This window comes from Musca autumnalis, unplaced genomic scaffold (genome assembly GCF_047663935.1).
Source record: "Musca autumnalis isolate F117 unplaced genomic scaffold, ASM4766393v1 scaffold_2, whole genome shotgun sequence".
Classification (NCBI taxonomy): Eukaryota; Metazoa; Arthropoda; class Insecta; order Diptera; family Muscidae; genus Musca; species Musca autumnalis.
The window spans coordinates 22,562,068-22,680,285 of NW_027411755.1; the positions used below are offsets into that span (position 1 = coordinate 22,562,068).

The following is a 118,218-nucleotide window of genomic DNA, read 5'->3' on the forward strand; positions in this document are numbered from 1 at the left end:
ATTAAAAGGAGATAGTGAGATAATTCACGGGGTGTTGATATTCATGATCGGGCTATATATATATATATTGTTGTAAATTGCATATTATTGTAAAACACATAAAGAAAAAAATATTTATATTTTTATTAAATATATTCTATATATTTTTCAATAAGAAAAAAAAGCAAAAAAAAAAACAACTCAAATAAATGTTTTAAAAATATACATATATTTACAAGTTTTATTAATGAAAACAAAAAGGGCATTGCAGAAAAATATTAAATATGAAGGGTGGAAGGGAGGGCATTGTCATCGCAAAGATTTCTTAATAACCTTAAAAGTTTCCCTTTCCTTTATTTAAATAAAAACTGTAGGAATATCATAATCATTCCACAACCACTTATACTAATCATTATAAAATGGTGAATAGATCTCAGTTTCATCCATAACCTCTTTATCAACCCAAATTTCTTAAAAGTTGCAAACTAAAGGCGGAGAGACATGGAAAATTTTCTTATTTTTTTAGAAATGGAAAACTTTATTTTTTTTAGAAAAAGTGTGTCTTTCAAAATGGAACAAAAGATATTTTGTTTCGGTAATGTTTAGATTTTGTTAAACTGCATCTTAACACGTTCGCGGACGCAAGCAAATTCAGAGAGGTGAAAAACATGACACCCAATTATTTTCGAAATTAGTTTTTTTGTGTTTATTTATTAATTATTGATTATTATTACTATTTTTATTTATTATAGAATGTATCTTGTTGAAATAAATCGTATTATGTATAATAATCACCAAAACTTAAGATGCTATACAAGTAAATGAACAAAAATTGGCTGACAATGTGAATGCTATAGCATTCACGTCATTTTGCATCGGAATGCTATAGCATTCACGTCCGCGAACGTGTTAAGTATAAATCTTCAATCTATACCCCATGAAGGCGTTTTGGATACAATTCTTTGTATTCATTATATATCACTACGATATGATATCCAATATTTAAAGGCCTGGGTATATAAAAGAATAAAGTTGGCCGAGCCAATTTCGAACTAGGTTGCTCTTTTCTTTATTATTTATTTTATCAGAAGTAAGCAAGGCAAACAGGCGAGGTTGCTTATGTACAAAGTCCCTAATTCTACCCAAAGTCACGGATTTTGCTTCGGAAGTCAGCCAAAATCGTTTCTTCCGATAAACCTAAAATCATGAATATCCACTCCCCGTGAGTTTTCTCACTTTCTCCATTATGTTGAAACGGCAGAAAGACAAAACCCACGGGGAGTTTACATTCATAATCTCTCTGTTACACATCCATGTGTTGTCAATGTCCCCTAGCTTTCCACCCTTTATGTATTTATATATAAAATATATTTTGCTTGATATTTACTATGAAAAAATATTAAAAAAAAAACTTTAAAAATACATAAATTATATAAATTATTTTTTTAACACATAATAAAGGAATTGAATTCTGTATTTATCTTAATTATTAAAATGGTTTTTGTAATATTTGAAAACCTCTAATTCGAATATTTTACATAGACAAAACAAAATCATATAATTTAAATGTATTTCTAATTTAAGTTAATCATAAAAAATCATGTATCCATCCTTTCCACATATACCGCCTACCAAGCAAGCAACAAACAAACAACCATTCATATATTATTATTAAAAAAACACATAGTCATAATTATTTTTTGTTTTGTTTTTAGTTTTTAAATAAAATTATATATAATAAAATAATCTAATTTTAATTGTATTTTAAACAACATCCTTCATTAATTGTGTAAATTTTTCTTTATAATTATTATCATCATCTGCAACAACAATAAAAAAAAAACTCAAAAATATTTGAAACACAAAAATTATGTTTTTCTTTTTTTTTCATAAAATAAGCTGCCAAATACTAAAACATAAATTATGAAATGAGAAAATAAACTAAAATCAAAAATTGACTTCATAACATTACATTGCATGTTGACAAAATTTGTATAAAATATATTCACATATAAGATTATTGCTTTGCAAACAATAAACATTTTGCTCTTATTAAAAAAAATCGATTTAAAAATCAAAAAAAAATATTTTATTTTATTTAACAAAAGAAAATTAAATTGAAATATGGTGAATGTCATGATTGTCACTCTCATTCACACATTGATGGCAAACCCAATAAATACAAAATACAATAACGCAACAAGTGTCGAAAAATTATTTATAAAAAATGAAATGTTTTTTATTTAAAGATCACAAAAAATATGATTGCTTAAGTCTAGAGTATTACCCCAATGGATTAACTTCATTTTACTCTATATTACGGAGAGTAGTGTTTACAAAACGAACTGGAAAAATTTGCTGATCCCTACCAATATCATGATTTCATAGCGGCGAAGCTTTTTTGAAATGTCCACTTTTATTTATTATTCTCTTATTTTGTAAATGAGAATACTACATACTTAAAGGCTCGCTTTTCACCAAAAAAATATCATTTCAAAAAAGCCGAAAAATCCAATTGAAAATTTCCTTCGCTGGGATGAAGCAATCATATGAAATTCAAATCAAATCACCATTATAGATGTGCAACCTTCAACTGACGCCATCAACTGCAGTTGCAGAAATGCATTTTTTTTTAAGTCATTTCTCTGTTCCTCTTCCAGTTTCGTAGAAAACAAACGTGACAAGTAATGCGATTCCCTAACTCATTTTTTGAGTTACCGACAAAAAACACTGTGCAACAAAATTCAATTTTTTCAAAATGATGGGGAAAACCGAGTAGATTATGAAAGTAGAGTTAAAAATATGAGACACCTGTATCGGCGTTTTTAAAGCTTACGTCGGAAAGTAACCAAAAGAGGCGGGGCAAGTTCCGCCCATTTTTAAATTTTTCGAAATATTCGAGTTTAGATATCTTGGAATCCTTGCATTTCAGGTATATAGTGTCTTTGGCAACTTTACTTAAGAGGGTTTGGGAAATATTTTTGTTAAAAATTTTAACCCTCATGCGGTTCATCAAAGGGGTCTTTTATGTCCTTTTTTCGAAAATCTTTCAAAAACTCATTAAAAATGTGATCGTATCAATATATATATTCTACAAAATTGTTCGCCATAAAATTTTACTATAGGTCTCAGAATACACCAAATCTGTAACTCTTGTCTAATCGCCAGGAATCTCTAATAATGAAAAACACGTTTTAGGGTTGAAGTCGGACTTCATCTGAGTTTATTCAAAATTGTCCCACAAAACATAATTTTAGAGTGATGATGTCAGAGACAAAAATTTCACCATAGGTCACCAAAGAAATGAAATGTCTATTTACATTTTATAGCATGAAAATATCAGTATCAATTTTGCTGAAAAAACATGAAAGTATTTCTCAATTTTTTTGGTGAAAATTTTTTCCTTCTTTTTTCTAGTTGATACATGAAAGTAATATAAAACTTGGTATAGCAAAATTGATACTGATATTTTCATGCTATAGAATGTAAATAGACATTTCATTTCTTTGGTGGCCTATGGTGAAATTTGACGAAGAATATTTTTGTCTCTGACATCATCTCTCTAAAATTATGTTTTGTGGGACAATTTTGAATAAACTCAGATGAAGTCGGACTTTAACCCTAAACATGTTTTTCATTTTTAGAGTTTCCTGGCGATTAGACAAGAGTTACAGATTTGGTGTATTCTGAGACCTATAGTAGAATTTTATGGCGAACAATTTTGTAGAATATTCGGATTTGATACGATCACATTTTTAATGAGTTTTTGAAAGATTTTCGAAAAAAGGACATAAAAGACCCCTTTGATGAACCGCATGAGGGTTAAAATTTTTAACAAAAATATTTCCCAAACCCTCTTAAGTAAAGTTGCCAAAGACACTATATACCTGAAATGCAAGGATTCCAAGATATCTAAACTCGAATATTTCGAAAAATTTAAAAATGGGCGGAACTTGCCCCGCCTCTTTTGGTTACTTTCCGACGTAAGCTTTAAAAACGCCGATACAGGTGTCTCATATTTTTAGCTCTACTTTCATAATCTACTCGATTTTCCTTGTCATTTTTTTGTTGTCGCACAGTGAAATCGGTAAAATTAAAACGCCCATAATTTCAACAATTAACGATAATTTTCGGTACCCAGTAGTGACCAAAATGAAGTGGCCGCAAAGTTCTATCAATAGCAAGAATGCTGTCAACTTTGATTTGAACTTCATAATTTTGCATTTTAATTTTACCGATTTTTGTCTGTAAAACAGGGCAATCATGAATGTGAACTCTCCGTGAGTTTTTTTCTCTCTGTCATTGCAATTTATGGGAGAGAGTGAGACAACTCATATCCGTGATCGAACTGAATATTTCTCTCGGAATTTTCCAACGGAATATTAACTAGTAAGAACGGCGTTGTTAAGTTCGGCCGGGCCGAACTTGTTATACCCTCCACCACGATTTGTATTGTAAAATGGAACAATTTCCCTTCGTGTATGAAGAAGACAAAATTTCAAATTTCAGCAATTTTCAGTTAAAAATGTGGCTAATTTTCACAATAACCATATTCGGGAGGTACCGCTCTATGGAGGCTATATTAAAACATGGACCTGTACCGACAAATTTCTGGGGGAAAGTTTTATACCCCCAACCAAGACTAAGTACCAAATTTCAGCAATTTTGGTGGATTATTGTGGACACAAACTTTAAAATACCGAAAATCGGGAGGTACAGTTAGTTCTATGGGGGCTATATGAAGGCGTGGAGCTATACCGACAAATTCCTGGGAGAAAGTTCTATACCCCCAACGAAGACTAAGTACCTAATTTCAGCCATTTTAGTGAATTATTGTTGCCACAACCTTCAAAATACTGAAAATCGGGAGGTACCGTTCTATGGGGGCTATATGAAGGCGTGGACCTATACCGACAAATTTCTGGAGGAAAGTTTTATACCACCAATGAAGTCTAAGGACCCAATTTCAGCCATTTTGGTGGATTATTGTGGCCACAACCTTTAAAATACCGAAAATCGGGTGGTACCGTTCTATGGGGGCTATTGGAAGGCGTGGACCTATACCGGCAAATTTCTAGGGGACAGTTTTATACCCCCAACCAAGACTAAGTACCAAATTTCAGCCATATTGGCGGATTATTGTGGCCACAACCTTAAAAATACCGAAAATCGGGAGGTACCGTTCTGTGGGGGCTATTGGAAGGCGTGGACCTATACCGGCAAATTTCTAGGGGACAGTTTTATACCCCCAACCAAGACTAAGTACCAAATTTCAGCCATATTGGCGGATTATTGTTTACACAAACTTTAAATACCCAAAATCGGGAGGTAAGTTAGTTCTATGGGGGCTATTGGAAGGCGTGGACCTATACTCTCAGCCTTCACTCCTTCAAATGCATCAACCTCCCACTACTAGAAGTTTACATTTATGGACAGTCTAGACAGACAAAGCAGGTTAAATCTCAAACTCATCAAGCTGAAAGTCCCCAATGTTCCAAGGGAAAGGGCAAGTGTATACCTGGGAAAACTTATTGCTAACAGACAACAGGGGATGAAGCTATGCATACTTCGCTTATCCAAGTTTCCACCTCAGTTTTCTCAGACTGCCGGAAATGAAGCTGAATTGAGAAGCTATTGTTTTTAGGCAGAAACCATTGTAGAAGGAATGTGGCAAGGAAGACTCATCCATCAAATAGAGGGATGGCTCGTTTCTGATACCTGCGATCAAAGCCATAGAAGTAATGGACAGAAAGTCGTATTGAAGGCTTGAAAGTTCCGCAAAACCCAACAACTCTAAAACCCAGTCGCCAAACACTAAAAAGGCCGATGAGCACGATAACTTGCGAATTGAGTTCTAATTTAGCCGACACCTTGCACATTGTGAAATTTCTTCCAAACGTACATCAATTTTCAAGAAGGTCGATATCGGTACTTCTCTCTCTCTCAGAAGTTCAAAATTGTATGTGCACAGGGGGCTGCTCGAGAATTGTTTCGACATTTTTACCGAATTTGGTCCTTTTGATTCTTCAAAAAATCCTACCGTGACTCACTAATATGCCTGATTACCACGAAACTTTCAAATGGAGTGATTAGCATTGTAATAATAATAATATTTCTTTCGCACTTAAATAAATTTCGAAGATGGACTGCAAGGAACAACGCCTTCGGGTACCTCCCTTACAACAGTTCAACATTTTCGCTTATGTGCAGTTGTATGCCCAATTGGATTCATGCCCAAGAAGAACTATGTCGGTCCATTCCTTCTTGTATCTCCTCCCTAAAAGTTCAACATTTATCCGCTGTTATCCAGTTAAGGCCACTTCTCGGATAATATTGAAAATTTAATAGCAAATAGTAAGCGTGGTTATGACTACAACATTATATTTTTAGTAAGGAAGACAATACTTCCTGAGATATGGACCACTAAATGTACCAATATTTAAGGTCACTAAGTCATGCACCTCTTGCGCTAATCTTCTGCTTTTCTAATCTTTAAGCTTTTCTACAACCCTATAATTTAATTCTCCATATTATGTACTCCTCTCGATAATGACCGGAATATGGTATGTGGAGTGGTAAACTCTTCGTTATAAGAAGGATTGTGATTTTGATTTGGTTTGATTGGGACAGCTAGTGGAATAAAAAGAGTAATTAGCGGTATTCACTCATGTTGGTAAAGTGGCATTGTAGATCTTGTACATCTTGTTAATATTGTAGATCTACAAGTGTTTACAATACCACAACAACAAAATACATGAAAGTTTAATTTACCACAGGGTTGCTAATTTACTCGACCTAAAAGTATTGTAAACATTCTATTGTACTTTTACAAGGGTTAGAACAGCTGATTGTTGTGCCGTCACTTTGTTGTGAGTTTTTATTTTATGTCGGAGTTTTGTTTTTTGGTAGAAAAGTGGGAAAAATAAAAATAATGAAAGAATGGAAGCCAAGAAAAAAATAATTTTTTATGAAAAAAGTGTAATAAAACTGAAACTAAAAGATAGACACGCTGACACAGCCGCTAAGTATGCATGTACAGCACCTTTAGTGTGTGAAGACATCGTCGAAAAAATAGATTTGAAAACTCATATAGAAACTGAACTTAGATCTATATCGAAGCACAACAACATGCTCTTCAATCATCTTCATTATAGCAACATCAATCCCAATCGCATTAGCCCTAATTATCCAACCAACGTAGAAAAAAGAAAAATACGAATGTTCTCCAGACTTCGTATGGGCCACACTATTGCCACACATCAACACCTTCTTAACAAAAACATCGACAACAAATGCCCAAAATGCGGTAACATCAACTCCATTGAACATATGCTGCAATCATGCAACGCATTCGCAAATCTTCACCATATATTCCTCAATAATAAAGGATTAGAAATTCTTAAGTCACCAACTTCTGTTAACATTAATGCTGTGTATAACTTTATAACAAATTCTCGCTTCATTATATAACAAAATTATTCTCTAATTTGTAATTAGTATTATTATAAAAGCGCTAGCTGATGGCCTTAGTAGCCAATGCTATCTTCTTTTATTAACTTTGTATTTACTACTAGTTAATGTAATAAATAAATATAAATAAATAATAAAAGATAGACTTACGACGACGCTAAGATGCTTTGATTTGTTTACGATATTCACAAAAAAGACATTCACACTTCATTGTAAAAAACCCTGGTACATATAGTACATTAACAAGAGTTGTATATCTACCACAATGAGTGAATACCGCTATTGTTTTGTCACCTACGAAAATGCTAGCTATTTTTCACATTAGGGGCCTGTTTATATGGCATCTCTCTTTTTTATTTTTTTTTTAATTAAAATGAGTTTCATAAAAAATTAATCTCTAACGAATTTAACAAGTGAAGAAGAGGAAGATATTGCAAGAGGTCGGGGCAAGCGGAAATCTATTCATATTTCGGCTTATGGAACAAATGTTCTGGGCGCAATAAGAGTGACCTAAGAAGGTAAGTAAGAAAACAACTTATATAATTTTTTTATAATTGTATATTTTTATTATGTAAATATATATAATAATAAACTTAAAGTTTGTGTTTTTTTATTTAATACAAGGCACAAATAATTGCTTAACTCACTTTTTGTTGTCTTAAACTTAAATCACTAACAACAAGAAAGAGAAACTTGATGAATAATGAAGTTACTTCAACAATGAATGAACGATCGATAGATAAATGGAAGTTGATTTGTTATTACACTGTGTTTTTTTTACTTAAACGTTTTTTCTTCGATAAACGAAAACAAGAAAAATATTTTAATTAAAAAATACATACATTCTATGCTAAATATATATAAATATTATTAAAAAAATTAAAAATACACATTGTATAAATTGTTTTATAAGTTTTCGCATACAAATGTAAAGGGGGGAGGGGTCGATTATATACATGAAAGTAAAGCTGTTAATTAGAATTATTAATTTTAGGTAAATTAGTAGAAGACACAATTCGGGATAGCAGCAGTATAAAGATTAATACAAGGTGCCATAGAGGTTTATATAACAATAAGACTATAAAGCACCCTAAACAGGAGAAAAATCGGAAGAAAAATACTTGTTCGAATTCTTGTATAGAGTTAATAAATTAAACTAATTTCAATTAAGCAATTATATTGCTATTCAATAAGTAGCGGTAGTAGAGTAGTATAGTATATGAAAATCGTTGTATACAATGATCAGGATTTTGAAGATCCCTTTAGAAAAGAAAGAAGAAAATTAAATTACAATGTTCTGAACTCGTGTGTTAAACATTTTCTCTAAATTAATCTCGTTCGTTTCAGATATGTTATAAGTAAACTATAAATAAATTTATATTGAGCCAAGGATGGTATGATGTTATCTCTTTGATGTCGTAAATTGCCAATAACACGGGGTATATCCAAATCCTGCAATGTGTAGAAAAGAAGAAGAAGGCAAACCAAAAATCAATTAAAAATCAAATCCATTGCAAAAAAAAAAACTTCAAATAAGTTTTCTACAAACCTCATTATGATCTAGTGTATAGAGCAGCAAATCTGCTGTTAGTGTTACCCCTGATCTACCGCCACCTTCAAGGCAATGCAGTAAAACTGGTGGATTTGTATTATGCCCGGGCGGTACTTCATTGATCGATGCCATACGCACAGAATTCAATTCCTCCAGAAAATCTAAGAAATGATTTACATCACGTGGACAATTTTGTTCACCCCAATCGGTGTAATTTAGATGCCATACGGAACGATAACGTCTTGACTGTATGTGGTAAAGACGCAGTTTACTGGTTATACAGCGATCAGTAGTTTGTGAAAATTCCTGATAAACCTGGAACTGTTTGGGAAAGGGGGAGAGAGAGAGAGAACAAGAAAGAGGAACAAATTAATACAAGTGAAGGAACATAAAGAAGCGTGAAAAGTTATTATAAATGTAAATGATTACTGCAGAAGACAAATAAAGATTAAATATAAAATGTATTAAACAACTTCTCTGTCCCAGAGACTGAAGAACGTTTTGTTTGTTTGTAGAAGAAGAAGAAAACGAGTAGAAAAACTCAGTTTGGCCACATCTAAATAACCTCAGCCTATGACTGTACAAAAAAAACTAAAAAGAGGAATAGTGACCCTAAATTTACTATCAACAGAATTTTAATAACAAGTAAAAAAGTATCAGTCGACTTTGCCTGTGTGGATTGAAATACCTTTTTTCCCAAAAAAAAAACTTATCTATGTATGTATTTAGGAGATTTTCAAAATTTTGGGAGTATAAACCGACTAAAAATATCGATATGATTAAAGGTCAAAAATTTGCGGCGGTATCGATAGATAGGTTTTTTTACCAAAACATAATATTGCTGTAAACAGGGCCACTAGGAAAACCTTCGGTTAGAATGTCCAAAGGATCCTCGAACAGACCCTTAACCACACAAAAATGTTGAATATTTGTGTGGGTGGTACCCCAAGTATTGGGCAGATAGGGCGCAAATTTAAACATAAACTAAGTTTCGACAATATTTAGAGATTCAAAGTTTGGACCAAATCGGTTGCGATATCGGGCGTACCATTTTAGCGAATATTTTCGAACGTTTGTGTGGGAGGTACCGAAAGGAGTGGACCTATAAGCACCACTCTCGAATTTCATCTAATATTCGAAGAAATATTATAATATCCAAAGTGTGGACGAACGCACTATTCGGTTCGAGCTCTCCAGCCACTACTTATTGTGCCATAGTGTTTTTTACAACTTTCGGGCTGTTTTCTCAAGAAGTGTGGATTTGCCCCAGAAAAAACTTTTACTATCGTAATTGAGGCAGCGAAAGCAGGTTGCTTCAACAAAAATCAAAGTGATTCGAGAGCAGGTCCTAAAGTGAATTTATCCAAAATTTCGTGTGGGAGGTACCCGAAGGAGTGGACAAATATAGCCCATATTCGAACCTGATCTATATCTGGTAGATATATTAGGATGTGTAACGAATGGACCAATTCGGCCACTCCCTTCAAGAGTTACCGTACGAACAATATTTCCGATCATTTTTGAACTTTTGTGGGGGAGGTACCTGAAGGAGTGGACAGATATGACTTATCTTCGAACTTTAACTATGTTTGCACAAAATATTACTAAGGCCAAATTTTGGACCAAATCGACAGATCCGTTCGAGAGTTGTCTTGCGCTCCAACCACTACACAGGGACGTACGCAGGATTTAATTGGGGGGGGGGGGGGGGCCCAACTTGACCAAAAATCATGAAAATTAAAAATGTTATGTACCGTTACGTAAAGCTATTTTATAGGGTTTTTTTGATGATTTTATGCACGAGGGGCACTAAAAACATTCTTGCCTAGGCAACACGCTGTGTCGCCAGGCGTCATTTGACACTTTTTGGAAAGTTTGTCAGTTTTTAGCCCAAGCATACTCAGGACAGTTTGACATACGACCATGTGTTATGTTGTTGAGGCTATTAGCATAAGTTTTAAAAATATCGTCACTAATATGGATTTTGGAAACATTGTAATGATGAAGTTAGGCCAATGGGAGAATACTCCACACTTAAGCAATCATATGATTGAATCTTCAACTAAAACAAAACAAACAGGAAATCATTTTGGTGAAAGAACTTCCATGCAAAAAGTACGAATATGTCGAATAGATATATACAGTGTTTGGAGGATATAAACAGTTTGACCCGAACATAACGCCGCTTCTTCTTTAAAGTGCATATATTACACACTAATTTCAGTGCCATTAAAAAAGGTTTGTTGGTTTGTATTATTGTAAGAAAAAAATATTCTTTAATTGCATAAAAACACCAAAGCTTTACTATTTTACCAGAAGTGATAGAACCAATGAAAGCCAACTAAACATTCAGAAAGTTACATTTAAAAAATTATCAGGAGCTGGGCGATGCAATCTACGACTCATAGAATGCGAATCCAAATCGTAGTACTGTTTGAGGCTTCACAAAAACATGATCGAAAATATATCCTGAAAAAAATAGGTTGAGTCGAAAAAACCCATCTGATTCATCAATGGTTTCCAACAACCAATCCCTTCTGTCGGCACAGCGGAGGAAAAGTTATGAAAATTCATAATTTTTGATTTCTGGAAAACAAGAAAAAGTAGCAGTCGGGTTTGCCTACATATATAGACATATAGAATACGGACTACATAGCCAATTTTTGTTCTGTAAATTGAAAAGCCAGAAAGTTTCCGAATTACGTCTCCATTTTTGGACGTATAAATTTTCCGACAATAACAAACAACATTGTTCCACAACATCCCATACGGGACAAGGGAGACTTCTCTCCGACAATAACTTCAAAATATTTGGGGTGTACAACTTCTCGATTATTGGCGTTATCCCAGCAAAATTTATTTGAAGTTGTCCTATTGGAAGTAGTGATTGAATAGCTTTTTTAGAAGCAGTGTACGCAGAGTCATGAATAATGTATTCCGTTCTTCACATTTTGACAATGTCCGATTTGAATCCTCTTCATAAAATTTTCACATTGTAGCAATGTTTACATTTATAATAACTTTTGCAAAAAAAATTCTCAAGAACACAAGAAATAATTTATTTCATGGTATTTTAATTACTCAGCAAAATGTTTGTATTCAAAAAGATAATCGTAGGTGCAAGAAATATCAGACTGCATATTTGTTTGTAGCCAAAAAAGTAGTTAAATCATGAGTGCAATTAACTATGTCTTTTTAAGTGAAAGAAGTCATGATTTTTACAAGGGCATGGTGCAGCTAGGATGCAATCAATTTTAGATGTTTATCAACTATTTTGCATGACTCTATGCAAGAAGCGTTTTAAGATGTTTTTGGGTATTTATAAGTAATAAAAGCTAACTTTCTAGAATAAAATTATTTGATTTTTATTTGCACTCAGTCGCTTTTTAAAATGATTTATTTGAGATATTCCATTGTTTTATATTCATTATATTTCAAAATCATTAAGACTATCGAACAATTATCAAACTACTGTTTTTTTCAAACAAAAATGTTCTACAAAAAATGAGTTTGTTAGTAATTTGAAAGAAACTAGAGAAAGAGACCATAAATATTAATTAGAAGTTCTAACATCCCTTTTAAATACTCTTTTCCAAATGGCCCTGAGGTCTCAAATCAGTGAAAAATCTTCGCTTAATAGATTTTTACTTCTCCAATATCCTCAAAATGCATGTTTGCGAATAAATTTTTAAATTAATCGAAAAATCAATTCAAAATACATTCCATGGAATGTATATTTATTCACTACAAAGAAATAATGCAAAGTGTGTGCTTAAGAAGCAAATTAGACAGTATCCTCACTGCACCATGCCCTTGTAAAAATCAAGAATTCACGTAAAAAGATGTAGTCCGAAATCACTTGCACTCATGATTCAACTACTTCTTTGGCTACAAACATTTTGCTGGGTATGATAAAAATGTGAATTCGATGAAAGCGCAAAAGTTTTGCACTTTTGTACATACGATACCTGAAAGAATAGACTGATATAGTCCATTTTGGAAGTGGACCTAATTTTGGAAGTCAAACTAGTTGGTCGGCGTAAGATTTAGAGCTTTTGGACCAATCCTGATATAACCATTGACTCACCCACGAAAAATACAATATCTCTGTAAACAAGACCTCAAGTGAATCGATCTATATTCGAACCTACTGTAGCTCTTGAAAAAATCGAATTGGACTTTGCTCAAGATTTTAGAGAAATATTTTGAAGTCTGGCAGGGGAAGTGTCCAAAATATTGCGAGATCCAAATTTTGGACAAAATCTGTAGATCTGTTCGAGAGTTATAATGGTTTGGGAAATTGCAGTCATGACATTGTTTTATAAGGAGACGATACAGTCAGTGAATTGTCCCCATTTGAATTTCTATATTTCAAAAACAGTAAAACATAGGTAAATATCATAAGAGAACAATAATTTTCACTGCTACAACATTTTCTTTAGTTCCATTTGGATAGGGCTTGTGGTTTTCCAGCAAAACGGTCAAAACCTGAAATACCCTAAAAATGCGTTTTTAATTTTTTTCATCTATGAACCCAAGTGTAAGCTTCATTCGTTTAAAGTTGCTTCAGGAGCACCGTGATATACAACACGAATAACAGCAGATTTTAATACAATACCAAATAACCAAAGTTTGAGCATTAATTTCGTTTACGGTTGTTTTCAGCTACAAATACTGATAGGAAAAATTCAGATGGGCATGCTATTTATAGGAGATATTATCACTTTATGATGCACAACAATAAATTTTTTTTGCATTATATTCTCCCACTATTTAGCAATAAGTTAATATAAAATAGGAATACAAAATATTGATTAAGGCAGTAAATCAATTTTCTAATTGGTTTTCGAGATATACTCCACCGAAAACCCTTGATATGTCGTACATATTGTCCAATATACACTTCATTTTATGTATTTCTAATCCGCACGATAATGAATTTGTAATCCTTTTGAATACGATTCCAAAACACAGGCATGGCATAAGGAAGGAATTCAGTTTTACTGGAAGTTTCTCTCAAAGAGCGTATTCAAACAAAAAATTTGAAATATTTCTTCAGTCAGCTTGTTGATAAAGTACATTTTCAGTACAGAACCTTCAGAACAATATCAGTTTTCATTTGAAATTTCAAAAACAAAAATTGTTTTAGAGAAAAAATCGTAATAATTTGTTAAAGTAGCTCAAAAAATTTGTCAGACCAAACCATTTCGTACGTCCCTGCCACTACACACGGTGTCTTAGAGGTTTTTGTACCTTTCGGGCTATTTTCTCAGGAAGTATCGGCTTGCCTCTGATGAAAATGGTACCGTCGTATGGGGGCAGTGAATACAAGTTGCTAAAACAAAAATCAAAGCGAATATAGAGCAGGTCCTAAACTGACCTTATCTGAAATTTTGTGTGGGAGGTACCCGAAGGAGTGGACCAACGGAGTCCATGTTGGAACATCATCTAAGTCTGGTATACATTTCACGATTTGCAAAGTATGGACCAAATCGGTTACTCCCTTCACGAGTTATCATGCCCGCAAATTTTCCGAACATTTTGGAACTTTTGTGGGGGAGGTAGCGTAAGGAGTGAACCAATATAGCCCATCTTCGAACTTAAACTAAGTTTGGACAAAATATTACGAAAGCCAAAATTTGAACCGAATCGGTTCATCCGTTCGAGAGTTATCGTGCGCACCAGCCAGACAGACGGACGGACATTGCTAAATCAACTCCAAATTGTCTGAAACACATTTCGTCCAAACATACTTGGGGTCTAAAACCATTATTTCGATGAGGCACATTTTGCCCGTATGAAAGTGTATATACCCTCGTTAGCATAAATGCTGAGGGTATAATAAGTAGAATTTTCGTAAATGACAAGAAAGCTTCCAGTGTAGGCATTTGGACCTAAATATTCCACCAACATTATATCGCTATAAATAGAACGACAATGATTACCTAGGATGACAATTTAAAATAATCCTCGGTGACCTAAAATTTTACGATGTGCAAAGTTCCGATAAGATAGGATACTCAATTTGAAGACCACTTACCCCCAGTATTATAAGTCTTCTTTTGTTATAGTTTGGATTTACCGAACAGATTTATAGCGTTCCGGTTAACTTAAAGTTAAAAGTGATGATTGAATTTCAAGGAGGAGCTTCAAGTCATCAGCTTTCAATGTGAAAATTATACTTTTAATGCCTCCAAATTAGTTTATTTTGCATTTTCAAATCCATCAGATAGTAAAAGAACACATGTAATAATGGCCCTAAGACTACCTACTGTAAACGATTTTTGAAAACGATCCAAGATATGTAATTAACCTGCACTTTTGCGAAAAAATTGTGTGGGAGGTATTTGAAGGAGTGGACCTATATTATCCATATTAGCCAGGAAGCTTGGGCACACCCATTTTATCCTTGTACTCAAAATCTCAAGGACTACCTCGGGTATTTTTTTTTTTGAGAATGATCCTTTTTACCTTCTGTATTTTTTTTAGAATGATCGTTGTACATCACTTTAACAGAACTTAAGAGAATATGTTTAAATTTTTCGAGGAGGGATAAGGTTAAGGTGACCTATAAATACCATCTTGGAACTTGGTGTAAGATTTGAGTAACAAGTAAGAAAGTATCAGTCATAGACAGTCAAAGACATATATCCTCGGCATCTATAAGGATTTTTCGAGTCTTTGGGCCAATTTCTCAGGAAGCCTGGGCTTGCACCCGACAAAAATTACCATCATAACTAGGGCCGCATACACAACATGTTGCCAAAAATTTAAAAACTATCCCAGACGTGTCCTTAGACTCCACTCTTTCCAAACTTTGTGTGGAAGGTACCCGAAAGAGTGGTCCGATGTAGTCAATATTCGGATATAATCCCAGGTGTATGGTACAAATATCCTCCCTTTAACTATCCTGACTCAGCCCAAAAGATGGACTTTTACATGGTGTATCGAAGAATCTCCGTTTTGAGAGGGTGATTGATATTGATTTGTTATGGTTTTTGCACTGAGGGGATTTGATGTTTTGTGTATGTATGTGTGTTTCAATTAAAGCAGTTAGACAAGAAATTGAGGTCTGTCATGGCTTTGGACTTCTGTACTTTGACAGAGACTCAGCAACTAAGCCTGTTATTTGTTGAGGTATCAACGATGCTCCGATGTCATACCACCGGTACCATACTGCAAACCTAAAACATGGATGGGCACGAGTTTGCCTAACACCCTAATAACCCACTGTCGGAGAACCTACCTTTAGTTAGGCCACAACTAAATCACGGTCTGTCCATTAATGATATTGTTGATAGCCGAAAATGTTCGACAATATTTCCCATGGAAAGATTTTCACACTCTGACCATAGATAAACGGACCATACGCATTGCACAAAATAAATCTGATGGCACGCTATTTATGGGTTCCTTTATATTCTCGGAAGCGGATACGGCTAGTTATTTTTGGTATAAACAACATTAATTCTTTAAACGTTATATTGATAAGATACACTTAAAAATTTAAACATGATCATGAGAACAACCTTCCATTATGTCGCAGCGGGAGCCACTGTGGTGTAGTGGTAAACACGCTGCCTCACAATCTGAAGGTCTGCGGTTCAATTCTTGGCCAAAAACATCCAAATTTTCGACCATATGGACCATACAACAAATTTGTTTTTTTCACTAATATTTCGTTTGCTACTTTTGAAGGAAAATTAGATCTCATCTCGAGTAATCTTATCCCAATACTGAGGAGAAGGAACTTCAGATGCAGATATACATCACAAATCTGGCTTAGGCTACCATCTCTCTCGAAGCTACCAAAACCTGAATGATCCTGAAATCACGTGATTTTATAAAGAGACAATATTGGAAGGCAATTGCCCCTTTACGACAAAATAGTTCTTCCAAGGACCTTACAGTCAATTCTAATCGAACTCGCATGAAGAGCAAAGATATGTAACAAAATGGATTCAATCTAAATACATAAAATCTAATTTCAATTTCAACGGCCACATTCACGCGTGAAACGCCTTGATTTCAAAAGAATATCTGTGACAAATTGATTAACTCACCTGACCAAACTCCATTCGTTGATTTGTATTGGGAGGTATGTAATTCAAATCCTCCGATAGCTGTACAACTAAATAGACATCAGCTTCCCAAACGCATTGCCAGAATATGCGTGTTGTCAATTCTTCATGGGGTGATTGAGCCACAATATAGAAACGTTGTTTGTTACCAACAGTGGCCTTTGAGAAGAAAAGGCGGAAAAAAATAAAACATTAGAATAACACATGGATGCTAATTGCATTAACCAACTAACCGAAATATGCGAAGCATTAACATAGCCATGACGATTTTCCATTGTTGGCGTTAAACGCACACGATTATCATCGTAGGGTAGAAAATTAGGATCAGAATTTTTCATGGCATTCTCTTCCATTAAGGCACAATCATAGCGGGCCATATCACGGCGTTTGGGTATGCCCTCAAATTCCATAAAGAGTTGGGAATCGTTTAGCTTATCGTTGAGTATTTGGCTCTGTAAGACAACAACAACAAGGAAAATTAGCTTATGCTTTAAAATGGGATCTGAAAAAGAACTCTTACCAATTTATCTTTTGAAAATTGCCCTGATATGGGTTGCAATTTTGGCACTCCAGTTGACCAACGATGATGCAAATTCAAATCATCCTGGGCCAATTTGATTTTCTGCAACTTTGTGGTATTTGAGGCCTTTTCCCTACCCAACGTGGCGGATTTTTGTTTATCTGGCGTTTTACTACGTCCCAAGAAATTCCAACGTTTTTTACGTTTCTCCTGTTTCGTGGAGGAGTTTGCTGTACTGGTACTTTGTGTGGTTGTATCGAAAGTACTGTTGTACATGGAAGATGATGTGGAAGACAAATTCATGGTGGCAAATTGTTGATTTAACGAGTCATCGTGCGACATGGAAGAGGAAATCAAACGACTTGAATTCATGTTGGCTGCCGACGCCGCCGTTGAGGAAGGCTTAGGTGAGGAGGTAGAGGCTGGTGGCGCTAAATCTGCAGCCGATACTGAGGAGGAGTTTTTCATATTTCTGTGCTGCCGTGGAGGTGGTGTGACCTTTATGGGAGTGGTGCTGGGTTCATGACTATTGTTATTGGAACTTTGGCCAATGGCAGGAGCTGCTGAGGCGGCTCTCATGGCCCGCTGTGGAGGTGTTGGTTCGAGTAATTGCATATCCGTACTAGCTGCTCGATCTTGTTGGGTTTGATGACTGAACTTTTTAATGTTCATGGAAATTTCATCTGGCTCATCGGCTGTGTGTATGTATTGTTGCTGCTGTTGTTGTTGCTGCGTTAAAGTTTGTTCCCTTTGCTGTAAATGATGATGACGTGCTGCTGGCACTGGTGGCTGTTGCTGTGGATGCATTCCTCCTGGTGCTGATTGTATGGAAGACGTACGATTGCGCATTGCCGCTTGTTCACTGTTGTATGTGGAGGAAGAACCCGAGGATCGTTGTTCGGTATTACGTTGTGGTGTCACCGATGATGATGACTGATAGTGGGGCAGTGGTACATTTTCATATATGGGTTCTATGGAACCATTCATGGCATTACGCTGCAAGCCAGCTGATTGTGCTGACGTCTGTTGCTGCGATGATGATGACGAAGAACGGTAGCCAGATGGTGGTAATGTGGGGGAGTTTTGTTCATAACTATTTTGACTGTTGGCCGCGGCTGCAGCTGCAGCAGCTTGGGATAATGCTGATTGCCGTAATTGTGACATAATCGAAGGTTGTTCTTCGATCATATTTAAATTTTCGAAAGTACCATGGGGAGGCAAATATGATTGTGAGTGGCCCATGTGACCCATGTAGGGATATTGATGCAACATAGTGGCTCCAGAAGATGTGGTGATTTGTCCACCACCTCCTCCACCGCCTATACCACCACCGGGACCACTTATCAAACCCGAAGGTTGTCCACCACCATATGGATATTGGGAATTTAAAAGATTGCGATTTGACACCAAATCCGGTGAAGATCCTGAAACATAGGCCCGATAACCCAGTAGGGGACGATGTGAGGCCACCGCCAAATCAGGTGTGGACGAAGAACTTAAACGATTCACGGGATATGGGGGAGGTGGTTTTGTTCGCATCATCTGCAGACGTTGTGAAACATCCACATAGACATTATTTCCCTGTGAGGATCCTCCTACTCCGGCAGCCTGTGAGGCAGCATTTAAATTATATTGGGCATGCATTGCTTGGGCTGGCTGGGCCACATCTGGATAACGATGTGTGGCCAAATGACCCAACATCATGCCACCACCTTCTCCAGCCTGATGGACATCAGGTTGGGATCCTGCATAATAGACTGCAGCTGAGTTGTGGGCCGCCAAGGCAGCCGCTTGATATTGCAGTTGATTTAGATTGTACAATTCATTTGAGGGCGAACGATATTTTAGCTGGACAGCTGTTTCATAATCCGGTGCCGGCCTGTAGGTGGGCAACATGGCCTTTAAACGTTCCCTTTCGTGGGCATCTGCTGCCAGCAGGTGGTTGTTGTTATTGTGACCCAAAAAACTAGAACTACTGTGTAGATTATTATTGCTCAGATCCTGACAGGAACTGCTCTGCAGGCGTGTATCCAAAATGCTATTGGACAAATGCTGCGAGGAGGAAACGTAGTCGTGGGAGTATTCCTGAAGAAGAGAGAGACAAAATGATGTAGAATATCATAAATGTATCTTAAGCTTGTTGAACTTACCTTGCTTAACCAACTCTGTCCCAATTGACTGCCGTGATGCCCACCCATATGCAGGGCACTACCATTGATCCCCCCATTATTATCCGTTCTGCCACTACCCGATTGATGACTAGCTGCCAAAGAAATGTTGGAAGACATTAAGGCCGATGATGAGTTAGCCGATGTTATCATGCCACCGTGTGGCGGCAATTGACTATTCGATTGATGATGCAATGATTGAACCGAAGACATATACTCCTGTGTTTGTTGAGGCGTTACTGTGGCCTGTTGATAACCACCCCCACCCCCACCACCACCACTGCCTCCTCCTCCAATGGTTACAGAATTATTTGCACCAGGCACATAAATGGCACGTTGTTCCAGCAATAAATCTTCTCGTGAATCACTTAAATCATAACCACTAAATGCCGATGCATTAATAGCTTCAGCTCCAACACCACCACCAATTGATATACCATTGGCACTCTCCACATCACCCATACTTGAAGAGGAATCTTCATCAATATAACGCTTAAAAAACTTATGTTGTGTTATACACAATTTCCAAAAATAACGAGCCGTATCCGCTTCCGAGAATATAAAGGAACCCACAAATAATGTGCCATCGGATTTATTTTGTTCAATGCGTATGGTCCGTTTATCGATGGTCACAGTGTGAAAATCTTTCCATGGGAAATATTGACGACCATTTTCGGCCGTCACAACCATACCGTTGATGGCCAGACCGAGATTTATATCATTACCCAAATTATCTTTGGCTTGAAAACGTTCCTCGCCATAGCCCTCCAACTGTTGACAACATTGTATGTACATTTCTTCAGCTTGAGATGTTGTCAAATGTTGTATGCCAGAGTGTTGTTGCAACACTTCGAGTATAAGACTATCCAAGAGATTGTCATCATTTGCCAAACCTGGAAAGAGATAGAGAGAAGCCTTTAGAAAATTGGTTAAACGTGAAGGGATAAAATTTAGGTAATGGAACAGGGCAATATTGTATTCCAAATACTTAAAGAACACGCAAACCCTCATCTTATGAGGGTACCAATTAACAAGTAAAAAAGTGTCAGTCGGCTTTGCCGACAGAGATATACCCTCAGCCTGTGTATATTGAAACAATTTTTTTCCCAAAATACGTATGTATTTAGGGGGTTTTAAAAATTTTGGGCGTTTAAACCGACAAAAATGTTGATTAGGATTAAAGATCAAAAGTTTTGCGGAGGAGATACTAAAATTAATGGATCGAAATTGACCGTTATGGAAGTGGATCTCCAGCCACAAAATATGGTGCCATAGGGGGTTTTTACATTCTTCGGGCTGTTTGCTCAAGAAGTATGGACTTGCCCCTAGAAAAACTGTTACCATCGTAATTGAGGCAGCGAATGCAAGTTGTTTAAACAAAAATCAAAGTGATTCGATATCAGGTCTTAAAGTGAACATATCCGAAATTTTGTGTGGGAGGTACCGGATGGAGTGGACAAACATAGCCCATATTTGGACCTGATCTATATCTGGTAGATATATTTGGATGTGTAAAGTATAGACCAATTCGGCCACTCCCTTCAAGAGTTACCGTACGAACAATTTTTCCGAACATTTTTGAACTTTTGTGGGGGAGGTACCTGAAGGAGTGGACCGATATGGCTTATCTTCGAACTTAAACCCTGTTTAGACAAAATATTACTAAGGCCAAATTTTGGACCGAATCAGCAGATCCGTTCTAGAGTTATTTTTCGCTCCAACCACCTCACACGGTATCATAGGGGTTTTTGCAACTTTCAGGCTATTATCTCAGGAAGTATGGCCTTGCCCCTGTTAAAACTAGTACCGTAGTATGGAGGGCAGTGAATACAAGTTGCTAAAACAAAAATCAAAGCGATTCGAGAGATGGCCCTAAACTGAACTTTTCCGAAATTTTGTGTGGGAGGCACCCGAAGGAGTGGACCGATTGAGTCCATATTGAAACCTTATCTAAGTCTGGTACACATTTCGCGATGGGAAAAGTATGGACCAAATCGGGTACTCCCTTCAAGAGTTATCGGAAGGTACCGGAAGGAGTGGACCGATATAGCCCATCTTCGAACTTAAACTAAGTTTGGGTAAAATATTACGAAAGCCACAATTTGAACCGAATCGGTTTATCCGTTCGAGAGTTATCGTGCGCTCCAGCCAGACAGACAGACGGACGGACGGACATTTCTCAATCGACTCCAAATTGTCTGAAACACATTTCGTCCAAACACACTTGGGGTCTAAAAACAATTATTTCGATGAGGCACATTTTGTCCGTATGAAAATTTATATACCCTCGTTAGCATAAATGCTGAGGGTATAAAAATTCACTGGTCTGTCAGAAAATATTTCTAAAAAATCCACGTACTCTCCTGGTACTTCAAAAAATATTTTAATAAAAATACACGTAATCCATTGGTCCCTTAGAAAAAAAAATTTAAAAAATATACATATTCCGCAGGTACCTCAGAAAATATTTTAAAAAAAATCCACGGTCTTCGTTGGAAAATTTTTTAAAAATATTTTTAAATATTTTTTGGAAAAAATTCACATATTATGCTGGTCCCTCAGAAAATATTTTTTAAAAATTCACATATTCCGCTGGTCCCTTAGAAGTATTTTTAAAAAATCCACAATTCCGCTGCTCCCTCAGAATTTTTTTTAAATCCACGTACTTCAGAAAAATATTTTTAAAAAATTCACGGCTGCTCACAAATATTTGTAAAAAATCCACGTGTTTCCTTGGTCACTCAGAAAATGTTTTTTAAAAATGCATGTATTCCCGTGGTCCCTCAGAAAATATTTTTAAAAAATCTACATATTCCGCTGGTCCCTCAGGAAATATTTTTAAAAAATCCACCTATTCCGTTGGTCCCTCAGAAAAAAAATTTAAAAAATATACATATTCCGTAGGTACCTCAGAAAATATTTAAAAAAAAAACACGTACTTCGTTGGAAAATTTTTTAAAAATATTTTTGGAAAAAAATTCACATATTCCGTTGGTCCCTCAGAAAATATTTTTAAAAAATCCGCATATTCCGTTGGTCCCACAGAAAATATTTTCAAAAAATCCACATATTCCGCTGGTCCCCAAGGAAACATTTTTAAAAAATATTAAAAAAAGTCTTCCCATTCCGTTGGTTTGTCAGAAAATGTTTTTAAAAAATCCACATATTCCGTAGGTGCTTCAAAAAAAATTAAAAAAAAAATCTACGTACTCCCGTAATACACTGAACGACCTACCAATGTCTTTCAATTTTGGAAATTTGTCCAGACATGATGGTGATTCATTATTCTTAATTAAATTGTATTATTTATCTTCTTAACTTTGGCATTGGAACATCTCCCTGTACGAGTCCTAACACATTCCTCATGTCCAGCATTGATATAAAATATTCACTAATTTCAATGATTTTATATTGAAATAAACAAACACACAATCAACATGTGTTGGCCATTTGTCCAACAAAAGAAAAACATTTTGTTTCTTCTTTCTTTTGGACATTCTCTCAGATCTCACCCACAACAGCCGAACGAACAAGTGACTGCTGCTGCTGTTTAATTGGAAAAAAGTATATAAATCCTCTTTAGTTTTCAAAACGCGGACATATTGACTGACAATGGCATATTGCGCCGGGTATGGCATTTTGACGTCAATTTTTTTAGGAAATACAAAATTTGCACAGAATAAATTAATGATGAATCACCTACATCATCATCACCACCGCTAACGCCACCTCTACTATCTATGGTGGAGACGATGCGGTGTTTAAGGGTATTTGCAAATATTTGTTTTTCTTTTCGTCTTCTTCTTCTACTACTACTTCTCAACGAACAGCATATCTTATCATCCCGGTATAAGCAAATAAATAAATAAAAAAATTAAAAAAGTTTTGTTAACTTAATACAAATTTAAATACCTGCCGCCGACGATGGCCGGTATGGCATGTGCAGCAACAATAAAAGAGCCAAACCAACCAAGCAAATCTGATAACAGATACTTGAAAATCTAAGAAAAACAAAAACTATTTCAAATATTTTGCCTATCATTTGTTTTGCGTTGACTCAATTGTAAAATATTCCAAATAGAGTTCAACGAATTCCAACACCCGCCACCCCTCCACCGAAACCCTACAACACCTTACCACTTATGGCGATGATGATCTTGATAACTTACCTTGTAGATTTTTCGGCAAAACCAATGACTTTTTCAGGTAATCTTTACTCTGTTTATCGCTCTGATAACTATCGTACTCCGCCTGCCGACAATAGAGGGCCAACAATATGGCTGTACGTATATCGCAGGCAATTTTCCCCTCATAGATATCATTTTTAAGTTGAAGAAAATAATAGTAGCGCGTTACTTCATCACTTAAATGTCGTACACCTGTTGTCACGTAGTGTCGTACTCTGAGAAAAATCTTTGTACCGGCAGCATATTTTTCCAATTGCCGACTGAGGGAACGTTCCAAATCTATCCATTTCATTTCATCTTCTTTGCCTTTAACAATGTAACGTAGGCCAAAGAATTCGGGTTGTTGTATCAGTAAACGTTGACAAACATTGTCGAGACATTCTTGACCTTTACTCTCTGAACTTATGGTACAATCGACTGTTGTTGTTGTATCTAATGGGGAGAGGAGAAAACAAAAAAGATAAATTAGTAACTGTTGAAATTTTAAAAGGAAAACGCATTTTTAAGAATAGTTAATGTGTGTTATAAGAAGTAAGGTATTAGGAGATTTTCAAAATTAATTTCAAAAACTAAAAAAGAATCAGTCGGCTTTGCCAACAGCTAAATTCTGGTCCCTCAGAAAATATTTTTTTTTTAAATCAACATATTCCACTGGTACCTCAGAAAATATTTTTAAAAATTCCACATATTCCGCTGGTCCCTCAGAAAATATTTTTTAAAATCGACGTATTCCGCTGGTCCATCAAAAATATTTTTAAAAAATCCACATATTCCGCTGGCCTCTAAGAAAACATTTTTAAAAAAGTCCAAAGTCCGCTGGTCTTTCAGAAAATATTCGCTGGTCCATATTCATATAAACTGATCGTCATTTAAAAAATCCAAATATTTCCCTGGTCCCTCAGAAAATATTTAAAAAAAATCCAAATATTTCTCTGGTCCCTCAGAAAATATTTTAAAAAAATCCACGTATTCCGTTGTTCTCTCAGAAAATATTTTTAATACACTTACCCCATGACTAGAAATCCTACAAAAACGACCCACTGCGGTCGAACTTGTATGGGAAGAACGGCCAAAAATAATTTCAGTAAAGGCTAGTTTAGCAACACAAATAAAAAGAAACAAACAAAATTCAACATAGGTCCAACTTTAGGTATAGCCCCCATATAACGGAACCCCCTGATTTATGGCATTTTGTGGGTCTTCACCACATCTTTCAATGAAATTGGCTACAATTTGGCTTTCGGTATTCCCAAGTGTTAGAAAACCTTCTTGCAAAAAAATTTTGAATTGGGTCCACGTTTTGATAGGGTACCCATATAATGGAACCACCCGATTTCGGAATTTTGAAGGTTTTATACAAGTTATTAATTCGAAATGGCCGAAATGCCACTTAGTCTTTCCTGGAGGTAGGTAGAAAATTGTCGATTAATGTAGGTCCCCCCTTTGATGTTGTCCCAATTAATCGGTACCGCCCAATATTCGGAATTTTTAGGGTTCTAGCCGTAATAATCAATCAAAATGGCTGAATTTTCCATATTTTACATTGAGGACCACATTTTGGCGTATCCTTCATATACCATCTTAACATCGGGGACAAAAGAAGTAAACGCCGAATTAAAAATCCATATCCTGACGGCCAAAAACCTTAAAATATTTGGCGTCATTTTCCATAATCTATACAACTTCTGTAATCATGCCGAGATGAAGGCTGGGAACGTAGGGAAGAGAAACAAAATATTCAAAGCACAAACTGACATTACCTGGGGGGAAGACAATGAAACCATTTTGACTACATATATATCAATTGGCCGTCCCATAATATCCCCCAACACCCCTTACATGAAGACATACAAAATGTCCTGAAGCGAGCACACACACAAGGTTGGTAGGTGACTACATCTTATCGTACGCGAACAGTGATGTACTCGACTGGAGACCCTAACCCATAAGCGACGATTAGAAAGTCTTCTCTGTCTTCTCTAGGTACCTAATAGCTATATCGAATCCGAATCCTGAGATCTCAGACACGTGCCCAAAATGTGACCAATCATCACACATCACACGACAGCTCTTCGCATATCCAGCAAATTCCACAGACCTGACACCAGATTCACTATGGATACATTCAGTCGTGGCGGCCCGCTTTCTAGTACTAGATGTGGATGCTTAGATGCCTACTTATAAAATTTCAAATTTTCTACTCTGTTTTCTTTTCTGTACAAACACCACCGATACAACTTTGCCAGTTAGGGTTACAACAACTACAGCTTAGTGCGTTGTGGCGGTTTCAACGTACTGAGGATCGCACCAGAAGTGGAGTTGGGGTATTAATTTTCTTATTGCACCAGACTGTTCAATACAGACCTATCTCGTTTGAGCCTTCCTATAATGGACCGTACATGGAATGTATGAGGGTAGCAGTCAGGTGTGGAATTGCCGAGAGAGAGTTGCTTTACGTATACATCCCACCGATAAATAGCTGTAATCCAGGTTATAGATCCAACATTAACCTGCTTTTGGAAGGTCATAAACATCAGGTCTTGGGGGACTTTAATGCTCATCATGAGTTGTGGCATTTGCTCCTCGGAAACGACCAGAGGGATATAGTACTGGCTGACCAGATTGCTAGCTCTACGTTTTGCACGGGCAGGTCAATGGGGACCGCCGACACATGACCATCGTGTCACTTGGTCTGACAAATTACGTCACCTGGCAACCAGTCGTTTCTCATTGTTCAGATCATCTCCCCATAATTGTCTCCATCGGCAGACCGTCTGATTTCATCAGCTCTGAACGCTGCATTTTCATTAGTCATGGGAAAGCTAATTGACCGAGTTTCAGAGATTTCGTCAATCACCACTTCAGAGATCTGCCGAACCTTTCTTATGTTCAGGTAGCAGAATGGATGTTCCGGGGCATTTTCACAGATCGTCGGGACTAGCAACGGAGCGTGATGAAGTTAATAGTTTGGTAGGTGAACACAAGCGGAACAAGACGCTAGTTTATTTGAAGACTGGAGTCAAGACTGGAGTCAGAATTATTGGATTGTGCGAAAGAAGAAGATAGGACCTCACCGATTTTTGGCGACGTTACGCTAACTGTGATCCGAAGAGATGCGTGTGTTATTTTAAACGACATTTTGTCGAGCCCCCCAAGGGCTACTTTCAATTGTGATCTTTTGTGAGGGATATACCCGAAAGCCTTGTCCAATATAGGCTGACCTTCGTGAAACTTGATGTTCGTTTGGGAGAAATTTTATGATGTACAAAATTTCGACCAAATCAGATACTTAGTTCGTAAGTTTCGTGGTCATCAGCCATTTTAGTTGGTTGGTTTAGAGTTTTTGGGTCATTATCCCCAAACAAAATGGTTCGCAAGCTGGACTTAAACTGCATTTTCACCACAAATTTGAAATTTGGTGTGGAAGTTACCCTAAGAAGTTGATCCATATAATCCATATTCTGACCTGATTTATTTCTGGAGCAAATATTACGATGTGCAAAGTTACATCCTTCGAGAGTTATCATGGGCACGATTTTAGCGAAATTTTTTGAAACGTTGTGTGAGAGGGATTTGAGCGATATGGCCCATTTCGAACTTAAACTATGTTTGGACAAAATATTACGAGATCCATAGTTTGGACCAAATTGGTTAAGGGTTATCATGTGTACCAATCAGACAGGCAGAGACATAAATCAACACCAAATTGTATGAAATGGATTTCATTCAAACATAATTGGGGTTTAAAATTATTTTTTCGTTGAGTCACATTTTCAGGGGCAATTTAACGTTTTTAAAATATTTAAAATTGCTTATTTTTTAATTTCTGGGAAATCTCTTTTTTAGAACCAAACAATTTTAGTCAATTCTTATCCTATCCATAGATAGGTAATACAATACTCTGTAACTACACACACATCTCTTTGTTTGGGCGTCGTAAGTAAATAATCTGTCTATTGTGTCATTAATTGCATATAGTCATGACAAATAAAGGAGATTTTTTTTCTTTACCGTGCAATGATTAATAATAACTTCAATGTATGTACGTACATATCCATCATGGACTTTAACAACAACAAAAATAAATTAAAAAATTAAAAATCAAACATAAACTCTGGCTGAAACAAAACTATTGAGCTATTACGATGGGGGTATGATAAATGATAGGATATATTTTGTACAAAATTACAACCACGTTTATTAAGAAACATATTTAAACAAAAAATCCACGTTTATTGGGAAACATATTTTTAAAAAATCCACGTTTATTGGGAAACATATTTTTAAAAAATCCACGTTTATTGGGAAAAATATTTTTAAAAAATCCACGTTTATTGGGAAACATATTTTTAAAAAATCCACGTTTATTGGGAAAAATATTTTTAAAAAATCCACGTTTATTAAGAAAAATATTTTTAAAAAATCCACGTTTATTAAGAAAAATATTTTTAAAAAATTCACGTTTATTAAGAAAAATATTTTTAAAAAAATCCACGTTTATTAAGAAAAATATTTTTAAAAAATCCACGTTTATTAAAAAGAATAATTTAAAAAAGTCCACGTTTATTAAGAAAAATATTTTTAAAAAATCCACGTTTATTAAGAAAAATATTTTTAAAAAATCCACGTTTATTAAGAAAAATATTTTTAAAAAATCCACGTTTATTAAGAAAAATATTTTTAAAAAATCCACGTTTATTAAGAAAAATATTTTTAAAAAATCCACGTTTATTAAGAAAAATATTTTTAAAAAATCCACGTTTATTAAGAAAAATATTTTTAAAAAATCCACGTTTATTAAGAAAAATATTTTTAAAAAATCCACGTTTATTAAGAAAAATATTTTTAAAAAACCCACGTTTATTAAGAAAAATATTTTTAAAAAATCCACGTTTATTAAGAAAAATATTTTTAAAAAATCCACGTTTATTAAGAAAAATATTTTTAAAAAATCCACGTTTATTAAGAAAAATATTTTTAAAAAATCCACGTTTATTAAGAAAAATATTTTTAAAAAATCCACGTTTATTAAGAAAAATATTTTTAAAAAATCCACGTTTATTAAGAAAAATATTTTTAAAAAATCCACGTTTATTAAGAAAAATATTTTTAAAAAATCCACGTTTATTAAGAAAAATATTTTTAAAAAATCCACGTTTATTAAGAAAAATATTTTTAAAAAGTCCACGTTTATTAAGATAAATATTTTTAAAAAGACCACGTTTGTTAAGTAAAATATTTAAAAAAAAAATCCAAGTTTATTAAAAAAAATACTTTTAAAAAAATCCACGTTTATTAAGAAAAAAATTTTTAAAAAATCCACGTTTATTAAGAAAAATGTTCTTAAAAAATCCACGTTTATTAAGAAAAATGTTCTTAAAAAATCCACGTTTATTGATAAAAATATTTTTAAAAAATCCACGTTTATTAAGAAAAATATTTTTAAAAAATCCACGTTTATTAAGAAAAATATTTTTAAAAAATCCACGTTTATTAAGAAAAATATTTTTAAAAAATCCACGTTTATTAAGAAAAATATTTTTAAAAAATCCACGTTTATTAAGAAAAATATTTTTAAAAAATCCACGTTTATTAAGAAAAATATTTTTAAAAAATCCACGTTTATTAAGAAAAATATTTTTAAAAAATCCACGTTTATTAAGAAAAATATTTTTAAAAAATCCACGTTTATTAAGAAAAATATTTTTAAAAAATCCACGTTTATTAAGAAAAATATTTTTAAAAAATCCACGTTTATTAAGAAAAATATTTTTAAAAAATCCACGTTTATTAAGAAACATATTTTTAAAAAATCCACGTTTATTAAGAAACATATTTTTAAAAAATCCACGTTTATTAAGAAACATATTTTTAAAAAATCCACGTTTATTAAGAAAAATATTTTTAAAAAATCCACGTTTATTAAGAAAAATATTTTTAAAAAATCCACGTTTATTAAGAAAAATATTTTTAAAAAATCAACGTTTATTGGGAAAAATATTTTTAAAAAATCCACGTTTATTAAGAAAAATATTTTTAAAAAATCCACGTTTTAAAAAATCCACGTTTATTAAGAAAAATATTTTTAAAAAATCCACGTTTATTAAGAAAAATATTTTTAAAAAATCAACGTTTATTGGGAAAAATATTTTTAAAAAATCCACGTTTATTAAGAAAAATATTTTTAAAAAATCAACGTTTTAAAAAATCCACGTTTATTAAGAAAAATATTTTTAAAAAATCCACGTTTATTAAGAAAAATATTTTTAAAAAATCCACGTTTTAAAAAATCCACGTTTATTAAGAAAAATATTTTTAAAAAATCCACGTTTTAAAAAATCCACGTTTATTAAGAAAAATATTTTTAAAAAATCCACGTTTTAAAAAATCAACGTTTATTAAGAAAAATATTTTTAAAAAATCCACGTTTTAAAAAATCCACGTTTATTAAGAAAAATATTTTTAAAAAATCCACGTTTTAAAAAATCAACGTTTATTAAGAAAAATATTTTTAAAAAATCCACGTTTATTAAGAAAAATATTTTTAATAAATCCACGTTTATTAAGAAAAATATGTTTAAAAAATCCACGTTTATTAAGAAAAATATTTTTAAAAAATCCACGTTTATTAAGAAAAATATGTTTAAAAAATCCACGTTTATTAAGAAAACTATTTTTAAAAATCCACGTTTATTAAGAAAAATATTTTTAAAAAATCCACGTTTATTAAGAAAAATATTTTTAAAATATCCACGTTTATTAAGAAGAATATTTTTAAAAAATCAACGTTTATTGGGAAAAATATTTTTAAAAAATCCACGTTTATTAAGAAAAATATTTTTAAAAAATCCACGTTTATTGGGAAAAATATTTTTAAAAAATCCACGTTTATTAAGAAAAATATTTTTTAAAAATCCACGTTTATTAAGAAAAATATTTTTAAAAAATCCACGTTTTAAAAAATCAACGTTTATTAAGAAAAATATTTTTAAAAAATCCACGTTTATTAAGAAAAATATTTTTAAAAAATCAACGTTTATTAAGAAAAATATTTTTAAAAAATCCACGTTTATTGGGAAAAATATTTTTAAAAAATCCACGTTTATTAAGAAAAATATTTTTAAAAAATCCAGGCTTATTGGGAAAAATATTTTAAAAAAAATCCACGTTTATTGGGAAAATATTTTTAAAAAATCTACGTTTATTGGGAAAAATGTTTTAAAAAATCCACGTTTATTGACAAAAATATTTTTAAAAAATCCACGCTTATTGGTAAAAATATTTTTAAAATATCCACTTTTAAAAAATAAGAAAAAAATATTATTAAAAAATCCACGTTTATTGGGAAAAATATTATTAAAAATCCACGTTTATTGGGAAAAATATTTTTAAAAAATCCACGTTTATTGGGAAAAATATTTTAAAAAAATCCACGTTAATTGCGAAAAATATTATTAAAAAATCCACGTTAATTGGGAAAAATATTTTTAAAAAAATCCACGTTTATTGGGAAAAATATTTTAAAAAAATCCACGTTAATTGGGAAAAATATTATTAAAAAAAATCCACGTTTATTGGGAAAAATATTTTTAAAAAATCCAAGTTTATTAAGAAAAATATATTTTTAAAAAATCCATGTTTATTAAGAAAAATATTTCTAAAAAATCCACCTTTATTAAGAAAAATATTTTTTAAAAATCCACGTTTATTAAGAAAAATATTTTTAAAAAATCCACGTTTTAAAAAATCCACGTTTTAAAAAATCCACGTTTATTAAGAAAAATATTTTTAAAAAATCCACGTTTATTAAGAAAAATATTTTTAAAAAATCAACGTTTATTAAGAAAAATATTTTAAAAAAATCCACGTTAATTGGGAAAAATATTATTAAAAAATCCACGTTTATTGCGAAAAATATTTTTAAAAAATCCGTTTATTGGGAAAAATATTTTTAAAAAGCTCAATTTGTGGTATTTTTTCATGCCTATTTTTATCCGTGGTTTTGTTAAAGGAAAAATAAATTATCAACCCCAATTATAGATCTACACCTATTATCCTAAAACGGCCAACATCAATGGCACGTTTGTCATAAAGAGAGGGTAAATAGACATTCCAAGAAAAAAGTGACAATATTTGTAATAAAAATTACCACAATAGTATAAATAAGAATAACAAAAAAGAAAAACAAATCTTTGTCAGGGAAACAGAATAAAAAAGACAAAATTGAATGACGACTACAAATGATTTTAAAATCGACAGATTTAGTATTTCATTCTTATAAACATTTAGGAGGAAAAGCAATTAATAATTTTCAATAAAAAATATTAAAATCCAAATACAACTGAAAAAGATGTTGAGGTAGTAAAATCAATAGTAGCAGTAAAACAACAACAATAATGTTGGTATTAACGCCAACCAGACCCATAGTGGAAGTAGAATGACAAACAAACAAAAAAAAAACACAAACAACAGTCACAGGTTTTGCATACAAATTAGAATTTAGAGAATTCTAAATATTTATTTGTTGAGTGTTTTGTTTTTCAATATTGTTTTAATACACAAACAAAGTCTTTTATAAAAAGCTATTTAATAATTTGTGGCAGTAGGGTAAGGTGGTGGTTGGTAGGTATAAAGATAAAATATGGTCAAGAAATGTGTGTAGGAAAACCATGAAATTTGTCATAAACGCCACGTTTTGTTGGCTGGTGGCTACTAAATACGACGATTTGAAGGCTTTGAACAAATTGAAACCAAATTTAGTTATCTAGCGTGGTGGTAGCCAAATGGGAGATTTATGAATAATTTAATTAAAAAATTAATTTTTGTTCCGAAACAATTGCTTGTCCATAATTGATTATTAGTTTGTAACTTTTTAGGGCAAATATTTACTTCCTATTTTGTTTGCATGTTAGTTAAAAGGCTTCCGAAATTGTTTCATGTTGATTAACATGGATTAAAGAATCACAAAATTAATCCGTTTTGTCGATAGCTAAATACTCTCAGCTTGTGAATTTACAAAAACCATATCAGGAGTTGTGGACATAAATATATAATGATCAGTTCTCTAATTTTAAATGGAAACAATTACATCGTAGGTGACAATAGCATTTAGGAAGGGTCTATGAAGCACTCTCTCTTTCAGAAAGGGTCTATAAAAGCATCATTTATATCAGAAATAGACAATAGAAACATTATTTCTTTCAGAAAGGTTCTATAGAAGCACCCTCTCCTTCAGAAAGGTTCTATAGAAGCACCATCTCTTTCAGAAAGGGTCTATAAAATCACCATTTCTTTCAGAAAGGGTGTGTAGAAGCACCCTCTCTTTCAGAAAGGGTCTATAGAAGCATCCTTTCTTTCAGAAAGGGTCTATAAAAGCATCATTTATATCAGAAATGGTCTTTAGAAGCATAATTTCTTTCAGAAAGGGGCTATAGAAGCACCCTCTCTTTCAGAAAGGGTCTATAGAAGCACCCTTTCATTCAGAAAGGTTCTATAGAAGCACCCTCTCTTTCAGAAAGGGTCTATAGAAGCATCCTTTCTTTCAGAGAGGGTCTATAAAACCATCATTTATATCAGAAATGGTCTATAGAAGCATCATTTCTTTCAGAAAGGGGCTATAGAAGCACCCTTTCTTCCAAAAGGGGTCTATAGGAGCTCCCTTTCTTTCAGAAAGGATCTATAGAAGCACCCTTTCATTCAGAAAGGTTCTTTAGAAGTACCCTCTCTTTCAGAAATGGTCTATAGAAGCATAATTTCTTTCAGAAAGGTTCTATAGAAGCACCCTTTCATTCAGAAAGGTTCTTTAGAAGTATCCTCTCTTTCAGAAAGGTTCTATAAAAGCACCCTTTCTTCCAGAAAGAGTCTGTAGAAGCACGCTCTCTTTCAGAAAGGGTCTATAGAAGCATCCTTTCTTTCAGAGAGGGTCTATAAAAGCATAATTTATATCAGAAATGGTCTATAGAAGCATCATTTCTTTCAGAAAGGGGCTATAGAAGCACCCTTTCTTTCAAAAGGGGTCTATAGGAGCACCCTTTCTTTCAGAAAGGGTCTATAAAATCACCATTTCTTTCAGAAAGGGTGTGTAGAAGCACCCTTTCTTTCAGAAAGTGTCTATAGAATTGATTGAATTCGGATTGGATATGAGAAAGACTACCTTTTCCACTTTGGGCCCGTCATGGGAAATAGTTTTAGAGGTTCGTTTTCCTTTACAATTACATTCCTTCTGTGGCGGTAGTAGTGAAAGTGCCATCTCTCCACATCCCCATTATCTTCTATAAGACAAAATACATATAGTCATTATTTAAGTTATGAATAATATTTCAATAAAAAAAATGTTAAAAAAGAAACATTTCATTGAAATGTTTTTTTTTTTTTTCTTCGTTTTAATTTCGATGATAAGAAATTGTTGTATATTATTTCACTGAAATAAAGTTTATGCACATTAAAGGAATTTAAAAAATGTTTTTTGTTCGTTTCGTTTTTATTGTAACAACGCCGTTGCCAGGCGATTGGCAGGCAGAGAGCAATCACTGCTACGACACCGCCACCACCATCTGTATATGGTTGGTTAGGCATGCGCAAAACAATAATGTACACACACGAATGAATGATGAATGCAGTGACTGCGACGAAAAAATGTGTGCAAGTCATAAACACCTGCCTGCATGCCAGCCAAAGATTGCCGGTCTAGAGATTTGCAACAGCAACGGTGAGTGTTCATTGACGTCGTCGAATTCGTTGTTTTTGATTAAATATTTTCATGAGTGAATGCATTTTTTATTGTACATTAACATTTGCTGCTGTATAGCTTAAATCAGGGAATGGAGACTTTGTTTGTCATACCGTTTGTAAGAATTTCAACAAACGAAGGACCTGCGATAGATTTTTTTAATATTTTTCAATGATATTTAAAAATATTTTTCCACGGGACCAGGAAAGTACGTGGACTTTTCCGGGACCACAGGAATAGGTGGATTTTTTTTAAATTTTTGTTTTTGTGGACCAGAGAAATTCGTAGATTTTTTAAAAATATTTTCTGAGGGACCACTGGAATATGTGGATTTTTTCAAAATATTTTCTGAGGGACCACGGGAATACGTGGATTTTTTCAAAATATTTTCTGAGGGACCAGGGGAATACGTGGATTTTTTTAAAAATATTTTCTGAGGGACCACTGGAATACGTGGATTTTTTCAAAATATTTTCTGAGGGACCACGGGAATACGTGGATTTTTTCAAAATATTTTCTGAGGGACCACGGGAATACTTGGATTTTTTCAAAATATTTTCTGAGGGACCACGGGAATACGTGGATTTTTTCAAAATATTTTCTGAGGGACCACGGGAATAAGTGGATTTTTTTAAAATATTTTCTGAGGGACCAGCGGATTATGTAAATTTTTAAAAAAAACATTTTCTGGGGGACCACGGGAATACGTGGAGCTTTCATAAATATTTTCAGAGGGACCAGGGGAATTCGTGGATTTGTTTGAAAATCTTTTCTGAAGGACCAACAGAATACGTGGATTTTTTAAAAAAAATTTTTGGGAAACCACGGAATACGTGGACTTTTTTAAAAATATTTTTTGGGAAACCACGGAATACGTGGACTTTTTTAAAAATATTTTTTGGGAAACCACGGAATACGTGGACTTTTTTAAAAATATTTTTTGGGAAACCACGGAATACGTGGACTTTTTTAAAAATATTTTCTGAGGGACCAAGAAAATATGTGGATTTTTTAAATATTTTTTGGGAAACCACGGAATACGTGGACTTTTTTAAAAATATTTTCTGAGTGACCAAGAAAATATGTGGATTTTTTTAAATATTTTCTGAAAAACCATGGAATACGTGGTCTTTTTAATGAATATTTTCCCACGGGGCCAGGGGAATACGTGGAATTTTTTAAAATATTTTCTGAGGTACCAAGGGAATACGTGGATTTTTAAGGACCAGGGCAATACGTGGTTTTTTAAAATATTTTCTTAATGATCAGGTGAATACGTGGGTTCTTTAAAAATATTTTCCGAATGACCAGGTCAATACGTGGATTTTTTTAAATATTTTATGAAGAACTGTGAGAGAACGTGGATCTTTTCTGAGGGACCAGGGGAATACGTGGATTTTTTTAAATATTTTATGAAGAACCGTGAGAGAACGTGGATTTTTTCAAAAATATTTTCTGAGGGACCAGGGGAATACGTGGAGTTTTTTAAAAATCTTTTCTGTGGGACCATGGGAATACGTGGAGTTTTTTAAAAATCTTTTTATTTTTGGGAAACCACGGAATACGTGGACTTTTTTAAAAATATTTTCTGAGGGACCAAGAAAATATGTGGACTTTTTTAAATATTTTCTTTTTAAACATTTTTAAAAATACTTTTTTAAGGGCCCAGGACTAATACGTGGACTTTTTTAAAATATTTTCTTAGGGACCAGGGCAATACGTGGATTTTTTTAAAAATACTTTTTTAAGGGCCAAGGACTAATACGTGGACTTTTTTTAAAATATTTTCTTAGGGACCAGGGGAATACGTGGAGTTTTTTAAAAATCTTTTCTGTGGGACCATGGGAATACGTGGAGTTTTTTAAAAATCTTTTTATTTTTGGGAAACCACGGAATACGTGGACTTTTTTAAAAATATTTTCTGAGGGACCAAGAAAATATGTGGACTTTTTTAAATATTTTCTTTTTAAACATTTTTAAAAATACTTTTTTAAGGGCCCAGGATTAATACGTGGACTTTTTTAAAATATTTTCTTAGGGACCAGGGCAATACGTGGATTTTTTTAAAAATACTTTTTTAAGGGCCAAGGACTAATACGTGGACTTTTTTTAAAATATTTTCTTAGGGACCAGGGGAATACGTGAATTTTTTTAAAAATCTTTTCTGAATGACCAGGCAGTACGTGGATTTTTTTTTTAGATATTTTATGAAGAACCGTTAGAGTACGTGGATTTTTTAGATATTTTATGAAGAACCGTTAGAGTACGTGGATTTTAAATTGAATAATCTACCAGATGGCGGATAAATCTGAAATGTTTACCACAGGTAGATCTTTACGTCCTGATTACAAAAATATAAAGTTTGTTGGGGGGAAGTCCATACTTCCCGAGATATGGGTATCTGAAGTTCCGAAAATTCCCTTGTTAAAGTAAGAAAAAAATTAAATTAAAAAAAATTGTTCCCGTACACAAAATTGGCTCATGTCCATAGAAGAAAGTCTAAAATCCCCGGCCGAAGGCAGGCTTATTAGAAAAACGTACAATTTAAAAAAAAACTGATTTTTTCCGCCAGCTGGTAGATTTTTAAAAACATTTTCTGAGAACCAGAGGAATACGTATATTTTTTAAAGATATTTTCTGAATGACCAGGAGAATAGATGGGTTCTTTAAAAATATTTTCTGAATGACCTGAAAATCTGAAAAAAAGGTCCAGCACTGAAAAGATTCGGCTCCACAGTAAACATCCAACAACGGAAAGCAATCATTATGTGGTTTGGGCCCTGGAATCTCCATGCTAATGCTGAAACAGCTGGATGAACCGAGAGCTGTGTATCTCGCCTAACTTCTCAACCTGTCGCTAGCCAACCACATCGTCCCTGAAGTCTGGGAAATTGGCAGGGTGGTCCCGCTACTAAAGCCAGGCAAGGATGACAGCAAAAGTGATTCGTATAGGAGTTGTTTGTATGATCTTGCCATCACCTTCCCTGATGACATCTGAGAAAGACAGAAATCCTATTTAGCCGATCTTACCACCTTTTTCCAGGCGAGGAACATTCAAATAACCGCCACTAAATATTAGAGTTGAGCAATCTCGTTCAATGGACAACGGTAATTTCTTTGACAAAATTGTGTATACTTAATTTCACACGTTGGTTTTTATGACGTTACTCATTCGTCTTTGAACGAGGACAGTGATCCGGATCGTTCAACTGAACGAGATTGCCCAACTCTACTAAATATACGGCCACTCTGTTCACCACATGAACTGCGTAGGTGAGCACTGAGTACTGAGTAGTTGAATGTCATGGTCGATGGTAGCGGAATTCCGACCATTAACTACCCAAGATTCTTGGGATCACATTCAATAGTATGTGCATATCTTCTGCGACAAGCTGAGATGTTGTAATAAACAAATTTGTACCTGCCCATAGCAGAAATTCATTTAAATATATTGTGGTTAGCATAGTCAAGTTTTTCACTTGTCCACAGGAGTAGGATATTAATCGCTGCAGAGGTCATTTAATTTGAAGTAGCGGCATAAGTTGAATATATGGACCGGATTCGAATCGATGAAAAAAATTTAAATTTAGACGAGATTTGTTCCTGTCCATAGGAGAAAGTCTTAAATCTACGGCCGAAGGCCCGCTATATACGAAAAAAATTCGTTTAAAACAAAAATTATCGTCGAAACCAAGGGATTTTTTGAACTTTTGAACCTACATGTGGTAAAAATTTCAGATCGATCCGAATCCAGTCCAAACATTCAACCTGCTCCGAAGTAGCTTCACCAAATGTCACTTAAGCCAGTACACTTCGGAATTTCAACTAGCTCTTCGGAGTCCTGTAAAACACTAAATACATATGTTCCCGCAACATCCCCCAAGGGGCAAGTGAGACTTGAGTACACGACTATTCATAATGACTCAATGATATGGGACCTACTTTTTATCTCTGAGTGAGACACTACTTGTAGAGTAGTTTTTCATGGCTGAAATGCTCACGAAATGTAAGCCAACATTACACTGAGGGAATTTGTCACAGCCAAAAATTTTTGATGTTCTGGTCAGAGATTGAAGCGCAGACGTTCTGAATACAAGGCGGGCGCGTGCTTACCACTGCACCATGGTGACTACAGAGGTAATTTAATTTGAAGTAGCCTCCCCAAACTCCACTTAAAGCAGTACACTTCGAAATTTCAACTAGCTTCTTGGAATCCTGCAAAACATTACAATTAAATAAACCTGTATTATCACTTGGAACAATAACTTACCTACTGGTGAACACTTTTTGGCTGTTCACTTATGACCTGAATTCTGTTTATTTGTTCATATCGGCATATATAAGCTTCTCAAAGAAAAATTTTATCGATAACGGAAATCAATTACGTGCGGTTATACTGACTACGGTTAGTCCTTGTTATCCTGCTTAAAACGACAAATAATTTTTGTAGATTTTGGCGGGGGATTCAAGATTTTCTTCTGTGGACAGATGAAAAAGTCGTCTACTCGAACAAAAGGCTCTTTTAAATTGCAAGTTATCTGTAAATTGCCGGTGTGGGAGAGGATTTAAGACTTTCACCTATTGACCAGTGCATAACTCGACTATGGTCATAACAGTATGTACACTCCATAACCTTTAAAACGGATTAGTAAAATATCAAGACTCATAGCCCGGAAAGTATTAATTTTCCCTCCAAAACCTATGTATCGTTGTGATCACAATAAGGACTACATACGATAAACCTTTCAAACCGATCCTAGGGGTGCCCCATAAACGATGTAAGGATGATAAAGTAGGTCATTTTCGAAAATGGAAAGACCCAAGCCTTAGAAGAATATAAACGATATATTCGATATGATCGGGATAACAAAGCATACCTGTACAAAAAATACCCGATCCGATGAGGTACATAATGGTACTACCTATCTGTCGTACGATATTTTCGAAATGTCAAGGAGCAAATTTCGGATTGTATAGGCTTCCGCCGAAAACAACTTTATATCGATGTGATACTATGAAATACCTACGCTAAAAAATTCAACACAACCCGATTAGTGCAACTAAATGACATTTAAACTTCCCTTACCCACCATCTGACAAAACCATCTACATGAAGTGTATTAAAAATTCGCTGCATGCCGTTGCAAGTACCACTTTTACGGTCTTTATAACATAACATAATGGCAAAACGCAATGCAAAGATTTCCAATACAATCGAATGCATAATAGAGCGGAATTTGCGCACATTTATTTAACTAAAAAAACAATCAACTTTATCCAAATCACGCATGCCTTGCCTGCCAAGCAAGCCGTGTGACAAATGACCAAGAGTGTAAGTTTGACAGAATTGGAGTTAAGTCACACAAATGCATTCACAGGTACAGAAATTCAGCGTCAATGCACTTGTTCTTTTGCTGTGTTTCTCAGAGCCCTTATGACAACAAAGAAAGTCAAGTGGAACACGACAAATAACACAACACAAACAATTGTGCTGTGCTGCGACATGCCTAATTTTGTGCATTCTCTATAATGAGAAAATTGCAACACAGACAGAAAATAACAACAAGAGAAATATTAGCCCTTTTTTCATGATACTCCACCTACTAATTGCACAATGCAACAAGCTCAAATGATACTCGAGACGAAATGACAATGACACGACAACAACCCCCGCAAACAAACAAAGACATGATATGGCAGAAGTGCTTCTCCCCCTTTTCAATTACAGCACTTGATCGATAAACAACAGTAATTGATTGATCTCTTCATCGTCAGATCTTATAACACACAAAAACATGTATCACACATCGCGTTCCACTGTTTTTTTTTTTACTCACCCAATAAATGATGCACAGATATAACAAAAAGACTTTTGGATGTCACATTATATTGTCGACATTTCTTGAGAAATTTTAATGGCATTTTTCAAATATTTTATTTTCCACTGCTCCAGGATGGTAGGATTTTTTTATTTTCTGTTATTTTTGGTTTAATGGTGTTGTTTTGTTGTTTTAAGGCACTTTGTTTCTTGTGTTCTTTGAGTATTACAAAAACCCACAAAATAAAATTTCTTGAAGAACAACACTTCGCTGCACTGTCAAAAAGGCACACACACTGAGCTACATACAATGGAATGTACGTAGCTGTCTCGTCGTTCGTACGTAACACAACACACTTTTTTCTGGCTAACACAGCTTAGCTCTTAGCTTTCTTCTTTTTGGTAAAATCTCAAACGCTCACTGTTGTTTGTGTAAGGTTTTTTTGTTGTTTTCTATTCTAACTTGAATTCTTGTTATTCTTGAGCAGCGTCACCAGATTTCAATTTACATTTTCATTCCGATCAACTACTTTTCTTCCAACGTCTTCGTCTTGTTGCTTGCTGCTTTTTCGTCTGATTTTTTCTTTCCTTCGTTAGCGTCGCGTTTAGGTTACACTCTTTTTGTTAGTTGGTTTTTTAGTGGTTAATAACTTTCTTAGTAATAATTTTGTTTCGTTTTGCGTTTTACTTTCTAAGAAAAGGCACTTGTTTTAATTGCAGTTAATTTTCGTGTGTTAATTTTTCGTTTAATCTCTACTTGGAAAAACAAAAATAATTTGAGAAGAAAGTGTTGTGGCCAACACAGAGAACCGAGTCATACTAAATTTTGTGACGTACGGCGGCAGCGGAAGGCGAGTAAAGTGACGCCGGTCGAAAAGTGAATACCAAGTATTCATAGGAATTTATAGTAGGGTTGCATTTTATTGCAATGAGGTTAGCATTTTTATAGTACGGTTACTAGGCGTTTACACAAGACAGACTGTCTGCAAATACAACTCTGATTTACTAACACATACATACATTTGTCGTTTGTCTCCCAGCTGTCCATCATTTTTTCATAGACAGTAGGGTTAACAAACTTTTGACATTTTTGTGAAAATGAAGTGAGATGATAATTTAAAGCTTCGTTCCCGTACTTTTTAATAGTAAAACTCGTAAAAGAGAGAAAGAGAGAAAAATTGTTGTCACAAAAAAGTTTCTTCAAAAAGTTCGGGAACGGAAAAATGGAAAATACGTCAAAAAACTGGAACAAATGTCAAAGTCGGCGTATCAGCCAATCAGACGCCGGCAACCATGTTACTATTTTTTTACTCGCCCAAATTTGTCGTGTAAAAAGTTTTTAAAGAGAGCGTCATTCAGCGCCATTTTTGTTTAAAGAGAAGTGAACATTTTAGCTTTGTTCCTTTACTTTTTTAGTGGTAAGAGTGGTAAAAGAGAAAAGTGTCAAAATTGTCCAAAATTGCTCTCTCATGAACATTTTTACCAGAAAAGTAAAGGAACGGAAAAATGGTAGATCCGGCAGCAATGTCACAAAAAAACCAAAAAAATCAATTTTCGTCTTTTATTTCACAGTTTTTAATTTAGTGTTGTCAGTGTTCGACTTTTTCTTCGGTTTTTCGTCCATTTTGTGAAATAATCGTCAAACAAAAGTCGAAAAATCAGTTCTGCCATTTTCTACCTGCAGAAATTTTGCTGGTAGCATGTGGTAGAAGAGAAAGCCATTTTCGCTCTCTCTCCCCTCTCACTCTCTTAAAAATTGCTTCCAGTTTTGCCACTTTTCGGGGTTAAGGAACGCTTTGCAGGTTAAAAATGGTTAAAATGGTAACCTCAGGTAAGTAAAGGAACACAGCTTTTACAACTTTTTTGTTGTTGTTGTTGTAACAGCATATAATGCTGGGTTGGCAGCCGCTGGCCGAAACACTTTTGGTTTCGGGTCAATCCGGTACGTAAGAACCCGCTGCCGTGGGATTGTGTACGGGAACGCTTTTTCGAGTAAAATATGTAAAAGTCGTAAAAATTGTAAAAACTTTTTAGTTCTGGAACACAGCTTAAATATGTTGAAAACAAAAGCAAGGCATATTCATACAAGGTAGAAGTGACAATCAGCTGTATTTGTACTTTTTTTGTAAATTTAGTTTTCAAAATTTAATAGGGTCTACTCATGAAATATGAAACTTCGAAATCTGCTACTATAAAATACTGCTTTTCATCCTAAACGTGAAATAAAAAAGACCTACGAGAGTTGTAGTGTATTCAATATTATATTTCATACACATGGCAACTCTTTTTCTATTCTATAAATTCTCTCTTTCCATCAATGTATCTTTTGTACTAATAACTATTCGCTACAGTTTTAGAAACTGCCATTTTACTTACTAGTTATTATTAACTTGTTCACTTCGATTTCAACTATCAACCAGATCAAAACGTTCGACTCCATTTTTATATTCATCTTTGTTGTTAGTTATTTAATAAATAAAGTATTATTTAAACATTAATCAACGCGTGCTCATTTTTCAATTTAAATACACAACAAAGAATTGGCGACGAGGATAAACTCAAGTTCAAAGAGTTTTCAATAAGATTTTGTGCAAAAAAATCATTTTATCTAATTCGATAAACGCATAACCTAAAATGGATGCAAATCAATTGGCGCAACTACTGGATGCCATTACGACAATGGCAACAGCAAAGAAAACCCATCAACACCTTCAGCAACATCTTCCAATCAAATTGCAAATCAATGAAGAATAATAATAAATAAACAAATCTATGCTAAAGTGCCGTGTATGTGGAAGCAGTGAGACAGGCGAAAACGAAAGAAATCAAAAAGAAAATAAATCAACAACAACACATACATGCGATCAGTGCAGTCAGATGATTGACTGCAATTCAGTCACTCACTGAACATACCCCATACACAAGGGTATTGGTAAAAACAAAATTATCAACACCCTCAATACAATCAACTTCGAACATCAAATCATCGATTCAAAATCATCAATCAATCAATTCAAAATCATCAATTCGACAATTCAAATCAACATAAATTAAAACCTGCAAATTTCGATCATTTTCAAAAAAAAAAAAACATATTCAAGCCTGGGAGAAATAGTGCAAATTCCTGAGTGCAAAGGGAAGTCACCGGCATCTACAAAATGGAGGAAAAAAAAACTCCATACATACAAAAAAAACTTTTCAAACAAAAAACTTTCAACCAAAAAAAAAAAAAAAACCCACAACATTCAATTCAACAAATCGACGTCATCGTCAACCTATTGCGATGAATCAAAACATCGATCATCAATTCAACAAATAATCAACATGTTTCAAAATCAAAAGCTGTTTTAGATGAAGTGCCAGCCATCAATTCGTTCAACAAGTTCCCTGCCTGCTGAATTAGATGAAGCAATCAAATCGTGAAGAGAAGATGTCATCCTCTCCGGACGGACAAAGTCCTTATTAAGCCTGGGAGACTGTAGTGTATTCAATATTATATTTCATACACATGGCAACTCTTTTTCTATTCTATAAATTCTCTCTTTCCATCAATGTATCTTTTGTACTAATAACTATTCGCTACAGTTTTAGAAACTGCCATTTTACTTACTAGTTATTATTAACTTGTTCACTTCGATTTCAACTATCAACCAGATCAAAACGTTCGACTCCATTTTTATATTCATCTTTGTTGTTAGTTATTTAATAAATAAAGTATTATTTAAACATTAATCAACGCGTGCTCATTTTTCAATTTAAATACACAACAAGAGTTATGAATGCTTTATATTTACATTGTGCTTCAAATTTGTTCTATTCTGGACGATTATCAAAATGCATTTTTGTTTTTCCTAAAAAAAATTTTGGAACGACCCTATTATTCAATATTTTCTATGACAATTAATTTGCAATAACAACAATGTTGTTTTTGTAAATTTTTTAGTTGTTGTAATTCATACATATACCTTATAATAAATATACCTTGAACAAAAGAGTAGGTACAAAAACAAAATATGTGAACGGAAAACAAAAATAAATATATGATTTTCATTCATAATTTTACAACTGATTTTGCAGTTTTCTGGACGCCTACGTCACAGAGGTAAGTTTTGGGTTTTTGACAATCAATACATGAAGTCAACTGTCCTGTCATTTGTAAACGCAGGGTTACACTAGACTTTTTTGCCCGGTTAACCCACTTCGAGAGGATTTATTTGACGTTTGCGCTATGGAATTGTCATTTGAAATCCAAACCCACTGGGTTAATCCGGTTAATACTATGTTTACATTTACGAAATCCACTCGATTTCATCTGTCAATTCCTTTGTGTATACGTCAAACGAAAACTCATCTGAAATCGATTGGATTTCATTTGACATTTGAGCAATGGAATTGACAGTTGAAATCGAGCGGATTTCGTAAGTCTAAACATAGTATAAATGTAACCGGGGTATTAAATGCCCATGGTACAAATACACAGGTAGCCACATCGGCAATTGTTGGCAACATAAGATGTCAAAATTTGACATCAATTCAATGCAGTTGACACATTATGTTACCATCAGCTGGCATGATAATGCTACCTGTATTATTGTACCATGTAAATGCCTTTTATATTATACCCCGTTTATATATAATCGAATTTAACAAACCGACTGTGTTTTAAATGTCAATTCCATGGTTTAATAAGAAAGGTTAGCCAAAGCTTTATGTCAATTTAAATTTTTTCATTCGAGTATGCCTAAAACTTCAAAACAATATAAACAAACTGTGTATGTGTGTGTGTGGTGTTTGAATAATATGCCAAACAATTTTAAAAACAATCGAATTCAATGATTTTTAAAATTGTTTTTAGACCATTTGTACGGAAGAAATTGGTGAGATTTGCATTGAAACAATCAGTTTATCATATTCACAACTCGATTATGTGGAGAAAACTTAACTCTTCATTCATTTTTCGCGTTTTTTATAAAATGCTCAAAAAATATATTGTAAACAAACCCACTTGTTGCTTTTATTTTGAAGTTTTAGGAATTCAAGAAAAACAAGGGTTCTATAGAATTTTTTCATTTAAATCTACCTCTTTATGGGTACTTTACACGATCTGTTTTTTACATATGAGTTGTCACTTTGCATATACATTTTGTATGGGAGAAGTGACAACTCATATGTAAAAAACATATCGTGTAAAGTACCCATTACTTATACCATGGTCAATTCCATTGCTTATATTTCAAACAAATCCTCATAAAGAAGGTTAATCCTGAAAAAAGTTCTAATATAAACAGCATATTAGCCTTTTATGCACATTAAATGATTTCGTTTTACGAAATCCTAGAATCAAATGAAGTGTATTTACATCTGTTTTTTGCGTCATTTGCTTACACACACAATCGCACATACACACTTATACAATAACACAAACACACGCACACAATATATTTGTTCTGAAAAATAGGAATTTCACAACACAAATGTGTATCAAATAACTTAAATTAATTCCAAAAACAAAAAAACATAATTTTTGCAAGAGTTTTAACCATTTATTTTCACTTTTGCCATCGTTTGAGTATTTTTGTTTTTCTACAACACACACAAACAAACAAAAGCTTCGTTCCCGTACTTTTTGATGGTAAAACTCGTAAAAGAGAGAACTGCAAAAAATTTGTTCTCACACACAAGTTTTTTAAAATAGTTCGGGAACGGAAAAATGGAAAATACGTCAAAAAAAGAGAAGTGAACATTTTACAACTTTTTTGTGTACGGGAACGCTTTTTCGAGTAAAATGTGTAAAAGTCGTAAAAATTGTAAAAACTTTTTAGTTCTGGAACACAGCTAAAGACATCATAAAACAGTTGCATTTTTTGGTAGTTTATGACGAAAAAGCAGGGTTGAGTATAATAGTCGAAGGTCACACTAGAGTGGTTTCATTGAAACTTTTAGGTATTTCTAGATCGAGTTCCCCACTACAGCAACTTTATGATATCACTTTACTGTGAAACTCGACCTAGGAACCCTTGTTTTCATGAAATTGTTTCAATGAAACTCTCTAGTGTGACCTTCGACATAGTATGGTGTTTTCGTGCGTTGTTTAGAATAAATGACGCAGCTATCGTCATTTATTTTTGTATGGCAAATAACGCAAAATATTGCCTGTTTTAGCAAATAAGTGACGAATCAGCTCAAAATGACGAAAAAGTTGCTAATGTAAATTGGACATTAGTCCCGGTCCACACTAGCGTGAATTTCATTAAAAAATTTCATGAAATTAGGCGTTCTTAAATCGAATTCCTCACTGCAGCAATTTTATGATTTTACGATACTATGGAAGTCGATCTAGAGACGCATAATTTCATGAAATTTTTTCAATGAAATCACTCTAGTGTGGACCGGGACTTATAAAGGAAAATTTTCAATAAACAGGCTATTAACCCTTTTTTTATGAGGATTTATTTGATGTATACGCAATGGAATTGATTTATTGTAGTTTAATTAAATCCGCTTATATGTAAACGTACTATTATACTCGCACTAAAGGCCAGAACAGAATCAATCGTCGCTTGCTTTGCTTGTCAAATTATAGAGCCTCTTTGCAAATCCGCCTGCGTTCCCCCTTAGGAGGCTCTGGCATTCCTTTATAATTTGACATTTGGGAAGCAAGCAATGCAAGCGACGATTGATTCTGTTCTGGTATTAAAATCTGGCGTTTTGGGTAAATACTACATTTATGCTAATAGTAAATTTACATTTACGAAATCCATTGGATTTCACTTGACGTTTTAGCAAGTCGATGGTCAGACTAGCACGATTTCAACATGGCGACGTCAAGCCTATTGGCGAGGGGTATGAAGTAGTGAAGCCCATGTACATGGGTTTCTCTGTTTGTTGTGTTGCCTCTTCTTTTTATTCGTTGCAAGATTTTTTCCTCCATTTTCTTTCATTTTTATTTTATCAAGCACACGTTAACAACAAAACAAGCATAAAATGATTTATTAAAAACATTTAATTAATGAATAAGTGAAAATGTAACTATTAATATTAATCTAATTATTAATTTTTAATTAATTATTTGAATTAATCGAGCTAACATGACCTAAGGAATTTGTATTGAAAAATTAATTCTAGCGAAGTACCACACACTCAACCACTATGCTACGATCGTTCCGCAGGTGGTTTAGGCCAGCTCATCAGGCATATTTTGACTGCCTAGAAGACAAAGGGTTATTTTGATAACTTCTATTTATACAACCATATTTACAAATTTGTAGATATGAAGTATTTTTTGAAGTCTTTTTCTATATCAAGTCACCATAGTGTCTTGTATAGGAATCATTTTCTCAATACATACACATGTACAATCGAAGGGGGGTTTCCTTCATGAATTGTAATGCCCATTTCGGAAGTTTTTTTTTTGTTGATATCATATCAAGAAGTGTTGATATGATAGGTTGGCAGTGGCTTAGAACGCTAAGACCTCAACAACATTGTCTGCTTGTTGGCGAGAACCCAGTTTCAAACCTCATTATTGACATTTGTTGTAAAAATAAGTGAGATAATAATTGAAATGTGTTGGAAACAAAAGAACATGAACAAAACCAAAATATGTGAACGTAAAACAAAAAGAAATCGATGATTTTTATTCATAATTTTACAACTGTTTTTGCAGTTGTCTGGACGCCTACGTCACACAGGCAAATTTTGGGTTTTTGACAATCAATACATGAACTCAACTGTCCTGTCATGTGTAAACGCAGGGTTATTATGCTTTTTGTCTTCAAAATTTGAAATACATCTCTGTACCTTCAATTAATCACGCCTTTCAATTAGGTCTCTTTGTTTGGGCAAGTAATGGAAATTGAAAAAAAGAAAAAAAAAAAAAAAAACTACAGTCAGTAACGAGACATCATCAGAACTGAGATCAAAACAAAACAACTAAAAAATACATAAGAAGAAGATACAAATAACGAAATATAAAACGCAAGAGGAACAAAGAATAAAACAATATAAAAAGCAAGCAACCAAAACAAAAATTAAAAAAAAAGCAAAATAAACGACGGATGGAACAAATGAAAACAAATGGACGACGAATCAAACAAAAGAAATAAACATTTTAAAAAGTTGATTTTTTTTAGTCAGCAGTTGAAAAAGTGCAGTCGAAAAGTGAAGTTAATTTGCGAGAGCAAAACCCAAAATCAGCTGTCAGAATACTAGAATACTAACTGAGAAATAACAAAGAAAAATAACGATTGAAAAGTTATAGTTATATGCCAAACAAATAAGAAGGGAAAAAATATTAAATATTGAAAAATTGTGAAATCTGTTGAGGCAATTTTGAAATTAAAAGTGAAAGGGAAACTGTGTTGTCCATAAAAGTACAAAAAAGGAAGATTTGCAATTTTTGTGTACCACAACAATGTCATCGAGCAATACCACAAATTCATCATTGTCCTCCTCCTCGAAAAAAGGGGGCTATGAAATGAATTTTAATCAAGATTTTACGTAAGTTTTATCAACAAGAATGTTAGCAAAAAATTGTGGAATTAATTATCTTGGAAAAACTTTTAATCATTTCCAATCATTTTTTAGTATGTTTTTCTAATGACGATGATTTAAGTTATCTTCTAATGATGTGACCTTGATATCTGTATCTGTGTGTATATTGTTATTGTTGTATGTATGCAAGATTTTATATGAATCTACAACAACAACAAATCAAACTAAGTTTGTTACCTTGTGATGTCTTGGTTTCTGTAATCCGACTACCACTTGGAATAGTATTGAGTAAGGGTGAAAAAACGGAAGCAAGGTGGTGTTGGACAGGCTATCTACCCCCACCAACCACCAAATCAAAAATAACAAATGGATAATAGGTATGTCGTACATATTGTTTTTTTTTTTGTGGTGGAGTAGTTAACTATACCCCTTATAATATCCAATCACCCCCTCTCTGTTGGTTGTTTGCCGTCATTGTCGTCATAGGGTCATTAGGGTTGATTCACCTGAATTTTTAAACAGCCAAGAAAATAAAGGGTAGTTTATTGAATGTGAATAACAATGTTGCAGTGTCAGTTCCAAAAATAGCAACTACCGGTTTTGTAATGTTACCCAGAAGTGAAAGGGTTTCTTATTCCAGATTTTATGTGTATTACAAACTTAATTAAGTTTGATGGATATTGATGACATTTATACGAAATAGGAAGCTCTTGAAAGCCTTTCTAAATGTCCATAAAAACCTGCAATCCCGCTAAAGCGGGTTCTTTTGTAACGGATTGACCCGAAACCATAGTGTTTCGGCCAGCGACTGCCAATCCAGCAACCTATGCTTTTACGTAGTTTTAAATGCTGCTACAACAACAAACCTTCTATGGATTTTTGACCCCTAAAACATTACAAAATTACTTCGGAAATTCAGAAAATTTTCAGCTTTTTAGGAAGTTAACTAAAAATTGCAGCAATAAATGTTTGCAGATATTTCAAAACGATCATAAATTGTATTTATTTTTAAAATTATTACAATTTTTTATTGCCTTACTTCCATTTAGAATTTGCTGTTTACTCTACTTGTTTAGCAAGAGCCCTTTGTTTGTTATTAGAATAACATCAACTTACAAACCATATTTATATTGAAGCTCACATACATATATAAAGTATATATGACGGTACGTATATATGTTTAAAAAGTTGTTAAACAAGACAAACAATTGGCAAACAAAAGAAAAAAAACAATAATTGTTATTTAAGAACGAAGAAAAAATTCATTGAAAGCTATTCAGAGACCCTGTTAAATAACAACATATCCCGCTCTCAAATAGAAGGAAAAAAATATTTGCACAAAAATTACTTATGAATGTGTTACTAATAATAATATAATAAGGAGAGGAAATAAGATAAAATTAAAAAAGAGGGATAACGGAGATGGTACTGGATCTAATTTTGTATATAATTCCTTTCGATATAAAATGATATCGTTGTAATAGGAATCACAAGCACTGGCTTCGATGAAAATTTCAAAACAATTCCCGAACAACCTTTAAACTGAGCTGAAGTGATGTTTTTGAAGTTTTGTGAGAGAGGTACCAAAATTTGTTGTCCGATATAGGCATTCTTGTTTTGTCAGAATAGGAAAATCAATTCGTAAGTTATTTCATAAGTTGTTGTTGTTGTAACAGTGTTTTTGTTATGTTTATATGTTCGTTCCTCTGTTCAATCTGGCTCTGGGTCTATCTCCAGTTCCAGAAAAGTGGCTGCTTCGATGGGATGTAGCCACAGATCCACTGGAGTTAGATGGGTAGGTTTGGCGGGGCAGTTAAAAAGGTGTTGTGTGTCGTGCGGGCCCATGCCGCATACTGGGCAGATGTCTTGCACGGCGCGATCGATTTCCGCCCAATACGAATTTAGGCGACTGCAATATCCCGAGCGTAGTTGAGCCAAAACTACTCTGGTTTGTCGTCGCAGCTGACGCTCCTCAGCTACGATAGATGGAGGATGTACTCCGAATACTTTATTCACACTATAATTGCTTAAGGCCTTGGCAACTGCGTCCGTGAGAATGCTATTCAATCCTGCTTGATATGCTTGTTGATCTAGGGGTTCTCTCCTGTATCGTTGGACCTCTCCCTCTAGAGCATGGATATCCTTCCTGATCTCCCTGAATGGGCCGGGCCTACCCACAAGATGGTGATTGGGATGGCTCACACGATAACATCCAAGCAGGTACTGCAACGAAAGCATCTTATTGTGTTGCTTTACAGAAAGAATTTTTGCCTCCTCATGTAGATGGTCCACTGAAGATTTGAGGAGGCACCCTGTCGCTGTTCTCAGGGCGGCATTCTGGCAAGTTTGAATCTTTTTTCAGTTCGAATCACACAATCTCGGGGACCAGACTTGAGCCGCATAGCTTACCACAGACCGACCTATCGCGTTATACGTGGACAACAAGGTTTCTTTATCTGCACCCCAAGTGCTGCCGGCCAGGGACTTGAGGACCTTGTTCCTACTTTTCAACTTGTCGCAGATAGCTGTGGCGTGTGCGCACGACGTGAATGTAGTGTCGAATGTGACCCCTAAAATTTTAGGGCAGTTTGTGGTCGGAATTTTGCTACCGTCGACCACAACATTAAACTTACGTCCAAACTGCGCTGTCCATGTGGTGAACAGAGTGGCTGTAGATTTTGTGGCGTAAAACTGCATATTCCTCGAATGGAAAAATGTGGTAAGATCGGTTAAATAGTTGTTCAGTCTCTCACAGATGTCATCAGGATAGGTACCCGACGCCAGGATCGTGCAATCATCCGCATACGTCACGATCTCAATGCCGTCTTGAGGGGGTGGAATACAGGAGAGGTAGAGGTTAAACAGTTCCGGAGATATCACCCCACCTTGGGGGACTCCCTGTTTCATTCTACGGGGTTTGGACTTCTTATTCCTGAATTCCACGTACGACTGGCGTCCACACATATAGTTGACTATCCAACGTTTTAAGCTTGGCCGGAGGGTTGTCTGCTCAATGTCCTCAGACAGCGTGGAGTGCCTGACTGTATCAAAGGCTTTTGATAAGTCAAGCGCCACCATCACTGTTCTATCGCACGGCCGTCTCTGGTTGAGTCCTTTACAGATATATGTGGTAATGGCGTGCAGCGCTGTTGTCGTGCTGTGCTGCTTACGGAATCCATGCTGATGATCGGCAACTTGATAGCTATTTCCGATACTGGGGAGGAGCAAGGCCTCAATTGTCTTTGCCACGGGCGACAAAAGCGAAATCGGTCTGTACGATTCACTTTTGCTGGCATCCTTGCCTGGCTCCGTAGTGGGACCACCCTGCCCATTTTCCAGACTTCGGGAACAACGAGGTTGGCTAGCGACAAGTTGAAGACTTTGGTGAGATACTCGACTCCCGGCTCATCCAGCTGCTTCAACATTACCATGGAGATTCCATCAAGGCCCAACGCTTTGGATGATTTAGCGTTCCTGATGGCATTGGCAACATCATCCATTGTAAATTGTGGTGGTTCATCCTTGGCAGGAAGAGATCTGATGCGACGTAATACTCTACTCTTCGCCCTGTCACTCTCGGGATGCTCGACAAACTGTCGATTGAAATTACTTGCGCACCTCTTCGGATCAGTCAACGTAACGTCGCCAAAAGTGACTGAGGTCCTATCTTCCCTTCTTCCAGGATTCGAGAATGACTTAACCGTTGCCCACAATTCACCTATACCGGCTCCAATGTTGCAGCTCTTCAGATGATTTAACCATTTGTTCCGCTTATGCTCGCCGACCAACCTGTTAACTTCCAGTGTCAGCTCCCTGACTCTGGGGTCATTGGGGTTGATACGACGAAGCTCATCACGCTCATTTGCTAATCCCGTCGCCTCTGCTGGGAAATTTGGTCTTACTTCGGGTATTCGACCAGCAGGGATATGGCGAGCGGGTGCAGCAGTGATGATGTCCCGGAACGTCCTTTCCGCTACCCGAACATCAGAAGGATTGGGCAATTCTCTGAAGCGGTGATTGGTGAACTCTCTGAAACTCGGCCAATCAGTTTTTTTATGATTGACGAACGTGCGGCGTTCAGAGGTGATGAAGTCGGGTGGTCTGCTAATGGAGACAATTATGGGGAGATGGTCTGATCCAAGGGAAATGACGGGTTGCCAGGTAACGTCATTTGTCAGACCAGGTGACACGATGGTTATGTCAGGCGAACTGTGACACTCTCCTCTAATTCTGGTAGGGGCGTCCTCATTGACCGTTCAAAACGTAGAGCTATCAATCTGCCACATCTCATGATGCGCATTAAAATCCCCTAGGGCCAGACGATTATGACCTTGCAAGAGCGGGCTAATGTCAGGTCTATAATCAGGGATACAGCTATTTCTCGGCGGGATGTATACATTCAGCAACTCTATCTCGGCAGCTCCACACCTGACTGCTACCCCCATACATTCCATGTACGGGTCATTAGAGACAGGCTCAAGCGAGATTGGTCTGTATTGGACAGACTGGTGCAATAGGAAAGCCAATCCCCCACCTCCACTTCTGGTGCGATCTTTCCTCAAAACATTGTAACCATCACAATGCTCTAAGCTGTGGTTGTTGTTCAGCTTGGTTTCCTGCACCGCCGCGACCTTGATGTTCTTCCGACTCATAAAATCTACTATCTCCTCGATCTTACCTCGGAGTCCATTGCAATTTAATTGCAAAAAGGCTGCATTTTCGGGGATTGGGACAACAACGGCTGGTGTTAAAGACTGCGTGTGCGGTTGTTGAGGGGACTTGCGGGGGAGTTTCGTAATCAGACGACGAGGGAGTCTCGTAATCCGACGACGACTCACTGGGGACTGTGTTCACGCAGCATTCAGCAACATAGTCCCTCACGTGGACGAGTCCAGAGCAACCCTTTAGATGCACCCACTCCTGACATCTATTGCATCCAACCGAACGTTGGATGTGGGTGAAGATGCGGATGTGACAAACTGAGCACAGATGGTCCTAGGTTTTCCTCCGTCCCGGCTCGGACCAATAGAATTCGGAGCAGGCGTTCCGGGATATGCTGCTCCCAATACAGAAAAACGAAACAAATACAAACATGTACACACTGAGATGGCAGCCGCTGGCCGGAACATTGGTTTTGTGTTGTTCCGGGTCAATCCGGTACGAAAGAAGCCGCTGCCGTGGGATTGGCAGGTTATTGTTGTACCAGTTTTGTTTGATGATCCTAACAAATATTAAAAAAAATATTCACGTTGGTTGAAGATCCACAAAAAATATTTCTAAAATAATAATAATAATTATTTGGCTATCTTGATGATCCTAAAAAAATATTTCTTAAGAAATCCACGTTGACAGTTGATCCTCACAAAATATTTTTATTTTTATTTTTTTTATTTTTAATATTTATTTTTTTTTATTTTTAATATTTAAAAAACTATTGTTGTTGTAGCAGCATTTAAACCTACGTAGATGCATAGTTTTAATGCTGGATTTGCAGCCGCTGGCCGAAACACTATGGTTCCGCGTCAATCCGGTACGAAAGACCCCACTGCCGTGGGATTGTAAAAAAAACTATTGCTTGGTGATCCTCAAAAAAATCTACTTTGGTTGATGACAATAAATCAAAGCTGGTGGTACTAAAAAACCACAATTTAGGTTATTTGATGACAAAAAATCTACGTTACTTGATGATCCTCAAAAATATGATGATGCTCAAAAAACATTTTTAAAAAATCAAACAGGATTGGGGGTTTTGAAAAACTAGTTTTAAAAAAATTTAGGTTGTTTGATATCCCTCAAACATTTTTTTTAAAATCCACGTTGGATGATGATACTCAAAAAATATTTTTAAAAAAACCAAGATGGTTGATGGTCGTCAAAAAATATTTAAAAAAAACTGTTGGTCGGTGATCCTCAAAAAAATCTACGTTGATTGATGACAGAAAATCAAAGTTTGTAATAATAAAAAAATAACAATTTATGTTATTTTATGGCAGTTTCTCCATGACCCTCAAAAAATATTTTTAATATTTTATATGTTATCTGATGATTCCCAAATCATTTTTTTTCTTTCTACGTTGACCGATGACCTCCCAAAAATATTTTGACAAAATCAATGTTGTTTGACGGCCCTTAACAAAATATTTATAAAATCCACGTTGATTGATGATCCTCAAAAAATATTTTGAAAAAAAAACACACAAAAAAATAGTTTTTTTTTTAAAAATCTACGTTGGTCGATGATCTCCCAAAAATCCCCCTTCGTAACGGTACAACCCGATTCAAGGTATTTTGAGGATTTAAGCTTCAATTTTTAATTCGACATTTGAGGCTCCCAATGACCAAAAAACTTATCCCTTAAAAATTGCCAAGATAGGTCCAAGTTTGGGTATACCCCCCAAATAACGGTACCTCCAAATTTAAGGTATTTTGAGGATTTTAGCTGGATTTTTTGACCGAACTAGTTGATGCTCAGCCAGCACTATATCCCTCTGGTCGTTTCCGAGGACCGAATGCCACTCATGATTAGCATTAAAGTCTCTCAAGTTCAGACGGTTATGATCTTCCAAAGACGGACTGATGTTGGGTCTATAAGTTGGAGTACTCCTATTTATCGGCCGGATGTATACATTAGGCAACTCTACCTCAGCAAAACCGTTGCCTTTATTCAAATATGTGGAAGTATGTGAAGAATGAGATTACATTCAAAATCACGTGAATAACAAAAAATTGCTTACGCTGCGAATATTCAATTATAATTGTTCTATTATTTCATACGAATAGGAATGTACAATTGTTTATTAAGATGCAGTTTCACTATAGAATCGGAATATTTGCCTTTGTTATTGAAATTGTTGAGCAAAAAAATTTTTCTATTCTGAGAGAAATTTTTGACCTGTTTCTCTAAGACGATTCGAAACAAAATTTCGTTCGAATTACTACCAAATTCCTGTTATTGATTTTTTTGATTGAAAACAAAATTGAATCAAACAATTTCAAAAAAAAAAAAGAAACAAAAGTTTTGTAGTAATTCGAACGAATTTGGTTTCGAATCGTCTTAGTGAAACTGGGAGTTTGTGTGTAATTTCCGTACACAAAAAGTAATAAAATTTTATAATTTATAGAGAAAATTAGGTTCTTGCAGGTTATAAGTTTATAAGTTTTATCATAAGTTTTTAATTTTAATTTTTTTTTCAACTTGTTAGTCAAATCCATAGAAATTTCGCGCTTATATCTCCAAAAAACTCGGTTCCTTTTACCGAACTTTCGATTTGATTCCCTGTTATTGTAAATTTGGTCTTTCGTATAGATAGTGCATTTTTGTCAAATATGTATTTCTCACTTGAAAAACTATTTCGCATTCATGGCGTTTGTCATCATCATAAAAACATTTGTTGTTTTCCGCAGTTTATGGCCTGGTCATTGAAACGTGTGTTGGTAAACAAAAAAAAAAAAAAAAAAAACATGGGGCAAAATAAAAACAAAAAGTAGTAAACAAATAAAATGCGAATAAATACGAAGGTAAGGTAGTGCAAAAACAGCAATAGCAAACATAAAGGGTGTGCAAAAATATTTTGAAAAATATTTTTTTAAAAAAAATTTACGTCTCTGAAAAAATAGGTATTTGAAAAATTATTTTTTAAAAAACCAACAAGACGTAGATTAAAAAAAATATTTTTAAAAAGATCAACAAGAAGTAGTTTTTAAAAAAATATTTTTTCAAAAATCAACAAGACGTGATTTTTAAAAAATATTTTTTCAAAGAAAATCAGGACGAGGATTTTTTATAAAATTTTTTCAAAGCCCATCGGCACGTGGACTTTTTAAAAAATATATTTTTCAAGGACCATCATGACCTGGATTTTTTTAAAAATATATTTTCAAAGACCAACTAGACGTGGATTTTTTTAGAAATATTTTTTTCAAAGACAATCAAGACGAGTATTTTAAAATTTGTTTATAGACCAACAAGACGTTGATTATTTAAAAAATATTTATTTATATTTATTTTAAATATTTTTTCAAGTACCACCAGAACGTGTATTTTTTTAAATATTTTTTCAACGACAATCAAGGCGAGTATTTTTTAAAAATTTTTTATAGACCAATAAGACGTGCATTTTTTAAAAAATATTTTTTCAAAGACCATCAAGACGTTGATTTTTTAAAAAATATTTTTTCAAAGACCATCAAGACGTGGATTTTTAATGTTTTTTTCAAAGACCATCAAGACGTGGATTTTTTAAAAAATATTTTTTAAGACCATCAGGACGAAGATTTTTTAAAAAAATATTTTTTCTAAGACCATCAGGACGAAGATTTTATAAAAAAATATTTTTTCAAAGATGTGGATTTTTTAAAAAATATTTTTTCAAAGACGTGGATTTTTTAAAAAATATTTTTTTAAAGACTTGGATTTTTAAAAATATAATTTTCAAAGACGTGGATTTTTAAAAAATATTTTTTGAAAGACATTGATTTTAAAAAAAATATTTTTCAAAGACGTGGATTTAAAAAAAAAATCTGAAAAATGTGGACAAAAAAATAAAAGACGTGGAATGTTTAAAAAATATTTTTTCAAAGACGTCAATTTTTTAAAAAATATTTTTCAAAGACGTCAATTTTTTAAAAAATATTTTTCAAAGACGAGGGTTTTTTAAAAAATATTTTACAAACACGAGGGTTTTTAAAAAAAAAAAATTAATGGCGTGGATTTTTTAAAAAAATATTTTTTCAAAGGCTTAGATTTTTAAAAAAAAATATTTTTCAAAGACGAGTGTTTTTTAAAAAAATATGGATATAAAAAAGAAAATTTCTAAGTCGTAGATTTTTTCAAAATTATTTTTTCAAAGACGTGAATTTTTTAAAAGACGTGGATTTTTTAAAGAAATATTTTTTCAATGACTTGGATTTTTGGATTTGGATTTTTTTTAAAAATATTTTTCAAAGACGAGTTTTTTTTAAATATTTGTCAAAGATGTGTATTTGAAAAAAATATTTTTCATAGACGAGGGTTTTTTAAAAAAATATGGATATAAAAAAGAAAATTTCAAAGTCGTAGATTTTTTAAAAATTATTTTTTCAAAGACGTGGATTTTTTAAAAAAATATTTTTTCAAAGACCTGAATTTTTTAAAAAGTATTTTTTGGGTGCCACCGTGGTGCAATGGTATGCACGCCCGCCTTGCACGCAGAAGGTCGAGAGTTCGATTCCCCGGCCAAGCAACACCAAAACATTTTTCAACGGTGGCAAAATACCCCTCAGTAATGTTGGCGACATTTCCTGAGTATTTCAGCCTTGAAAAACTTCTCCACAAGTGGTGTCTTAAGACACGCCGTTCGGACTCGGCGATAAACAGTAGGTCCCATATCATTGAGCTAAATATGAATCGGGGTGCACTCATTGATATGAGAGAAGTCTCCCTTGTCCCGTATGGGATGGTGTGGAACAATGTTTTGTTTTTTTTTTTGTTTTTTTTTAAAAGACGTGGATTTTTTAAAGAAATATTTTTTCAGTGACTTGGATTTATTAAAAAAAATATTTTTTCAAAGATTTAACTCATTCTAAATATTGGAAAAATATTTTTTAAAAATTCCAAATATTGGAAAAATATTTTAAAACTTCCAAATATTTAATTTTTTTTTTAATTCTCTAAATATTTGAAAAATATTTTTAAAAATTCTAAATATTTGAAAAATATTTTTAAAAATTCTAAATATTGGAAAAATATTTCATAAAAATACCAAATATTGGAAATAATACAAATATTGTTTTTTTTTTTTAAATATTTGAAAAATATTTTTAAAAATTCTAAATATTGGAAAAATATTTTATAAAAATTCCAAATATTGAAAAAATACTTTTAAAAATTCTAAATATTGGAAATATACTTTTTTTTAAATTCAAAATATTTTTAAAACATACAAATATTGAAAAATATTTTTAAAAAAATGCAAATTTTGGAAATGTACATATTTTTAAAAATGCTCTAAATACTGGAAACACATTATTAAAATTCAAAATATTGGAAAAATATTTTTGAAAAATTTCAAATACTGGAAAAATATTTTTAAAAATGCTCTAAATATTGGAAAAACATTTTTAAAAATTCTCTAAATATTACAAAATTATTTTAAGAAAAATCTCCAAATATTCTCCAAATGTTTTTAAAAATCCAAATATTGGAAAAATATTTTTAAAAATTCTAAATACAGGAAATTTTTTTAAAAACCCAAATATTGGAAAAATATTTTTAAAAATTATAAATACTGGAAAATATTTTTAAAAGTCCAAATATTGAAAAAATATTTTTAAAAATTCTCTAAATATTTTTAAAAATTATTATTTTTTTTTGTGTTTTGGTTGAAGTTTCAATCTCATTTGATTCTTTTTAAGTCTGGAGTATTACCCCAATGGCTTATCTTCATGATTACTTTCTTTTACAGAGAGTAATGATAATCATGATAATGGTAGCGATCAGTAAAATTTTGCAACACTGTCAATTCGTTTTGAAAAACATTACTCTCTGTAATAGGAGGTGATGAAAAAGCGCGTTTTTTACAATATTTTCTCAAAAGGATTTATTAAAAATTATTATTTAAAAATTATTTTTAAAAACAATCAAATGGATTTTCTAAAAAATATTTTTCAAAGACGTCGATTTTTAAAAAATATTTTTTTAATGTCGTGGGTTTAAAAAAGTTCATTAGTGGCGTGGATTTTTTAAAAAATATTTTTTTAATGTCGTGGATTTAAAAAAAAAAATAATTAGTGGCGTGAATTTTTTAAAAAATATTTTTTTAATGTCGTGGATTTAAAAAAAGTTAATTAGTGGCGTGAATTTTTTAAAAAATATTTTTTAAGCTTTTTTAATAAATCCACATCTTGTTTGTCCATAAACATTTTTTTAAATCACGTCATGTTGGTCTTTGAATGCGTATTTTTTTTAAATCCACGTCTTCTTGGTCTTTTTTGGTTTTAAAATTATCTTCCATCTTTGAACACCCTATGTGTTCGTAAATACATATTTCACCATTCGTAGTAAATTGTTTTTTGCCATTACTGGAAAATAGTGATTAAAAGTCATAACAAAGCTTTGTGGAATTATGCCAAAATGTGATAATGAAATTGGCTTTGAACGTAGGACAAGGTAGTACCTCAATGAAAGATAAAGAGAGATAGAGGAAAGAATAGAAGAACACATACCCTCTAACAAAGTAGACATGCAGTCTATACATGTTAACAACAACAATAAGTTACCTGCATTTCGCAATTTTCTTCAATAAAATGACTAATCCCAGAATGAGGTCAATAGTTGCATTATCTATATGGGTGAACAACTAGACAAAGTGGAACTATGTACCTACCACAATATATGGTAACTAATAAAATTTGAAGTTTAATACATTAAATTATGATTAAATTGATTATCTTCAGATTATTTAAAAAAAAAATAATTTTGTCATTTGCAAAAATATGGAAATTTTTAAATACGAGATAAGATTTAATACAATCTCTAACCATTCCAAACAATTGAGGCTAATTGTATAATAAACACAAGCACACTTTTTACGGTTTTGTTTAACTAAACAAAGCAACTATGACGTTCACATTGAATAAATGTTTTTTGTTATTGTTGCTAAAAAAAAGCAGAAGACGCAATTTAGCTTGTTTTGAAAAATATTTGTGAATACTAACGGGTTTCTGAAAAAAATTGTTTAAATATAAAACATCGTTGTTTACATATTAAAGTTCGTCGAAATCTGACACAATTTAGTATGTGAAGATAAAAATGTTGATACCTATTTACAACCTTTTGAACCAAAACACCCTCTTCCTTCCCACTTTTGTAGTGCTATCATTCATAAAAGGGATTATTGAACTTCTTTCCTTACCTTAGCATTAAAAATGCAATCTCCTCTTCAGACAACTGTAATTTCTATTTTGAATTGCAAAAACGTTTTCTTTGTTTAAATATGAGGAAATAGTATTTGACGATTGTAAATTATATTGGCTTTACTTGGCGTAAATATAATCTTAGCATTCAAAATCACGTGAATAACAAGCAAGTGCTCACGCTGCACTTTTTGATTTGTTTACAAACATTGAATTATAAAACAGATTTATTTTTAATATTCCAGGCAAGATAGTGATGTAAAAATGTCACTATAGAAAAATATTTGCCTTTGCTATTGAAATTGTTTATCAAATTAAAGGAAAAAGTGTTGAAAATTGAAATTTATTGATATCGATGTAATTGAGGATGGGTTCGGGACGTCTTGGATATGAAATATTAGGTATTTTACTGTCATTGAAAAAATATTTTTTAAAAAATCCACGTTTTGTTAATCATTGAAAAAATATTTTTTAAAAAATCCACGTTTTGTTAATCATTGAAAAAATATTTTTTAAAAAATCCACGTTTTGTTAATCATTGAAAAAATATTTTTTAAAAAATCCACGTTTTGTTAATCATTGAAAAAATATTTTTTAAAAAATCCACGTTTTGTTAATCATTGAAAAAATATTTTTTAAAAAATCCACGTTTTGTTAATCATTGAAAAAATATTTTTTAAAGAATCCACGTTTTGTTAATCATTGAAAAAATATTTTTTAAAAAATCCACGTTTTGTTAATCATTGAAAAAATATTTTTTAAAAAATCCACGTTTTGTTAATCATTGAAAAAATATTTTTTAAAAAATCCACGTCCTGTCAATTTTTAAAAAAAAAATTTTTAAAAAATCCACGTCTTGTTCATTTTTAAAATAATATTTTTTAAAAAATCCACGTCTTGTTAATTTTTGAAAAAATATTCTTTAAAAAATCCACGTCTTGTTTATCTTTGAAAAAATATTTTTTTAAAAAATCTACGTCTTGTTAACCATTGAAAAAATATTTTTAAAAAAATCCACGTCTTGTTAATCATTGAAAAAATATTTTTTAAAAAATCCACGTTTTGTTAATCATTGAAAAAATATTTTTTAAAAAATCCACGTTTTGTTAATCATTGAAAAAATATTTTTTAAAAAATCCACGTCCTGTCAATTTTTAAAAAAAAAATTTTAAAAAATCCACGTCTTGTTCATTTTTAAAATAATATTTTTTAAAAAATCCACGTCTTGTTAATTTTTGAAAAAATATTTTTTAAAATATCCACGTCTTGTTAATCTTTGAAAAAATGTTTTTTAAAAAATCTACGTCTTGTTTATCTTTGAAAAAATATTTTTTAAAAATCCAGGTCTTGTTAATCTTTGAAATAATATTTTTTAAAAATCCAGGTCTTGTTAATCTTTGAAATAATATTTTTTAAAAATCCAGGTCTTGTTAATCTTTGAAATAATATTTTTTAAAAAATCCACGTTTTGTTAATCATTGAAAAAATATTTTTTAAAAAAATCCACATTTTGTTAATGTTTGCAAAAATATTTTTTAAAAAATCCACATCTTGTTAATCATTGAAAAAATATTATTTAAAAAATCCACGTTTTGTTAATCATTGAAAAAATATTTTTTAAAAAATCCACGTTTTGTTAATCATTGAAAAAATATTTTTTAAAAAAATCCACGTTTTGTTAATCATTGAAAAAATATTTTTTAAAAAATCCAAGTTTTGTTAATCTTTGAAAAAATATTTTTTAAAAAATCCACGTTTTGTTAATCATTGAAAAAATATTTTTTAAAAAATCCACGTTTTGTTAATCATTGAAAAAATATTTTTTACAAAATCCACGTTTTGTTAATCATTGAAAAAATATTTTTTAAAAAATCCACGTTTTGTTAATCATTGAAAAAATATTTTTTAAAAAATCCACGTTTTGTTAATCATTGAAAAAATATTTTTTAAAAAATCCACGTTTTGTTAATCATTGAAAAAATATTTTTTAAAAAATCCACGTTTTGTTAATCATTGAAAAAACATTTTTTAAAAAATCCACGTTATGTTAATCATTGAAAAAATATTTTTTAAAAAATCCACGTTTTGTTAATCATTGAAAAAATATTTTTTAAAAAATCCACGTTTTGTTAATCATTGAAAAAATATTTTTTAAAAAATCCACGTTTTGTTAATCATTGAAAAAATATTTTTTAAAAAATCCACGTTTTGTTAATCATTGAAAAAATATTTTTTAAAAAATCCACGTTTTGTTAATCATTGAAAAAATATTTTTTAAAAAATCCACGTTTTGTTAATCATTGAAAAAATATTTTTTAAAAAATCCACGCTTTTTAATAATTGAAAAAATATTTTTTAAAAAATCCACGTTTTGTTAATCATTGAAAAAATATTTTTTAAAAAATCCACGTTTTGTTAATCATTGAAAAAATATTTTTTAAAAAATCCACGTTTTGTTAATCATTGAAAAAATATTTTTTAAAAAATCCACGTTTTGTTAATCATTGAAAAAATATTTTTTAAAAAATCCACGTTTTGTTAATCATTGAAAAAATATTTTTTAAAAAATCCACGTTTTGTTAATCATTGAAAAAATATTTTTTAAAAAATCCACGTTTTGTTAATCATTGAAAAAATATTTTTTAAAAAATCCACGTTTTGTTAATCATTGAAAAAATATTTTTTAAAAAATCCACGTTTTGTTAATCATTGAAAAAATATTTTTTAAAAAATCCACGTTTTGTTAATCATTGAAAAAATATTTTTTAAAAAATCCACGTTTTGTTAATCATTGAAAAAATATTTTTTAAAAAATCCACGTTTTGTTAATCATTGAAAAAATATTTTTTAAAAAATCCACGTTTTGTTAATCATTGAAAAAATATTTTTTAAAAAATCCACGTTTTGTTAATCATTGAAAAAATATTTTTTAAAAAATCCACGTTTTGCTAATCATTGAAAAAATATTTTTTAAAAAATCCACGTTTTGTTAATCATTGAAAAAATATTTTTTAAAAAATCCACGTTTTGTTAATCATTCAAAAAATATTTTTTAAAAAATCCACGTTTTGTTAATCATTGAAAAAATATTTTTTAAAAAATCCACGTTTTGTTAATCATTGAAAAAATATTTTTTAAAAAATCCACGTTTTGTTAATCATTGAAAAAATATTTTTTAAAAAATCCACGTTTTGTTAATCATTGAAAAAATATTTTTTAAAAAATCCACGTTTTGTTAATCATTGAAAAAATATTTTTTAAAAAATCCACGTTTTGTTAATCATTGAAAAAATATTTTTTAAAAAATCCACGTTTTGTTAATCATTGAAAAAATATTTTTTAAAAAATCCACGTTTTGTTAATCATTGAAAAAATATTTTTAAAAAAATCCACGTTTTGTTAATCATTGAAAAAATATTTTTTAAAAAATCCACGTTTTGTTAATCATTGAAAAAATATTTTTTAAAAAATCCACGTTTTGTTAATCATTGAAAGAATATTTTTTAAAAAATCCACGTTTTGTTAATCATTGAAAAAATATTTTTTAAAAAAATCCACGTTTTGTTAATCATTGAAAAAATATTTTTTAAAAAAATCCACGTTTTGTTAATCATTGAAAAAATATTTTTTAAAAAAATCCACGTTTTGTTAATCATTGAAAAAATATTTTTTAAAAAATCCACGTTTTGTCAATCTTTGCAAAAATAATTTTTAAAAAATCCACGTCTTGTCAATCTTTGCAAAAATAATTTTTAAAAAATCCACGTCTTGTTAATCTTTGAAAAAATAATTTTTAAAAAATCCACGATTTGTTAATCATTGAAAAAATATTTTTTAAAAAATCCACGATTTGTTAATCATTGAAAAAATATTTTTTAAAAAAATCCACGTTTTGTTAATCATTGAAAAAATATTTTTTAAAAAAATCCACGTTTTGTTAATCATTGAAAAAATATTTTTTAAAAAATCCACGTTTTGTTAATCATTGAAAAAATATTTTTTAAAAAATCCACGTTTTGTTAATCTTTGCAAAAATAATTTTTAAAAAATCCAGGTCTTGTTAATCTTTGAAAAAATAATTTTTAAAAAATCCACGTCTTGTTAATCTTTGAAAAAATAATTTTTAAAAAATCCAAGTCTTGTTAATCTTTGAAAAAATAATTTTTAAAAAATCCACGTCTTGTTAATCTTTGAAAAAATAATTTTTAAAAAATCCACGTCTTGTTAATCTTTGAAAAAATAATTTTTAAAAAATCCACGTGTTGTTAATCTTTGGAAAAATAATTTTTAAAAAATCCACGTCTTGTTAATCTTTGGAAAAATAATTTTTAAAAAATCCACGTCTTGTTAATCATTGAAAAAATATTTTTTAAAAAATCCACGTCTTGTTAATTTTTGAAAAAATATTTTTTTAAAAAATCCACGTCTTGCTAATTTTTGAAAAAATATTTTTTAAAAAATCCACGTTTTGTTAATTTTTGAAAAAATATTTTTTAAAAAATCCACGTTTTGTTAATCATTGAAAAAATATTTTTTAAAAAATCCACGTTTTGTTAATCATTGAAAAAATATTTTTTAAAAAATCCACGTTTTGTTAATCATTGAAAAAATATTTTTTAAAAAATCCACGTTTTGTTAATCTTTGAAAAAATAATTTTTAAAAAATCCACGTCTTGTTAATCTTTGAAAAAATAATTTTTAAAAAATCCACGTCTTGTTAATCTTTGAAAAAATAATTTTTAAAAAATCCACGTTTTGTTAATCTTTGAAAAAATAATTTTTAAAAAATCCACGTTTTGTTAATCTTTGAAAAAATAATTTTTAAAAAATCCACGTTTTGTTAATCTTTGAAAAAATAATTTTTAAAAAATCCACGTCTTGTTAATCTTTGAAAAAATATTTTTTAAAAAAATCCACGTTTTTGTTAATCATTGAAAAAATATTTTTTTAAAAAATCCACGTTTTGTTAATCATTGAAAAAATATTTTTTTAAAAAATCCACGTTTTGTTAATCATTGAAAAAATATTTTTTTAAAAAATCCACGTTTTGTTAATCATTGAAAAAATATTTTTTAAAAAATCCACGTTTTGTTAATCTTTCAAAAAATATTTTTTAAAAAATCCACATCTTGTTAATCTTTGAAAAAATATTTTTTAAAAAATCCACGTCTTGTTAATCTTTGAAAAAATATTTTTTAAAAAATCCACGTCTTGTTAATCTTTGAAAAAATATTTTTTAAAAAAATCCACGTTTTGCTAATCATTGAAAAAATATTTTTTAAAAAATCCACGTTTTGTTAATCTTTGAAAAAATATTTTTTAAAAAATCCACGTCTTGTTAATCTTTGAAAAAATATTTTTTAAAAAATCCACGTCTTGTAAATCTTTGAAAAAATATTTTTTAAAAAATCCACGTCTTGTTAATCTTTGAAAAACTATTTTTTAAAAAATCCACGTCTTGTTAATCTTTGAAAAAATATTTTTTAAAAAATCCACCTCTTGTTAATCTTTGAAAAACTATTTTTTAAAAAATCCACGTCTTGTTAATCTTTGAAAGAATAGTTTTTAAAAAATCCACGTTTTGTTAATCTTTGAAAAAATATTTTTTAAAAAATCCACGTTTTGCAATCATTGAAAATATTTTTTAAAAAATCCACGTCTTGTTAATAATTGAAAAAATATTTTTTTAAAAATCCACCTTTTGTTAATCATTGAAAAAAATATTTTTTTAAAAATCCGCGTCTTATTAATCTTTGAAAGAATATTTTTTAAAAAATCCATGTCTTGTTAATCTTTGAAAAAATATTTTTTCTATCTTGTTTATCTTTGAAAAAAAAATTTTAAAAATCCACGTCTTGTTAATCTTTGAAAAAATAATTTTTAAAAAATCCACGACCTGTTAATTTTGCAAAAATATATATTTTTTTAAAAATCCGCATATTATTAATATTTGAAAAAATATTTTTTAAAAAATCCATGTCTAGTTAATCTTGGAAAAAATATGATTTTACAAAATCAACGTCTTGTTAATCTTTGAAAGAATATTGTTTTTTTTTTTAAATACATGATTTCTTAATCTTTATTTATTTATTTATATTTTCTTTTTTGTAAAAAATCCACGTCTTGTTAATCTTTGAAAAAAAAAAATTTTAAAAAATCCACCTCTTGTTAATTTTTAAAAAAATATTGTTTTAAAAATCCAGATTTTGTTGGTATTCGCTTCTATGTCTCTATGAGTGATTATTTCCCCCATAATTTAATTATTTTGAAAGACTTTAGCTATTCTTCGTGGCGATAACCCGCCGTTTCAATACTTGTTCATAATTCCAGAATCTAAACGATTCAATTTTATTTTAATTTATTGGAGAGCTTATCAAGTACTTCCACTTATGTTCCTAGTATATTATACAGGTTCCTTGCCTATTTCAATTGTGATTAGTTAAAATTTTAAAAGCCCCCATTGTTTCTTTGTTGGTCGTTAGGAACGAAATAGCTGCTTACCTTATCGCGCCAACAAAAATGCATTTTTAAGTCATTTTTATTTAAAAACAACAACAATTTGAAATAGCTGGATGCAATGTCATTGAACTTCCAAGTTTTTTTTTTACTTTTGTGAATACTGTTTGTTCAAGGTCATAAATTGAATAGGTACGGGTTGACACCCGAAGGGTTTACACGCTGGATAATCAAAGTCATGAATATTGAGAATTTAACCCAGATATGCCCAGCGTCCTATATATAGGACACACAAAATTCTGGCTAATTTGATATGTTATGTTTATCAAAGTACCGTTTATTTTGGTGGTATACTCAGTACACATGTGAAGCTCTTGGGATATTATGTGATTCCATTATTTCGAGCTACTATTTTTGAGTTTTGAGGTCTAGTTCATCGAAGTTGCCACCGATCGCTTAGTTTTTACAATGATTTGCGTTATGACCGATTAATTATTGGGTAATTTTATAACGAAAACATACAGGATGTGGAGCCTACTACGAAAAAACGTTAACTAGATGCCGAAAAGGTGTCTTTGGACTATATGTCAAATGTTTTGTGTCCCATAACTCCCAGTTATATGATAAAACCCTGTGTCCAAAAGTGGCCTCAAAAACCACTTTTTTCAAAAAATTTTTAAAAAACATATAAACATACTGTTATTATTTCACATTTGCTTCTAAACTAATATAAAAATACTTTTAAAATGATCACGATCAAACAATGGGCATATCTGGGTTAATTATATTATCTTTAAACCTCATAAACCGATTATTCGAATTTTGGGGATGACGAATTTCATAAAAACGAAATGAAATAAAAACGACTTGGAGCACATTTTCTGTTGTAGAAAGGATGTAGTCGATGTCACTGTCATGTCACGACATACTTCTCTGTAAAATCAGGTTTACTTTGTTTTGTTGTAGTTTTGCAAATGTCAATATCAATTTGTACAACAACAATAGGAATTGGCTTTGCCATCTTTGGAGCAAGCTGATAGCTTCTATCAATATCTTTGTTGTTGATTTTGCCAACTGATTTTTGCAATGTAATGCTGCTGAGAGCCGTCAACAAATAAATTAATACTCTTTTTTTCACCAACCGAACAGCTGATTGTCATTATTAGTTTTTTGTTTTTCTTTTTTCCCCTTCATTCACACAACATTTTTCGTGTTGTGGGCATGACACAGACACACCAGCTGTTTCAGATTATTGCTTTTGTCATATGTTTCTTGTTGTTGCTTTTGTTTATTTTGTTGCTGCTACCTCTTATCATCTGTTTGTTGTTGTTCTACATACTTTCGTGTGCTGTGATGTGTATCGGTATGAATGAGCTCACGTTTTGTGATGTTTGCTTGGTTGTTGTTGTTGGCTTGGTCGTTTTTTTAGTTAGCTTGCTTTCGTTATGCACATATCAACCCTCTTCCACACTTATTACGACTTCTTTGCTATGCCGCTGATATCGATGAGTGCTCGTTTACCATGTTGATGCATACACTTTATGTAGTCGTTGATTTTTTCGTATTTTTTGGAATTTGCTTTCTTCTGTCATAATTCTCATTCGCTTTAGATTGCCTGTGCCTTAAGATGTTCAGTTTGTGCGGTGTCAAGTTAGCTTTGCGCAGAGGCGATATCGTAACCAATGAGGTTCTACCGAGGTGCGATTATTGCTAGTTGAAAACTTTAACCAATACCCCGCCATGGGGACGTGAAATACCGTCCACTACGGCAATTTTTGCAAGCCCGAGAGGGCTATAATTGAATAAATTTGAGATTAGTTATTTAAGTGTCTCTAGTACGAATTTTTTTCTAAAAAATCCACGTTCATGGGGGAAATATTTTTAGAAACTCCAAATATTGAAAAAATATTTTAAAAAATTCCAAATATTTGGAAAAAATATTTAAAAGATCCAAATATTTTTAAAAATTCTCTAAATATTGGAAAAATATTTAAAAAAAAACTCTAAAGATAGAAAAAATATTTTTAAAAATTCAAAATTATCTAAAGATTCGAAAAATATTTATAAAAATTCCAAATATTGGAAAAATATTTAAAAAATTTAAAGGTTGGAAAAATATTTTTAAAAACATCCAAATATTGGAAAAATATTTTTAAAAATTCTCTAAATATTGGGAAAATATCTCTATCTCGACAGGAAAGATATTAAAAAAATCTTGGCAACATGTTTTATAAAGATTCCAAATATTGAAAACATATTTTTAAAAATTCAAAATATTGGAAAAATTCTTTAAATATTCTCAACTATTGGAAAAAATATTTTAAAATTTTTCTAAATCCTGGCTTTTGCCAAAATATTTTTAAAAATTATCTCAAGATTGGAAAAAATATTTTTTAACTATTCTAAGTATTGAAAAAATGTTTTTTTTTTTTAAAAATTCCATATTTTGGAAAAATATTTAAAAAATAAAAATTTAAAAATTCTCTAAAGATTAAAAAAATATTTTTAATAATTTAAAATATGGGAAAATTTTTTTAAAAAATTCCAAATATTGAAAAAATTTTAAAGATTAGGAAAAAAATATTTTTAAAAATTCCAAATATTGGAAAAATATTTTTAAAAACATTCAAATATTGGAAAATTTTTTGGATTGGATTGGAAAAATATTTTTTAACTATTCATACCCCCATTATTATAAGTATTCTTTTGTTATAGTTTGGATTTACCGAACAGATTTATAGCATTTCGGTTAATTTAAAGTTAAAAGTGATGATTGCATTTCAAGGAGGATCTTCTTGGAATTAACTTTCAATGTAAAAATTATATTTTTAATGCCTCCAAATTGGTTTATTTTGCGTTTTCAAATCCATCAGATAGTAAAAGAACAAATGTAATAATGGCCCTAAGTATTGAAAAAAATCTTTCCTAAAAATTCCAAATATTGGATAAATATTTTTAAAAATTCCAAATATTGGAAAAATATTAAAAAAAATACTTTAAAAATATTGTTAAAATATTAGAAAATATTTTTGAAAATTCTCTAAAGAAAAAAAATTCCAAATATTAAAAAATATTTTTAAAAATTAAAAAAACTTATATAATGAAAAATATTTTTAAAAATTCTCTAAACATTCAAAAATATTTTTAAAAATTCCAAATATTATGAAAATATTTTTAAAAACATCCAAATATTGGAAGAATATTTTTAAAAATCATTTAAAGATTGGAAAAACATTTTTTAACTATTCTAAGTATTAAAAAATATGTTTTTTAAAAATTCCAAATATTGGATAAATTTTTTTAAAAACAACCAAATATTGGAAACATTTTTTAAAAATTATCTAAAGATTGGACAAACATGTTTAACAATACTATTTTTTTAAATTCCAAATATTGGGTAAATATTTTTAAAAATTCTCTAAATATTGGAGAAATATTTTTAAAACTTCTTCTCTAAAGATTGAAAAAATATTTTTAAAAATTCCAAACATTGGAAATTTTTTTTTTAAAAAATTCCAAATATTGGAAAAGTTTTTTTAAGAAGTCTCAATATTGAAAAAAATGTCTTTAAAAAATCCTCTAAAAATTGGAAAAATATTATTTAAAATTTTCTAAAAATTTTTTTTAAAAAATTCCAAATTTTGGAAAAAATATTAAAAAATAAAAAATATTTTTGAAAAAAAATTAAAGATTGGAAAAATATATTTAAAAATTTTAAATATTGGAAAAAAATAAAACATCCATATGACAAATATTTTAAAAAATTCTCTAAATATTTGGAAAAATATTTTAATAAATTCTCTAAATATTGGAAAAATATTTCTAAAAATTAAAAAAAATACAAATTCCAAAAAATTCTAATTATTTGAAGAATATTTTTTAAAAAGTTCAAATATTGGAAAATTATTTTTAAAAAAAATCTAAATATTGGTTTGGAAAAATGTTTTAAAAATTCCAAATAAGGGAAAAATAAAATATTGGAAAAATATTTTTTAAAATTCTAAATATTGGAAAAATGTTTTTAAAAATTACAAATATTGGAAAAATATTTAAAAAATAAAAATTTAAAAATTCTCTAATGATAGAAAAATGTTTTTAAGAAGTCCAAATATTGGAAAATTATTTTTAAAAATTCTAAATATTGGATTGGAAAAATGTTTAAAAATTCCATATATGGGAAAAATATTAAAAAAAATAAAATATTGGAAAAATATTTTTAAAATTCTCTAAATATTGTAAACATATTTTTAAAAGTTCTAAATATTGGAAAGATATTTTTTAAAAATTCTAAATATTGGAAAAATATTGTTTAAAAATTTCAAATATTGGACAAATGTTGTTAAAGTTCCAAATATTGGAAAAAAAGTTTTAAAAAATGCCAAATATTGGAAAAGTAAAAAAAGTCCAAATATTGGAAATATATTTTTAAAAATTCTAAATGAAGGAAAAATATTTTTTAAAAATTCCAAATATTGGAAAATGTCTTTAAAGTTCCAAATATTGGAATAATTTTTTAAAATATTCCACGTTTAATAGGAAAATATTTTTAAAATATTCCACGTTTATTAGGAAAATATTTTTAAAAAAATTCACGTTTATTAGGAAAATATTTTTAAAATATTCCACGTTTTTTAGGAAAATATTTTTAAAAAAATCCACGTTTATTAGGAAAATATTTTTAAAAAAAAACGTTTATTAGGAATAAAATTTTTTAAAAATTCCAAATATTGAAAAAATGTCTTTAAAGTTCCAAATAAAAAAATACACGTTTATTAGGAAAAATATTTTTAAAAAAATACACGTTTAATAGGAAAAATATTTTTAAAAAAATACACGTTTATTAGGAAAAATATTTTTAAAAAAATCCACGTTTATTAGAAAAAAATATTTCTAAAAAAATCCACGTTTATTAGGAAAAATATTTTTAAATGGTATGCACGCCCGCCTTGCACGCAGAAGGTCGGGTGTTCGATTCCCCGGACAGACAACATCAAACATTTTTCAACGGTGGCAAAATACCCCTCAGTAATGTTGGCGACATTTCATGAGTACTTCAGCCTTGAAAAACTTCTCCACAAGTGGTGTCTAAAGACAAGCCGTTCGAACTCGGCGATAAACAGTAAACAGTCCCATATCATTGAGCTAAATATGAATCGGGGTGCACTCATTGATATGAGAGAAGTCTCCCTTGTCCCGTATGGGATGTTGTGGAACAATGTTTTTTTTTTTTATTTTTAAAAAATCCACGTATATTAGGAAAAATATTTTTAAAAGATCCACGATCACTGTGAAAAATATTTTTAAAAGATCCACGATCACTGTGAAAAATATTTTTTGAAGAAATATTCTTAGGAACCACGTTTTTTTGGAAAAATAATCTTAAAAATCCACGTTTATTGGAAACAAATTACTAATTTTACCTTCTCTCTCTTCTCTCTCATTGCAGCTCTATATCGGTTTTGAGCACGGATGGATTTCGCCTGTACACGATCAATGCCAGCGACAAAATTGATGAAATTTTCGCCAAAGAAAACACGGAACAGATACGGATTGTGGAGCGACTTTTTAACAGTTCACTAGTAGTGCTGGTCACTCATCAAAAGCCGAATTGTTTGAAAATGTTACATTTCAAAAAGAAACAGGATATCTGCAATTGTGTATATCCTTCGGATATCCTTTGTGTGAGAATGAATCGTTACCGTTTGGTTGTATGTTTGGCCGAATCTATACACATTCATGATATACGTGATATGAAAATCCTCCATTCCATTGAAAATATTGCTCCCAATGAGTTGGGGCTGTGCTCCCTCTCGTTGAATTCACATTTAGCATTTCCCATTTGTACCACAAGTGGTGAGCTGAGAATTTTCAATGCCAATAAACTGAAAACTGGTCTAACTATTAAGGCTCATGATACTGCACTCTCTGCCCTGGCATTTTCACCTAGTGGAACTCTATTGGCCACCGCCTCAGAACGTGGAACTGTGATACGTGTATTTTGTGTTAAGAATGGACAAAAAGTGCAGGAATTTAGACGTGGTGTGAAGCGTTGTGTACGCATTGCTTCGTTGGTGTTTTCCACAACGGGAGACTTTTTGTGTGCCTCATCGAATACCGAGACTGTGCACATTTTTAAGATTGACACAAAAGCTGTGGAGGCTGCAGAGCGTAAGGCATCAATTGGTGAGTATCCCAGCCATTCATCCGCCATAAAAAATTAATAAACTTATTTTTTCAATTTGCAGACGACTCTAAAAAATCCTCCAACTCAGCTCCAACTAACACATCAACATCTAGCACTGGTACTACCTCTACTTCCTCGGCATCAAGTACAAATACTGAAACATCCTCTACTACGACACCATCAACAACTAATCAACAACAACCTGCCTCTACTTCAACCACTAGCAGCACATCAACAGTAACGAATGCCGCCGTCACCACAACCGCCTCTACCACTTCGAATTCTTCCAATTCATGGTCCATGAGTGGTTATCTATCCAAGGCAATGTCTTCATATTTAATACCCTCACAAATTGGTGATGTTCTGAGTCAAGATCGTGCATTTGCCACAGCTGTATTGGGCCAACCTGGGCTGAAACATGTCTGCGGCTTGGCACGCATACAAAAAGAGTTGCGTCTCCTGCTGGCCTGTGAAGACGGTTTCTTGTATATCCACGACTTCAATAGTGAAAAGGGTGGTCCCTGTAAATTGCTGCATGTTCATGATTTGCGTTACACTTTGGAAGGTGTGATAGGTGAGTTGGAATAATATTTTTAATTTTGTAATTTTGAATTTAATATTTTCATTCGTTTTTCAGAACTCAATCTCTCTGATAGCATGGATAAAATTTCCTTTTCAGGAAATCTACCTTCAACGCCAACAAGTAATCCCTCTTCGGGATTCTCAGCGGATGCTGTTACCACTGCTGCCGCAGACTCTTCTTCACCACATTCCAACAAGGATTCAGCATCATCATCACCGCACAGCAAATCAAGCTCTATGAGCAGTGTTAGTGTGATAATTGAAAATCCTGATCCATCAACAGATAATTCATATGCCAGCATATTAAAGGGTACCGAAGCCGGGCTGAATACTCTTACAGGTATTATGGCCTAGTGTAATATTTTTTGGTTTATGTTTAAAAATTTTGGTAGTTGTCATGGTTTTAATAGGATGTCATGGTTCATTCAAGTCTCTGCTTGCCAAGATTTTTTTCGATGACAGTGTAGTTTTTATGCATTGATAAAATGTTGGGTGTCATATATAGAGATTTAATTTGTTCAAAAACCCTTAATGGAATTTGAACCTGAACAAATTTCTCTTTGACACCTCCCCCTAAAAAGAATTAGACAACTTCGCTCCATTGGGAAAATACTTTTTGAAATTGTCTAACAATTTTGTTTTCATTTCGATATATGTATTTCGATATTTTCTTTAGATTTATTTGTTGCCAGAGATTTATTTTGGTCGGTGACTACCCAGTGAAATTCCCCGTAGAACAATTTCCCTTTAACACCAACACTCTCAAGTGAAGTATTCAAGTATTAAATTGAGTATAACTTGTAGTACTTTTGATTTGGTTAAATTTATATATTTTTACGAATTAGAGTCAAAACGCTCATACCCCTTTATTTTAGAGGAATGGTGTCAAATTTCAATGGGGGTTACTGACCAAAAAAGTCTCTAAGCCTTATTATATATCTGTAAAAATTTCGCTAAGAAATTGGGTTTTATTAGGAGGAGTTATTGGTTTGGCTATATTTAGACATCTTACGAATTATTGCTAAAACGGTCATACCGCTTAATTTTAGGGCGATGGTGTAAACGGAGAAATCGTTCTATATCATATTTCAGTGGGGGTACTGAACAAAAGAAGACTTTAGGTGTAGTACATATCTGTAAAAATGTTAGTAACAATTTGGGTATTTCTTTCTAAAAACGCCATAACGCTTCTTTTTTGATGGATGGTGCCAACAGAGAATTTGTTCTACATCAAATTTCAGGGCGGGTTACTGAACAAAATAACTCCGTAGGTATATATTTATAAAGATGTCAATACAAATTGGGTATATTATCTAAAATTCTTGTTTTGGTTAGTTTTTGACTTGGTTCTGAATTAGTGTCAATACACCCATACCGCTTTATCTTAAAGAAATTGTGTTAATGGCAAAGTTGTTCTACATCAAATTTCATTAAGGGTTACTGAACAAAATAAGCCTCTATTTATAGTACATTTCGGTTAAAAATGTTAATATCAAATTGGGAATTTAAACTTAAAGTTATTGTTTTGGTTAGTTTTCAACTTGATTCTGTAGTAGTGTCAATACATTCATACCCCTTCATTTTAGAGAAATGGTGTCAATGGGGGATTTGTTCTATATCAAATTTCAGCGGGGGTTACTGAACAAAAGAAACCCCTATTTCTAGTTCACATTAGTAAAAATGTTACCATCAAATTAGGTATTTTGACCAGATTTTTTATTTTGGCTAGTTTTCGACTTGTTTCTGAATCAATGTCAATACATTCATAATCCTTCATTTTAGAAGAACGAAATTCTTCTGCATCAAATTTAAAATTTAAGGGGTTACTGAACAAAGGAACCCTCTATTTATAGTAAATACCAGTAAAAAAGTTATTATCAAATTGAGTATTTAAACTAGACTTCTTGTTTTGGTTAGTTTATGACTTGTTTATGAATTAGTGTCAAAACACCCATACCCCTTCATTTTAGAGGAATGGTGTCAATGGCAAAGTTGCTCTACATGAAATTTCATTAGGGGTTACTGAAGAAAAGAAGCCTCTATTTAAAGTACATACCAGTAAAAAAGTTATTATCAAAATGGGTATTTTAACAAGAGTTTTAGTTTCGATTGGTTTTCGACCTTTTCATTAATTAGTGTCAAAACACCCATGCCCCTACATTTTAGAGGAATTGTGTCAATATGTTCTACATCAAATTTCTTTGGGGGCTCTAGAATTACAAAAAGCTGTATATACTGTAAATGTCGGTTAAAAAATTTCTTTATATGTTAGCAAAAATTGTTGGTTATGTTAAATTTCTACCTTTTTCGATTTAGCGCCAAAATGAGCAGAACGCTTCATTTAAGGAAGATGGTGTTAATGGGGAATTTGTTCTACACCAAATTTCATTAGGGGTTACTGCACAAAATAAGACTGTTTTCATAGTAGATAAAGGTAAAATTGTTAGTATTAAATTCGATATTTTCGCAAGAATCATATTTTTGGTTAAATTTAGATCTCCTTCTGAATTAGTGGCAAAACTGCCATAACACTTCATTTTAGAGAGATTGTGCTAATGGGGAATTTGTTCTGCATTAAATTTCATCTGAGGTTACTGAACAAAAGAAGACTGTATTTATTTTATATATCTGTAAAAATGTCGGCACAAAATAGGTTAAGTCAGAAAAAAATTCTGGTTATGTTAAATTTTAACCTTTTTTGAATTAGTGACAAAATGGGCATAACGCTTCATTTAAGGAAGATGGTGTTAATGGAGAATGTATTCTCCATCAAAATTCATTTGGGGTTACTGAACAAAAGAAGACTGTATTTATAGTACATATCGGTAAAATTCCAGTATAAAAGTGGTTAAGTCAACAAAAATTTCTGGTCATGTTAAATTTCTACCTTTTTTGAATTAGTGCCAAAATGGGCATAACGCTTCATTTAAGGAAGATGGTGTTAATGGAGAATGTACTCTCTATCAAATTTCATTGGGGGTTACTGAACAAAAGAAGACTGTATTTATAGTACATATCGGTAAAATTCCAGTATAAAAGTGGTTAAGTCAACAAAAATTTCTGGTTATGTTAAATTTCAACCTTTTTTGTATTGGTGCCAAAATGGGAATAACGCTTCATTTAAGGAAGACGGTGTTAATGGAGAATGTACTCTCCATCAAATTTCATTGGGGATTACTGAACAAAAGAAGACTGTATTTATAGTACATATCGGTAAAATTCCAGTATAAAAGTGGTTAAGTCAACAAAAATTTCTGGTTATGTTAAATTTCAACCATACCATTTTTGAATTGGTGCCAAAATGGGCATAACGCTTCATTTAAGGAAGATGATGTTATGGAGAATCTACTATCCATCAAATTTCGTTGGGGGTCACTGAACAAAAGAAGACTGTATTTATAGTACATATCGGTAAAATTCCAGTATAAAAGTGGTTAAGTCAACAAAAATTTCTGGTTATGTTAAATTTCAACCTTTTTTGAATTAGTGCCAAAATGGGCAAAATGCTTCATTTAAAGAAGATATTGTTAATGGAGGATGCACTCTCCATCAAATTTTATTGGGGGTGACCGAACAAAAGAAGACTGTATTTATAGCACATAACTGTAAAAATACGAGTAACAAATTGGGTATATAAGTAAGAAATTTTGGTTAGGTTAAAATTCGACTATTTTTCGAATTAAAGCCAGAAATTCAAAATAGTTAATTGTGGAGGTATGGTGGCAAAGGCATATATATTCTACATCAAATTCCATATGGAGTCTTCTGTATATGTAATGTACATCTGTAAATATGTATGAAACAAATTGGGAATATTAGTAAGCAATATTGGCTTGCTTAAATTTGATTTTTTTAATATGGGACAAATATCCAAAGTCCAAAATGCTTTATTGTAGAGGAATGAGAGGAATGACTTCAAAGGCAAATGTACATCAAATTTAAATAAGGGTCGCTGTAGTAAAGAAATACATGGGAATTATGTTTATCAGTGAAAATGTCTGTATTGAAATGGATAATTCGAAAATAATCTTTTTCATATAATAGTGTTTCGAATTTGCATAAAAATTATGGTCAAAACGTTTTTACCTCTTAATTTTAGATGAATGATGTCAATGGAAAAATAGTCACACAACACTTTATCAAGGGTCAGTGAAGAGAAGAATCTTATAGCTATAATATCCATATGAATGGTTATATCAACGATAAATTATCATTTTCTTTTTTGTATATGTTGTGTCATTAGCATATATACTCGGCATCTCCTAACATAAATGATTTCAAATTCAACCTAAAATTTTTTCCTAACCTCACATTTTTTTCGGTTTCTGGTTTTGGCACTTAAAAAATAAACTAAATTTTGTATTCATTAATGTTTCAGCAGATTCGGCGAAATTTCGAAAACTTTGTGATGCCATTGACACACCTACTAAATTGTATGATGAACGACAATTTCCACCTGTAGCCATAGCGGCCAAAGATTGACAAAAATCAGCAACAACAACAACAACAGGCACAGCCACTAAAATGCAACGTTTAAAATGATTGCTGCTATTAGTAATATGACCTCTATGAATTATTGATGTGAATCATGGCTATTGTTTTTTATTTATTCTTATTTGTTAAAATTAAAAGGAAAAAAAAACTATTAAAAATTCACTAAAGAATGCCCCCCAAAAAAACTTAAAAAGTGTATAAAAACATAAATTAAAAAAAAAATATATACTTAATAATAAACATTGTCGATACGATATATTTACACTCCTATATACACACACTAACATACACATATGTATGTATATTTATGTATTCTTAATTTAATGTATATTTAGCATTTATTTAAGACAAAGATTTATTATTTTATTTAAAAAACTAATGATTTTTTAGCAAATATATTATCTCCCTCCTCGTTGACATTCTTAACAAATAAAGTTCAAATTAGTTTCAATTTAGGAATTAATCTAAAAACAAATACTCTCAACATCACTTATTTTTCACATTATTTAAATTTATAAACATAAAAAATATATTTTAAGTGTAAAATAAAAGAAAAATAAATTAGAAAAAAAAACATAATTTAAAGAGTAACATTTTAGAGAGCTAACTAAAAAAACTATTTTGTGTACTAAAACAAACTCTCCTTTATAAAAACAATAAAAAGAATATGGCCTTTAGCCCATAAAGCTATGATATAAGTATACCAAATAACTTGTAACACACTTTTGTTTCTTCTTTTTTTCCCGAAGAAATGAGAAAATATTCCAAACTTTCATAATCACCCAAATTGGTGACAATCCCTTGATAAATCATTTTCAAATCATTCTCTTTTTCTCAAAGTTAATTAGATACACTTTTGTTCCTTCTTTTCTACCGAAAAATTAAGAAAATATTCCAAAATTTCCTTTTTCATTCCACATGCCATAACCACCCAACTTTGTGACAATCCCCCTTAAACTATTTTCAAATCATTCCATTTTTTATTGCAATATTTTTTTCTTGAATTTAATTAGCTGTAGGAGTTTTTTTCTTTCCATTGGAATCAATGTCAATGTACCTTATTAAGATTAAAATTGTAAAACCATTGCAAAAGTGTAAAACAAAACACACAACAGAGAAGCTAATATATAAATTTCCAAATTAGTTTAAAAATTTAAAAATAATAACAACACATGTATGAATGAACCAAACTGTAAACAAATGCAATAAACTGATATGATGTATCTCATGAAGGACAAAACAAAAGAAAGAGAAAGAACAAAAGAGATTTTTAATGACGTTTTAATTAAACATTTTAAAGGAAGGTTTCATTATAGAACTGGAAAATTTAAAAAAAAACTGAAAATATGTATCAAATTTGATATATCAAAAAATAAGAATTTTGGTTTGGTTAAAATTCGAACAATTCCGAATTAGTGCCAAAAAAGTCAGACCTCTTCAATTTGGAGTAATGTTGTCAATGGAAAAAATATTTTACATGAAATTTTAAGGAGGGTCCCTGAACAAAAGAACTTCGTAGCTATAATGTGTAACTGTAAAAAACTCGGTATCAAATTGGGTACAGCAGAAAGAAATTTTGTTTGGGTTAAATTTTGACCTTCTTCCGAATTAATACAAAAACGTGCATAACGCTTCAATTTAAAGGAATGGTGTCAATGAAAAAAATATTGTACATCAAATTTTGTGGAGGGTCACTGAACAGAACAAGTCTGTAGCTATAATGTATAACTGTAAAAAATCCATATCAAATTAGGTAAATCAGTAAGAAAATTTTTATTTTGGTTAAATTTCGACCTATTTCGAATTAGTGTCAAATCACCCATACCGATTTAATTTAGAGGGAAGATGTCAATGGACAAAATATTCTACTTGGAATTTCATGGAGGGTCACTGAACAAAAGAACTTCGTAGCTATAATGTAGAGCTGTAAAAAACTCCATATCAAATCAAATTGGGTATATCAGAGAGAAAACTTCGTTTGGATTAGATTTCGAACTTTTTCGGAATTAGTGGCAAATTACCGATACCGCTTTGATTTAAGGGTAGGTAGATCTAATTTCACTTTAAAAAACGGGATATGTTAGAAAGAAAAATTTGTTTTGTTTAAATTTCGACCCTTTTCTGATTTAGTGTCAAATCACCCATACCGTTTCATTTTAGAGGAATGTTGCCAATGGAAAAAATATTCTACATTAAATTTCATGGAGGGTCACTGAAACAAAAAACTTCGTAGCTATACTGTGTACCTGTAAAAAACTCGGTATCAAATTGTGTTTAGCAGAAAGAAATTTTGTTTGGTTTAAATTTCGACCCTTTTCCGAATTAATACCAAAACGTGCATATTGCTTCTATTTAGAGGAATGGTGTCAATGAAGAAAATATTGTACATCAAATTTTGTGGAGGGTCACTGAACAAAAGAACTTCGTAGCTATAGTGTATAACTGTAAAAAACTCTGTATCAAATTGGGTATACCAGACACAAAATTTCGTTTTGGTTACTTTTAGGTTATTTTCCGAATTAGTGTCAAATCACAAATACCGCTTTGATTTAGAGGAATGTTGCCAATAGAAAAAATATTCTACATCAAATTTTGTGGAGGGTCACTGAACAGAACAAGTCTGTAGCTATAATGTATAACTGGGTTTTTAGTTATCAAATTGGGTAAATCGGTTAAATTTCGATCTTTTTCGAATTAGTGTCAAATCACCCATACCGATTGAATTTAGAGAGAAGATGTCAATGGACAAAATATTCTACTTGGAATTTCATGGAGGGTCACTGAACAAAATAACTTCGTAGCTATAATGTATAGCTGTAAAAAACTCCGTATCAAATTGGGTATAACGGAAAGAAATTTTGTTTTAATTAAAAATCGACCATTTGCCGAATTAGTGCCAAATCTCCCATACCGTTTTGAGTTAGGAGCATGGTGTCAATGGAAAAAATATTCTGCATAAAATTTCATGGAGAGCCACTGAACAAAAGAACTTCGTAGCTATAACGTTTTACTGTAAAAAACTCTGTATCAAATTGGGTATACCAGAGAGAAAATTTCGTTTTGGTTACGTTTAGGTCATTTTCCGAATTAGTTTCAATTTAGAGGAATGATGTCAATAGAAAAAATAGTCTGCATCAAGGCCACTGAACAGGAGAAGTTCGTAGCTATAGTGTATAACTGTAAAATCTCTGTATCAAATTGGGTATATCAGAAAGAAAACTTTTTATTGGTTAAATTTCGACCTTTCTGAATTTGTAGCAAATCACCCATACCGCTTTGATTTAGAGGGTAGGTGCCAAGGGAAAAAATATTCTACATCAAATTTTGTGAAGGATCACTGAACAGAAGAACTTCGTATCTGTAATGTATAGCTGCAAAAAAACTCCGTAACAAATTGGGTATAACAGAAAGAAATTTTGTTTTGGTTAAATTTCGACCTTTTTCTGAATTAATATTAAAACACCTATACCGCTTCGATTTAGAGGAATGGTGTCAATGGAAAAAATATTCCACATCAAATTTTAGGGAATGTTGCAGAAGGGAAGAAATGTGTAGCTGTAATAAATATCTGAAAAACCTCAATATCAAATTGGGTATATCAGAGAAAAATGTTGGTTTGCTAAAATTTCGACCTTTTTCCGAATTTATTCCGAAACATCTATACCACTTCTATTTAGGGGGAAGGTGTCAATGAAAAAAATATTCTAAATCAAATTTCATGGAGGGTCACTGAACAGAGGAAAACTGTAGCTACAATGCCTAACTGCAAAAACTCGGTATCAAATTGGGTAGATTATAAAAAAAATTGTTTTGGTTTTTTTCCTTCTGTAGGGAGTTCTACTAGAAAGATTTCTGTAAGTTGGCCTTTAAGAGCGTCTATAAGAAGATCCTTTAGGGCTTCTATTAGAATACCTCTTATGGCTTCTATTAGAAGACCTTTTGGGGCTTCTATTAGAATACCTCTTAGGGCTTCTAGTAGAAGACCTTTTAGGGGTTCTAGTAGAAGACATTTTAGGGCTTCTATTAGAAGACCTTTTAGGGTTTCTATTAGAAGACCTTTTAGGGCTTCTATTAGAAGACCTTTTAGGGCTTCTATTAGAAGACCTTTTATGGCTTCTATTAGAAGACCTTTTATGGCTTCTATTAGAAGACCGTTTAGGGCTTCTATAAGAAGATCCTTTAGGGCTTCTATTAGAAGACCTATTAGGGCTTCTATTAGAAGACCTCTTATGGCTTCTAGTAGAAGACCTTTTAGGGCTTCTATTAGGAGACCTTAGAAGGGGCTTCTATTTGAAGGTTTTTTAATGCTTCTATGAAAAGACTTTAGGGCTATTATTAGAGGACATTTTAGTTCTTCTTTTAGGGCTTCTATCAGTAGACCTTTAAGAGCGTTTATAAGAAGACCTTAAAAGGGGCTTATATTTGAAGACTTTTTATGGCTTCTATTAGAAGATATTTTAGGCCTTCTATGAGAAGACTTTTTAGGGCTTCTATTGGAATACCTTTTAGGGTTTCTATTAGAAGATCTTTTAGGGCTTCTATTAGAAGACCTTTTAGGGCTTCTATTAGAAGACCTTTTAGGACTTTTATTAGAAGACCTCTTATGGCTTCTAGTAGAGGACCTTTTAGGGCTTCTATTAGAAGACCTCTTCTGTTAGAAGACCTTAAAAGGGGCTTCTATTTGAAGACTTTTTAATGCTTCTATGAGAAGACTTTAGGGCTAATATTAGAGGACATTTTAGTGCTTCTTTTAGGAGGTTTTTTTGCTTCTATCAGTAGACCTTCAAGAGCGTTTATTAGAAGACCTTAAAATGGGCTTCTATTTGAAGACTTTTACTTTAGGGGCTTCTATTAGATGACCTTATAGGGTTCCTTTTAGAAGACCTCTTAGGGCTTCTATTATAGGACCTCTTCGGGCTTCTATAAGAAAACTTTTAGAAACTTCTTACGTTATCCTCAAGCAATTCTATAAAAAGACCTAGAAGGGCTTCTATCGGAAGACCTTTTACAGCTTCTATTAAATAAATTTTAAAGGCTTCAACTGGAAGGCATCTTAGCGCTCCATTTAGAAGACCTTTTAGGCCCTCTTCCAAATTAATGCAGTTGAAAATCTTTAAGGAGATGTAACACATTTATTTTCACTTCAAAATATTCCATATTCCCACACGATTTTCCATTCCATAATTATTCTAATGACTTTTTGAGCTAACTTTGCTTTGACGTTTTTGGTCCTTAGACGATGTTTGTGGTGGTTCGTACGCTTGACCAGCTTCCAAATCCTCATCCTGTGGACGATGATGGCGATGATGATGATGGTGGTGGTGATGATGATGGTGACGATGTGAACGTTCTGGTGGCGATTGTTCGGGTTCAGGTTCCGGTTCAACTTCTGTTGGGGGTTCAGGTTCTGGTTCAGCTGCAACCGGCGGCGCTTCCTCATGCCTATGATGTTTTTTAGGTTTTGGCTCCGTTTGTATACCCTTTTCAGCCAGAGGTACTTCAGATTTACGCATTATGGCCAATGGCCGGGGAACTGGAGGCGGTGCCACCAAAATGTGTTGGGATTGTTGAGCGGCTTCTATTTCCTTGTCGGCTTTTTCAGATTTAATGGATTTTATGGAGAACATGGAACCAATTTTCCTTAACCTCTCGTGGACCGAAGAGCGCACCGTCTCGGGTATGGAACTTTTCATGGATTTCATGCTTTGTGAGACGGATAGGCCAATGGATTTTAGGGATTTCGAATGCGACGATGATGATGAAGAGGAGGAGGAAGATGAGGATGACGACTTGTCGCTGGAGTCTGCAGAACTGGCATGCACCGGTTTGGTGGTTATCCAAAACTTTAGGGCAAACAGAGTTTCCACTTTTAGTGCCTCCATAAGGGTGATCTGCAAAGAAAAATAATAAGCTAAATTTGGGGAAGAAACTAAAATACTTAAAGTCCTACCTTTTCATCCACCGCCACCGATTTTACATTCCACAAAAATTCCACAATTCCAATACAAAAAGCACACACCAAACCCAGACCCAATACCAGGAAAACACCACCCACACTTTCAATATCCAGCTCGGCGGTGTCACTAGATGCCGCCTCACCTTTTTCGCATTTGCCGCCACCATGCATTTCCTTCCACCATTTACGTTTCAATTCCGTTAAGGTACCGGCTTCGCCTAGTTTTAAGACAGCCCCACTGATTTGCTTGCGATAGGGCGAATCTAGAAAAAGTGGCAATTTAACCTCAAAAATACAAAAAATTTAATTTCTCTTACTAAACGGCATTGCTATCCCATAGGTCTTGTAATCCAGCCACCCGCCAATTTGTGTTAAATTACATTTTCTCTCCACAATGTATTCCAAACCTGTGGACTCCATGAGATAGGCATACAAGCGCTTGCCTTTGAGTACCCGTTCTACTCCTTCATCATTGCTTTTGGTAAACACCGTCATATCCGATTCCATGGCAGCCCACATACGTTGATAGGTTGTGAAATTCGATTCCTAAAATCAAAGATTTTACAATTTGTCGCAGCGGAATGATCCGTCGAAGTTTTTACCCTAAAGAAATTCATGGTACTGCCACCCATAACAGCTCCATATTTAATTTTATTTTGAGCAGCCAAATCTTCAGCAGACTTAATGGAAGAACTCATGCGGGACATGGTCAGAAAGGCAGCCAAGTTGGCTGTATAAGAGTTCAACATCATCAAGGCGAAGAACCACCAGATGGCAGTGACGAGGCGCGTAGAGGAGGCTCTGAAAAAAAAAGAAAAACAATATTAGACCTTTGAGGACCTCTAGACCTTTGAGGGCCTCTATATAAAGACATTTGGAGACTTCTCCAAGAAGAATGGGTTCTATAAGAAGAACTTCGAGGGATTGTAATAAGGAGAACTTTAAGACCTTCTATAAGAAGAACATCGAGGGCTTTTGTAAGGAGACCTTTAAGGTCTTCTATAAGAAGACCTATAAGGGTTTTGTGGGAAGACCTTTTATGGGCTTCCCTAAGAGGACCTTTGATGCCTTTTATAAGAAAAACTTTGAGGGCTTATTTAAGAGGACCTTTGAGGTCATCTATAAGAAGGGAACAATTCTTTAAAAAATTCACGTTTATTGGGGCTTTTAAAAAAATATTCATTAAAAAATTCACGTTTATTGGGGTCTTTAAAAAAATATTTTTTAAAAAATTCACTTTTATTGGGGCCTTTAAAAAATATTCTTTAAAAAATCAACATTTGTTGGGGCCTTTAAAAAATATTCTTTAAAAAATCAACATTTGTTGGGGCCTTTAAAAAATATTCTTCAAAAAATCCACGTTGGGGCCCTCAAAAAACATTTAAAAAAATCAACATTTGTTGGGGCCTTTAAAAAATATTCTTCAAAAAATCCGCGTTGGGGCCTTCAAAAAACATTTAAAAAAATCCACGTCTGTTGGGGCCTTGAAGAATATTCTTAAAAAAATCCACGTTGGGGCCTTGAAGAATATTCTTAAAAAAATCCACGTTGGGGCCTTGACAAAATATTCTTCAAAAAATCCGCGTTCGGGCCTTTAAAAATTATTTAAAAAAATCCACGTTTATTGGGGCCTTTAAAAAAATATTCTTTAAAAAATCCACGTTTATTGGGGCCTTTAAAAAAATATTTTTTAAAAAATCCACGTTTATTGGGGCCTTTAAAAAAATATTCTTTAAAAAATCCACGTTTATTTGGGGCCTTGAAAAAATACTTTTTAAAAAATCCACGTTTATTTGGGGCCTTGAAAAAATATTCTTTAAAAAATCCACATTTATTTGGGGCCTTGAAAAAATATTCTTTAAAAAATCCACGTTTATTTGGGGCCTTGAAAAAATACTTTTTAAAAAATCCACGTTTATTTGGGGCCTTGAAAAAATATTCTTTAAAAAATCCACATTTATTTAGGGCCTTGAAAAAATATTCTTTAAAAAATCCGCTTTTATTTGGGGCCTTGAAAAAATATTCTTTAAAAAATCCACGTTTATTTGGGGCCTTGAAAAAATATTCTTTAAAAAATCCACGTTTATTTGGGGCCTTGAAAAAATATTCTTTAAAAAATCCACGTTTATTTGGGGCCTTGAAAAAATATTCTTTAAAAAATCCACGTCTATTGGGGCCTTGAAAAAATATTCTTTAAAAAATCCACGTTTATTTGGGGCCTTGAACAAATATTCTTTAAAAAATCCACGTTTATTTGGGGCCTTGAACAAATATTCTTTAAAAAATCCACGTTTATTTGGGGCTAGAAAAAAATATTCTTTAAAAAATCCACGTTTATTGGGGCCTTGAAAAAATATTCTTTAAAAAACCCACTTTTATTGGGGCTTTGAAAAAATATTGTTTAAAAAATCCACGTTTATTGGGGCCTTGAAAAGATATTATTTAAAAAATCCAAGTTTATTGGGGCCTTGAAAAAATATTCTTTAATAAATCCACGTTTATTGGGGCCTTGAAAAAATATTCTTTAAAAAATCCAAGTTTATTTGGGGTTTTGAAAAAATATTCTTTAAAAAATCCACGTTTCTTTGGGGCCTTGAAAAAATATTCTTTAAAAAATCCACGTTTCTTTGGGGCCTTGAAAAAATATTCTTTAAAAAATCCACGTTTATTGGGGCCTTGAAAAAATATTTTTTAAAAAATCCTCGTTGGGGCCTTAAAAAATATTTTTTAAAAAATCCACGTTTATTGGGGCCTTGAAAAAGTTTCTTTGAAAAATCCACGTTTATTGGGGCCTTGAAAAAGTTTCTTTGAAAAATCCACGTCTATTGGGGCCTTGAAAAAATATTCTTTAAAAAATCCACGTCTATTGGGGCCTTGAAAAATATTCTTTAAAAAATCCACGTTTATTGGGGCCTTGGAAAAATATTCTTTAAAAAGCCCATTTTTTTGGGGCCTAGAAAAAATATTCTTTAAAAAAGCACGTCTATTGGGGCCTTGAAAAATATTCTTTAAAAAATTCACGTTTACTGGGGCCTTGAAAAAATATTCTTTAAAAAATCCACGTTTATTGCGGCCTTGAAAAAATATTCTTTAAAAAAATCCATTTTTTTGGGGCCTAGAAAAAATATTCTTTAAAAAATCCACGTTTATTGGGGCCTTGAAAATATATTGGGACCTAGAAAAAATATTCTCTAAAAAATCCGCGTTTATTGGGACCTAGAAAAAATATTCTTTAAAAAATCCACGTTTATTGTGGCCTTGAAAAAATATTCTTAAAAATCCGCGTTTATTGGGACCTAGAAAAAATATTCTTTAAAAAATCCACGTTTATTTGGGGCCTTGAAAAAATATTCTTTAAAAAATTCACGTTTATTTGGGGCATTGAAAAAATATTCTTTAAAAAATCCACGTTTATTTGGGGCCTTGAAAAAATATTCTTTAAAAAATCCACGTTTATTTGGGGCCTTGAAAAAATATTCTTTAAAAAATCCACGTCTATTGGGGCCTTGAAAAAATATTCTTTAATAAATCCACGTCTATTGGGTTCTTGAAAAAATATTCTTTAAAAAATCCACGTTTAATGGGGCCTTGAAAAAAGTATTCTTTAAAAAATCCACGTTTATTTGGGGCCTTGAAAAAATATTCTTTAAAAAATTTACGTTTATTTGGGGCCTTGAAAAAGTATTCTTTAAAAAATCCACGTTTATTGGGGCCTTGAAAAAATATTCTTTAACAAATCCACGTTTATGGGGGCTTTGAAAAAAATTCTTTAAAAAATCCACGTTTATTGGGGCCCTGAAAAAATATTCTTTAAAAAATCCACGTTTATTTGGGGCCTTGAAAAAATATTCTTTAAAAAATCCACGTTTATTTGGGGCCTTGAAAAAATATTCTTTAAAAAATCCACGTTTATTTGGGGCCTTGAAAAAATATTCTTTAAAAAATCCACGTTTATTTGGGGCTTGAAAAAAATATTCTTTAAAAAATCCTCGTTTGTTGGGGCCTTGAAAAAATATTCTTTAAAAAATCCACGTTTATTTGGGGCCTTGAAAAAATATTCTTTAAAAAATCCACGTTTATTTGGGGCCTTGAAAAAATATTCTTTAAAAAATCCAAGTTTATTTGGGGTTTTGAAAAAATATTCTTTAAAAAATCCACGTTTCTTTGGGGCCTTGAAAAAATATTCTTTAAAAAAATCCACGTTTATTTGGGGCCTTGAAAAAATATTCTTTAAAAAATCCACGTTTATTTGGGGCCTTGAACAAATATTCTTTAAAAAATCCACGTTTATTGGGGCCTTAAAATATATTCTTTAAAAATCCAAGTTGGGGCCTGGAAAAAATATTCTTTCAAAAATCCACGTTTATTTGGGGCCTTGAAAAAATATTCTTTAAAAAATCCACGTTTATTTGGGGCCTTGAAAAAATATTCTTTAAAAAATCCACGTTTATTTGGGGCCTTGAAAAAATATTCTTTTAAAAATCCACGTTTATTTGGGGCCTTGAAAAAATATTCTTTAAAAAATCCACGTTTATTGGGGCCTTTGAAGAAATATTCTTAAAAATCCACTTTTATGGGGGCCTTGAAAAATATTCTTTATATTCTTAGAAATACTCACTTCGGTAGAATATCACATCCCTGACCCATTATGGAACCCATTGTCAACCAGGTTGTGTTCGTAATGGTCCATAGATTTTCATATTCTTCTGGTTCCTTGCAAGGATGGGGATTCTCCCAATCTTCTGGGGCCATGCGTGCCAAAAAGAACAGCAGCAGGGAAACCCCCAAATAACCCGTGGCCATATAGACCCAAACATCTTTGGAAAATGGTAATAAAAATGAAAACAAATTTGCCGGTTGAACCTCAGGTTTCATATAAAGAATACTAATGCCCAACGTCATAAAGGGTGGCGTAAAATCCACTGCCTTGCGACGGGCCGAAGTCATTGTTAAATCACAAATACCCAAGTCGGCATTCTAAGGAAGAGAGAGAGAGAGAAAGAAATTTATTTTTAGGTTATGTTGTCAGTAGTTAATGATTTCTACTTACGCCATCTAGCAGCTGTCCCACTAAACCATCCCATTTTTGGGTTTGCTTATTGAAGCCACCATATCTGCCATCTGGTGTCAATTGAAATTCATATTTGAAGTTCAAGAGACGTGCAATGCTATCGATTAGGTCCAAACTGTAGCCTTCGTAGCGTGCATTGCCTTCCAGGATTTCACCTTCTTTAGCTTCCCTAGAACAAAAAAATCCGAAAATAATTTCAGGAACTGAAAAGACAAAAACGCCTAGGATGCCATCTGCTGGAGAATATAAACATTAGTGACACAAGGTATGTAATCTTTTCCAGGATAAAGGACATTTTGAATGGATCTATAGTCACATTCCGCAAATATTGGATACAATAAGCAAAGACCAGGCCCCTGAGGGACAGTATTTTTCGCCTATAGATGGCAGTATAGTACGATTCCAGCAAATGCCATATATCGCCATCCATATATCCATCTCCATCTTAGTAAAGACCCTGACCACCATATATCCATCTTAGTAAAGAACCTCACCACTATCCGTAGGTGTGTTTTAGTTAAACAGAATCGTTCATTGCAGTGAACCGTTCAAATAAATTGATCTAGTTCATGAACTCTAGTCGGTTTTCAGTTTCACCTTGGCAATTATTGTTCGTTACTCACTTTTCCATAAGAAATGGTGCTCCCAACCTCGAGGTGATGATAAATGTTTTATTCTGCAACTTGGCACCAACACGCTTATCGCTATCATCATCGCCACCCAATAGAGTGAAACCATTGACCGGGTCCCAGGTCGACAAATCAAGAAGACCTGTCTGGGTTACCTCCAGACAACGTAAAGTGAAAAAGCTTCTCTGGCCGTACTGATTGAAGTCTATGCGACCGGTATAGGCTTCATCGGAACGCTGAAATAAAAAAAAAAAATAGAAAATTTGAGGTTAGATTTTTGTTTCAACATAAATAAGGTATATTCCGGAACCTGTTAGTATCTATTATTGTTTCCAATATAGTACTGCAACGGAACTAATGGGCTTACCGCTTTTATAAATTCCAATATCCGCCTACCCTGCGGCCATGGACGATTTCGTCGACATTGTATTTCAGGAGGATTAAGTTCTTCGACAATTTCCAGTTCCGCCAGGCCTTTTACGAACATCCAAACGGCATCACTGAGCAGAGCCATGTTGGTCTATTGGAAGAGGAAAAATAATAATGAAGATGAACTCCCTTTCTCGAACTTTCATGGCCATCCATCCTTCCTTACCTTAATTTGTGTAACATCAACCCTGTAAAATTCACCCTCTCTTTTCTGCATTTCCTCCCAATCACGTACCAAATTTTTCAATTGATAATCCGTGGGATCCATCAGGCGTATGGTGGTTATGTTCGCACCAACATTTTGTATTGCTTGCAGGTCCAAAGTGTGGGTATCCACGGTGGGTATGAAGATGCTCTGTAATCATGGTAGGAGACTTTTTTGATCCCTGAGAGGCTTCAGAGATATCCATGCTCACCTGATATTCACCCAACATTTTCAATTCATCCGCCTGCTTAAGAATATCCATAATCTTATCCAGCGAACAATGCAAAATCATGCAATTATCTGTCGAAGTTTTGATACTCTTCAAAAATGGCCTATAATCCGAATCGTCGGGTAGTTGTTTCACCGTGGTAGGGTTGCTACTTGGTTCACCAATTTGTAAGATGTTTTGGACTTGCTGGAGCTCTGCAAATTAACAAACATTTTATATAATTTGACATATTTATAACTTCGTGGCCCAACCTTTATCAGTTTCATAAACCACGGTAAAGGAACGCCAACCAAAACTTTGCACCGTCTCAGCCAGGCCTTGTGAAAATTGCAAATTATATGGATGTAAATTCAAAGACATACTTCGCAGGGGCTTTTCATCCAATGCCTCACTGGGTGACCAATCAAAAGTCAGGTGAGGTATATCCAAGGTGTGACATATGGAGGCGACAATATCTGTAGGGCAGAAGTGGGTAATTCACGTTTATTGATGATATTCAAAAAAATATTTTTAAAAAATCCACGTTTATTGATGAAATTCAAAAAAATATTTTTTAAAAAATCCACGTTCATTGATGATATCCAAAAAATATTTTTTAAAAAATCCACGTTGGTTTATGATGCTAAAAAAATATTTTTAAAAAATCAACGGTGGTTTATGATGCTAAAAAATATTTTTAAAAAAATCCACGTTGGTTTATGATGCTCAAATCCACGTTGTTTGATGATCCTCAATAATTTTTTTTTTTTAAAATCCACGTTGGTTTATGATGCTCAAATCCACGTTGTTTGATGATCCTCAAAAAAACATTTTTAAAAAATCCTCAATAAAATATTTAAAAAAACCACGTTGTTTGATGATCCTCAAAAAAATATTTTTAAAAAATCCTCAATAAAATATTTAAAAAACCACGTTGTTTGATGATCCTCAAAAAAATATTTTTAAAAAATCCTCAATAAAATATTTAAAAAAAAACTACGTTGTTTGATTATCCTCAAAAAAATTTTAAAAAAATCCTCGTTGTTTGCTGATCCTCAATAAAATATTTTTAAAAAATCCACGTTTATTGATGATACTCAAAAAATTATTTTTAAAAAATCCACGTTTATTGATGATACTCAAAAAATTATTTTTAAAAAATCCACGTTTATTGATGATACTCAAAAAATTATTTTTAAAAAATCCACGTTTATTGATGATACTCAAAAAATTATTTTTAAAAAATCCACGTTTATTGATGATACTCAAAAAAATATTTTTAAAAAATCCACGTTTATTGATGATACTCAAAAAAATATTTTTAAAAAATCCACGTTTATTGATGAAACTCAAAAAATACTCAAAAAAAATATTTTTAAAAAATCCACGTTTATTGATGATACTCAAAAAAATATTTTTAAAAAATCCACGTTTATTGATGAAACTCAAAAAATACTCAAAAAAAATATTTTTAAAAAATCCACGTTGTTTGATGATCCTCAATAAAATATTTTTAAAAAATCCACGTTGTTTGATGATCCTCAATAAAATATTTTTAAAAAATCCACGTTGTTTGATGATCCTCAATAAAATATTTTTAAAAAATCCACGTTGTTTGATGATCCTCAATAAAATATTTTTAAAAAATCCACGTTGTTTGATGATCCTCAATAAAATATTTTTAAAAAATCCACGTTGTTTGATGATCCTCAATAAAATATTTTTAAAAAATCCACGTTGTTTGATGATCCTCAATAAAATATTTTTAAAAAATCCACGTTGTTTGATGATCCTCAATAAAATATTTTTAAAAAATCCACGTTGTTTGATGATCCTCAATAAAATATTTTTAAAAAATCCACGTTGTTTGATGATCCTCAATAAAATATTTTTAAAAAATCCACGTTGTTTGATGATCCTCAATAAAATATTTTTAAAAAATCCACGTTGTTTGATGATCCTCAATAAAATATTTTTAAAAAATCCACGTTGTTTGATGATCCTCAATAAAATATTTTTAAAAAATCCACGTTGTTTGATGATCCTCAATAAAATATTTTTAAAAAATCCACGTTGTTTGATGATCCTCAATAAAATATTTTTAAAAAATCCACGTTGTTTGATGATCCTCAATAAAATATTTTTAAAAAATCCACGTTGTTTGATGATCCTCAATAAAATATTTTTAAAAAATCCACGTTGTTTGATGATCCTCAATAAAATATTTTTAAAAACCACGTTGTTTGATGATCCTCAATAAAATATTTTTTAAAAAATCCAAGTTGTTTGATGATCATCAATAAAATATTTTAAAAAAACCACGTTGTTTGGTGATCCTCAAAAAAAATATTTTTAAAAAATCCACGTTGTTTGATGATCCTCAATAAAATGTTTTGAAAAAGTCCACGCTTTTCTGATGATCCTCAATAAAATATTTTTAAAAAATCCACGTTGTTTGATGATCCTCAATAAAATATTTTTAAAAAATCCACGTTGCTTGATGATCCTCAAAAAATATTTTTAAAAAAATCCACGTTGTTTGATGATCCTCAATAAAATATTTTTAAAAAAATCCACGTTGTTTGATGATCCTCAATAAAATATTTTTAAAAAATCCACGTTGTTCGACGATCCTCAATAAAATATTTTTAAAAAATCCACGTTGTCTGATGATCCTCAATAAAATATTTTTAAAAAATCCACGTTGTTTGATGATCCTCAATAAAATATTTTTTAAAAAATCCACCTTGTTTGATGATCTTCAATAAAATATTTTTAAGAAATCCACGTTGTTTGAAGATCTACTAGAATATATTTTAAAAAAATCCACGTTGTTTGATGATCCTCAATAAAATATTTTTAAAAAATCCACTTTGTTTGATGATCCTCAATAAAATATTTTTAAGAAATCCACGTTGTTTGATGATCCTCAATAAAATATTTTTAAAAAATCCACGTTGTTTGATGATCCTCAATAAAATATTTTTAAAAAATCCACGTTGTTTGATGATCCTCAATAAAATATTTTTAAAAAATCCACGTTGTTGAATGATCCTCAATAAAATATTTTTAAAAAATCCACGTTGTTTGATGATCCTCAATAAAATATTTTTAAAAAATCCACTTTGTTTGATGATCCTCAATAAAATATTTTTAAGAAATCCACGTTGTTTGATGATCCTCAATAAAATATTTTTAAAAAATCCACGTTGTTTGATGATCCTCAATAAAATATTTTTAAAAAATCCACGTTGTTTGATGATCCTCAATAAAATATTTTTAAAAAATCCACGTTGTTTGATGATCCTCAATAAAATATTTTTAAAAAATCCACGTTGTTTGATGATCCTCAATAAAATATTTTTAAAAAATCCACGTTGTTTGATGATCCTCAATAAAATATTTTTAAAAAATCCACGTTGTTTGATGATCCTCAATAAAATATTTTTAAAAACCACGTTGTTTGATGATCCTCAATAAAATATTTTTAAAAAATCCACGTTGTTTGATGATCCTCAATAAAATATTTTTAAAAACCACGTTGTTTGATGATCCTCAATAAAATATTTTTTAAAAAAACCACGTTGTTTGGTGATCCTCAAAAAAAATAATTTTAAAAAATCCACGTTGTTTGATGATCCTCAATAAAATGTTTTGAAAAAGTCCACGCTTTTCTGATGATCCTCAATAAAATATTTTTAAAAAATCCACGTTGTTTGATGATCCTCAATAAAATATTTTTAAAAAATCCACGTTGCTTGATGATCCTCAAAAAATATTTTTAAAAAAATCCACGTTGTTTGATGATCCTCAATAAAATATTTTTAAAAAAATCCACGTTGTTTGATGATCCTCAATAAAATATTTTTAAAAAAATCCACGTTGTTTGATGATCCTCAATAAAATATTTTTAAAAAATCCACGTTGTTCGACGATCCTCAATAAAATATTTTTAAAAAATCCACGTTGTCTGATGATCCTCAATAAAATATTTTTAAAAAATCCACGTTGTTTGATGATCCTCAATAAAATATTTTTTAAAAAATCCACCTTGTTTGATGATCTTCAATAAAATATTTTTAAGAAATCCACGTTGTTTGAAGATCTACTAGAATATATTTTAAAAAAATCCACGTTGTTTGATGATCCTCAATAAAATATTTTTAAAAAATCCACTTTGTTTGATGATCCTCAATAAAATATTTTTAAGAAATCCACGTTGTTTGATGATCCTCAATAAAATATTTTTAAAAAATCCACGTTGTTGAATGATCCTCAATAAAATATTTTTAAAAAATCCACGTTGTTTGATGATCCTCAATAAAATATTTTTAAAAAATCCACTTTGTTTGATGATCCTCAATAAAATATTTTTAAGAAATCCACGTTGTTTGATGATCCTCAATAAAATATTTTTAAAAAATCCACGTTGTTTGATGATCCTCAATAAAATATTTTTAAAAAATCCACGTTGTTTAATGATCCTCCACGTTGTTTGATGATCCTCAATAAAATATTTTTAAAAAAATCCACGTTGTTTGATGATCCTCAATAAAATATTTTTAAGAAATCCACGTTGTTTGATGATCATCAATAAAATATTTTAAAAAAAATCCACGTTGTTTGATGATCCTCAATAAAATATTTTTAAGAAATCCACGTTGTTTGATGATCCTCAATAAAATATTTTTAAAAAATCCACGTTGTTTGATGATCCTCAATAAAATATTTTTAGAAAATCCACTTTGTTTGATGATCCTCAATAAAATATTTTTAAGAAATCCACGTTGTTTGATGATCCTCAATAAAATATTTTTAAAAAATCCACGTTGTTTGATGATCCTCAATAAAATATTTTTAAAAAATCCACGTTGTTTAATGATCCTCCACGTTGTTTGATGATCCTCAATAAAATATTTTTAAAAAAATCCACGTTGTTTGATGATCCTCAATAAAATATTTTTAAAAAATCCACGTTGTTTGATGATCCTCAATAAAATATTTTTAAAAAATCCACGTTGTTTAATGATCCTCCACGTTGTTTGATGATCCTCAATAAAATATTTTTAAAAAAATCCACGTTGTTTGATGATCCTCAATAAAATATTTTTAAAAAAATCCACGTTGTTTGATGATCCTCAATAAAATATTTTTAAGAAATCCACGTTGTTTGATGATCATCAATAAAATATTTTTAAAAAATCCACGTTGTTTGATGATCCTCAATAAAATATTTTTAAGAAATCCACGTTGTTTGATGATCCTCAATAAAATATTTTTAAAAAATCCACGTTGTTTGATGATCCTCAATAAAATATTTTTAGAAAATCCACTTTGTTTGATGATCCTCAATAAAATATTTTTAAGAAATCCACGTTGTTTGATGATCCTCAATAAAATATTTTTAAAAAATCCACGTTGTTTGATGATCCTCAATAAAATATTTTTAAAAAATCCACGTTGTTTAATGATCCTCCACGTTGTTTGATGATCCTCAATAAAATATTTTTAAAAAAATCCACGTTGTTTGATGATCCTCAATAAAATATTTTTAAAAAAATCCACGTTGTTTGATGATCCTCAATAAAATATTTTTAAGAAATCCACGTTGTTTGATGATCATCAATAAAATATTTTTAAAAAATCCACGTTGTTTGATGATCCTCAATAAAATATTTTTAAAAAAATCCACGTTGTTTGATGATCCTCAATAAAATATTTTTAAGAAATCCACGTTGTTTGATGATCATCAATAAAATATTTTTAAAAAATCCACGTTGTTTGATGATCCTCAATAAAATATTTTTAAGAAATCCACGTTGTTTGATGATCCTCAATAAAATATTTTTAAAAAATCCACGTTGTTTGATGATCCTCAATAAAATATTTTTAGAAAATCCACTTTGTTTAATGATCCTCAATAAAATATTTTTAAGAAATCCACGTTGTTTGATGATCCTCAATAAAATATTTTTAAAAAATCCACGTTGTTTGATGATCCTCAATAAAATATTTTTAAAAAATCCACGTTGTTTAATGATCCTCCACGTTGTTTGATGATCCTCAATAAAATATTTTTAAAAAAATCCACGTTGTTTGATGATCCTCAATAAAATATTTTTAAAAAAATCCACGTTGTTTGATGATCCTCAATAAAATATTTTTAAAAAAATCCACGTTGTTTGATGATCCTCAATAAAATATTTTTAAGAAATCCACGTTGTTTGATGATCATCAATAAAATATTTTTAAAAAATCCACGTTGTTTGATGATCCTCAATAAAATATTTTTAAGAAATCCACGTTGTTTGATGATCCTCAATAAAATATTTTTAAAAAATCCACGTTGTTTGATGATCCTCAATAAAATATTTTTAGAAAATCCACTTTGTTTGATGATCCTCAATAAAATATTTTTAAGAAATCCACGTTGTTTGATGATCCTCAATAAAATATTTTTAAAAAATCCACGTTGTTTGATGATCCTCAATAAAATACAGTCGGACCTCGATTATCCGTGATGGTCGGGACCGGAGGCATTACGGATAATCGATTTTCCCGGATAATGGAGGCAATGCTTTTATGTAGTTTTTGAACACATTTTTTAAGTAAAAATGGCATAATATTGTACAATAATATGAAAATTTGCAATTTTTATTAAATTTATTACGGTAATCCACCAAATTTTAGAAGGATACATAATATCATCATTATCAGATTCATCTGAATTGACTTTGTACCATGGTTTTTGTGATACCATAAATACCCGAATTGTGTAACACGCGAGAATTTCCAGTTTTCGTTTGTTTACCTTTTGTTTGCTTAATCAAATTAATTGGAAAGTGTGTTTTTACTCCCGGGTAATGAAGTTTATAACGAAAAATAGAAGAAATGGGAAACAGTCTAACATTTCTTTTCTATCACGGATAATGGAGGTTCCCGGATAATCGATTCACGGATAATCGAGGTTCAACTGTATTTTTAAAAAATCCACGTTGTTTAATGATCCTCCACGTTGTTTGATGATCCTCAATAAAATATTTTTAAAAAAATCCACGTTGTTTGATGATCCTCAATAAATATTTTTAAGAAATCCACGTTGTTTGATGATCATCAATAAAAGGTTTTTATAAAATCCACTTTGTTTGATGATCCTCAATAAAATATTTTTAAAAAATCCACGTTGTTTGATGATCCTCAATAAAATATTTTTAAAAAATCCACGTTGCTTGACGATCCTCAGTAAAATATTTTTAAAAAATCCACGTTGCTTGACGATCCTCAATAAAATATTTTTAAAAAAATCCACGTTGTTTGATGATCCCCAATAAAATATTTTTAAAAATTCCACGTTGTTTGGTGATCTTCAATAAAATATTTTTAAAACATCCACTTTTTTTGATGATCCTCAATGAAATATTTTTAAAAAATCCACGTTGTTTGATGATCCTCAATAAAATATTTTTAAAAAATCCACGTTGTTTGATGATCCTCAATAAAATATTTTTAAAAAATCCACGTTGTTTGATGATCCTCAATAAAATATTTTTAAAAAATCCACGTTGTTTGATGATCCTCAATAAAATATTTTTAAAAAAATCCACGTTGTTTGATGATCCTCAATAAAATATTTTTAAAAAAATCCACGTTGTTTGATGATCCTCAATAAAATATTTTTAAGAAATCCACGTTGTTTGATGATCATCAATAAAATATTTTTAAAAAATCCACGTTGTTTGATGATCATCAATAAAATATTTTTAAAAAATCCACGTTGTTTGATGATCCTCAATAAAATATTTTTAAGAAATCCACGTTGTTTGATGATCCTCAATAAAATATTTTTAAAAAATCCACGTTGTTTGATGATCCTCAATAAAATATTTTTAGAAAATCCACTTTGTTTGATGATCCTCAATAAAATATTTTTAAGAAATCCACGTTGTTTGATGATCCTCAATAAAATATTTTTAAAAAATCCACGTTGTTTGATGATCCTCAATAAAATACAGTCGGACCTCGATTATCCGTGATGGTCGGGACCGGAGGCATTACGGATAATCGATTTTCCCGGATAATGGAGGCAATGCTTTTATGTAGTTTTTGAACACATTTTTTAAGTAAAAATGGCATAATATTGTACAATAATATGAAAATTTGCAATTTTTATTAAATTTATTACGGTAATCCACCAAATTTTAGAAGGATACATAATATCATCATCATCAGATTCATCTGAATTGACTTTGTACCATGGTTTTTGTGATACCATAAATACCCGAATTGTGTAACACGCGAGAATTTCCAGTTTTCGTTTGTTTACCTTTTGTTTGCTTAATCAAATTAATTGGAAAGTGTGTTTTTACTCCCGGGTAATGAAGTTTATAACGAAAAATAGAAGAAATGGGAAACAGTCTAACATTTCTTTTCTATCACGGATAATGGAGGTTCCCGGATAATCGATTCACGGATAATCGAGGTTCAACTGTATTTTTAAAAAATCCACGTTGTTTAATGATCCTCCACGTTGTTTGATGATCCTCAATAAAATATTTTTAAAAAAATCCACGTTGTTTGATGATCCTCAATAAAATATTTTTAAAAAAATCCACGTTGTTTGATGATCCTCAATAAATATTTTTAAGAAATCCACGTTGTTTGATGATCATCAATAAAATATTTTTAAAAAAATCCACTTTGTTTGATGATCCTCAATAAAATATTTTTAAAAAATCCACGTTGTTTGATGATCCCCAATAAAATATTTTTAAAAATTCCACGTTGTTTGGTGATCTTCAATAAAATATTTTTAAAACATCCACTTTTTTTGATGATCCTCAATGAAATATTTTTAAAAAATCCACGTTGTTTGATGATCCTCAATAAAATATTTTTAAAAAATCCACGTTGTTTGATGATCCTCAATAAAATATTTTTAAAAAATCCACGTTGTTTGATGATCCTCAATAAAATATTTTTAAAAAATCCACGTTGTTTGATGATCCTCAATAAAATATTTTTAAAAAATCCACGTTGTTTGATGATCATCAATAAAATATTTTTAAAAAATCCACGTTGTTTGATGATCCTCAATAAAATATTTTTAAAAAATCCACGTTGTTTGATGATCCTCAATAAAATATTTTTAAAAAATCCACGTTGTTTGATGATCCTCAATAAAATATTTTTAAAAAATCCACGTTGTTTGATGATCCTCAATAAAATATTTTTAAAAAATCCACGTTGTTTGATGATCCTCAATAAAATATTTTTAAAAACCACGTTGTTTGATGATCCTCAATAAAATATTTTTTAAAAAATCCAAGTTGTTTGATGATCATCAATAAAATATTTTAAAAAAACCACGTTGTTTGGTGATCCTCAAAAAAAAATATTTTTAAAAAATCCACGTTGTTTGATGATCCTCAATAAAATGTTTTGAAAAAGTCCACGCTTTTTTGATGATCCTCAATAAAATATTTTTAAAAAATCCACGTTGTTTGATGATCCTCAATAAAATATTTTTAAAAAATCCACGTTGCTTGATGATCCTCAAAAAATATTTTTAAAAAAATCCACGTTGTTTGATGATCCTCAATAAAATATTTTTAAAAAAATCCACGTTGTTTGATGATCCTCAATAAAATATTTTTAAAAAATCCACGTTGTTCGACGATCCTCAATAAAATATTTTTAAAAAATCCACGTTGTCTGATGATCCTCAATAAAATATTTTTAAAAAATCCACGTTGTTTGATGATCCTCAATAAAATATTTTTTAAAAAATCCACCTTGTTTGATGATCTTCAATAAAATATTTTTAAGAAATCCACGTTGTTTGAAGATCTACTAGAATATATTTTAAAAAAATCCACGTTGTTTGATGATCCTCAATAAAATATTTTTAAAAAATCCACTTTGTTTGATGATCCTCAATAAAATATTTTTAAGAAATCCACGTTGTTTGATGATCCTCAATAAAATATTTTTAAAAAATCCACGTTGTTGAATGATCCTCAATAAAATATTTTTAAGAAATCCACGTTGTTTGATGATCCTCAATAAAATATTTTTAAAAAATCCACGTTGTTTGATGATCCTCAATAAAATATTTTTAAAAAATCCACGTTGTTTAATGATCCTCCACGTTGTTTGATGATCCTCAATAAAATATTTTTAAAAAAATCCACGTTGTTTGATGATCCTCAATAAAATATTTTTAAGAAATCCACGTTGTTTGATGATCATCAATAAAATATTTTTAAAAAATCCACGTTGTTTGATGATCCTCAATAAAATATTTTTAAGAAATCCACGTTGTTTGATGATCCTCAATAAAATATTTTTAAAAAATCCACGTTGTTTGATGATCCTCAATAAAATATTTTTAGAAAATCCACTTTGTTTGATGATCCTCAATAAAATATTTTTAAGAAATCCACGTTGTTTGATGATCCTCAATAAAATATTTTTAAAAAATCCACGTTGTTTGATGATCCTCAATAAAATATTTTTAAAAAATCCACGTTGTTTAATGATCCTCCACGTTGTTTGATGATCCTCAATAAAATATTTTTAAAAAAATCCACGTTGTTTGATGATCCTCAATAAAATATTTTTAAAAAATCCACGTTGTTTAATGATCCTCCACGTTGTTTGATGATCCTCAATAAAATATTTTTAAAAAAATCCACGTTGTTTGATGATCCTCAATAAAATATTTTTAAAAAATCCACGTTGTTTAATGATCCTCCACGTTGTTTGATGATCCTCAATAAAATATTTTTAAAAAAATCCACGTTGTTTGATGATCCTCAATAAAATATTTTTAAAAAAATCCACGTTGTTTGATGATCCTCAATAAAATATTTTTAAGAAATCCACGTTGTTTGATGATCACCAATAAAATATTTTTAAAAAATCCACGTTGTTTGATGATCCTCAATAAAATATTTTTAAGAAATCCACGTTGTTTGATGATCCTCAATAAAATATTTTTAAAAAATCCACGTTGTTTGATGATCCTCAATAAAATATTTTTAGAAAATCCACTTTGTTTGATGATCCTCAATAAAATATTTTTAAAAAATCCACGTTGTTTGATGATCCTCAATAAAATATTTTTAAAAAATCCACGTTGTTTAATGATCCTCCACGTTGTTTGATGATCCTCAATAAAATATTTTTAAAAAAATTCACGTTGTTTGATGATCCTCAATAAATATTTTTAAGAAATCCACGTTGTTTGATGATCCTCAATAAAATATTTTTAAAAAATCCACGTTGTTTGATGATCCTCAATAAAATATTTTTAAAAAATCCACGTTGTTTAATGATCCTCCACGTTGTTTGATGATCCTCAATAAAATATTTTTAAAAAAATTCACGTTGTTTGATGATCCTCAATAAATATTTTTAAGAAATCCACGTTGTTTGATGATCATCAATAAAAGGTTTTTATAAAATCCACTTTGTTTGATGATCCTCAATAAAATATTTTTAAAAAATCCACGTTGCTTGACGATCCTCAGTAATATATTTTTAAAAAATCCACGTTGCTTGACGATCCTCAATAAAATATTTTTAAAAAAATCCACGTTGTTTGATGATCCCCAATAAAATATTTTTAAAAATTCCACGTTGTTTGGTGATCTTCAATAAAATATTTTTAAAACATCCACTTTTTTTGATGATCCTCAATGAAATATTTTTAAAAAATCCTCGTCGTTTGGTGATCCACAATTTTTTTTAAATCCACGCTGTAAATAGGTCTAATTACTTACCCGATCCACTGCCTTGAATGGGTCCAAATATTGCTATGACACCTTGGGAAATTAGATTACATGCTGAAATGAGAAGAATATGAATTTCACAATTTTGAATAATTGGTATAGGAGTGAACTATTCACCTGCTTTTTCCATCAAAAAACTGTCCTCAGCATTGGCATAGACCACCACAGGCTCCAATTCAAAGCTACGTTCATTTATATTTGTACGATCAATGGCCGAACGAAAGGCAATTTCCAAATCATCTTTTGGGGCATCCAAAATTATGCCTAAGGTAGAGAAAGTCGTCAAAATCTTGCAAAGAATTTTCGTGAAAAAACTTACCAATGTTAAATTTAGGTTTGGCCTTGACCAATATTACAAGCCATAAATATAAAATATATTTTAATAATAACATTTCGAAGGGCTATTTCTTAGGCCAGGAGTTTTTCTTATATTTTTATTAGTAATTTTTCAATTTATTTCTTTCAAATTTACATTTTTTAAGAAATTTTTTATGATGATGTAAACGTTTGGTCTTTTTCACAAAAATTTACCGTGTGCCTTTCAGCTGCTGCTGCTGTAGTGACCAAATAATCGAAATAATGTTGCCTCGACAAAGGCCTAAATTTAAATGAATTTTTGGTTTGTTTTGTCTTGATCAAAATTAATTGACAAAATACGCTTAAAGCGAATTAAATAAAAACACAACTGTGGGGGAAAATCCAACAAGGAGAAAATGCGAAGGAAAAAAACATGAAACAATGACCCAGAAATGCGGCATTATTTTCTATGTATGTGTGTGGCCAAATTGCAAAACCCTTTTTGTTGTGATCAGCATATTCTAAATAAGCAAAATACAAGAGCAATTGCAGCTGGCAAGGGTCCAATAATGCAACTTCTACTTACCTCCTCCTTCTACCATCCATCAACCAACAACAATTGCAGATGAAAAACATAATTTATTTCTCTCACTCAAACAAAAGTGATTTACAATGTGAACTCTCCTCTTCAAATCTTCTTACGTATCACATGATCATAGAACACAACATGACCATAACGCTCAGAGAAATGCATGGAACGGCTGCAATTTTTACTATATTCCGGCTTTCCAATATCGACACAGACCTTTTTGTGATCTCCTTTGTGCATAAATATAAGCCCGTAATCCACATCGTGTTGCACCAGATAATTATCCGAATCATTATACAGGACTAGGCCCTTGTGCCAATCGAAGTAACTCAGATCAGTGGGTTTTGGTTTCAATTTTATACGCTCCGAAAATACCGCCGACCAATCAGTGGAGTTTTCTTCTTGCAAGTTAGCTTGATGTAAACTTTGTTCAAAATCAATGTAACCGGATATTTCGAAACCGGTCTTGAGGCGATGCTTGATGAAAATTATTGTCTGGAAGAAGAACAAAAGTTCAATTTTTAAATATATAGTTTTTTAGGAAATTTAAAATTTTTTAAATTATATTTTTTTTAAGGATCACCAAACAACGTGGATTTTTTAAAAATAATTTTGAGAATCATCAAAAAATTGCGGATTTTTTAAAATATTTTGTTGAGGATCATAAACCAAAGTGGATTTTTTAAAAATATTTTATTGAGGATCATCAAACAACGTGGATTTTTTTAAAATATTTTATTGAGGATCATCAAACAACGTGGATTTTTTTAAAATATTTTATTGAGGATCATCAAACAACGTGGATTTCTTAAAAATATTTTATTGAGGATCATAAAAATATTTTATTGAGGATCATCAAACAACGTGGATATTTTACAAATATTTAATTGAGGATCATCAAACAAAGTGGATTTTTTTAAAATATTTTATTGAGGATCATCAAACAACGTGGATTTTTTTAAAATATTTTATTGAGGATCATCAAGCAACGTGGATTTTTTAAAAATATTTTATTGAGGATCTTCAAGCAACGTGGATTTTTCAAAAATATTTTAATGAGGATCATCAAGCAACGTGGATTTTTTAAAAATATTTTATTGAGGATCATCAAACAACGTGGATTTTTTAAAAATATTTTATTGAGGATCATCAAACAACGTGGATTTTTTAAAAATATTTTATTGAGGATGGATTTTTTAAAAATATTTTATTGAGGATCATCAACCAACGTGGATTTTTTAAAAATATTTTATTATTTTTTAAAAAATATTTTATTGAGGATCATCAAACAACGTGGATTTTTTAAAAATATTTTATTGAGGATCATCAAACAACGTGGATTTTTTAAAAATATTTTATTGAGGATGGATTTTTTAAAAATATTTTATTGAGGATCATCAACCAACGTGGATTTTTTAAAAATATTTTATTATTTTTTAAAAAATATTTTATTGAGGATCATCAAACAACGTGGATTTTTTAAAAATATTTTATTGAGGATCATCAAACAACGTGGATTTTTTAAAAATATTTTATTGAGGATCATCAAACAACGTGGATTTTTTAAAAATATTTTATTGAGGATCATCAAACAACGTGGATTTTTTAAAAATATTTTATTGAGGATCATCAAACAACGTGGATTTTTAAAAAAAATTTTATTGAGGATCATCAAACAACGTGGATTTTTTAAAAATATTTTATTGAGGATCATCAAACAACGTGGATTTTTAAAAAAAATTTTATTGAGGATCATCAAACAACGTGGATTTTTAAAAAAAAATTTTATTGAGGATCATCAAAAAATGTGGATTTTTTCAAAACATTTTGTTAAGGAACATCAAAAAATGTGGATTTTTTCAAAACATTTTGTTAAGGAACATCAAACAACGTGGATTTTTTTAAAAATATTTTATTGAGAATCATCAAACAACGTGGACATTTTACAAATATTTTATTGAAGATCATCAAAGTGGATTTTATTAAAATATTTTATTGAGGATCATCAAGCAACGTGGATTTTTTAAAAATATTTTATTGAGGATCATTAAACAACGTGGATTTTTTACAAATATTTTATTGAGTATCATCAAACAACGTGGATTTTTTAACAATATTTTATTGAGGATCATCAAACAACGTGGATTTTTTAAAAATATTTTATTGAGGATCATCAAACAACGTGGATTTTATAAAAACCTTTTATTGAGGATCATCAAACAACGCGGATTTTTTAAAAAATATTTTATTGAGGATCAACAACCAACGTAGATTTTTCCAAAATATTTTTTGAGGATCATCAAACAGCGTGGATTTTTTTAAAAATATTTTATTGAGGATCATCAAACAGCGTGGATTTTTTAAAAATATTTTATTGAGGATCATCAAACAACGTGGATTTTTTAAAAATATTTTATTGAGGATCATCAAACAACGTGGATTTTTTTAAAAATATTTTATTGAGGATCATCAAACAACGTGGATTTTTTAGAAATATTTTATTGAGTATCATCAAACAACGTGGATTTTTTAAAAATATTTTATTGAGGATCATCAAACAACGTGGATTTTTTAACAATATTTTATTGAGGATCATCATACAAAGTGGATTTTTTAAAAATATTTTATTGAGGATCATCCAACAACGTGGATTTTTTAAAAAATATTTTATTGAGGATCATCAAACGACGTGGATTTTTTTGAAAATATTTTATTGAGGATCATCAAACAACGTGGATTTTTTAAAAATATTTTATTGAGGATCATCATACAACGCGGATTTTTTGAAAAATATTTTATTGAGGATCATAAAACAACGTGGATTTTTTAAAAAAATATTTTATTGAGGATCATAAAACAACGTGGATTTTTTAAAAATATTTTATTGAGGATCATCAAACATCGTGGATTTTTTAAACAATATTTTATTGAGGATCATCAAACAACGTGGATTTTATAAACAATATTTTATTGAGGATCATCAAACAACGAGGATTTTTTAAAAATATTTTATTGAGGATCATCAAACAACGTGGATTTTTAAACAATGTTTTATTGAGGATCATCAAGCAACGTGGATTTTTAAACAATGTTTTATTGAGGATCATCAAACATCGTGGATTTTTTAAACAATATTTTATTGAGGATCATCAAACAACGTGGATTTTTTAAAAATATTTTATTGAGGATCATCAAACATCGTGGATTTTTTAAACAATATTTTATTGAGGATCATCAAACAACGTGGATTTTTTAAAAATATTTTATTGAGGATCATCAAACAACGAGGATTTTTTAAAAATATTTTATTGAGGATCATCAAACAACGTGGATTTTTAAACAATGTTTTATTGAGGATCATCAAGCAACGTGGATTTTTAAACAATGTTTTATTGAGGATCATCAAACAATGTGGATTTTTTAGAAATATTTTATTGAGAATCATCAGCTAACGTGGATTTTTTAGAAATATTTTATTGAGAATCATCAGCCAACGTGGATTTTTTAAAAATATTTTATTGAGAATCATCAGCCAACGTGGATTTTTTTTAAAATATTTTATTGAGGATAATCAAACAACGTGGATTTTTAAACAATGTTTTATTGAGGATCATCAAGCAACGTGGATTTTTAAACAATGTTTTATTGAGGATCATCAAACAATGTGGATTTTTTAAAAATATTTTATTGAGAATCATCAGCTAACGTGGATTTTTTAGAAATATTTTATTGAGAATCATCAGCCAACGTGGATTTTTTAAAAATATTTTATTGAGAATCATCAGCCAACGTGGATTTTTTTTAAAATATTTTATTGAGGATAATCAAACAACGTGGATTTTTAAACAATGTTTTATTGAGGATCATCAAGCAACGTGGATTTTTAAACAATGTTTTATTGAGGATCATCAAACAATGTGGATTTTTTAGAAATATTTTATTGAGAATCATCAGCCAACGTGGATTTTTTAAAAATATTTTATTGAGAATCATCAGCCAACGTGGATTTTTTTTAAAATATTTTATTGAGGATAATCAAACAACGTGGATTTTTAAACAATGTTTTATTGAGGATCATCAAGCAACGTGGATTTTTAAACAATGTTTTATTGAGGATCATCAAACAATGTGGATTTTTTAGAAATATTTTATTGAGAATCATCAGCCAACGTGGATTTTTTAAAAATATTTTTTTTAGAATCATTAACCAACATGGATTTTTAAAGATTATTTTTCTGGGACCTTCAACAAACGTGGATTTTTTTAAAGAATATTTTTCTGGGACCTTCAACAAACGTGGATTTTTTTAAAGAATATTTTTCTTGGATCTTCAACAAAGGTGAATTTTTTAAAGATTATTTTTTTGGGACCTTCAACTAATGTGGATTTTTTAAAGGTTATTATTCTGGGACCTTCAACAAACGTGGATTTTTTTAAAGAATATTTTTCTGGGACCTTCAACAAACGTGGATTTTTTTAAAGAATATTTTTCTGGGACCTTCAACAAACGTGGATTTTTTTATACCCTCAGCCTTTAGGCTAAAGAGGGTATTTACACTTTGATACGACCAAAAATGTGCCTCATCGAAATAATGGTTTTAGACCCCAAGTATGTTTGTACGATATCCGTTTCAGACAATTTTGAGTAGATCTAGCAATGTCCGTCCGTCTGTCTGTCTGTCCGTCTGTCTGTCTGTCTGTCTGTCTGTCTGGCTGGCTGGTGCGCACGATAACTCTCGAACGGATCAATCGATTCGGTTCAAATTTTGGGTATCGAAATATTTTGTCCAGATTCGATTTAAGTTCGAAGATGGGCCATATAGGTCCATTCCTTCAGGTACCTCCCCCACAAATGTTCAAAAATTGTCGCAAAACTTGTGCGCACGATAACTCTTGTAGGGAATAACCGATTTGGTCCATACTTTGCACATCGTGTAATTTCTACCAAACTTAGATGAGGTTCCAATATGGGCTCAATCGGTCCACTCCTTCGGGTACTTCCCACACAAAATTTCGGAAAAGTTCAGTTTAGGACCTGGTCTCGAATCGCTTTGATTTTTGTTTACGCAAGTTGTATTCGCTGTTCTCTATACGACGCTGTAATTTTCATTAGGGGCAAGTCCATACTTCCTGAGAAAATGGGTCTGAAAGTTACAAAAAACCCTATGGCACCGTGTTTGTGGTTGGAGCGCAAGATAACCATCGAACGGATCTGCCGATTCGGTCCAAAATTTGGCTTTCGTAATATTTTGTCCAAACTTAGTTTAAGTTCGAAGATGGGCTACATCGGTCCACTCCTTCCGGTACCTCCCCCACAAAAGTTCGAAAATGTTCGGAAAATTTGAGCGCACGATAACTCCTGAAGGAAGTAACCGATTTGATCCATACTTGTGAAATTTCTACTAAACTTAGATGAAATTCCAAAATGGACTCAATCGGTCCACTCCTTCGGGTACCTCCCACACAAAATTTCAGATAAGTTCAGATTAGGACCTGCTCTCGAATCGCTTTGATTTTTGTTGCAACAACTTGTATTCGTTGCCCACTATACGACGGTACAAGTTTCATCAGGGGCAAGTCCATTCTTCCTGAGAAAATAGCCTGAAAGATGCAAAAAGCCCCTATAACACCGTGTGTAGTGGATGGAGCCCAAGATAACTCTCGAACGGATGTGCCGATTCGGTCCAAATTTTGGCTCCGTAATATTGTCCAAACATAGTTTAAATTCGAAGATAAGCCATATCGGTCCACTCCTTCAGGTACCTCCCCCACAAAAGTTCAAAAATGTTCGGAAAAATTTTGCGCACGATAACTCTTAAAGGGAGTGACCGATGTAATCCATACTTTGCACATCCTAATATATCTACCAGATATAGATCAGGTTCTAATATGGACTATATTTGTCTACTCCTTCTGGTACCTCTCACACACAATTTCGGATAAGTTCAATTTCATTTTTGTTGAAGCAATTTGCATTCGCTTCCTCCATTACGACGGTAAATGTTTTTTCAGGGGCATGTCCATATTTCTTAGGAAAACAGCACGAAAGGTTACAAAAATCCCTATAACTCTCGAACTGTTCAACCGATTTGGTCCAACATTTGGTCTTCGTCATATTATATCTAAACTTAGTTTCATGGGCAATACCGGTCCACAACTTCTAGGACGATATCACTTGAATGGGGCAACCAATTTGGTCTAAAATTTGGATCTCCTAATATTTTGTCAAAATTTAATTTAACTTCTAAAATGGCCCATATCGGTCCTCCCTAAAGGTACCTCCCCCACAAAGGTTCAACATTTGTGTCTTAGTGCAGTTAACTACTAATCCACATTTTTGTCGGCAAGTTCAAATGTCGCAAAAGGGCCACAAAACTCTGAAGAGACCTTAAATACATTCGATCTGTCCGTAGGTGAAAGTTTCACTTCACATTGGCTGAGGGTATATATCTGTCGGCAAAGCCGACTGACTCTTTTTTACTTGTTAAAGAATATTTTTCTTGGATCTTCAACAAAGGTGAATTTTTTAAAGAATATTTGTCTGGGATCTTCAGCAAACGTGGATTTTTTAAAGAATATTTTTCTTGGATCTTCAACAAAGGTGAATTTTTTAAAGAATATTTGTCTGGGATCTTCAACAAACGTGGATTTTTTAAAGAATATTTTTCTGGGACCTTCAACAAACGTGGATTTTTTAAAGAATATTTTTCTGGGACCTTCAACAAGCGTGGATTTTTTAAAGAATATTTTTCTGGGACCTTCAACAAACGTGGATTTTTTAAAGAATATTTTCTGGGACCTTCAACAAATGTGGATTTTTTAAAGAATATTTTTCTGGGACCTTCAACAAACGTGGATTTTTTAAAGAATATTTTTCTGGGACCTTCAACAAACGTGGATTTTTTAAAGAATATTTTTTGGGACCATCAACAAACGTGGATTTTTTAAAGAATATTTTTCTGGGACCTTCAACAAACGTGGATTTTTTAAAGAATATTTTTCTGGGACCTTCAACAAACGTGGATTTTTTAAAGAATATTTTTTGGGACCATCAACAAACGTGGATTTTTTAAAGAATATTTTTCTGGGACCTTCAACAAACGTGGATTTTTTAAAGATTATTTTTTTGGGACCTTCAACTAATGTGGATTTTTTAAAGGTTATTATTCTGGGACCTTCAACAAACGTGGATTTTTTTAAAGAATATTTTTCTGGAAACTTCAACAAACGTGGATTTTTTAAAGAATATTTTTCTGGAAACTTCAACAAACGTGGATTTTTTAAAGATTATTTTTTTGGGACCTTCAACTAATGTGGATTTTTTAAAGGTTATTATTCTGGGACCTTCAACAAACGTGGATTTTTTTAAAGAATATTTTTCTGGGACCTTCAACAAACGTGGATTTTTTTAAAGAATATTTTTCTTGGATCTTCAACAAAGGTGAATTTTTTAAAGATTATTTTTTTGGGACCTTCAACTAATGTGGATTTTTTAAAGGTTATTATTCTGGGACCTTCAACAAACGTGGATTTTTTTAAAGAATTTTTTCTGGGACCTTCAACAAACGTGGATTTTTTAAAGAATATTTTTCTGGGACCTTCAACAAACGTGGATTTTTTTAAAGAATATTTTTCTTGGATCTTCAACAAAGGTGAATTTTTTAAAGAATATTTGTCTGGGATCTTCAACAAACGTGGATTTTTTAAAGAATATTTTTCTTGGATCTTCAACAAAGGTGAATTTTTTAAAGAATATTTGTCTGGGATCTTCAACAAACGTGGATTTTTTAAAGAATATTTTTCTGGGACCTTCAACAAACGTGGATTTTTTAAAGAATATTTTTCTGGGACCTTCAACAAACGTGGATTTTTTAAAGAATATTTTTCTGGGACCTTCAACAAACGTGGATTTTTTAAAGAATATTTTCTGGGACCTTCAACAAATGTGGATTTTTTAAAGAATATTTTTCTGGGACCTTCAACAAACGTGGATTTTTTAAAGAATATTTTTCTGGGACCTTCAACAAACGTGGATTTTTTAAAGAATATTTTTTGGGACCATCAACAAACGTGGATTTTTTAAAGAAATTTTTCTGGGACCTTCAACAAACGTGGATTTTTTAAAGATTATTTTTTTGGGACCTTCAACTAATGTGGATTTTTTAAAGGTTATTATTCTGGGACCTTCAACAAACGTGGATTTTTTTAAAGAATATTTTTCTGGAAACTTCAACAAACGTGGATTTTTTAAAGATTATTTTTTTGGGACCTTCAACTAATGTGGATTTTTTAAAGGTTATTATTCTGGGACCTTCAACAAACGTGGATTTTTTTAAAGAATATTTTTCTGGGACCTTCAACAAACGTGGATTTTTTTAAAGAATATTTTTCTTGGATCTTCAACAAAGGTGAATTTTTTAAAGATTATTTTTTTGGGACCTTCAACTAATGTGGATTTTTTAAAGGTTATTATTCTGGAAACTTCAACAAACGTGGATTTTTTAAAGAATATTTTTCTGGGACCTTCAACAAACGTGGATTTTTTTAAAGAATATTTTTCTGGGACCTTCAACAAACGTGGATTTTTTTAAAGAATATTTTTCTGGGACCTTCAACAAACGTGGATTTTTTTAAAGAATATTTTTCTTGGATCTTCAACAAAGGTGAATTTTTTAAAGATTATTTTTTTGGGACCTTCAACTAATGTGGATTTTTTAAAGGTTATTATTCTGGGACCTTCAACAAACGTGGATTTTTTTAAAGAATATTTTTCTGGGACCTTCAACAAACGTGGATTTTTTTAAAGAATATTTTTCTGGGACCTTCAACAAACGTGGATTTTTTTAAAGAATATTTTTCTTGGATCTTCAACAAAGGTAAATTTTTTAAAGAATATTTGTCTGGGATCTTCAGCAAACGTGGATTTTTTAAAGAATATTTTATTGGATCTTCAACAAAGCTGAATTTTTTAAAGAATATTTGTCTGGGATCTTCAACAAACGTGGATTTTTTAAAGAATATTGTTCTGGGACCTTCAACAAACGTGGATTTTTTAAAGAATATTTTTCTGGGACCTTCAACAAACGTGGATTTTTTAAATAATATTTTTCTGGGACCTTCAACAAACGTGGATTTTTTAAATAATATTTTTCTGGGACCTTCAACAAACGTGGATTTTTTAAAGAATATTTTTCTGGGACCTTCAACAAACGTGGACATTTTAAAGAATATTTTTCTGGGACCTCCAACAAACGTGGATTTTTTAAAGAATATTTTTTTGGGACCTTCAGCAAACGTGGATTTTTTAAAGAATATTTTTCTGGGACCATCAGCAGATGTGGATTTTTTAAAAAATATTTTTATGGGACCATCAGCAGATGTGGATTTTTTAAAAAATATTTTTATGGGACCATCAGCAGATGTGGATTTTTTAAAAAATATTTTTATGGGACCTTTAACAAACGTGGATTTTTTAAAGAATATTTTTCTGGGACCTTCAACAAACGTGGATTTTTTAAAGAATATTTTTCTGGGACCTTCAACAAACGTGGATTTTTTAAAGAATATTTTTCTGGGACCTTCAACATACGTGGATTTTTTAAAGAATATTTTTCTGGGATCTTCAGCAAACGTGGATTTTTTAAAGAATATTTTTCTGGGACCTTCAACAAACGTGGATTTTTTAAAGAATATTTTTCTGGAACCTTCAACAAACGTGGATTTTTTAAAGATAATTTTTCTGGGACCTTCAACAAACGTGGATTTTTTAAAGAATATTTTTCTGGAACCTTCAACAAACGTGGATTTTTTAAAGATAATTTTTCTGGTACCTTTAACGAAAGTGGATTTTTTAAAAATTATTTTTCTGAGACCTTCAACAAATGTGGATTTTTCTTACCGATATCATTTTCTGAGCATTTGGTCGTTCCCTTTGAGCCATTTCAAGTAGAACCGGATCCGTTGACTTCATACCATCACTGAAGAAGATTGTGGATTTTTTAATGGGCCATAGCGACTCCTCAACTGCCGCCTTATGTTGTTCAAACTGTTCTGGACTATAGATTTCAGCTGTCGAACGATAGCCCAATTCCACCAGCATACGACAAAAGCGTACATTACGTATAAAACGTATATCATTGCGGGTAATGAATGTATCCAAATAATCTTCATAGGTTGGACAATCCAAGAGGAACATATCCGCTGCTATGGTACCACCGCCGCTCATGATGACAAAATGTTATTGTGGGTAATAGAAGTGGGGGGAGGAGGAAGAAATTTTGAAATTCAAGCTTTTGTTGTTTGAAAGTTATTGAAGTTTTGGAAAATTTTGACAAAAGACAGTGGGGAAATTAGGGTAAACACAGGGTCTTTGTTATATTGACCACTTGTTTTTCTATGGAAGCCCATTTGGTCTTTTATAAGAAGACCTTGTGGTCTTCTATAAAAGACCCTGCGATCATCAAACCCGCTGACCATTTTTAAGACTGTCTCAAAACCATATACATTACCAAAATGATTGATGAACTCAACCAAACTATTGTAAATTTCCTCTAAAGATAATTACCTTGTGGCTCGATGAACTATTCTCCACCATTTAATTACCGCTATCTCCTCCATCCGGAAACTATTATTTGTTTATTATTTACAAGCGATTTATTGATTTTCCATCAATTTGCCATATCATCATTTACACAGATTTTAATGGCCTCATGGAAGAGTGCTACTTTGTCAAAATAAAAAATACCACCCCCTCCGGTGCAAAGGCATTTCCTCCTCCTCGAGATCAAATCTAAACAATTTACCATGTCAAAACAAGTAAATATTTTATGAGGCATTTGCATGTTTCATTGAAGATGTTTTTTTTCAACAAATGTTTATTGATCCATTTGCAGAGTTGCCACTTTTGGGTTATTTTTTCGACCAAAAATAAAAGTGGTCGAAATTTTTTATAAATTGAATTGAGCCATAGGACTTTCAGAATTTCGATAAAGATTCTAATTTTTGCACCAAAAAATTGGTAAAATTTTTTGGTCGATTTTTTTTATTTTCTTGGAGAAAAAGGTTGATCGATTTTTGGGCAACTTTTTGAAATTATCGATTTTTTCCGGCATCATTTTTGGACAACTTTTTTGGAACAAAATGTTTGTCGAATTCTTGGAATTTATTAGGAAAAACAAGTTGGGTGAAAAATGTTCTTTAAAAAATCCACGTTTATTGCTGTGAAGGTGGGTGAAAAATGTTCTTTAAAAAATCCACGTTTATTGCTGTGAATGTGGGTGAAAAATATTCTTTAAAAATCCACGTTTATTGCTGTGAAGGTGGGTGAAAAAATATTCTTTAAAAAATCCACGTTTATTGCTGTGAAGGTGGGTGAAAAAATATTCTTTAAAAAATCCACGTTTTTTGTTGTGAAGGTGGGTGAAAAAATATTCTTTAAAAAATCCACGTTTATTGCTGTGAAGGTGGGTGATAAAATATTCTTTAAAAAATCCACGTTTATTGCTGTGAAGGTGGGTGAAAAAATATTCTTTAAAAAATCCACATTTATTGCTGTGAAGGTGGGTGAAAAAATATTCTCTAAAAAATCCACGTTTATTTCTGTGAAGGTGGGTGAAAAAATATTCTTTAAAAAATCCACGTTTATTGCTGTGAAGGTGGGTGAAAAAATATTCTTTAAAAAATCCACGTTTATTGCTGTGAAGGTGGGTGAAAAATGTTCTTTAAAAAATCCACGTTTATTGCTGTGAAGGTGGGTGAAAAAATATTCTTTAAAAATCCACGTTTATTGCTGTGAAGGTGGGTGAAAAATATTCTTTAAAAAATCCACGTTTTTTGTTGTGAAGGTGGGTGAAAAAATATTCTTTAAAAAATCCACGTTTATTGCTGTGAAGGTGGGTGAAAAATATTCTTTAAAAAATCCACGTTTTTTGTTGTGAAGGTGGGTGAAAAAATATTCTTTAAAAAATCCACGTTTATTGCTGTGAAGGTGGGTGAAAAAATATTCTTTAAAAAATCCACGTTTATTGCTGTGAAGGTGGGTGAAAAAATATTCTTTAAAAAATCCACGTTTATTGCTGTGAAGGTGGGTGAAAAAATATTCTTTAAAAAATCCACGTTTATTGCTGTGAAGGTGGGTGAAAAAATATTCTTTAAAAAATCCACGTTTATTGCTGTGAAGGTGGGTGAAAAAATATTCTTTAAAAAATCCACGTTTATTGCTGTGAAGGTGGGTGAAAAAATATTCTTTAAAAAATCCACGTTTATTGCTGTGAAGGTGGGTGAAAAAATATTCTTTAAAAAATCCACGTTTATTGCTGTGAAGGTGGGTGAAAAAATATTCTTTAAAAAATCCACGTTTATTGCTGTGAAGGTGGGTGAAAAAATATTCTTTAAAAAATCCACGTTTATTGCTGTGAAGGTGGGTGAAAAAATATTCTTTAAAAAATCCACGTTTATTGCTGTGAAGGTGGGTGAAAAAATATTCTTTAAAAAATCCACGTTTATTGCTGTGAAGGTGGGTGAAAAAATATTCTTTAAAAAATCCACGTTTATTGCTGTGAAGGTGGGTGAAAAAATATTCTTTAAAAAATCCACGTTTATTGCTGTGAAGGTGGGTGAAAAAATATTCTTTAAAAAATCCACGTTTATTGCTGTGAAGGTGGGTGAAAAAATATTCTTTAAAAAATCCACGTTTATTGCTGTGAAGGTGGGTGAAAAAATATTCTTTAAAAAATCCACGTTTATTGCTGTGAAGGTGGGTGAAAAAATATTCTTTAAAAAATCCACGTTTATTGCTGTGAAGGTGGGTGAAAAAATATTCTTTAAAAAATCCACGTTTATTGCTGTGAAGGTGGGTGAAAAAATATTCTTTAAAAAATCCACGTTTATTGCTGTGAAGGTGGGTGAAAAAATATTCTTTAAAAAATCCACGTGTATTGCTGTGAAGGTGGGTGAAAAAATATTCTTTAAAAAATCCACGTTTATTGCTGTGAAGGTGGGTGAAAAAATATTCTTTAAAAAATCCACGTTTATTGCTGTGAAGGTGGGTGAAAAAATATTCTTTAAAAAATCCACGTTTATTGCTGTGAAGGTGGGTGAAAAAATATTCTTTAAAAAATCCACGTTTATTGCTGTGAAGGTGGGTGAAAAAATATTCTTTAAAAAATCCACGTTTATTGCTGTGAAGGTGGGTGAAAAAATATTCTTTAAAAAATCCACGTTTATTGCTGTGAAGGTGGGTGAAAAAATATTCTTTAAAAAATCCACGTTTATTGCTGTGAAGGTGGGTGAAAAAATATTCTTTAAAAAATCCACGTTTATTGCTGTGAAGGTGGGTGAAAAAATATTCTTTAAAAAATCCACGTTTATTGCTGTGAAGGTGGGTGAAAAAATATTCTTTAAAAAATCCACGTTTATTGCTGTGAAGGTGGGTGAAAAAATATTCTTTAAAAAATCCACGTTTATTGCTGTGAAGGTGGGTGAAAAAATATTCTTTAAAAAATCCACGTTTATTGCTGTGAAGGTGGGTGAAAAAATATTCTTTAAAAAATCCACGTTTATTGCTGTGAAGGTGGGTGAAAAAATATTCTTTAAAAAATCCACGTTTATTGCTGTGAAGGTGGGTGAAAAAATATTCTTTAAAAAATCCACGTTTATTGCTGTGAAGGTGGGTGAAAAAATATTCTTTAAAAAATCCACGTTTATTGCTGTGAAGGTGGGTGAAAAAATATTCTTTAAAAAATCCACGTTTATTGCTGTGAAGCTGGGTGAAAAAATATTCTTTAAAAAATCCACGTTTATTGCTGTGAAGGTTGGTGAAAAAATATTCTTTAAAAAATCCACGTTTATTGCTGTGAAGCTGGGTGAAAAAATATTCTTTAAAAAATCCACGTTTATTGCTGTGAAGGTTGGTGAAAAAATATTCTTTAAAAAATCCACGTTTATTGCTGTGAAGGTGGGTGAAAAAAAAATATTCTTTAAAAAATCCACGTTTATTGCTGTGAAGGTGGGTGAAAAAATATTCTTTAAAAAATCCACGTTTATTGCTGTGAAGGTGGGTAAAAAAATATTCTTTAAAAAATCCACGTTTATTGCTGTGAAGGTGGGTGAAAAAATATTCTTTAAAAAATCCACGTTTATTGCTGTGAAGGTGGGTGAAAAAATATTCTTTAAAAAATCCACTTTTATTGCTGTGAAGGTGGGTGAAAAAAATATTCTTTAAAAAATCCACGTTTATTGCTGTGAAGGTGGGTGAAAAAATATTCTTTAAAAAATCCACGTTTATTGCTGTGAAGGTGGGTGAAAAAATATTCTTTAAAAAATCCACGTTTATTGCTGTGAAGGTGGGTGAAAAAATATTCTTTAAAAAATCCACGTTTATTGCTGTGAAGGTGGGTGAAAAAATATTCTTTAAAAAATCCACGTTTATTGCTGTGAA

At 31.5% G+C, this 118,218-nt stretch overlaps 4 protein-coding genes and 1 non-coding gene across 7 annotated transcripts; 2 read left to right on the forward strand and 3 right to left on the reverse strand.

The window, feature by feature from the left end:
* Nucleotides 1-7,994: 7,994 nt before the first annotated feature.
* Nucleotides 7,995-41,326, reverse strand: Pez (protein tyrosine phosphatase non-receptor pez). Its single transcript, XM_073967252.1, has 8 exons — nt 40,524-41,326; nt 23,940-24,389; nt 19,753-20,663; nt 17,603-19,687; nt 17,316-17,534; nt 17,065-17,241; nt 8,999-9,322; nt 7,995-8,901 (listed from the first exon to the last, which is right to left on the reverse strand). Exons 1-8 carry the CDS (start codon nt 40,606-40,608, stop codon nt 8,773-8,775), a joined length of 4,380 nt encoding a protein of 1,459 aa, XP_073823353.1. The 5' UTR covers nt 40,609-41,326; the 3' UTR covers nt 7,995-8,772.
* A 6,974-nt stretch (nt 41,327-48,300) lies between these two features.
* Atg18b (Autophagy-related 18b) lies at nt 48,301-79,868 on the forward strand. 3 transcript variants are annotated; one of them, XM_073967255.1, is made up of 6 exons: nt 48,383-49,003; nt 72,792-73,528; nt 73,591-74,103; nt 74,167-74,451; nt 78,211-78,256; nt 78,493-79,868. In XM_073967255.1, the coding sequence occupies exons 1-5, from the start codon at nt 48,918-48,920 to the stop codon at nt 78,216-78,218; spliced, it is 1,629 nt and encodes a 542-aa protein (XP_073823356.1). In that variant the 5' UTR covers nt 48,383-48,917; the 3' UTR covers nt 78,219-78,256; nt 78,493-79,868. The 3 variants fall into 3 exon arrangements, with proteins under 3 accessions (XP_073823355.1, XP_073823354.1, XP_073823356.1); XM_073967254.1 differs by lacking the exon at nt 78,211-78,256 and having other exon boundaries at nt 48,301-49,003; XM_073967253.1 differs by lacking the exon at nt 78,211-78,256 and having other exon boundaries at nt 48,319-49,003; nt 78,490-79,868.
* On the forward strand, nt 68,999-69,138 carry LOC141396001 (U4 spliceosomal RNA). Its single transcript, XR_012411098.1, has one exon. It is a non-coding gene; the product is annotated as a U4 spliceosomal RNA (small nuclear RNA).
* Nucleotides 79,869-83,717: 3,849 nt separating the features above from the next.
* On the reverse strand, nt 83,718-103,625 carry clumsy. Its single transcript, XM_073967256.1, has 14 exons — nt 103,215-103,625; nt 103,013-103,159; nt 102,887-102,949; nt 91,376-91,579; nt 91,107-91,318; nt 90,857-91,045; nt 90,629-90,781; nt 90,256-90,497; nt 89,612-89,801; nt 89,180-89,538; nt 85,164-85,362; nt 84,879-85,107; nt 84,556-84,824; nt 83,718-84,496 (listed from the first exon to the last, which is right to left on the reverse strand). The coding sequence occupies exons 1-14, from the start codon at nt 103,285-103,287 to the stop codon at nt 83,795-83,797; spliced, it is 3,231 nt and encodes a 1,076-aa protein (XP_073823357.1). The 5' UTR covers nt 103,288-103,625; the 3' UTR covers nt 83,718-83,794.
* Nucleotides 103,626-103,786: 161 nt separating this feature from the next.
* Nucleotides 103,787-114,101, reverse strand: LOC141393787 (cilia- and flagella-associated protein 299-like). The gene is made up of 2 exons (XM_073967257.1): nt 113,680-114,101; nt 103,787-104,276 (listed from the first exon to the last, which is right to left on the reverse strand). Exons 1-2 carry the CDS (start codon nt 114,004-114,006, stop codon nt 103,881-103,883), a joined length of 723 nt encoding a protein of 240 aa, XP_073823358.1. The 5' UTR covers nt 114,007-114,101; the 3' UTR covers nt 103,787-103,880.
* Nucleotides 114,102-118,218: the final 4,117 nt, after the last annotated feature.

Coding starts and splice junctions, on each gene's coding strand:
- clumsy (XM_073967256.1), bottom strand. CDS start 103,287: ATGTTATTATTAAAATATATTTTATATTTATGGCTTGTAATATTGGTC. Junction 103,160..103,214: donor CAAACCTAAATTTAACATTG/GTAAGTTTTTTC, acceptor TCTCTACCTTAG/GCATAATTTTGGATGCCCCA. Junction 85,108..85,163: donor GTACCATGAATTTCTTTAGG/GTAAAAACTTCG, acceptor CTTTGATTTTAG/GAATCGAATTTCACAACCTA.
- LOC141393787 (XM_073967257.1), bottom strand. CDS start 114,006: ATGAGCGGCGGTGGTACCATAGCAGCGGATATGTTCCTCTTGGATTGT. Junction 104,277..113,679: donor ATGCTCAGAAAATGATATCG/GTAAGAAAAATC, acceptor TTCTTCTTCCAG/ACAATAATTTTCATCAAGCA.
- Atg18b (XM_073967253.1), top strand. CDS start 48,918: ATGTCATCGAGCAATACCACAAATTCATCATTGTCCTCCTCCTCGAAA. Junction 73,529..73,590: donor AGAGCGTAAGGCATCAATTG/GTGAGTATCCCA, acceptor TTCAATTTGCAG/ACGACTCTAAAAAATCCTCC. Junction 74,104..74,166: donor CACTTTGGAAGGTGTGATAG/GTGAGTTGGAAT, acceptor TTCGTTTTTCAG/AACTCAATCTCTCTGATAGC.
- Pez (XM_073967252.1), bottom strand. CDS start 40,608: ATGCCATTAAAATTTCTCAAGAAATGTCGACAATATAATGTGACATCC. Junction 17,242..17,315: donor TTAATGCTTCGCATATTTCG/GTTAGTTGGTTA, acceptor TTCTTCTCAAAG/GCCACTGTTGGTAACAAACA. Junction 8,902..8,998: donor ATACACTAGATCATAATGAG/GTTTGTAGAAAA, acceptor TACACATTGCAG/GATTTGGATATACCCCGTGT.